This window comes from Patella vulgata, chromosome 3 (genome assembly GCF_932274485.2).
Source record: "Patella vulgata chromosome 3, xgPatVulg1.2, whole genome shotgun sequence".
Taxonomy (NCBI): domain Eukaryota; kingdom Metazoa; phylum Mollusca; class Gastropoda; family Patellidae; genus Patella; species Patella vulgata.
Window position 1 is genome coordinate 24,330,822 of NC_065881.2, and position 122,431 is coordinate 24,453,252.

Below are 122,431 nucleotides of genomic sequence, written 5' to 3' on the forward strand. Positions count from 1 at the left end.
AGTTAGTGATACCCTGACATATTTGCCCAGTGCTTGCCCCATGGGTGTATTTCGAGTAATCCAGTAAACTTTCTATTGGGCGTCTATACTTTCCATATATACCAAATTTGCCATACTTTTTTAACCACCAGATAAATAGTTTTGTGAGAATGCATCTTTAATAAGAACAATGTTATTATTTTGCAATTTAGGCGAGTCCAGGGCAATATTGAATATGATGTGACCCGTCATCATTAATATTTAGTTGGACATAAAGCCCCAGTTTGTGAACATAATTAAACAAAGCAGATGGAAGAGGGGGAAATCGGAAAGAAATGAAATGGGATTTTACGTCCTACACTTTTCTGATACACACGGGCTAATGGAAACTGACATACGTCATGCAGTGTTCTACAAAGCGGGAAATTTTGCCCAGGCAGTCCTGCATACTCGTAGGTGTACTAGGGCCTCGGGTATCGTCCTATCCGAACAACTAGACGCAGTTCCCTGACAGCCCCCCCCCCCCGACTGATGTGATTAAATCATTTTGGGGAAGCTAATATTGACTATTAAAACAATCTGTAAACATAAACTGATTATTTGTGGCGAACGGGGTGTGAACTGCTCCCAAAGTATTTTTTGCTTGATTAAGTCATTCTGGCAAAATGATTCTTTGACCCACAACTCCTTAATCTTAATAGTCTAGACATCAGCGACAAATTCGCCATACCGTATAAAGAATTATTTTTAAATTTAATAAAGACATTGTTAACAGTAAAAGATGCTTAGGTTATGTATTAAAATGAAACATTGTAAATGTGGTTGGCTCTCATAAATTTCACATTTCTCCATGTCTTTAAAAAGGAGTAGGTTGGTGCCAAATTAATGGCCACCCGTTTTGTTATTCAAAGACTTTGGCGTTCTACCAAATTTCGACTAATTACTCTATTTCTAATAAACTACAACAATTAAACTCCCCTGGCACTTGACCTCCTTGTCATGTTTAATTAATCTAGGAAAATAAATTCTTATTTTAGAGTTTGAACAACTTCCAAATACCTTTCTTTTACGGTTAACCCAATCAATTCCGACTTTGTGGAGCGATAATGGAAGGTAATTATATTATTGAACCGCAAGCCAATGTATGCTCTTTTTAAATTCATTAATTTTGTTGATTTGTAAAAGAAGTTTGGTTATCTAACACACATAAGACATCTTTTCGAACATTTGTCTGAAATTCTAATGTATATAAATTTTAATGAGCGGTATTTGCCCACGATTTGCAAATATCAATAAACCAATTAAATTTGGTTCTGGTTTTGGTTTCTGTTGGACTAGCTATATATACTGAGCGCCATTGAAAACGCATCACTTAGTTTTTCGTATAACAAAATGATCCTGTAAACATATCTTATTTATTTTGCTTCTTATTGTAAACAATATTCAAATGGGAACACATCAATAACAACACATTTGTACACTTATGGATGTTTAATCTTTAATCAAGGGTACAAAGTCAGAGGGGTCAAAACCAAAAGTACGACACAGATGTAAGTAGCGCGTGTGTCCTCCACGGGCCATCATCACGGTAGGCTACAGCATTAACGCGACCCCTGCAAATGGTGATGAAATGTGAAGCCTCCCCACCCCATCGATCCGTTTCGAAGACGCAGCAGTCTGCAAGACGTTCCCCAAGACGTCTCCACACACGTTGACGGCCATCAGCGTGATAAAGATGAAAGCGACTCTCATCACTGAAGAGCACACTTTGCCAGTCTACTCTTCTCCATGTCTGGTGTCCTTGAGCCCATATCAAACGCCGCTGACGGTGATGATCCCTGAGGATAGCTCCAACACAAGGTCGTCGTGCACGGAGTCCTACTTCTCTTAGACGACGTCTTACGGTGTTGGCACTTACTGGTCCTTGTCTTCCGACGACTGCTGCACCTGTTCGAGTCGCTGGGAGGAATCTGTCACGCAGATGAGTGACCCAGATGTAGTGGTCTTGAGCCTGGGTTGTAACGCGTTGTGGACCTGGACGTTGACGGTCACGTGTTGATCCAGTAACTCGAACACGTTCCACCAACCTTACAATAATGGACTGATGACAATTGAAGTGTCTGGCAATAGCACGTGTAGACATGCCAGCCCTGGACATTCCCATGGCTTCATTCCGTTGATTTTCAGTAAGTCTCGGCATCTCTAGCTCCATTTCTTCACACCTCCAACAACAAATTACGACAGATTGACGTTTCACAGTTCATGTACTGTACTGCACATTAAGTTGAAAACATGCTTTTAAAGGGCTCACACACAATGCTGCACGTGAATATTGGGTTTTTCATGTGCATCTCGTGCAATTTTTTTTTTTTTTTTTTGCACACGGGCCGGTATTTTTTGTGTTTGGGGGCATTGTGTGAAACAATAGTTCATAGTATTGCATAATATTATACATACAAAACCACCTAGTAATAAAATATTTGGGAAAAAAAAGTGATGCGTTTTCTATGGCGCTCAGTATATTTTTCTTGAACAGCGGTTGGCTAAACTTATCTTTAACCGAAACAAATCGTCTTTTCATTGACTAGATGAGAGGTAATGTTAGGTTATATTTGAACTCGAATTTCTTAATTATGTTGTTAGTCGTTACTGTAGTGTAAATGTTCGACCATTCGAAAGGAAATAAAATAAGCCAGATAGTTTATTAGGATATTAAGCGCACCCGAGTGTTTACAAACAATTTTTTATGGAGACCGTGCTGAATTGTACAAAAAGATAGCAAATTTATTATTATTTTAATTATACAAGACTAAAAAAGATATATACTTTTCTAACTTGTTTGTGCTATTTGTATCATTAACACCTTTACAATACATATTTATCTACGTAAATTTCAGCAATAAAAAAAATTACTTGTAACTTACTTACCAGCTGTCTAGTCGTTCGCATGTGACGAAAAACCGAGGTCGCATGTATACATTGGCGTGCACGTAAGAGATCCCTTGGCAGTTGGAATTCGATATAAGAGGAGGCCACAGTGTCGCTTCCCGGGCAAAATTTCGCGCATAGCACACTGTTTGTCGTATGCCAGTCTTCATTACCCCAGTTTTTGGGGTGTTTTTTTTTAGTGGTGCGGGTCTCGTCCCCTCAATATTCGAGTTAAATTAGCTTTTTTTAATCCAATTTATTTTGTTTTAAAAATAAAGTTATTTTTGATTGTGTATGGTTTAAATCACTATTAAAGGTTTTTGAGATCAAAAAAGATTAATTTAAGCAGGAGCTGGGATTTTTTTACTGTTACTTCGATTAAGGGGAGACTATGCCTTCTAGCTCTCTAAATTGAAAGTAGAAAATATTGCAGCTCTCCTGAACATAAGATAAATTCAGTGTTCGTAGCTAACAAACAGTATGGCGTCTCTTTGGCTAGAAAAATTGAAAAAAGCACAAAAAACATGTTTAATTCAAGATGGTAAGACAGTAAATAGTTTTTTTTTCTGGCTTTGAGACTAGTCTATTTCCTGTGTTCAATAGGAAACAACACCCGTTACCATGTCGTATGCGCGACATGCGGCTGAGGGCACGTGTCAAAGACAGTTTTTCTGAATGGTCACCAGTGGCGAGCGGAGTGCCGCAAGGCAGCTGTCTACTGTCTGATTCATCGTAAATTTTAAACGGATTTCTTCGATTATGAACAAACTACTTAACGTTGGTTATTATAAACTTACCTGTGTGTTTGTAATGAACTCCCGTTCGATAAAATCCATTGCACAACTAATTATCACAACGATGAAAACAAGTTCTCTCTTGAAAAATTGAAATATCACAAACTTTTCCCAGAGAAAAATACCAATATGGAAGATGGTTACGTCACTCTGCGGAAGATATCATTTCGTATTAGGGGTGACAGCATAGGAAATTCAAGTACAATTACGACAAGAATCCATGACCACTCGGACCAAGAGATCACTCGGTTCAAGACCAGTCGGACCAAGTGATAGACCACTCAGCCCAAACAAATAGACTACTCGGACCATACAAAAAGACTATTCGGACCCAACAGAAAGACGACTCGGACCAATAATAAAATGTTGTTTTAATAAATTGATAATTGCGTTTGTTTTAATATAATTACTCTAACCAATAATAAAGTGTTATTTTAATAAATTGATAATTGTGTTTATTTTAATATGACTACTCGAACCAATAATAAAGTGTTATTTGAATAAATTGCTAATTGTGTGTGTTTTAATATGACTACTCGAACTAATAATAACGTGTTGTTTGAATAAATTGATAATTGTATTCCAAATCGCAAAATATCGAGAACCACACTTGTAGTCACGTTTAAAAAGGGGCATATAAACGTCCGGTCTTCGTATTATTATGTGCTGTTTATATTAACGCATCAAGGGCGGATAACTTGAAAACGTGTCTCCCCCCCCCCCCCCCCCATATATAGTAACCCAGGGGTTAGTGGGGTAGAACGGAATGAAACCACTGGGGATACCGCGAATGTGGAAAAAGTAAAATTAGGCTATCAGACAAGAACAGTATACCCGTATATGTAGAAACTGTCAAAAGTCTGGACATACCGAGTCTCATTGCAAGAGTAAAGAAAAATTAGATTGATATTTTTTTTTGGCACCATTATTAATTAATTTTAAAACTAATCGTTGATTTATTTACGTACACAAAATTGAACCAAACAACTCTAAATATAAGAATTCCGTGTAAGAATTATTTGCTTCTTTGTATTGTGATTTAATAATAAATAAATAGCATATTGTCTAGCCTTATAATATAATTTAATTGGTCCGACTGGTCTTGTTTTGGTCCGACTGGTCTTAGTCCGAGTAGTCTTTGGTCCGAGTGGTCTGGATACCTACGACAATTGGCATTGAGTTTGAGCGTTCGCACACATAACTACCCGCATTCCTGTATTTAGTTACCGTCTTTTACATTCTAGTAAAATCTCTGCAAATTTTATAGCTTTACTTTTTGAAATATTTTGTTCTAATTATTTGATTAGCGACTCGGATGGGAGTATTTACTTTTGAACACTCATGCCGCACAAACACAAATATACATTCGTTTTACGGGCTTTATCACACTTCGGTCAAAATTGTCGAATCGAGAATTAATGTTCCGCTTCTTACGGGGTCATACGGGCTTAGTAGCATTATATACCCACCCGGGCACCCAATACGGCAATAGACACGCTGAGGGCTGCCGCAACACGCTTAAAGATGTTACTGAAGCGGTTATTATTCGATCGAAAGAATGCGTATAAAATTAAAAATACACTCAGAGAATTCGGAGGTAAGCTTCATGATCCTTGTTAAATTATTTATAACATAAAGAAGATAGGATATTTATAGTTTATTCATGACTTTATTTTTACGAGTATCCGTGCAATCAGTGATATTTTAATTGTGAAGAAAATTTGATAGACTGGCGATCAATGGTTTCCATATAAATCTCCTATGTAATTGCCTTCAATTGATATTTTTCGTCGCCCAAACCCATATACGATCAAAATGATCGCGCTGTCAAACTATCTTTCAATGTTAACCAACCCCCGCAACAGGTATATTGGATTCGACCAATACGTCACGAAGACATTGTTGACATCGACTCTGTCGAAATTACAAGTAAATTTTCAAATTTTTCAAGAGAGAAATTGTTCTCATCGTTGTGATAATTAGTTGTGCAATGGATTTTATCGAACGGGAGTTCATTACAAACACACAGGTGAGTTTATAATAACCAAAGTTAAGTAGTTTGTTCATAATCGAAGAAATCCGTTTAAAATTTACGATGAATCAGACAGTAGGGCCCATTTTGTTTGTGATATACATCAATGACTTGCCAAGTATTTTGAAAAATCACTCGGGTAGACAAATTAATAAGAGTTCATAACGCAGCTCCAATCGGATCTGGACAATCTTGTAGCATAAGCATGGGCCGACACATGGCAACTTTGTTTCAATGCGGACAAATGTCACATACTCCACTTGATGATACAATAATCCCCACAATATGTACTGCATGAAGAAACACGACTCGGATGATGTAGTGACGCTAGCAACCTCTGAGGTTGAAAAAGATCTTGGTGTGTTAATAATATTAATAATAATAGACAACAGACTCAAGTTTTCCGGTCACATTCAAGCTCAAAGTGAACAAAGCAAATCGGCTTGTAGGCCTCATTCGCAGATCATATACATATTTAGACAAGGGCTGCTTAAAGATGCTTTTTGTTGCACTAGTGCGTCCCCACTTATTGTTTGGCAATGTAGCATGGTCGCCCGGGCAGTGGGGCGATAAAAAGTTGATAGAAAGTTTGCTAAGACGTGCGTCCATAAATGTGCCTTGTCTGAAAGAGCTCACATATTAGCAAAGACTGAAGAAGCTTAACCTTCCTAAAGACGGACCAGAGGAAATCTTATTGAGGTATATAAACACACACATGGTTTTTACTCAGTCAACCAGGACCTACTCCAGCTGGACACTTCTCACGTCACCAGGGGCCTTGCCACAAATTCAAGCTGTACAAGCAAAGATGCAACCCGAGTCTCCCATCACTACAGACTTTCAAAAAATGACTTGATTCGCATATGGCAGACAACAAATTTGCTGCGAAACTGGAATAGTGAGCTTGCCACCCACCTTGATGCAAAGTCACTTTGATAAGTGTAGTCGAAGAAATGGTATGGTGTGGTGTGGTGTGGTGTGGTGTGATATGTGATATGATCTGAGGTGATGAGGAGAGAGGAGATCTCTGATCTATGGTGAGAGGTGAGAGGTGATGAGGAGAGAGGAGAGGAGAGGAGAGGAGATGTATGGAAATAGTAAATAACATTAATGTCTTCCCCGTTTCTATTCGTCCCTAGTACTATTAAAATTAAGTTGCAGTATATGAAAATACTGCTTTATATCACCTCTATATTAAGAGAGAGAGAGAGAAATGTAGTTTAACGTCCACTCGACCTCTGGTCTGCGCAAACGTGAGCTTCATAATGGCAGAACAATTCAAATGTATTTTGTTTTTGAATCGCTAAATACCCCTATCTGTGCAAGTGAATAAAAGAAATAAAATTGTACATTAGATTAATCTCGAAATGGGCTAGTTTGTGTTGATTGACGGTAAACTCAATCTCTCTACCAGCAGTTTGCAACTTTTAGTTAGGATTTACTCCAGATATTAACATAGGCCTACGCATTTTATAGGCCCCTACATGTTGAACTAAAGTACATGTCAGCAGGGTGAAAAAGATTAAAATGTTAGAAACCATATTCAGCAAAAGTTGGTTTACAGTCCTTTCATAACCTAATACAACACATTTATCATGTGTTTTTGTATTGATTTTGATCCCAAGGTAGAAGAAAAATCCACTACACATTTGATGATGGTAATGAATTATCAGAGGAGTATAATGAAAAGAACAATGATTTAATAGGTTCGTATGTTATCAAATACTGCTATATTTACTAAAACTCTCTGGTCTTTTGTATTGTTCTGTTTTTGGTCCAGGAGAGAATTGGTTTTCTGCAAATTTCAGTTGCCACTATTCCTCTTAAAGAGTCTTTTTTTTTATATCTTGAATAACACAGTAAGTACAATTTAAAAAGAGTTTTGTGTATCCCAGTTGCTGCTTCAGCATTAAATCTCCTGGTTACATTTCCATGACGGTCCATGTATATGAATGTTCAAAAATTCATTTTTATGTTTTTCAATGAATTTTAAATCCATCCATCCCCTAATGATAATATTTTCTGTTCCAGTTCGGAAATGGCGTAAGAAAGGAACACTAGGTGGTACCAGCGGTTGGGAATTTGAAGTTGGAGAAGAATTAAAACCAAGATCTCTCGACTCTGAGGGATTAATGGAAAGTAACACAAATGTAAGTTGGTAGCTTGGTATAGTAGTGTGCTCTACTTATTGAAGAGTTAAATTTACAGATGTTTGTAGTTTCTGCATGTAGATGTACAATACAAGACTAAATCTGACAATCCAGTTGATGATTTTTAATAAGGAATGCCTATAGAATATTAACTATAAAACATTAGAAGACTGCTTTATCGATAGAAAATCTCTATACACCATTTTAATTTTGTAGCCAATTTTTGTAAGAAAAGACACAGCTCAGAATTTTCAATGGCGAATCCGTAACCTACCATACCCCCTTGATAACTATATAGTCAACATCAGTGATGACAACAAAAATATTATCATCAAAACTAAAAATAAGAAGTAAGTTTTCTATTTCATTTGGTCAGTAAGACCACTTTTCTAGATGACATATCAAATGATGCATTAATTAGCAGCTATTACTAGTATTAGGTATATGAATATGTATATGAGATCAATTGTTGATATTCTGTTTATCTGGCCTCAACCAGTCAGTACCTGATCAATCTCCTTAAGACACATGCATGTCAGTTCTGCATGATATTCTCCTATCTCTAGACATGACTAAAACATGAACTGTAATATTGAACAAACTGAATAAAGGTAGTTTGATAGAGAATGTAAAATGATATTAATTCATAATAATTATTTCTACAGGTATTATAAAAAGTTTAGTATACCAGATATGGAAAGAGCTGGATTATATTTACAACAAAATCAGACACAGTTAGCTCATGCTAATAACACATTAATAGTTTCTGTAAGTTACATAAATTTATGTGGAAATTTATCTTTTTGAGAGTGAATAAATTTAATTTACATGTTTATGAAATAAAATTAAAGCATCCCCGCTCAACAGAATACACAACAGATCAAGGGTATTGCACCCGAAACATCGACCCATTAAACAATCTTCTACTTATACAAGTCTGTTGTGTATTCTGTTGAGCGGGGATTCTTTAATTTTACTTAACTCCGCCCCGCCAGTATCATCTTTTGATCCAGTCTCCAGGCAGATGTATCAGCCTGTCCAGCTTTAATTACTCTCTATGGGAGTGTTGCCGTACCCTTTTCCTATTTCCATGTTTGTGAAATGTAAAGTGCTGGGGCTAGAAGAACTTTCATAGTAATTGTTCCTTATCAAACATAAACCCAAGGTTGAGAATATGCTTGATATGAAACCTGTCTGGTATAATAGTTCCCAAGAACAGACTCTTTGAATTTGATTAATAAACTACATTGGACATATTGTTACTGACATGATTTTTTATTTTACAGTATAAAAAGCCAGAAGAGATTTTAAAATTAGAGAAACTTGTACAGGAAGAAATAAAAAAAATGAAAGCATCAAGAGATGGTGACGTAGACTGTAACCCGAGCTGATTGATTGAATTATCCCTCTTTCGTTAAATATCATTTTGTACAATTTAAGCTTTTCATGTCCCGGTATCGGAACAATGTTTTAAAGCGCCACAGAGTAGTCAGACTGACTGAATGTTCAGCGCTATAGAAAACAATTATTATTATTATTTAATTTTGTGAATAAATGAAATGTCTTTAGTTGTGCAGAACAGAATATTTTTATAAAATTACAAATAATAGTTTTTTCAGATTGTTCTGCCTAACTAATTTATATTTCATGTAACGGTATTCTTCAAGTGTGCATTTGTTGTTTGACAGCATTAAAGTTTAATAGAATAAATTGTGTCATAAATTGAAAGTGTAACATTATACATGTGTATTATTTTCATCGATCTGTACTATATTTCTTATCTAAGGATGTTGATAAGTTTCAAGTATAAATATGAATTATGTTGTCGATCATATTATCATTTTAAAGTTGTTTGTATATATTATATTTAGACCAATATCTGAATTATGTTATATGTTTTTATAATATTCTATTAATAAATATTATAAATTTTGTTTGTTGAAAATATGTTTTTGTTACTAATTGTATTATTTATAGTACACAAGCAATATACACATCAAAGGTTAACACCTCATCAGCAGAATACTTTAGTTATTTAAAGACTGACAAAGTAATTTCTATGGTTAAATATGCAATACTAGAGCAGTCGTTGTTGTTTGTATTTTAGAGGAGAGCTGAAAAGAACGCTCCCCTTAATCAACAAATTAAAAAAATTGCTCCCCTAAAAAAGCTCTCCCAGTTTCGATAAGAAGAGTGATTTAGAAATTGAGGAGAGTGATTTGATATCAAGGAGAGTGATTAGTTGTGTGTATGGGAAATGGTTCTGAAGATCAATAACTGTTGGGGGTCATTTCTGGATTCATGACTTTGTAAAGGAGAGCGATTTTTAATTTTAAGGAGAGGGAGAAAAAGCTCCCTTTGGTCGACATTCATGTGAGTGGCAGGTGCTTGAGAGCGATAGCTCGCCTTAAAAAACAATGACTGCTTGAGACAGCATAATTATGCTCTTTCAATGCCAAAGTAAGGTGTCGTTAAGATGCACTACCACTCTACCAGTTTATTCATTTTGGACCTCAGTTTCCGATTTCACTCGAAAATGATATAAAAAAAATTTCAAAACTATTGAAAATAAACTGTATTTTAACTTTGATAAAATCAAAAATAAAAATTATGTGTAAGAAATAAAAAAACAAAAAACAATAAAAATATAGATTTATAAGTTACAAAATAAAATATCACTAAGTGAAGTCGTCAACAACAAAACAATAAACCAAGTTCCTCTTTTAGCTTTCATTGTGATTCTTGTTATACTGGCACTTTGACATAGCCTTATTCCAGTTTCATTGTTATAGTGAAGCCTGTGCATTTGAGATTTTGAATCTCACTGGAATCAAAATCCTTGCTTAAATTTCAATCTCAACAGTTCCTGTCAGAAGGCTCACGAAAGGTTAGATTAAGATTTTCAAACACTTCTTTCTCACTGGATGCAGGAACAGTCACATTCTGAAAGTAAATGGAAGTAGTCTTTTATCAATAAAAAGCATGTCAAACCAGAAAACATCATGCACAAGAAACCGAGTTTATAAGCTGTTGATTGTACAACCGATAACAAGGAAACTGTCCACCAGGCAAAGTTAAATATAAGAAATGGATATAAAACCCAAAACTATGTTAAATAGTTATTAGTTTGTATTAATTAATAAAGCATATATAATAATCTACCAAGCAACAAACTTGACAAGACTTTATTAGAAATAAGGAAGTTTTAATCCAGGACTTGTTTCGGGCCGCAAGCCCTTTTATCAACTGGATTAACACTACTCTTTCTTATACAGTATTGCAAAGTTTTTTGATCAGATATTATTAAGTATGCATTATTATTTTGAAAGATGATTTCCTTTTATCCCCAACCATATCACCAAGATCTGATTTTTTCCTGCACTGTAACAGAGACTCATCCCCACAATTATAGTACTTTTAGGACAGCGTTAATTCGTCAGTCTTGGATTGTTTTTATTTCAATATAGACTAGGCTTCACTTAAGGGTAATTTTTCATGGATCTTCCGTCACCAAAGGTGTTCAACAAAATCATCTAAATAGTTTAATGATAAAGTCTGAAATTTTTTTAGAAAACTTACCTTTGATAGATCATATAAACCATGACTTGTCAGTTTCATATTTAACACTCTCTGTGAATAAAGTCTTAAATCACGATTAAAATGTTTATTCCCAGTCCAACCAACAAGAGCGTAATAATACTGATCATAAGGGGAGATAATCAGGTCCACCCTTCTTGCTTTCCAATCTCTGGTAGATTTGAAAATATCAACTGGTGATAAAGTTTTAGATGTGAGTTTCCTTAATTTGACCTTTGGTTCTTCACAGTCATCCAATGAGCCTTTAATTACTGATTTTGTAGCTACATTAATTTTAGTAAGAATGTCTGAACACCCCTCAATGAAAGTTTTTGGAAATTTACAAATTCCTAACCACTTTTCAAAATGATCTAACTGTCCTCTCATGCTTAATTTAAAATCTCTTTGATAGACTTCTGGTGAAAAACTGGATCGTTCATGATTACCACATAATATTAATTCTTTCTCTTCCAGTCTTTGTAACAAAGTTGCTAAAAGTCCTGTTTCACTGCCTAGATCTGGATGGGTCAACAATAAATCTACATCATGGCCAATTGGTTTACCTCTATAAGTATATAACAATCAAATATCTATACTACACTATAAGAAAATTTAATCCATTTTTGGACCAGGAATTTGGACCCAAGCACTACTCATCTTCTTGTTTGTCATGCTCAGTTGCTGGTCCATAGTATACTCGTACTTGTTATAACAGGAACCCAGCTTTAAAGGGGAATAATAAAATCAATATTTCAATCGGGCGTTTGTTATTTACATTAATCCCATCCATCAAATGAAACTGGTTCTCCTTCAGGTAGAATAAACTTGATTGAAAGCTGCTATCCATTGGACTGAAAGTCAGATATATGAATTTAAATATAAACAAACCTTCTAAAGCCACCAGTCAACACAACACAAACACCAGGTAATATTTTCTCAGCTTCTTCACAAACAATTTGTGCAAAAACATCAGCTTCTGTACGAGACACAGAGTCCATTAACTCTTCATGAAATGCTACACCTTAAAAACAAGTTTCACAAATATTTCTGTATGGTTTATAAACCCACAGTCCACTCTGAGAAGGAACTGAAATATGGTTAATCTTCTGCTTAAGCATCTTTACCTTTGGGATTAATACAGGAAAAGTAATGGAACAGACAAGGTGCAAAAACACAAAACAGTATCACTATCCTCTTCTCGAGATAAGGATCAAAATGACCACACTGACCCTCTTGGTTTTTTTTCTTAACCCAAGTTGTGTGATCATTTTAACCTTCAATCAAGTAGTTATAATCTTTTAGCTCTACTTTAATAAACCATTTACATACCAATCTTACAAAGTCCCCACTAAATTCTTAACAAACATGTTATTTAACATTATCAGATATATTAATACTTGATAAAATAAACTTTATTGACTGTACTGATATATCTTATGTACCAGTTTACTGATATATCATAAATGACTAGTATGAGATTTTCTATATATTTACAACAGATATCTCAGTGTATACATAATTAAATGACATTTACTTGCCATTGCAGTGTAAATAACAAATCAAATATATTAAAATTTATACCCCAAATAACTCTCCAATCATTCCGTAAATCTTCAATGTTTATATCTTTTAAATTATTCCAACCTTTCTCAATCCATTTTTTAGCTGTTGATGGTCCAACACCAAATATACTACTAAACAGCTGAAATAATTAATACATCATATTATCTGCTTGATGAGTATGGTGTTGGCTAGCCATTAGCTCCTGGGTTCCATTCAGATGTTGCCCGATAAATTTCCCCAATCTTGGTTCCTCTCGTCATTGGTGCAGGATGGAAGGTGTTGAAGAAAAAGCACCTAACCGTTTGATTGGAATGAAAAAAGAACGATGTAAAGGCCTGATCTATATATCATAACCAAACTTGTGATCGTCGAACAAATTAAATATAAAATTGAAAGTTTAATATTGAGTGGAAAAATTTTGTGCATTATGCAGTTGAGTCAGTTAAGTAGAGCAAACAATTCCATTGTTATAGAATTCATCAATCCAAATTTTTTTTATACTCCAATCTACCATCTAGCAAATTGTATCTATTGTGACACAAAATGAATTTAAACATTTTATCGTAAAGCCGAGGACACAATAATTTAAATAAACAATAAACAGAAAACAAAATGGTGTAGTTGCTGTTTTTCATGTGACATTCAAATGACGACTCTCACTACAGGAAATGTGTACTGATAATTGGGCTGAAGGGTGTTGTTTGTATAACACTAAAAGAACTAAATTTAGTGACTCGCCATTTTGAAATCATGCGATTTGTCTTTGATTCTATAACTCAGTTTTGATGTTAGGGCTATTTCGTTGTTTCTCATATGTTTTTGGTTTGGTAATATGCAGTTTCTGTTTGGGGAGCATATGACCAAACGATAGCAACACAAATATGTTTACTTTTTATTGTTTATTTAATTCATGTGTAACTGACTTAAAAGTAAAGTTTACAAGAAATAAACAAACCAACCTTCATCTTATGAAACCAGGGATCATTTACAATATCTTCTACTTCTTGACAATAGCCATCTTCTAATATTTCCTAATATTCAAATATTTGTACATTATACTTATTACATAATTAATCAGATATTCCCATGACAACAATCATACAATAAATAGTTATTTATTACACAGGAGACAGTAGAAACAATAAAATAATATAAAGCTACATAGAATATACATAAACAAATCTTCCTGTTTATAATGAATGTACAATTACAGAGGTTTACAAACACAAACCCTAATCTCTTTGCTTATATTAGCACCAGTGCCGGACTGGGCCTAAGCTCATTAAAAAAAGTGGGCCTAAGCCTATAAAGAAAAAAAGAAAAGAGAAAGAAGGGGGAGGGAGAGGAAAGAAAAGGAAGAAGGAAGGAGAGGACAGGACAGGACACAGAACAGGAGAAAGAAAAGATAGGAAAAAAATGACTGGCAAACAACACAAAAAAACAAGTGTACTACAAATAGTACAAGGGAAGAACTTTATGAGTTTGACCTCATTATACCGAGAACCATGTAATTCTTCTTTTAATCTCTTGACACTGAAGAGAATTCTCAAATTCATCTAATGATAGTGCTCTTAGGTCATTCTGTTATCTAATTGTACTAGGAAATCAAAAATTTGCCTTCTTCTGCTTTGGTCTGAAATGCTTAGAAAATGGGTTTGCAGTTGTCAATTTTCAAAATTTTCCTGGGGGGAGACCCCCCTCGGACGCTCGCGTGCCATTGGCGAGCTTGTGACGCACCAAGCTTGTGTGGGCCTTGGTCAATGACCCGACAGGTAGGCTTCGGCCCACCAGTCCGGCACTGATTAACACTAGTTAGCACCTATTTGAACTAAGGGACATAAATGTTGGTCCAGAGTTTATAGCATATGCATCTAAAAAAGTATTATATTCAAATTTATTATATAATGAATCTACCATTCCTATAAAAACATCTATAGGGGAAAATAGATTGAAGGTAAAACTCAGTGTAATTAGTAGACTACAGGAATAAGAAATACCATCATAATGCAAGATTGCTGATGCTATTGTCTTGAAATATCTTTCCATATTTTTTTTTTTTTTACCCTGCCAAGCGGAAATCATTTACTCATGAATTATATGCTTCTGAACACCTTTTTTATGTATAAATACATACTTTCTTAAAGTAAATACTGGGATATACAAGATTGGTGGATTAATCATCATATATCATATTTAAATGCTGTAATTTAAGAGGATTAAAACATGATAGATAGTGCAAGTTAAGGTTACATTCTCTGATGCAAATATTCATGTTCTTTCATACTGGAGGTAAACAGCACTGTTTATATATAGGTTCTGTTATAAGTGTTATAACAATATATATCTAACCTTTATGACCCTTGAACTGTGACCTCCAATATCTTTAATATTTTTCAAACTACTAATATTTGTAACTTTGTATGGTAGACTTTTTAAAACACACGAGGCTCGTCTGAAAGCCAGTGCTCTAGAATAGTCTTGCTCTTGATCTCGAAGTTCTGCATATTTCTCCAAAATTTCTAATGGTTCCTGAAAAAACGAATTACAGAATAAAACACAATCTTAACTAATTTAAACTTCACTGATATATTGTATGATATGAGTTTTTGTGTTTCATCAAAAGATAAAACTTGGAATTGACAAACAATATAATGTACTAACAGTAAACTGTTCATTAAAATGTTTAAATGGTGTTGCTCTCTGACATGCCCATTCTGGTATCACAGGTTCCACATTCTTTTCCTCTTCCTGAATAACAACAATAACAACAAATTAAAATCTACAGTAGCATTACAAAATAAAAGCTATAAATGACAAATGAGGCTTACGAAGCAAATACTGTAGCAAATGGTAATGTAGTAAACACTAATAAATATTGTAATTTCACAAAATCTGCTATCTTGCTGATATACTACAACTTGTTAATTAATGATTTGAATATCCAGTTTCAGTAATTTACAAAACTATAATTTGTTTGTTTTGTAACTTTGTGTGGCATGCTAGTTCTTTGCTTGTATGCCCTACATGTACATTGCCCACAAATCTGAAAAATTACAATGGTGCTCTTTAAATTTCAAGTACTTTACCCTAGGTTTTATCAACTGTATTTTGTGCTGGATTTCAACTGAAACAGGATATCCAGCTTTAATACTTTCTATAAACCAGACTGTTTTAACAATATGCTGATCTTTTATTTCAGCCTCTGTTTTAACTTCTAAAATTCTTAATACTTGTTCGAGGTTGGTGAACTCTGAGACAACATGTGTTACTGATGAGCTAAAAATCAGTTTGAAAATAAATATGTATATTTCCAGCATTTTAAATTTAGATATCAGGTTGTGCAATGTTTTTAATTTCTACATATCTCATGCATTTTGTTTTTATGACTAAAAAAAATATTACTAGGTACTGTATCACTCTGAAACAAGAGACTTAACTTGCAATCATATTAGCTAGTCTTAAAGGAGCTAAATCGCTAATATTTGGGACCTAGAAATTGACACAAATGGGTTGCAACACATATAATAATATAATATGAATGTATATAAACTGGTATACATTCAATCATTTCTGTTTTAACAGTAATTTCTAATCAGTTATGTTTGGCCAAATTAGCCAGAAGTCTCAATCAAATGGCAGTCTCTAGCGTCTGGTTATTCCAGTCTATACCGATAGTATTTATTGCGCATGGTCTCCAGATAAGAATATGGCGTCACGGTTTGACATGACTTGTCTAGCCTACTTCTTTGAGTCCCTTTACAAATGGTGCTGAAATGCATTATGGTACACGAATTGGTAAAATGTTTATTTTGTCTTAAATATTGGATGTCAGAAGCCCATCTTTTCCCCGGTAAGATCACAACATCAATGTTGATTTAAATTCACAAATAAATCATGTTTTCAATGTCGAAGACTATCTCAGATGTCTGGACTAACAACTATGAAACTTGGCTGACCATAAAATTAATCAAAGGTATAAAAAAATAGAAATATTTAATATCAAATCAAGCATCACTGACTTACGGAACTGTCAAATAAATGACCCAAAGTAGTTATTTTACCAATAATTTGGGGAAATTTGTATCCCTTTCTTTTTAGCACCTATCTTCATATCTTCTAAGCGTCGTTTTTGTATCTTTTGAGGCATTATATATATCAAAACGTTTTGTTTTGACAAATTGTTTGGAATTTTGTTATCATATACTGCCATCTTGTTTAGTTTTCTGTGATGATCAACTATTTACAAATAACTAATGAAGTAATAATATTACTGTTAGTTATAAAAATCCTAGTATTTAGAAAATGGTAGGTCTAATATATAAAATAAATTTAAAGAAAAACCATAATTTAAAATTCATTTTATTCACCTGGCATAAAGTATAAGGAAAAAATATATAATTATCAGCATTTCATCACGTCAAAGTATTAAATGACCTTGATCTTCTAAAACGATATTCGTTTCGGTATAAAAAAGATTATGAAATAGTTTCAAAATTTGCATGTTACCGGATCAGACGATTGTTTACAAGTGAATGGTGTGATTATTATTAAAATATCTGGTGATGAAATTATGAATGACTGACGGTTACGACCTTCACAGTAGTGATGCTATTTCATTTTTCTTGAAAAGCTAATATTACTACACAGTAATTCACTGAAGAGAAAAGGTAAAAAGTTTGATTAGCTTAAAAGTAGGCTAAAAGTAAAAAAAAGGGGGCCGGGGTGGTAGGGGTGGGGGTCGGTTGGCAAAAGGATCACGTTCACAATTAGTTACTTCAGTAACGGATTCTTATCGGCTCTGCTCTCTATCACAATAATTTTGTCAGATAATTTTTCTACCATGTCTAATTTTTTAATATATCTATGTCATATAATTTATAATTCACATTCTAATAACCCTGGATACCCGAAGGGACATGTGTAATGGTACTGCACAAGGTACTCCAGTCCAAGATGCCAAGAGGTATCTCATTCACATATCTCATCGTTCTTCAAGCAGGATGACTTGCACACTAGTTTCCACTGAATTTTTGGAGGAAAAATACTAATGAGATGAGAGGTCCCAGTGGCAGTAGATAAATTCCAAATGCATAGTCCTATCCTAGTAACGATGCCTGGTAGAGGCTATCAGACATCATTACTAAGTATCTACCGAGTAGTCCTATTCTAGATTTTTAAACAAATCTAAAATTCTCTGGCAAACAAAACCTGCCCAGTAAAAAAGGTTTTTGACACTACATCCACTGAGACAAAGGTAATAATCTGTTTCACAGATGTATTGTGAAGTCTTTTTATATCTCTATATTAGATGACTGACCTTTATAAGTTTAAATGCCTTCTGCAGGTAACATCACATCATGAGGCTTTGATCAATGGCTCTATGGCACGTGCATGGTTTACATAAGACGTTGCGTTAACTGGTACGAGCAGAATGGTGGCTCTTACTCATTTTTTACCCAGATATACTTCAAACATATTTATTTTTTTGTCTAATACTTCAAAAAAAATATTCTAGATAGCATTAATTTGCACAAGGAAAAAAGTTAATATTACAAGCTCATTTACCCACACCAATGCCAACCCCATCAGTGACTGTAGTGATGTAGCAACTATCAGTGTGGTGGATAGAATGAATTACCAGTACAGTAGAACTTGCTCGGGCGTGCACTCCTAATCAGCAAACACTTCCTTCAACGTGCACCAAAAAATCCCCCCGAGCGATTTTTAAGTAATTTAACCCCTACTAAACACGCACCTGTTCAACGCGTGCAACGGGCATCACGATTAATTCCCCCCGTAAAAATTCTACTGTTTCAACAGTCACTTCTCTAACGCGGCCAGCGGTCACTATTTTACTAATAAATTCAACAAAACATCGCCCATTCAACGGCCATTGTTGAATGATACCATCTTGTCGTTCTTTCTTTGTAACACTCCCGCTAATCCCGTGAGTAGTAGTTAATTAACTGGACCCCCACTGATCAGGTAAAAAGAAATGTAAAAATAACAATCAACCCGGGATTATCTGTTTATTAATCTTTTGTTTTATTAAACGACTAACCTGATCATTGTTTTCACGCATAACGACACATTATTTGATACTGATTGAATAAAATGAAAGTATCGAGTTTTGTCACGATCATCTAGCATATCTTTTCCATTGCCACTTTGTTGTTAAACAGATGTTTTAGCGCCCCCTATAAGATTACATACAGAGTTACACCCCCTGTAAATCGGTGATAAAATCAGCGATGTTTTTTTGTTCATGTGCTTTTTTGATAAAATAAAATTAATTCATCGATTTTCTTCACAAAAATGGATAAATATTATCGAATGCATCACATTGGTAGACAGTAGTATTGAAGGTTGGTACAAAATGACAAGTTTGCAGAAGTTATGTTCGAGATTTGAGTAAAGAATTTTCGTTCGGTGCAAGATTCAGCGACGGTCAAATTTATCGATGCAAGTATTGATGTTCGCTCCCAATGCACCCAAGCGTAATTTATTTATGGCAGCACAAAAAAGCACCGAGATTTTATTAAGTGGTCGCGTAATCGCTAAAATAGTTGGGGTGGGAAATACTCAAATTCACGGCATTTTGAAACGCTTTTAGATGCTATGAGTCAGTATGATGATGATGAAAGTAAAAGAAATATTGGGGGGCCAGAGATCCAGTATTACTAAACAAACATGTATAAGCTTACGCGACTACTTTGAATTCAAAACTAGATACAAAGTACATGTATTGTTATTGTTATACTACATGAATAAAAAAATATATGCAATCTATATCTTTATTTTTTGTGGTAGGGGTTGGGGCAATATTGGATACCTCCATTAAGCAAACATTTTTAAATTTCCCTTGTGTACTTGCTTAATACAAGTTCTACTGTAGTAGATAAATTATTTCATGCCGAATCCTGTTTGGAATTTATATTGCCATCTTGGAGCTGACGTGCCATAAAACTCTATTTTATTCTGTTTGGAATTTGAATTTGCCAAAGTTCATCTGTAGGTAATTTCCTGTTTTATGGTTTGCGGTTACATGTCGGCGATTAATTTATGGAAATCTCCCATAAAATAGACAGTAAAAAAAGATTTTGTGAGAAATAAATAGATTGGAATATGTTTAATGTGCTAGTTGTAGATAAATGAAAATTTTGAATTTTGTCGTTAGATGTTACGTCTTTAGAAATGAAATGAAATGGGGTTTAACGTCCTACTGTTCTGCTCCTATACTGGGCTGATGAAGACGGGCATACGCCATACAGTGTGCTATGAGGGAAATTTTGCCCGGGCAGCAGAACTATCGCCTACTCTTATATCGAATTCCAACTGCCAAGGGATCTTTTACGTGCATTCCAATGTATACACAGGGCCTTGGTTTTTGGTCTTAAGGACTAGACAGCTGTCCTTGTCAGGCCCCCCGTTCTGCACCACTGACAAGGGAAAACCACGTCGGAAAATCCAGATGAACTTTCTCGGCCAATGCAGGGATCGAACACCCGACCTCCAGGCTAGCGAGCCAGCTTCTTAACCAACCTGCCACCGTCTTTAGTAGAATATCAAAGAGTAACACCTATTTTGTTGGATTAAATAAAAAATACACATGAATGGATTCAAGCTTTCCTATTCAACAACTGTGTAATGAACAGAAGGTCCTACATAGTAGTACCGTCAGTACGGTATGCTTAAAGAGCACATCAAGTGACCTGGCAAAACTTTCTGTACTTGTAGTCAATGGTTACTATACTATATGCACTTTACAGCAAGTTCACACCAATTTGATTAAAATTATTCAGCATATTGTTGTTTAAGTATCAGACACCAAAAAACACTTCAATTTTTCAATTACATGCTTAATCCGTTTGATTGGGCGGTAATGTGACAGGGACCAGAAATGCTATATATACACTTATTATGATCTTATCAATATCTATACACACCACAAGTGGACTAGTGTGTATTGACGTTCAATTAATTAACATACTCACTGATTTGATCATTACCTCCTTATAACTATCTACATGTAAGCTACAAATCACTATAACTCAAAGCATTTTTAAGAGCTGACCTTTCTCGTCTTGAATTGTTTTAGGTTACATACTTGTGCTTGGACTATTTTGGAGTGAGTTTTTAAATACCATATTGTGTTTGAGAGTTGTAGAAATTCCAGCAAATAAAACTGAAATAATGTGCCATCGGTTCTTTTCTGTCAAATATAAAGACATTCTCAATCATATACATAATCCCATATAACCGTGGCAACCAACATAAGTCACCAACGAACTAAATTAACCCAACTGTCAATTTAGAATGGAAAGAATTCCATGATGATTACATTGCTGGTGTCGGATTAAATGAAAAGGGTATAAATGTGGGAGGAGACACTTGGACGAACACTTTTAATATGTAAATAATCTTCGGGTTCAGATATGTGGTTTTTACTGCGAGCACTTCGCTTTTCCATATAAAGGAAGCAGATTCTTTTTTTTTTCTATCTGCTCTTATGACGCCAAACATCAGTCAGTTGGACCTCCTGTTTTAACTTTATTATTGACAAAGTGAGAAGATGACCCGCCCTCTCTTCTCACTACAGCGAGTTTATAAGTGTGCTTTAAGGAACTTTTGGTATCCGAGGACCTTTTTTTTTCCTTTTTATTTTGTGTTTTTAACAATTTTCAAGTGTAAATAATTTAATTAAATCAACCTGTCCATAATATCATATTCATTGTATTGGACGTTAAATCTGTAATAAACAACTTAAGGCAGATATGGCTCCTATACCATGCTTGCTGCGGAGTAATCTGTTGTATTTGACTTGACAGTTAATCCTGTTAAGTCTTAATTTCTTTCTATCACACTGCAAAAGTTAAATAAAGGATATTTCAATGCTTTGCATAAACCTATATCTTTGATCTGGCTGACGTACAAAAGATAATTACCCAATCGGCCTTCTTAATCTTGAAAGCACTCAGTCTTAACATTGAAGTGTTAATTAAATTTTGACTGTGCAACTTTTAGTCGGATTGATTAATAAGAGATATTATTCACACAAGTACTTGGCCAATTCTTACAGATTAAAACATTATGTAAGTAATTGATTAATGGAAGTATAAGAAAGAAGTAATCCTGAGGCTGAGCGATGTATGTTCGACAATTTTATAGAAATAAAATGTGCAACTGGGGATCAGGATTACGGATTACCAAGGAGATCAATAAAATACCAACCTAGATTGGGATTTAGTTGAGCGACAGGGCTTCTCAAACGTAAGGGCTTGTTAATGTAAGGGTGAGAATCGCAAGGAATGGTACTACTACTACTAGGCCTCAACTATCAGCCCTTGGAGTTTATGTGATCATCTGTTGATCTTTTGTACGAAACAGCAGACAGTCCTGCATGGAAAGAAGCGTTTTTGACATTTGCCAGTATCTTCCTAGATTTCATGAAAGTCACAACTTATCACAATTTTTATTTGATTTTAATAAAGATTATGGTCATCTTTCCAAACTCTCGGGTTTCTTCCCACTGCTAAAAACCCATATGTGCAAACAAATTATTAAAATAAAATTGATCATTGAACCATATGTTCGTAGTGAAATGACCTTGTGGATGTTAAACCCCATGGTGCTATGATGATCACACTGTCAAGCAATGAAGTTCCAGTATTAGGTTAGTTTATATTGTTCTCATTTCGAAATTGATTTTTGTCATAAAATGCTTTTCAAAATGAAAATAAACATGTCAGATGCCAATTTCATTTTGTTTTATTACTGACATTGTACTGCACTGACACCTTACATCAATCTTTGCATTTAGCTGTGGAAATCTTTCCTTTTTTATTTAACAAAGTTTAAAGTTAGGAAATAAATTAAATAAAATGGTGTCTGTTGTCTCTGAGTAAGCCAATTTGAAATACTTGGGTGATAGGCTATAAATTATTTAAAATAGCACACACCCTGGCTGTTATTAAACCTTTTTACTGTGAAATTCAAAAGAAAAGAAAAATGAAACAAAATTTTAATCAAGTTATCATTGGAAAATAATGAAATGTAATTGCCAATTTCTTGATATTTGAAATGTAAATAATTATTTTCTCATTTCCAGTTAGGTTTAAAATCTTTGTTACTAAACAGGACAATTTGTTTAAAATGTTTAAGCTTATGGATTACATAACTGACACCATGATTACAAGGTTTGTTTGGAGAATCAAATAATTTTGATCCCATGTATCTATTTATTGGAAGTTTCTCACATTTTTATGTGGGCATGTCTTTGCCCTGTCTGTCCTTCTGTTGGTCCGTTCACATTTTGTTTGTGGACAACTCTACAGGTCACAACAATTTTTATCCGATTTTGATGAAACTTGAAATATCTGTTTGTTTATATCCCAAAGATCTTGGTTCCTTTCGATATTGACGCATGTTGCATAGTAACAGCATGGATAATTGCCCATGATTTTATCTTATGGACACTCTAGAGGGCTTTATTTTTATACGATATTGAAACTTAAAATGCATGTTTATAACCCAAAAGTCTTGTTTCAATATTGGCGCATATCGGACCGTAACTTCCTTAAATATGGCCCCAGATTGCAAGAAAAATCATGTTTTTTAGTTTGTGGATACTCTTAGAGGTCACAAGTTTTATTTGATTTCCAAAAAAGTTCAAATTTATTTTTTTTGTGAATTTGTACCAAAATAGCCTGAAAAAAAAAGTGGGGACTCCCCTGTATCGTTGAAAGCTTTATTTAGTTGAAAAACCCCCCAAGGAAAACCAAATAAATGCAACCTTACTAGCATAATGGAAGAACAGAAAAGTAAATTAGAAAATAGCATAATCATAGTGGAAAAGTGGAAAAGTCCCAGCAAGGTTGACATAGCACAAACCTTGAACTTTGCAACTCGATTATCATAGCTAAACATATTGGAAAGTTTGAAACTTGGTATTCGTGATATTTTCTATTCAGGAATCTGAGAGGTTGGGAGCTGGGTCAATGACCAATCAAAATTAGTAGGGGATGTAGTACATACTATGTACTCATGTCATAAGGTGTCTAATGTATTCATGTATTGTCAGCAGTACTCCTATGCTAGACCAGATTCTAACTTTTTGAATACTGATAAAAAATGGTGATGTTGTGATACATTGTAACTAACATCTTCAGAAGCTTATTCCATCTAGACCCCAAATTCATGTTAAAATATAATACTGAGGTACAATTCATTTTAATGTGGATCGTTTATCATTTTTTACCTTCAAGTAAAACCTGTTCTTCTTAGATATTAGCTTGACATTGAAATAGGTGAATGTCAGCTTTATATAATTGGGTAGTATCAATTTTGATCTATTATATATGTATCTTTCCATGACTCACACACTAAAATTTATTCATTATTGTTGTTGTACTGTTTTGGAAAATACAATGTATTGAGAAACACAAGCCTAAGGCACCTGTCACAGACCTTGTCAGACCACACAATTTTGTGTTTGTCAGGATGAATTTTCTCGGCCAATGCAGGGATCGAACTCCCGACCTTCAGGCTAGCGAGCCAGCGTCTTACCCACTTAGCCACGTGATCCCCCTTTAGACTAAAGAGTCAGATAGATGACCTAATAGTGTTTAATCTGATGTGGTTTTTGACATGCAATGCATCTAATTGTCTGTAGTGTAATCCATCTGTGTTGTGTTTTTCACTTTTTCACTTTTAATAAATTGTCAGGAATTAATATAAGATATTAGAGTCAAGAAATATGACACAGTTTTTGACATGTACCTATATTAAGATTATACAGATATAAAGATAAAGTGAATGATGTCAGGTCTGTATTTATGTAAAATATATAAGTGATTGTCCTTCCAATAGGCTAGTATGTATACTATGAAGTACTCTAGTTATAAAGGAGTAGAGTTTGTTGTGACACAACTGTATTCAAACCAGTAGTTGAATGTGCTTTGTACTCTATATATTTACATTTTATTTATTTATATATTTACATTTCACTGCATTTGCACAGTGTATTCAATTAGTCTGAGAAGGGTAGGTTGATGGTATTTTATAACCTTTCCATATCTGCAGGTACACATATTAATATATTTTTACATAACATTTCATTTTTTTGTGTGTTTGTGTGCTGTTAGTTAAGTAACCTGAATGGGACTGTTCTCATTGCTATGGTATTAGTACCAAGTGTTCTAATTAGAGTGCTATCATTGTTAGTGAGCTTTTCAAATGCCATGGTTGTTCTAGAACAAGTAAACATACACTACCTCATGAATGACATTCACCATTAATGTGTTTTGTACTTTTAACTATTTTACAAATTTGAAATCAATTGAGCTGTAGCACAATCTGATGTCCTGTTAAATATATGTTTTTTTGACTGGTGTTACAATGGGACAGGAATCTTCCGATTTCATGGATCTTTGAATACAGATTAGTAGAAACATCATTGTTTTAGTTGTAATAAGTTTTGTATTACTATTAGACTGCACAGGTAAGAAATACCCATAACAGAATTTTAGTCACTTTGTCTTGTTGATGACACCCGTCATTATATTTAATGACCCCAATTAAGCTTGGACCCCAATTTTAAAGATGGACCTTGGGGTCAAAGGATGTGACCTCTGATTTAGAAAGAGAAATTAATATGTTTTGCGTCATGTTTGTTTGAAATTACTCCTGACATTAGATTATTAAGTTTGTCAATCTGTGTTTATCTTTTTAAAAATGTATTGTAAAATTATAGCTTTTAGAAGTAAAGCAAATTAAACTGTGGGGATAAGTGAACAAGGGTTTTAAATTTGGTCCTTGTCAGTAGACTTTAAAGGAGCTAAATCGCTAATATTTGGGACATAGAAATTGACACAAAGTAGCAACGCATACAATAATGTAATATGAATGTACATAAATTGATTTACATTTAATCATTTCTGTTTTTACTGTAATTTCTAATCAGTTAGGTTCGGCGAAATACGCCAGAAGTTTCAATCGTATGGCAATCTCTAGCGTCTGGTTATTCCAGTCTATGCTGATAGTATTTATTGCGCATGCTCTCCAGATAAGAATATAGCGTCACCGTTTGACATGACTTGTGGAATATGCCTAGCCTCGTTTGTTGAGTCCCTTATTACAAATAGTGCTGAAACACATTATGGTACACAATTCGTGTATGAATTGTAAAATGTTGATTTTGTCTTAAATATTGGATATCATCAGAAAGCCATCCTTTCACGGTAAGATCACAAAATCAATGTTGATTTAAACCGACAAATAAATCGTGTTTTCAATGTCGAAGATTTTGGATGATATTGAGTTAGAGACTTAGCTACTTTAAGTTCACTAATTTTCTAAATTAAAATTTGGCCATATTGTTTATTTATTTATCTATCTATCTATTTTAAATCTTAATTTGAGTTATCCGCTCTTTGTCTGCAACAGGTAAAAGTGTGTCTTGTATTCAATCATTGTCTTACAGTATTAAGATAAAAGTGATCTCCTATTATACATTTTAACCAAGATTGTCCAACCAAATCTTTCTCTATTGGTAGGCAGACTGGTTGAACAATATTGAACATCCTCATTGCAGAATTGACTTTTTTGACTTGAAATTTTCAAACCTCGGCTTGAGCAATAAATAGTAAATTTCCACTTAGATGTAACATATTTGGTGATGAGGAACATTGCATTCCAAAAGAAGAGCTCATGCAAGTTCAAATTACTCTTATAATGAATTTATTTGAGCTCAGTTGGTTAAGATTTTAAAAAAAAAGCTGTTATTATATGCACATGTGCGTAAGTAATACAACTATGCATGCACAGTTAAAGATACTTTCCCACAAAAAAATTATCGGGTGGTTATTTCCAATAAAAGTATGGCAGTTTTGGTATGTATTGGAAGTAGAAACATTCAATCTTACTAGAAAAATACTGGATTTCTTGAAAAACACCCAAGGAGCGCATACAAGACAAAAATGTAAGGGATGTCTGCTCAACTGACGTCAAAGATTGCATGTGAAGTTTGTCTGATTTCTCAGCGTTATTGAGCACTTGATGTATATATTGATAAACTAAGTGGTGAGCTTAAGCGTACAACAGTTTCTGGGCAGTGGATAATCTAAGAATTAAATTAGGCTTCAAAATTTATAAAGAATGGACAGCGATTAAAGACAACATCATCTTGTATATATATATGCAATGAATTCTCCTCCGGCTTCGCACCCGTTACTTGATACCACGTTAGCCAAGTCACATGACACACACATGACCTCTTTTAATATATATTTTTATAGCAGGGTTATTCCCTTGCGAATACAATGTTTTGAGAAGGATTTAAAGCAAAATTATCTGATCGCCCAGTTTGTACATGGGAATGTAACTTTAACTCTAAAAAAAAAATGTCCGACAGAAATACATGTTTACAATAATCAAGACCCCTTCTATATACAGGTTATATCGGAATGTGAATTTGAGTTTTCGTAGGGTCTTCTGGATTGCTCCCACTATTAAAGCCCCCTACACGCAAGTGAATTATTGTGTCAAGTGGACGTTATACATCATATCTCTCTGTAAGTAATGAATAATCATCTCTCTGTAAGTAATAAACAGTCATCGGGCGACCCGTTTGCGACTATACTTTTTTTGTATGAAATTCAAGTCAAAGTGTGTCTTGATTCAAATTATCATCATAATTAAGCAAACTTTTTATGCATTTTAAAGATGCATTTTCTAAGATTTAGATAAAGAGATTTAGATATTTCGAAAATATAGATAATGCGAAATAAGTATATTGAAAATTTCATTCAAATTACTTTATTCTTTTAGCAAAGTAACCACTTTTTGATGTTTTGACAAGATGTGGCATAGATTGTTTATTATTTTAACAACGGTACTTGTTATTTGAGACTTTGCCTCGATTCGATATTTTTGAATTAAATCATTAAATGTGAACGTCTTTTAATCTGTTTAAATTGATGGACTAGAGAGTTGATTATAGGCTTGTCATGTGAATAAATGTCTAATTAATAGTTTTAAGACTTATGATAGGCAGATTTAGCTTTTACATAATGCATCTTTTAAGTAAGTTTAAAGTAAGATTAAAGTCCATCTTTATTTAGATTCTAGCAGGGTATGAATTTATTTATGTAATTAAATAAAGGTTAAAAGCATGTTTGTGAATATTCTACACTAGTCACTTGTTTCTTGCATGTGTAGACCCATGTGATGTTAGAGTCATATAATCCACATCTATAGTCTTGTTTTATTCATGGTTTGGTGTGGTGGCAGGGGTAGGATGAAAACCTTCACAATCTAAATATTTCAATTGCTTGTGTAAACAGTAATATTTTGATTTCAGCGGAATGTGATATAAATGTGTGTACATCCAGATTATATGCTACAAAATTATGTGTGGTCTCTCTCTTAGTTTGATAACCATGATAAGCTATTCATGCAGTAAATTATAGGAAATTGAATGATATGAAGCCCTGAAAATCCTTTTTTAATACAATTATCCTGGTATCTTTGAAGTATTAATTCCCAGTACTTATAAGCTTATTGAAATTACATTCATTCATATCCTGAAAGGTAGTTGATGGCAGTGAAAGCTTTTCGGGGCAATGGAAAGCAGGAATGCTTTTTCTGCTAGATTGAGTAACTTTTGAATACAGGGATAAATTGATAAATTATCAATATGTCAAAAGTAACAGATGTTTGCACTTTACATTAAACATAGATCTCCTACAGGTAGATATTCACCTATTGTATACATGACATGTTTAAATTAGAATATATTTTAAAGTTTAATGATTTCTGATATGGTCGAACTATTTTAATTTGCTGATATTGATTAATGTATTTGCCTGGACAAGAGATACTGAGATGCAATGAAATGCAGCTGAAATGTGATTTTAGACATGATTGTATGCTGGACATTTACCACAACAACCCGCAGAGGTAAACAACAGTCAGTGAAATGTAGGCCAAGAGGGGAAAAGTCAGTAACAGCATTGAGTCACTGATAAACAGTATCAGCACTGATAAACAGTATCAGCATTGATAAACAGTATCAGCATTGATAAACCTAGCAATACAGGAAGCTGGCGTCATGTGATCCTGCAGATATGCTGGATAAAATGTGTCAGTCTTGTCGAGGAATCGTTACTCTTTGCCATCCAGACCATGGTGGACCATTTATGGTAGAAACGATTAGCCAGTGTCTGGGAACATCTTTGGAATTAATTCCCTCTTGAATTAACACAATGGTGCAATCTTGGTGTACAGACATCGACCTTGGCATATCTCTGCATCTTCCACAGAACTGTAGGAGTTGTAATGACCCTATCTATTTGAAAGTTTTTAGCATTAGTTTTTAAACCTTGAAGATACAGGTAATGTTTGAAGTTTTTCTAAGGAGAAACTACTTGTGTTCATTGTCCATTAACCTCAATAACCCCCCTCTCTCTCTCTCTTGTAGATCTTCTTGGAGTTTGATCAGTCTATAGTCTGTAAATATGGCAGCCAGCAATGAAAATCTTCAAAATGGTTACCATGAAGATAACAGTAGTAACCGTAGCAACATTTCTCCAGATCGGGATGATCTCCCTTGTAAGTATTTGTTAGTTTAATGTCGAGTCAACAGATAGTACAACATCTGTTGGTTAATTGAAATTCTCATAGTTTTTCAAATGATCAAATGATCTAGGTAACATAAAGCAAAAACGAATCTGAAATAGTGACACAGCATGACAGACAGCCAGTTGTATGGCAGATGTGACCCACCTTCTCACCTTATTAAAAATGTTACAATTTAAAATTTATGAATATTTTTCAGCATGTTTGTGCTCTGTATAAAATTTGCTTTATATTGACAGTAACTTCCATTCAACATGTTGTATAAAAAATGTTTTATTGTTTCTCACACTGCAAATAAGATTAGAATGGGTGGTCAAGTGGTAGATAGGAATACATGTAACCAATCTTGTGGGTTTTCTCCATGTTCCTCTCGCTTCCAGTTCCACAAACCTCTGCTTGCAAGCGTATTACTGAAATAAAAATATAACTTTAGTTTTATTAGTCCCAAAATGACCTAGTAGGTGTCTGCCTGTCAAGTGGACTTTGAACCTTATACCTTTCTCCCTTTAAAGGTGGAGAGGCATCTGAATTTAGAATAAAAGTATTGAAGTTTTTTTGTTTTTTTTTAAATTAAATAAGCCACCCGGTAACACTGAAAACTGATTGATTACATGTATTAAAATTGTGAGTTACGTGCAGGACTACAGGCCATAATGTCTTATGTCGAGAATTCTGCTCTATATAACTATGATGTCTAGGTCATCTGTTTTTAGTTGTATCAATTCTACTGTTTGTTTTTATTTAGACCTCACCAGTTAAAATAGTTGACCTTGCATAATCAAGATATTTGAACTCTCACCTTTAAATTTGCATCAAAATTCACCATGGAGAGTCAACATCGACAGTTTCACTTTATCTTGCTAAATTCTAATACCTAATATCACTTTAAAGCAACAAGAGCGTTTATATTAAGTGCAGTCGTCTGTAACTACTATAACTTACAAATACAGTAGCATTTTTATGTATAAGTTAAGTCTGGAAATTCACTGGTTTTAACAAAACATTGAAAAACTTATCTTTTAACCAAATACCTGTGCTAGAAGACTGAACTCTTTGTAAAGCACTTCATTAGAAATTACTATTGGAAATATTCTGGCGCTCTAGAAAACAATCTATTATTATAGTTATATCACTGGTGAAAAACATTTTTGTAAAAAAATAATATAATATTAATCTTCCGTCCTGAAGACAATTTTTGAGTCTAAGTTTCCACTACAAGAATAAGGTTTGTCTAGTTGATATGATGGTACAAAAAAACATGTTTAAATTGAATGGAAGATCACTTGGTACAGGTAATTGAAATTTGAAAAAAAAAACATTGCTGTCCAAAATTGCCCAGGAAATAAAGATTATCATTTATATAATTTAAAAATAATTAAATGTTATTGTATTGATGAATTGTTAAACCCACATTCCTTATCTTTCCTTACTATTGATACATTATATACAAAGTTATTATTGAATGTTATCTCAGCTAATCTTTATCTTATCCTACAGGGATGATCCTAATCTTAACTTAGATCTAAATGTCATTGTTATTTAAAACCTTACAAACGACCCAGATTTCACATCCATGGTATACTTTGAAATCGTAAAATGTAAAAAAATAGGCTATTTTACTGAGAATGATCCAAAATGATCATTGCTTTACAAAATTATACTTTTCTCCAGTCAAGTGATTACCAAACAGGTTTGAAAACTTACAATTTGGTCTTCTTAAACTTATTACAGAGCTTGTAATAGTAACACAGGACTGTGATTAAGAGTCTTTCACATAGAATTAAGTAGCTTCATTCAATGAGTAATATCAGGGATTGCTCCTTTAAGGTTTAACATAATTTAGACCAGTAGTAGTTAAGTTTGTGATAAATTTACATAATCAATGAGAGAATTTATGGTATGGGTGTACTATATGGTATTTAGTATGACTAATTATGATACACTAGTATTAGTATAATATTTTAAATACACAGATAGATAATCATTTGTCTTGTTTGTCAAGTCACAGACTTGTGAGCAGAATAGCTAGTTGTTAAGTTAATAGTTTCAAAATTCCTGATGTGTGAATGACTAGTGATACTGAAGCCTATGCTTGATAGTTTTTAATTCAGACTTGCTGACGAGATTCTTGTTATGGATTGGTATATATATATACCGGTATATGTGAAGCTGTACATGTAGTTTAAACAGTTTAGTCTCAATATCTCAGTATTAGAATGGCATCAAAAGGTAGACTGATAGTTCTTTATTATAGACAATTAATTAGTTTAAATTGGTAGTAGATCAATGTAATTGAAACAGCATATGACAAAATTAGATCTATTGATTCCTAAATCAGTACTGTCAAAGTTGAATTTCTAAAAGGAATATCAGTCCCAAAGATATAATGAGTTGGAAATTTCCCAACATTTGGCATCCTTATTTTCCTTGCCAATGATGTAAACAAACCAGCATCACCTCTAATTGAGTCTTTTTTTCATTGGATTGTATCCAAGCAGAGAGATAAAAGTTATATTTTATGATCTAAATGTTAAATTATGAATCTGAGTACATTTTAGTATGAATAAAGCTGTGAAAAATTAGTTATAGGATTATTTCTGCATTGCCATGATTTATATTTTTTTGTGTTTTAGCAATGCCGTGGTTTGGAATGGATATTGGAGGAACTTTAACAAAGTTGGTTTATTTTGAACCTACAGATATTTCTGATATAGAGGAACAAGAAGAAGTAGAAACTTTAAAAACAATACGTAAATATTTGACAGGAAATGTTGCATATGGTAGTACAGGAATACGAGATGTCCATCTTGAAATGGTTGCACAGTCTATTGGTGGCCGCCAAGGAACATTACATTTTATCCGATTCCCAACCAGCAATATGATGACTTTTATTGAAATGGCTAAAGCTAAGAATTTTTCAAGTTTAGCAAGTGCAATATGTGCCACAGGAGGAGGGGCTTATAAATTTGAAGATGATTTTAAAAAGGTGAGTTTTATTTAATGGTCAAATTTTCTTTTGTGAAATTAAAGAGGGTTTAATGTTCTACGGCCTACCCTCATTTAGATTTTCTATTCTAGAGATATTTAATGTGCTGCTAATTATCCCATTTGAACAACTACATGCTTTCTTGGTCAAAACTAGAATCAAACTTATCGTAAAACAGCTACCAGCGCTATACTCAACAAACCACCATGGTTATAGTGGTTATACAGTGGACAGTTAGCATATATACTTTGATTGACACCATTCAAGAACTGGTTCTAATAAATTCCAGAACTTTCAGTCAACTATTCCCTTTAGAATGTATTTTCCCAGCACACACCCAACAGAAAACCAAGCTATTCCCATAGCAAATTATTTTTTAGCATCTTAGTCTCCTAGTAAATTTGATTATAGTTTATTTTTTATTTCAGTATGTTGATTTAGATCTACATAAATATGATGAATTAGAATGTTTATTAAAAGGTATCCATTATATAGATAGATATAACTCAAGTAGCGAATGTTATTACTGGAAATATACTGATAATATACAACAGTGTGAAAAAGTTCCCTTCGATTTCCGTGACCCCTATCCATATTTGGTGGTGAATATAGGGTCAGGGGTCAGTATTTTAGCTGTGAGGTCACCAACAGATTATAGGCGTGTTAGTGGCACCAGGTTAGCTTTTTTTTAATTCTTTTTTCATCAAGGGATACCAGATATATACAGGCACCTGTAACATGGGAAATCTCTTTTAAAAATAACTTGTATTATGTATACTTAAGTTTATTATTACATTCTTCATGTTATTAAGTGAGACTATAAAATTCAGGAGCAAATAACTATACATTCATTCAATCATTAATTCTGACTACTTAGATAAGTCTACAACGTTTATTAAACCAGCGGTTGCCAGGCAAGATACCCCCACATTTTGCAAGAGATGGATAGAGAATAAGCTAAAAAAATAAAAAAAGCGATTTTTCGTACAATCAGGGGCCATGATCCAGCCAGTTATGGCCTGAAAGGTGTGAATATTGAAATGAACTGTGATATTTGGTATATAAAGATATATTTTAAGTTTCATCAAATTCGGATAAAAATTGTGACTTCTGGAGAGTCCACAACCTTGGTATTACATACTTTTACATTATTTGTGTACAATCAGCGGCCATTTTCTCCGCCAGTTTGGGTCTGATTTTTACGAAATTCAAACTCAACCTTCATTGATGTGTAACGGTGATATACTTAAATGTTTTTTAAAATTGAATACAAATTGTGACTTCTAGCAAATTAGTTCAAAAATGACATAGAATAGATTTGTAAATGGTGTCAATACAAATAGTTATAATAATTTGGTGGTTATCTGTTTATCCCATTGATCAACAAACAATTGATTAATTATAGAGAAATCAGTTATATAGACATAACAATTCATAGATAGTAATTTAATGATCAGACTAACATGCATTCTTCTTGTCCCTTATTTTCTCAGTAATATGATTATGAATGTAATAGACTGTAGGCATAATACTTTGTAATTATTGTCCCCCGCCTTTCGAAGAAAGCAGGGGACTATTAAAATGGGTTCGTCCGTCTGTCTGTCCGTCTGTCTGTCCGTCTGTCTGTCCGTCCGTCCGTCTGTCTGTCCGTCACACTTTTTGGGACACAATAACTCTCTTCCTAATTGAGGTAGAATGTTCAAACTTGGTGTATGTGTTTATTAGGTCAATGCCTTGATGGAGTTCGAAGATGAGCATTTTCCGCTTAGGGTAAGCAGAGATAAGCAATTTGATTGGTTGATGCTTTGGGACACGATAACTCTCTTCCTAATTGGGCTAGAATGTTCAAACTTGGTGTATGTGTTGATTAGGTCAATGCCTTGATGGAGTTCGAAGATGAGCATTTTCCGCTTAGGGTAAGCAGAGATAAGCAATTTGATTGGTTGATGCTTTGGGACACGATAACTTTTAATTGAGCTAGAATGTTCAAACTTGGTGTATGTGTTTATTAGGTCAATGCCTTGATGGAGTTCGAAGATGAGCATTTTCCGCTTAGGGTAAGCAGAGATAAGCAATTTGATTGGTTGATACTTTGGGGCACGATAACTCTCTTCCTAATTGAGCTAGAATGTTCAAACTTGGTGTATGTGTTGATTAGGTCAATGCCTTGATGGAGTTCGAAGATGAGCATTTTCCGCTTAGGGTAAGCAGAGATAAGCAATTTGATTGGTTGATGCTTTGGGACACGATAACTTTAGTTCTAATTAAGTGAGATTGATGAAACTTGGTGTATAGTTTCATTACAGTAATACCTTGACTAAGTTTGATAATGAGCATTTTCTGCTCAGGGTAAGCAGCAATTTGATTGGTTGATACTTTGGGGCACGATAACTCTCTTCCTAATTGAGCTAGAATGTTCAAACTTGGTGTATGTGTTGATTAGGTCAATGCCTTGATGGAGTTCGAAGATGAGCATTTTCCGCTTAGGGTAAGCAGAGATAAGCAATTTGATTGGTTGATGCTTTGGGACACGATAACTTTAGTTCTAATTAAGTGAGATTGATGAAACTTGGTGTATAGTTTCATTACAGTAATACCTTGACTAAGTTTGATAATGAGCATTTTCTGCTCAGGGTAAGCAGAGCGATACGCAATTTGATTGGTCGAGACTTTGGAAAACAATAACTCTCCTACTTTGATTGTTAGACTATAAGTAAAGATATACTGTTTGATTGTTCAATACTTTGTAAAAGATAATTTGTGATAAATTTATATGTGTCCTCTAATTATTTTCCTATTTCGGCGGGGGACATCAGCCTCACTGTTGGCTTGTTGAAAGAAATTTTCCATGTTACAAGGGCTTGTGATTTTATATTGTCATTTTATGATCTCTTTTAATTATTTAAAAATATGAATTATGCATTATGATAACATCTATAAACAGACAAGCCAGATCTCATTCTGGAATGCTTGATACTACTAGTACTTCCATTTATTCAAAATAGTTGTCAACTTCACACAGCTTAACATATTATCATGAAGTTAGACATAAATCTAGCTATATAACGCAATACCCATATGGGAATTTCATACAGATATTAATTTGTATTATGTTTTGCAATTTTAGTCTAGGTGGTGGAACTTTTGTAGGATTATGTTGTTTATTAACTGGTTGTGAGACGTTTGAAGAAGCTATAAGACTAGCATCAGAAGGTGATAGTACAGGTGTTGATAAATCTGTTAGTGATATATATGGTGGAGACTATGATAAATTTAATCTGAAAGGTTCTACTGTAGCTAGTAGGTAAGTTCAAGTTGAAGTAATTGTATGACAGGTTCTACTGTAGTTAGTAGTATAAGTTGATGTAAATGTATGACAGGTTCTACTGTACCTAGTAGTATAAGTTGAAGTAATTGTATGACAGGTTCTATTGTAGTTGGTAGTATAAGTTGAAGTAATTGTATGACAGGTTCTACTGTACCTAGTTAGTATAAGTTGAAGTAATGTATCTGACCAGAAAGAGAAAAGTGACGTCTCACATCCACAACACAATTTGCACGCTGTGACCCAAAATTTAGCTAAACTTTGGTTTTCAGTCCACTTTACCTTTTCAAAAATTTGGTATCCACCGTAGCTGTGAGATCTGAGATCCATCTTCCACAAGAAAACAAGAATATTTCCTCAGCATTCCTTTACTGATTACAATTGATGCTGAATTGGAATAATTTGCATTATTTATTTACCATTGTATTGTAGGGGTTAGCATATAAATTCCATGTAATTTAAATATAATATATTTTGTAGTTTTGGTCAGATGGTAACACCAGAGAAATGTCAAACAGCTAGTCGAGCAGATTTAGCCAAGGCAACTCTTGTTACTATAACTAATAATATAGGTTCTATAGCTAGGATGTGCGCTGTTACTGAGGTAAGATCAATCATGAATTTCTTACCCTAGCTTGATTGTGGAACCCCCATTTTATGATAGATCTTGTGTTGATATTTTGTTTACAATCCAATGAGGGTTAGCAGTGGAAGAAGAGATTTTTAAGGATATCCTAAGGGTTAGACAGGCAATCAATCGTGCACTTTGTAATGCATAATGAATAATAGGACTCTTGTCTTGACTGATTGGCAGTAAAATTGAACAGTTGCAGAACTTACCTGTCAGTTATTGTCCATGCCATCAACTTTAATTTTAAAGAATTTAATCATAGAACACAATAAATTAAATACAGTTAAATTATCACAGTCTTTGGAAAAAATATCCTAGTAATCCGAAGAAAAATAATATTAAAAATTGCCTGACAAAATTTGGTAGTAGAAACCGTGATGAAAGTCTCAATATTCTGACCAGCTGAGAGCATAAATTTAGCAAATTATTAATGTAATGCAATTTATAATTTGATTTTCAGTAACAGTAATTTATATTATGATTTTTTTTCAGAAAATAGAGCGAGTAGTATTTGTTGGTAATTTTCTACGTGTAAATACAATATCTATGAAATTATTAGCACATGCCATGGAATATTGGTCTAAAGGTGCTCTAAAAGCTTTATTTCTAGAACATGAGGTGGGTTTAATATAATATATACACTCAGATTTGGGGAATATATTGTCGTCACCCCTGTCCGTCGGTTTGTCAATTTATAATTTGTTATCGCTCGTGTCACTTGACACTATTGGGGTGCTTGATTGTCAGTCTGGAACGTCCCGAATTGACAGAATTGCAATCAAGTGATACAGAATTCAGTCCTGTCACAGTTCTGCCAGTCCGGACAGCAGAGGTGGTGTGAGTAGAATCGTGACATTTTATGTAACAAATATGTTTCAGCTGCCATGGCTGTTTTCCGAAGTTCTCCTTTTCACTTGATTGACACTATTTTTGGAATTGAGAGAATTTAATTCCGGAACATTAAATCGAGTATTCCCCCAGTGAACATTCCAATTCTCAGTATTTTTGAGGTAGGGTTATTAAAACTTTGGCCAGCATCGACTGACGTCCTGTCTGGCTCCCTTCAAATTCACAAGGCTAGTGGTGGGTGTAGTTTTATTGGCTCGACAATGCTATATTAAAATATATGTTAGAGATATGAATCATTCTTATAACAAAGATTGATTTCAATCTTTCAAAACCTCATTAAATATCTGATTTGTTAAAAGTGCAAGACTATTCAGCAGTGTTATTGCACTATGGATTTTGATTATTGAAATACTGTTCTTTATTATTTCTCATTTTGGCGAACCTCACCTTCCAAAAATTTCCTAGGTCATATTCTTCATTTTTGAAATCAGTTTATATTTTTTTGTTACAGGGATATTTTGGTGCAACTGGCTGTTTAATGGAATATTTACGACTTGGACATCCACATATTAATGATGCAAACAATTCAACCAATCATAGTAGTCATAAATATAATCATACAAAAACTAGTGAACATGGAGATAATTTAAATAATGGTGAAATTTTACACAATAGTGAACAGTCACTAAATGGTGAACATTCCGTAAATGGTGAACATCCATATGGTGGGGACCATTCTCCAAATGCTGAATCTTCTCAAAATATACATACTAGTGAACCAGTTAAATTAAACAGAATAGAAACCAAAAGTGACAATATAATTAATGGTAAAAATGTTTCAGATATATCAACAAAAGGTGAAAGTTCAAAGGTTGCAGAGGATCATTATCATATAAATGGCACAGAAGGATAACCATCATATATTATCATTTATATAGTTCAAAGTTCATCGAAAGTGACCAACTTTGGGAACAGTTATAGCTTTATATTTCAAATGTACAAAGTCTTCCATCAGTGTGTCATTAAATTAAATTTTTGCCATTGAACTATCTGATTTCAATCAAATATTGATGAAATATATGTTGTAATGAAAACTGTCACAGTGTCACTGAAATCACAGTGAATAATATATAAAGTGAAACATCTAGACATACAAACATCATACTGTAAAACATAAAATTATTGCGAAAATTGCGAGCGAACCCCTCTCGCAATAATTTCATGTTCGCAATAATTTCGTGAAAATTCGTTAAAATGTCGGCCATATTGAATTACTCCCCCTTCATTACTCTTCACAAGAAAGAGTCCCAATAAGTACATTAGAATCTGTATGAGCAGCCACTCCTATTCAGCGACACCTCCTTGTAAGCGGTGGCCATAAATTGCCCCTGTAAGAATTCTGTTGTTTCATCTCTTTATTCAACGGTCACTCCTCTAACGTGGCCAGCGGTCACTATTTTACAAATAAATTCAACAAAACATCGCCCATTCAACGGCCATTGTTGAATGTTAGCATCTTGTCGTTCTATGTAACACCCCCGCTAATCCCGTGTGTAGTAGTTAATTAACTGGACCCCCACTGATCAGGTAAAAAGAAATGTAACCCGGGATTATCTATTAATTAATCTTGTCATTGTTTTCACGCGTAACCACACATTATTTGATACTGATTGAATAAAATAAAAGTACAGAGTTTTGTCACGATCATCTAGTATCTCTTTTCCATTGCCACTTTATTGTTAAACAGACTTTTTAGTGCCTCCTATAATATAACATACAGAGTTACACCCCCTGTAAATAGTAGATAAAATTAGCGGTGTTTTTTTGTTCATGTGCTTTTTTGATAAAATAAAATTAATTCATCGATTTTCTTCACGAAAATGGATAACTATTATCGAATGCATCACAATGGTGGACAGTAGTATCGAAGGTTGGTAAAAAATGACAAGTTTACACTATTAGCTGTTACTGTTACCAATCAACCGATGTTTTAAAGAGCCGACTGTCACCTCAAAGCTATAATCCTCAATAGTTGTTTATTTACTCTTACTAATGATCACCAATCAACCGATGTTTTGAAGAGCCGACTGTCACCCCAAAATTAACAATCTACCACATTTTATAGACAAAATTACTAAAAAAAATTATTAAAATTCGCAATAATTTCATGTCGCAATAATTTTTTCCCCACTATAGAAATTCGCAATAATTTCATGTCGCAATTATGTTTCACCACCGCACCTCGCAATAATTTCATGTCGCAATAATTTCATGTTTTACAGTAGTCAATAGTAATATATTACCTGTAACATCTAGACATACAAACATCATAGTCAATAGTAATATATAACCTGAAACATCTAGACATACAAACATCATAGTCAATAGTAATATATAACCTGAAACATCTAGACTGTCGATAATATATAACCTACAAATATCAACAGAACAATTAATAAACAGAACGACTGGGAAATGCTTGAACAGTAACAGATACTGTCAAGTAATATTCTTTGAGTATATTTTGATGGCCCACTTTGGACAATGACAGAAAAATTGTTTTATCATAAACACCGAAACTGGGCCAAGAAACTGTGACAGACCTTAATTAATGAACAAGATATTATATTGCTTAATTTATCTATATAATTTTTTACAGCTTAGGGTCCATATACTTACTGGGGCATTGTTTATTTGTACACATAGGGGAATTTTTACCATTTGTTGACCAGTTATTTGTTTGATTCCGAGGATGGCATCTATTTTTGTGAAAAGTATTGTTAACGGAAATTATGTTCGTGAATATTAAGTACATTATTTATAAACAATTTCCAATTTTATTTGGTAATTACTAAACCAATTTATTTCATTTTGAATTTCTGTGCAGTAAGAACTAAAAAGAATGACAGAAGATGTTTAATTGTCGATCCAGAATTAACATAATGAAATACAGCTAACAGTTTGTTGAGATATTTTCTTGTGCCACTATGCATGGGATTGAGAGAATGGAATTCCACAATGTTCATCAAGCATAAAGTTCAATTGAGTATTCCCAAATTGTTATGTGTGCAGTAGATTGATAATAATATACTAGGGGTAAACTATAGTGGCTGCAATCACTTTATACTGATGGACTTCAATATGATATTATTGGGTTTTAGTTTTAGGGTGAGACATGCCTTGTTCATAAGTCTGGAAATAAGGCACCGGTTTCACACAATGGTACAGATTCGTTTTTTATCAGTGTTTTTATTGATATTAATATTTAAAATGTAGGGAATAACTTTAATAGTGTCTGACATTTGTTCAGGCTCATTTTTGCTGGAAGCTACCTTAATATAGTGAGCTAAGTCCTAAACTCCTACTAAATATTCTGAATCAAATTCCTAAAATACAAATATTTTGTGTTTATTGAAGATAACTGTATTTTATTGAATCAAGGGTTTAAATTAAATTATATATGTTAATGATATTTTTCTTTTACATATTTATTTGTTATTGTTGAATGTAAATTTGTTTAATAGTTATTTATGAATTGATGCCATTGTTAATTTCTATTAATTATTCAAACTTGAAATATTGCCATCACCAGGAATTTTTGTGTCATGAATTTTGTTGGATGTTTGATGATACTGCTGGATGTTATGTAAAAGATCACATGAATACATATTGAAATTTATAATGTAAGGGGTCACAATACTTTATAATTTAATGTTTTTAAGATTGATATGAATAGTTTGAATTTCAAGTGAGAGGAGAAGCTGTTTTCCAAATTTCTTGGCAGTTGATAACTTACCATCTTTTTTTGCCATTTCTAGCTATTGAAGTTGAAATTAAGTAAGCATGTATTCAGTTACCGTAATCAAACAGCTTGCGAGCTCATCCCAGTTGAACAATCAGCATATGAGCACATTTAGTTGACCAATCAGATTGCAAGCACATTCAGTTGACCAATCAGATTGCAAGCACATTCAGTTAACCAATCAACATGCAAGCACATGCTCATTTAATGGATCAGAATATGAGCTGGATATAAATGACAAATCAAAGATGAACAATGATATTAATAGTGTCTATCGCTTATGACATATTCTTTAAATATGCTGGAAAGTTACTTGGCAAACTATTTTTTGGTTTTACAAGAGAACTGTAAAAGATTGGTTCTGGAATTTTAGTGTATGTACATAATATGGGATCGTTAGTACTATTTATTGAGGATCTGAAAGTGCATTTATATTAAATTATATTACTGGGGTACAAAACTTTTAATGTGAATATTGTATATTAATTTGGTACACAATATGATTTGGGAACCAAGAAACTTATTTATTGATTTTTTTTAAGAAGAAAGGGATGCATAATGTATAAAATGATAAATATATTGTAAAAATAAAATATTTCCAATACTGATAGTGGTTTTATTCTCTATTAAAACAAATTTTGGGGCATCTTCTGACAGTCAAGCTAAAACATTTCTACATTTCATTGAGTGATGTGTGCTACAACTGATCAAGGGCCATAACTCAGCAGTAATTATTGTAAATCATTGAAAATCAATAGGATTCTGTCTCGTGACCTTAAATACTGTGTATAAATTTAAAGTCAATCGGATATCAACTTTAGCCTATAGAGTGTCCACAAGATTTTTCCATGTGAATGTTTAATAACATTGCCCGGAACTTTGTGCAGTCATCAGTCACATGCTGAAGTGGTTTCTGGATCAGATCTCGAGAACCATTCCACTAAGTCTTAGCTGTGGTTGGGTGTCATTTCCGTAGCAGATCTTGAGAATTATTCAATATTTATTTTCAGAACCTTCTAAACATAACAATCTAGTGCAAAATGGTTGCCTTGTGCTATTTAGAAATCATTGTGTTCCTAATTAACAATTTCTTTTAGAAAAGAAAAATATATAAACATTTAGTTAAGCATTTCTACCAAACTATTTCACAGCGGTACTGCCAAAGCCTTAGGTTTTCTACTGATCCAAATGACTGACCTTTAAAGGTCATGCCCAATATTTTTCTACATGTTAAATCACATCAGGCATAGTAATACAAACTGGTCAGGCAGAATTGGTGCCTTTTCCTCATTTTACACCTCCACTCACTATTTTATGTACCCATTTACACTAAATATGATTTATTTTTTATCCAGATATACTTCAAACACCTTTATTTTTTGTCTTAATAATGTAAAAAAAAAAATTTGAGTTTAATTGATGGCCAAGCAAATAGCAACTGCTGATCGGTTTGCATTTCTACCTCTTTTATCCAGTAATCCTGTGCCAACAAACTCTCCCAAAATTGTTATGCTGGTTACGAGGATGCTGACTGTCCTCTCCCACCTTGATTTAAGCCAAAAAAATGTTAAAACTTAAGTCCACATTAATGGCCAATGGCTACACATAATAAAATATAAAAATAAAATGTAAGAGTTGTCATTATGAAGGGTGGGCAGTGTTTGTGAAGGAAAGGATAAGAGGATTTTCATACAAATTTGGAAGATGTTCGAAGTGATAGTTATGATGTTCTTTATTACAAGAAATCTACTAAACCAAGTACAATATCATAACAATTATAAACATGCACTGTCAGCATAACTAGAATGATAGAATAAAGTTGATTCTTTGGTGAGACATGCCAATGGCTAGAATCAAATTAGTCCCTAATTCAGTTCTGTATCTTGTTGCTTCGATATTTCTGTTTGCTTGTTTCCAAATACAGTTATAGTAAGCTGAAGTTTACATTCCTAAAAAAAAGCTGATTCACGACCATACTAAACTTATTACTCTATTTAACGCGAGAGAATTTAGGTGAATACAAAAACAGTACAAACATACAAATGAACATCAGTTTGACCAGTATTCAGAAATAATTCATCTTTTTATTACAACCATCTCATCGTATATGGAAAACTTGGCCTACATAGCACCCCTATCCATCAATAGGACTCGTCAAATGAAAGCAGATTGTTCTTGTTCAATATACCGTAAGGTAATTCTTCAGGTCATGATATTCATTGTCATTAATATGTGTCAATAGCGAGTACAAGAGGCCTAACAAATACACCTCAAAACTCATCAAACAACTGAAAGCAACCATATTAAATCAAGTGAATGAGCGATATACCATGATTTTGATTAAGAGTAACATCAATAATTTGGTTATTTCTATAATACGTGTGAATTTATGTAAGTCTTCCCATGAGAATTAATCAAAATTGTAAACACACTCACACAAGTTACGATATCTGTGTAAAACATTGACGTGCCATAAATTTTCATTTGATTAACACTGCATGATTTTTTGACATTTGAACACAATTACAACTCGAAGCTGTCTTTCACAACAGTTTTTGGATACAGTTAAAGCTTTTAGACAATAAGCTAGAATACTATGTAATAAACAGGATCTCTTGCCATGATTTTATAACATACACAAACGTAAAGTCCAGAGATCATTTCATGTATCATCAGCTCTTGTTTTTCGTCTCTTGGTTTTTCCTCCTTCTGGAGGTTGGTCACATGATGGTCGACGTTTCTTTGGGTCTTCATCCTACAATTTACCAAATAAAAATAAACTGATATGAAATATCTCTCTTTACTACATCAGTTATGAAGATGAACTATGTAGGTTTTTAGACAGGCATCGCTCTTACATCAGCCATATTGAATTTCACAAATTTATCTTTCACGACTGTAAGTATTAGTAGATACATTTACTATTTGTTTGTATGGGTTAGGGGGCCTCCATAAAGTGAACTTTACCAGGCTTACCAGTTAAAAATATCTTTGTTTCACCAAACAAGACCCACAATCAAGGAGAAGGGTCGGTAGGGTCAGCATTTATTTACATAATTTTTTTTTTAAAGTCAAAATCGAAGAGCTAATTTGACAGCTTGATCTTTTCCTGGTTCTTGTAGGCACACAAATCAATAGGTACCGATGACATCAGGATTTTTAGTGACGCACAACTTGAACACGATTTGCCACGAAACAGAAGTGTGAAATTCCATCAACAAGTTTTTAACGATCATGCGGGTTGTGCCTTCATTTTTTAAAAATTGATATTGAAAATATTGTTGTCATTATTGAAACGATGCTCCACAGGCATTGAGGCAGATCATTTCATGGGAAAGGTCAGGCTTCCGTCTGCAATCATTTTGTTGAAAAGCGACACCTATGATGCTTTCGTCTTGATTAACCAGTTTCAATAATGAATCAAACCATAGCATTAGTAAAGGGAAAAATAAATTTCGTGCTATATTTCAAGTTGACAAACAAAATAAAATAAAAAGTTCATGGAAAAGTGCAAAAAAATAATTTACATCGGGGGTCGTTTTAACTGGTTGGTTGGGTTAGGCAAAACAGATATTTTTAAGGCCAGCCCCACCTTCAGATATTTTTAAATGCTTAGTATCACATGGTATCACTTTTCAATATACTTCAAAAATCGACACTAAAATCTGACCTTTAATATATTCATATTTCAACTTAATTAAGTAAGGGATCTTTATAGACCCAATGTGATATTGTAATGTCAACTCCACTGCAACAAGAGAAAATAGATTTTTAACATATTTTTTTATAATTTTGTTATTATTGTTCATATTAAATACACGTTACCTTATCAACAGTTTCTGATCGCCGTGATGTTCGAAGAGATTTTGCTTCATTACTGGCAACCATTAACTGAGTATGAACAAATTGCTGAAAAGAGACAAAAGTTATATCCTATTTCAAACCGAGTGCATCTAAATTATCATCTTAAATATATCCTGTAATCAACAGTAAATCTCTGAAAACTTTTCAGCTTCTATAAATTTTTTATAGCTGTCATTCCTAACATCGGAAGTACTCCCAACCCAGGTTCATATAAATCTAAACGAGGTTGATCAACATCAAAATGACGCATTAAGAACTCATTAATGACATTGGAATGGAAATTCTGCTATTGCAAAATAAGTAAATTATATAATAACAATTTGCCTTGTTTTATTAAATATGTAAATAAATACAACCACATGGATCTGGTACACATTCTGAATGTGTTATAATCTAAGTAGCTTCTGCTACTCTATAGCAGTCTTGTTTTTGTATTTGAAATATTTATATTCTATTTTATACTTGATCGGTTTTAATGCTAAAAGGGTAGCATCTAAATTTTAAACAACTGACAACCTACCTCAATACTTTCCATGACATCATCATACATCTCTACGGCCATCTTGTAAACATTATGATCGGAACTATTATACATGATAGCATTAGTAAACATTAACATCATATCACGTTGGAACTCAGACGTCGTTCGTAAAACTCCTGATTCTATATTACGCTTTATTAACGTCAGATTCATAGGTCTGGTAAAAACAAAAATGAAAACAATATTTAAGTTAAAATTCTAGTGAGTAACCATTTCCATAATTCAATTTCAAGTTTTGGATTGAAATGGGCTATAAAAAAACCTGATCAACATATAACATTTGGGAATTTTTATTTCTATGTATGCTATGCAAAAGAATAAAGTTATTGTGAACAATGGCATTTCTGGCTTCTCTTCATTGAATTTTAACTGCTGAGGGAACTATTACATGCACTACTAATGTACACTGGAATCTGTCACTTCTGACATCGTACGGGATCCTTAAAATATGCTGATTACACAGCATGACAGAATAATCAATACCAGAAGTATTATTGTACAGGTCTTCAAATATAATTTTCTTTGGTTGTAGGCCTATATTGATGTTGTATTTGGTGGCAAAAATTTAATATTTACGTTGCTATATGTATCACAGATATGAGATGGTGCATTATCCACAACAAAATAAGATTGTTAATCATTCTGTTTAAATTTGTCCACCTTTAGTACTCATTTTTTTTATCACACAATGATACCCTTCAAAAATAGATGGAATGCGCAATTCTTCAACGGCACCAAGATCAACACCTGCACTTTCAACACTAACTTTAAAGGATTTGATGTTTAAACCACTGATGCGTCATTCTGTTGATATCAAGGTAATCAACAATGACCGACACGAGTATTAATCTCACAGATAATTGATTGGTAATTGCTTGCCAATCTTTTGTAGATGAACACCCACTGATTGAAGACCGGATTATACAATGTTAATTCGATGCAAATTGTGTGATTGGACCGCTGATTGATGTCATAATTCATAATATTCAGAATACTGACTAACTCTAAACTTTTTGGTTGAAGTAATAAGGAAATAAATCCGGACCTGAAAATAATGACAGATTTCACAAAATGCCGTAGTATTCAGAAGCCAGTACACACATTTTTTCACACCATCCAAATAACCAGACACACTTCTCTTGTCAGACTAGCAAGCATCACCCATCAGATAGGAAGTGGGCTTGAAAAATCCTGATTATTCTTTATCCCCCATGCCAGGATTCGACCAGGATATTATGTTGTGTGTCCAGTGTTCCAACCACATAACCACCTAGTCTCCTTCATGTTCGGTGTCTTCAATTTTGTCTTTACAATGTCTCTATCAATATTTGTTCAATTACAAAATTTTTCCACAAATATATACTTCACAACCTCTAAAAGATTTTTAACTTACCTATGAACAACATTCAGATAACCAGGAGCTATTTCATTGGTTACTGGATGTGTAAATACATTAGCATATCTGAAACATAGAATATAAATACTATACATGGATTATCTATACTTGTATTATATAAATGTATACAGATCAATCTCCCTCGATCGCTTTCATATTTTATGAACAAATTTACTTCAACTGCTTATGAGAAATTTAAAACAATCTCTTGTTTTATGGATGAGATTTTTTATAAATCTACTACAAATCCTGATTCCATTCATAACCCAGACTACTGTTCCCAATCTAGATTTATTTTATCATTAACATTAACCAATAGAATGATCTGTTCAGTTTCTGGTAGAAAATCAAAAGTAGATTTGCAACATAAATAATCCATATCACAATATCAGACATGACACCATCTGATTTAAGTACTGACAGATCTATCAAAATTAGTTGTATATTTTAATCAGATTTGTATCGTTATATTTCATTTGTGAAATAATATTAACTTACTTGTGGTTGGCTGCTGTTCTCCATACTAGCATGATGGATTTTTTCCAGATTTTAAAAGCTTTTTCATCCTCTGTATCAGAACTAAAATAAATACTATGAGTAAGATGATTTCATAAAATATATGCAGAAGGCATTAATGTTAAGGTAGACACTTAGACTTCGAAGTAAATTTATTGCATTGAAAAGAATCAACTACAGAAATTCCAGCTGCCGAATTAAATATGCTGATGTATGAATTGTGATAATACAGGTACGATATATTTCAAGTTTTATTAAAATACATTCACTAAAATTACATTGATTGTGTTTCAAAGGATAAATGAATCAAACTTCAGTGTAGGCTAATTAATGCAAGGATGCCATTTGATGTTTGACCATAACAGAGAAATGAAATGAAAAGGGGTTTCTATACTGAATGGGATATTGAAGGTGGGCATGTGCCATACAGTGTGCTATGAGGGAAATTTTGCCTGGACAGCGACACTAAGGTCTACTATTATATCGAATTCCAACTGTCAAGGGTTCTTTTACATGCACGGCAATGTGTACACAGGATCTCGGTTTTTCGTCTCATCCGAATGACTATATGTTGTCCCTTGCCAGACCCTCCGTCCTGCATCACTGAAGGGGGGAAACAAGTAGCAAAATCCTGATGATTGAACACCAGGATTGAACATAGGACCTCCAGGTTAGCGAGCCAATGTACGCATCTTACTCACCAAGCCACCCCGGCCCCCATAACAGAGTAATTGTGATAAAGAAGATACATGTTTAATATTTTCGTGTTTCAGAATGGAATGACAAAACCATACAAACTCACCACATTGACAAAGAGGCTGGACTATTAGGGACAGAATCAACCCACAATGCACTACCAGTATGAAGTGTAGTTGTGATTGAACCAGTCTCATCACTTTCTCTGGCTAAATCATCATCTGTAAATTCAGCTTCACTATGTTTAGAACTTGTATCGTCTTTCTCCTATAACAACACAATGGAATTAGATGTCTCATTAATACTCTGCCAGTAGCATCTTGAGACTAACATACCTACAGTTAGTTTCATTTTTATGCTCACTGTACAATGCGATCAATAATTTTACGAGGATACTAATATTAACATGGCCTTGGTCATCATGTTTAATTTAAATATATCAATGAAATTTACATAGCAAAATAAACACTGTATTATAGATTTGTAAATTATACAATACTGAATTATACGAAACTGAATGAAATAAAAGTGAACCTAAAAAAGACATTAAAATATAAAATAACTTAAAGAAATTCCACTATTATCAAATTGTATCAAAAACATTTTACTTACCACCACACTTCTTCTTGTAATCCTTTTACTTTTCTTACCACCTCTAGACGACGTACCTGTTAATTACAATATATTATATACACAATATCTACAAAATATACATACATAAAACAATACCTGAAAATTATATATACAATACCTGGAAATTATATATATAAAACAGTATCTGGGAATTATACATCTATAAAACAATTATTTACATATGAACAGTTTGTGTTCATTTCTTCAAATTGTTGATTTTAATTTTTCTAACCATTTTATTAATAATTTGAAATGTTTTTAGAAATTTTACAGTGATTCAGAAATATGAATCATTAGTTGTAGACAGTACAGGCTAATGAAGATGGGCATATGTTATGCAGTGTGCTATAATGGGAATTTTGCCTGGACAGCAACTCAATTTTACCTGTCATGGTTCTTTTATGTGCACACCATCTTTAAAGCACATTTAGTGAAAGCAATATATAATACAGACAGCTTGATGGAAAACGTTCACTAGGTTTATTAACTGCAATGCTTCAATGAGAGTACTTACACTATTATCAAGTAATGATAACAGTATCATAACACGTCTTATATAAAATTTATCAATCATGACTTGCTACTTACTACGTCTAGATTTACTGCGAGTTGATTTTCCACCACTTTCACTGATTTTAGATGATACACTACTCGCTGGTGAGGGTGGTTCTTCCTTTATTTCTATATTAGGAAATCCTGAACCAGCCTCACTTTCATCCTGGGACTGCATATACAAATATGATATGAAAACATGGTTTTATTTACAAACTCTACACCACCATCTAAGTCAGATCTTCATTGAAACATTTAAATCTTATTTTGCTACAATTAACATTTTATTCTCACTGTATGGAATTAAAATGAAATGAAATGGGGTTTAACTTTAACTATGAGGGGAATTTTTTCCTTCTTACCATGATGTTAGTCTACTCTTTTTGAAATTTCCAACTGTCAGGGTATCTTTAAAGTCCAACCAATGATATACGCCTAAGTTTTTCATTCCATCCGAACGACAAGGAAGTTTACAATGCCAGGTCATCCAGACTTAAAATCCTGAGGAACTTTTCAAGTCAAAACCGGGATCAATTCAGAACCTTCTGGTTAGTGAGCCATTGCCTTGCAGATTACTGTATGTTACTCATTTGTAACAACTAAATTATCTTTCAAAATATTAATATACTTACAACTTGACCAGGATCATCAGGAGCTGTAGATGTGGTTGTTTGACTATCACCATCGGTTACTACAACCTCTGTAGCATGTTCTATATCAATCAACTTAGAATTATCTCCCCTTATTATCTCTTCTTTGACTTGTATGTTCGGGTCCAAAAAACATTCTTCACTCTCTTATGATAAAAATAACAAATTAAAATATTAATTCTTTACAGTATATACATATTTTGTTATGTTAACAGACCTGAAACTATTCTATGTTAAAATAACAATAATTTATAAAAACATAGCAAAAATGTTTTAAAAAGGGATCTATATTTGTAAATTTACCAATGAAAAATATTGTTTTTATTGATATTTCAAAAGACTGGAGGTATTAGGACGACCTATACACAATAAGTATGCTCGGATGTAGATTATGATTATAGTCAAAACAAGCACACAATCGGAAACGGTCCATTGCCTATTCCATTTGGCGGCATACATGTGTTTCAATCTTGTCCGACAGTGCTCTATTATATAGTTGAGCTGGTCACGACTATTGTTTGAACCAAATGACATTCAGATGCAGATAGTTCAACCACAGTACAAAAGAAGGCGCAAAATGAATGTCTCCCTGACTAGGGTTGGCTGAAGCTTTGGTTAGCTAATTGGAATAACATACATGGGTATATCAAATAATTGAGAAGTTGTATCACATGTAGGGTGACCCACCATAAATAAATATCTCCATATATCTCGACAATTACGCCACAATATTTATATATATGCCAAGCCTCAAATCAGTTTCACACAATTATAGTCACTAAATAAACGATCATGTTGTACTTAATAAGCTATGACCATTAATCATCTATAAATAATAGACTGAAAACTGGTTCCAAGTGTCGTCCATAACATCCAGACACTTTTGAGTAAAAGATAGGTTACGTGCCCTTGTTTTGAAAACAGTCTCGCTTAACCAGTCTATCGACCATTCTACGTCTGATTGACGAAACATAACAGAAAGCTAGAACAAGAAATTGAATTTAGAAATAAGCAGGTTAGGTAGCTCAACAATCGTTTTAAGAACCTTGTAAAAGTAAAATGAAACTACTGCTAGTATCATGTTCCTGTCTAACCCAAGTGATTCAGAGATATTATTTGTACTAAACCAAAAGATGCCGCTCTTAACGGTACAGTTAATGATAAAGCGATTTAAAAAATGAAACGAACGTAATTACTTAATCTGCTGTAATAACCAAGAAGCTTAATTTCACTGCTATTCAAAATCGTCAACAATAATTTTTTTATACGGCTGTAATAGTTATAATAATAATAATTATAATATAATAATTTAATACATTTATAAAGCGCACACGTTCCAGCTAGTATAGCTGCTCAGTGGCGCTGGTTTTACATCAAGATAAATACTTTAAAAATACATTTTAAATTTGAGATATATTAAATTTATAATTATTTTAAAAAACATATACGATTTAAACAATTATTTAAAAAACACACAAGGCTTAAAATTACTCAAAATTTAAAATATATATAAGTTTTAAAAGTTAATTAGCAAATACGAATAAAATCATTACATGAATAAAGCAATTTAAACACTATTTATAAGCATGATTAAAAAGTTCAGTTTTAAGGTTTTTCTTAAATGCTGCATAGTTTGAGCTGGATTTGGTTTGTTGGGAAAGTTTGTTCCACAGCATCGGGGCAGAAAATGAGAAGGCTCTTTGTCCAAATAGGGTAGTGACTTTTGGAATTTCCAAAAGATTTTGATCACTTGATCTTAAAGATCTTGATGGCCTGTAAGGTTGAATTAGGTCTTTAAGATATCTTGGAGCATTGTCACAGTTTAAACAGAGGTATGTCAATGATAATATTTTAAACTCAATACGGAATGGGATTGGAAGCCAATGTAAGACTTTGAGCACTGGTGTTATATGTATACTCCTGTTTGTCCGGGACACTATTCGGGCAGCTTTATTTTGAATTAGCTGTAACGGTTGGATATATGAAGAAGGAAGGCCAGAAAGCAACGAATTACAGTAGTCTAATTTTGAGGTGATGAAGGCATTTACAAGTAGTTTAGTTGTGTCATAATCAATGAAGGACCTAATTTTGCCAATATTATACAGGTGATAATTGCAGGATTTGCACATTGCAGTTATTTGTGCTTTCATTGACATCTTTGAGTCGAATATAACACCCAAGTTCTTTACAGTATCAACACATGCGATTGAACTATTACCAACACGTACTGCATTGGTTTTTAAATTGTGTTTATTAAAGCGGGTTGAAAATCTTATAACTTCGGTCTTGTCGTCATTCAGTTGATAGATTTGTAGAGAATTGCACGTGCCATGGCTATTTATAGTATCATACAATCAGAAAGTTGGTCTCGGCACGGCGAATGTGCACGCTTCAGTGGTAGTCTCGAACTATCAGCGGTGGACTGTATTTCTGTAGAGTACATGGGTCACCCTATCACATGTTCTAGAATATTTTATATTACCTGTTTTTATTTCTAGTGTCATTGCTGGTTTATCTACTACGACAGAGCCTGTAACTGACTGGGTTGATACAGTCATACCAGCTATAGTATTTATTGGTGGAAATAGAAGTTTAGATAATGTTGGAGCACCTGCAAAAACATTTTTATAGAGTCAATTTAAACATTGCATTCCCAGGTAACAAATATACACCCACAAGAACCTATTTGAATGGTTTCATGGTCAGGGACAATAACTATGCATAAAACTGATGGGTGATTAGCTAAACAATCCCACTTAGTTGAAGGAACGAGCGGTAACCATGCAAGATACTCCCACACTTTGCAAGAGATGGATGGAGAACAAGGAAAATCAATAGGACTTATCCTCTCATTGTCCTGATGCTTCACATCCAATTTGAGGTAAAAAAATCAGTTACAAATTGATTCAAGATTTTCCATTATTAGTTTTTCATACACATGCTTATATTTTATTGGAAATATTTAAAACCTAGAACTGAACTGAACTGAACTGAACTGAACTGAACTGGGGTTTAACGTCCTACTGTTCTGCTCCAAACTGGGCTAATGAAGATGGCATACGCCATACAGTGTGCTATGAGGGAAATTTTGCCCGGGCAACGGCACTACGGCCTACTCGTATATCGAATTCCAACTGCCAAGGGATCTTTTACGTGCACGCCAATGTGTTCACGGGTCTTCGGTTTTTCGTCCCATCCGAACGACTAGACAGCTGTCCTTGTCAGGCCCTCCGTCCTGCATCACTGACAAGGGGAAATCACACTGGAAAATCTGGATGAACTTTCTCGGCCAATGCAGGGATCGAACACCCGACCTCCAGGCTAGCAAGCCAGCGTCTTACCCACTAAGCCACCTGATCCCCTAAACCTAAAACTACTGGCTGTTAAAAGAGGAGAGAGAGATGGGGTTTAACGTCCACTCGACACAAACTAGGTCATTTCGGGACTAACACATGTTTAATTTATTTCAATAATTCGCTTGCGCGTAGGGGTCTTTAACAGTGGGAGGAAACCGGATGACCCGGAGAAAACCCACTTGTCACGTACAACCGGGGAATCGAAACCCCGCCAGTTGACTCAATGACAGACCGTATGATACAGCATGCGCATGCTTACCATTCGGCCATCCAACCCCCCCACTGGCTGTTAAAGTAACGCATCAAAAACGTAGATAATATATTATATTGGCTTTGCAATAACCAACAAGTAAAGTTCTTTAGCCTAATTCCAATATGATATGTAATTGGTCTGAAACAAGTAATATTTGACTATATTAATCATCAGTCTGTACGAACCTATTGTGGGAGTAACTGTAGGTGTAGACGTTTCTATCTGAGCAGTAGGTGCCATTAATAGATTTAATTTACTATCAACATCTGCTTCAGACAATAGATTTGCTGCTTCTGTAGCAGCTGCTGCTTGATTGGCCAATATCTGTTGTTGATGTTTTTCTTCGGCTTCCTGTAATTCAATGAATAATATGTACTTCATGTTGTATTTGAAATCTCAGAATGGCTAAAAAAGATCTTTTTTTCACAATATGCTACTAGGATACTCCATAAAGCAAAACTCAAGAACCATATGAATCAACAGAGATAATGGTGATTTATCTGTCAGAAATTTATCTACTGAATACTGACAAAGAGAAGAGTGCCATCATCAAAATGTTGCATGTTAATAAACAAGTAATTGTTATTCCATAAATAGTTTTTAGTATGTTACTGTTCAATTACTAAATGCCACTCGAAGAAGAACTCTTTAATATTAATAGTGAAATTGTAGATAATTTTAAGAACTTTTGCAAATATGTATGGTTGCAAGAACCTTCCAAGAATTCAGACAATTGCAGTCTAGAAGAATTTTAAAAATTAAAAATCCAGCGTATAAATTCAGTATAAGAGTAACTCACTAGTTTAAGTAGTTGTAGACTATCAGCTGATTTAAGCTTGCTCTGTAGAAGGGAGGACAGAAGGGGGGAAGTAGGGGGACCAGATTTATTTCTACCATCAGCTGTAGGTAATATAGGTGGTGGAATAGTTAAAGTCATTGTTGTAGGTGCAGCTAATAGAGGCTGATTCAAGCTGTCATCTGATAACTAAAAATAAAATGTCAAATTATTTAACTGATTGCATTTTTATTTTTTTTAAAAAAGAAAAAAGTATTATTATCACCCTCAACAAAACATGCATTTATGCTGTGATAAGTTATTTTTCTTTTTAAAGGTCTTTTTAAAAGAAATGAAAGCTCTATGCTTTTTTTTTTTTTAAAGAGGTATGGCATTCAACATCTTTGTTAGCACAAATTAAAAAAATTATCTGTAGATATGTGGCAATGGAGGAGACATGGAATTATAATCTTTTTTTCTAAGTTCCAACTGCTAAGGCATCCTTGATGGCATAAGCTTTGAGTTCTTATCTGCTGACATCAGTTTTTGAACCAGGGACATTCTAGTTGCATGTTGTTTGTCCAAACAGCAGGACTACTGCCATCCCACACATAGTCAATGTACAAAATATTAATTGAATGGTTATACAACATAAGACCTATGGTAGTAAATGTAGTAAACATTATATATATTTAAAATCTTACAACAGAGACATCAATACCACCACTATCTAATGAATCATTGGTAGTATCATCTAGATCTTGTAATACTACTGTTGTTGTAGTTGCTGTGGTTGTAGTTGTTGTCACTGCCATTGGTGGACCTAGTTTCATCTCACTGATCTTTTTCTGTTTATTTGAGACTAAAATATATACATACTCCATTATTTCACATTTACTACAATATGTTTTGATGGTTTTCACCATTGATATGGCTACAATACACGAAAGGGATGGAGTTTAAAGTCTCATCAACAAAAGTCTCATCAGTATTTTGAACCAAACATACACTTATTTCGGTTTCTATGGTCATGTATGGATTGTTAGGGTGGAGACCTACATAGCAGTCTTCTTGCCTACTTTTAATCCAATTCCGACTATTATGGTTTCTTTTATGTGCATGACAATACGTAGATAGGTAGATTTTGGTTTTTTGTCCCATCTCATTAGGAAGTGTGTTTCAAAATGGGACCACACTAGTCTAGAGTCCAGTGCCCTCACCATTCGACAGCCATACAATCTGTCATGATAATAAAAAATTTTGACAAATTTTTGAAAAATTATTCACCTTGTGTCTCCGTTTTATCTGCAGATCGTCGTCTGTTTTCCATGGCAAGCTGTTGTGCCTGTTTTCTTTCTCTACAAGCAATATAAAGGGTTAAATTCAATATACTTACGCCCTTTATTAATCTACTGACAGAAATATAAATTGTGTACAGGTAAATAAACTGTAAAGGAAGTTATTTTTAAATTTCTAGTATTTTCTTATATAACAAGTATCAATTAAAAGCTATCTGAGAAATCATTTCATCAATACTGAATTCTTTCACATTCCGAGAATTTGTACATCTATATTGGTTCTGTGTGCATGTAACCCTGATGATTAATTCAAAGACATTTCTGCTTCAGGAATGTTTACTGTATCAGCATTGGGTGCACTCTAATAAATCATACCAATAATTTGTTATACTTTTTGGCTCTTTACTCAGCTTCTCTTTATCAAAGACATTTCTTTATAATGCGAGTTCTGTAATGCACAGGTTATGATAGGTCAACTCCAGATCAACTCTCTGAAAGCCTTTAATTATCCAACCAGTTAATGATATGTCTAATCAAGGTCAACTATTATGTCGCCATCACAGGCCATGAAAATACATTTCTTAAACCATCTCAAGATGGTAATGGAGTGATCATTTTCACAAAAGGAACAAAATGACTACATCATTACACTAATGTTCATATCTAATAAAAACAATAACCATCAATCAAAATACAATACAATTTAGCCCACCTATTTATAACAAGTACACTCGCCACATCAGGTAATTTATAAAATGGAATGTCGTATCAGGTGTTTTGAAAAGGAAATCCATTACAAATATAACTTACTCGAGCATGGCATCCCATATTTCCGGTAATTTATCATCAAGCTGTCCAGACTTTATCACTTCAATATCTTTCTTTAATTTCCTTTTCAAATAACAAATTACAATGAATAAATTTAGTCAACAGACGAATTAAATACATTAAATTTCTCAGAGATTCTGTATGGATGATCTCTGGCAAACAAATGTGATTTAAAGACTTTCAATCAATTCTACATCCATTCAAATGTTTATAAAAATTTATAAAAGATATTTAATAACATTGACCAAATTTAAATTAATGAAAGCATGGATATTACTTATATTTTTGCTGTTGTTCAATAACTATTTTCTTCAATTCTTCTATTCGTTGTTCTGTCAGTTTCCGTACAATTTGTTCAGTTAATGTGTCAGTTGCCTCCCCTTTTTCCCCACGCTTTCTCCTGAAAAAAGAAATACAAAGGACTTTAATGAATTATCTTAATCTTAAAAAGCAAACATAAAACTCTTGAAGTATCAAATTATTACAGAAGATAATATTAACACAAGATAAATGTTAACTTGACTGACTTACTTTGGTGTTTCAACTTTTTCAAGTAATTCAGAATACTGGAGTGCACAGTTCTGAAAAGAAAACAACCATGTATTTAAAAGTATATTCATAATTTTGATTTAGAACTTCTTAAAGCAGCCAAGTGTTTATTTTCATAGATTTGATTTAGAACATCAACATTCAACAATTAATGTGATATGACGATAAACTTTATGCAGTTCTTTAAATTAGCCCGGTTTGTGCAGAAAAAAATCATGTTAAACCCCATTTCATTTAAATCTACATGAAAAATACTGATTCTGTCCAGCCAGATATTTAATGCCGCAGCAAACAATTCTATTCGTAATATAAATGTAAAGGCAGAAATAAATGGGTTAAATATTATCACAAGTAAAAATACAAAGACAAATTTATTACCTTCTGTGAAAACCAATCAGAAGGTCTGTCTGGTTCTCCATGTGGTTTAACTGATCTACTCACAGATACCCTGAAATGGTGACAGAATCAGATGACAAAAGGATGTAGTTTGACATCCATTCAACACAACTAGGTCATTGTGGGACAAACATATCTTTTTTATTATTTTATAATTCTCTTTGTAACCAATAGTAAGTTGGATATTAAAGGCAGTACATTAATCATAGCCTGGAAATGTAGGAAAAGCACTAGTGTCACAGACACTGTCAGCCACTGTGTGGCAAAATCTTGGGGTGTCTGTCATTTTGTTTTGTAAAGATTTGTCTTTTTATTGATTTCATTAATACATGTCTGCACAAAGTTCAAAATAATAGTGGTGCCTGATATTTTGCCAGATACAACTAAAACCTTTATTTCCAGGAATGATTAATTGCACAGGAAATGACTTGTCTTAGTTAGGTTTATTCAAAATTGATATAATATTGACAAAATAATATAGTATTCAAAATAGACTAGTGAGAACTATTAAATTCCTATTCATTTCTTTTAATACTGATATTAACACTTTAAATCTTTACCAGTTTTGATCTCCACTTCGCATAACAGATGAAGCCAGTGCCAGCTGTTCCTTCGTGGACCACTGATCCAGTGGGCCATGTTTAAACCTTATTTCTGAAACAAAACAAAGTCAGAAATAAACTTATTTACAAATAATATGTTAACAAATTCAATTGCAGATCCTCACACTAACCCACTCATTTTTGTTTACTATCTGCCATAGATCTATATTCTAAGTATGTCTCTTATATTATGTAGTACATACATATATAAGATAAGCATATTACGGTCATGGGCGTGAATTTAGGGGTGGGCGGGGGGTATGCCCCCCTCCCCCTTAGAATCAGAGTGGGGGGGGCAAATAGGTCTTGCCCCCCCCACTCCACCCCCGCCCATGATTTTGATCGCCAGGACAGATTTTCAGCTTTATATCCACATGAATGTCCCGTCTGAAGGCTATCTAACCACTGCCTTGGCAATATTTCATATGAATAATTTGGACGTTTAGTTCACCTCGACTGACTTGGCAAGCTACGGTAATTTAACGGAAATACTAGTATCTGGACAATACGATGGTGAGCTTGTGTCTACGTATCCTGAAATGAATCCGGACTTTGGAACAAGAATTGTCATTCTTCAAATGCCAGTTTTCGGCCAAATCCATTTCACTTGTGCACGAAGCGTTCCTCACTATGTCACCTGAAGTGAGGCAGATGTTCCCTTCTGTCAAAGCTTTTCTAAGTCTCACACTGCTGATCCTTCAGCACTCTGCACCGTATCAAAACTTGGCTGCGCAACTCCATGACGCAAAAATAACTGAACCACCTGATGGTGTGTGCAGTGCATAATGACCTCCTTCATGATCAGGACCCAAAGCATGTCGCCAAGATATTCATAGAATGAACATCTTTGGACGATTCACTGGCTTTGATGTACATGTAGGTAGTCAATTTTTCCATATCGTCATCATATTACCCCTAGTTACAGCTTTCATCGAAATAACACTGGTACAGTACCCGGTAAACTGTTCGTAATTATTATTTTGGTTTGGTAATGAAATGTTCCAAGTTCCAGGGTTCGTCCGTCCCTCCCCCCCCCCCCAAAAAAAATTTATGACAAATTCACGACCTTGATTACGATTACAGCTTATTAGGCATTCAGAGCTTACACCTAGACAGTCTCTGTTGCACAAACGTTTTCCAAAAAGTTATTCACAGCACAGAAGAATCATTCTCTGTGGGAGCTCAGCTGCCTCCTCGAAAAAGTAAAGCACATAGGATAGGCCTCTAGCAGCCAGACTAATATTTAGAGAGGCATCTGTAAATCATTCAGAATTCTGGTAAAAAAAAAGTGAATAGGCCAAATCGATCTGGTTAATATTTCTTGTTAAAATAGATTTGGTCGTAAGAAAATGTCTTTATTTAAAAAGATAACATTATATGAATTTTCATAAAAGACATAAATAAAGATATTTTAATATTTTCAATATATAATATTATAATAATTATAGGCCTATAATGTTTAGCAAAGCTTAAAGATTACTTTCACTTTGTTGAGGCATTTTAATTCAACAAGCATATAATTTAAATGTGATTCATTCATGAAGAACCTAGCCTAATTAATGATTCATCCATGCAGAACTGAATAGTAGGAGTAGTATTAATAATATGTTGTGATTGTGAATGATTCATTAGTATTAGGCTAGCTAGTAGAACGACTAATCAGTTCAATCAAGTGGGGATAACCCAGTTCAAGTTGCAAAACAAAAATAAATCCGTGCTTTGTTTCATTTAACAATTTAACATGTCTAGCAGATGTTCTACCTGGACCGAAAGCTTTTGTTTATTGCATACTTATCTAATGTCGATTCTTCCATAGTTACATGATATTTAGATGACAAATAATGGCTTAAACTAAAGAAAATTGAAATAAATTAAATTCTTACTGGCAAGTGCCGCCATTTTCTCTTGCTGACTTTAGTTTCGTAAACTAACGGCGGGAGAATAAACGAAGACTAATTTATAGACACACACCTTCAAATTAATAGTATTATCTAACGTGGTAATTTTATTACATTCTCGTTTTAAGAAATAAAATTATTTTCGTAAAATTGATTCTTCCGCAGCAGGCGGGTAGGTGCGATTTAGCAAGCCCTTCTAGTAAATTTATTACGGTAAAGTTAACGGTACATATTACCTGGAAGATCGAGACTTGTATACTGAACGGCAGGTGCTCATTTCAGATAAGAAAATGTCGACTTTCGTCTGATATTGTGAAGTTTCTCAGTTTATTATGTGATATTTCAAAGTAACCCTTAGATTTTGCTAGTAATATACAATCATGAATGACCACAAGAAAGTGTATTTAACTTTAATATTTTTATTGACACTAGCCAGCGTGATTTTAATGGTTGTGGGCTTTGCGACTGAACATTGGATTATTTCACACCCAGTGAAAAACCGCACAGCAAATGTGTCGGGCGAAACCACAACAAAATTCACGGGAGTTATTACATTAGGGTTATTTAAAGGGCATAGATCATTAGATTATGGTTTTGGGCTCAGATCCAGAGATTTGTGGGGTGAGTAGGCCTATTTTTTAAACGAAATCTAGCTTAGCTAGCTAATTTTGTCATGTTATCTTTCTACATTGTGACAGTATAGAATTGGAATAGAATCAGAATATAGTATATTTTGCTTAGAAACTCTCCTTCGGGCAAAGATATCAACTTTCTTGGAGGCAGAAATTTACAAACTGAAACAGAGTGTATGCACATAATTAAGAAAAGAATATTCTTGTTCAATACATGTACATAGTAACTCTGGTCTACATCCCCGGAAGAGAACATAATACTTTATTATTATAGTTATAGTAACCTTAACATAATTCCTAGTTATGTGTTAGTTATTCAGTACTCAGACAGGTGATAAAAAAACTGATATCAGATCTCAAAAGAGACTTTTTTCAGATACCATTTTTTTTATCAGTGGGACAAAACAACTAGGTTGAAGTGGTTGGTTTTGGTAGACAACCCGCTGCTTCAGGTGCATAAGTACAATGTACAAAATATCTACCTAATCCCAAGACTTCTTCCTGTCAATTCTTAGGGCTGATAGCCAGATGAGAGTCTTGAAAGATCAGGCTCTGTTTCTTGTCAGGTGTTTGGAGGATAGGAAAGACAAAAAAAAAACCAGGTCCATATCTTTCTGATCAGGGAAGAAGTTGACCACAACTCTCAACCCTGCTGTGTCTCGAGAGTAGAAATGATACTATATAAGTCCAGCTAGCATCAGCTACTGTTATCTATAGTCGCATTCAATATCAGGTTTTTCTTCAAAACAACGATTGATTATTGTTATTTATTACATTTCTGCCACACCCAACTACAATTAAGCGTACAATCCTACCTGACATGGGTACAAATCATCTCTTTTAAATCAAAGTGTTATGTTTCATTAGTCATAATATGATATTATCTTATTTTAAAGATGCTACCAGCATTAATAAACAAAATGCTTTTAGTGATGTTCTCATTGCTAGGAAGGAGTTGGACACTTTAGACTAATTAGTACTAGTAAATAATATTTAGTAGGGAACTTGAAGACACTGATTATACCAGATTCTTGCAAACATACATGTAACTGTGTGGGGTTTTAATTAATGCACATATCTTATGTATGACCTGCAGGCAATTCACTGAACATACTGAACTTAATAACAAAAAATTAACTTCAGAACATTGTTTATTATAAAACATGGGTTATATGTATTTTCTGTGATGGGCGTGTATATGGAATACGCTGGAGACTTCTGTAACAAGCGTATTATTTTGCTTGATCTGCGAGTAGATTACGTCGACCATGTGACTTGTACAAAATGGTAAATAGCCGAAAACATAAGATTGATGTGGTAGCTGCTATTCATTTACTCCTAAAACGCAGAATATGTAGAAGAGCTCTGTGGACAAATCGAAAGTTGTGGTGCAGGAGTTGGATAATGTCAAGAAAATGACAAGGGGTCTTTTCAAATTTAAACAGAGGAGCTGGAAAATGAAGACACCAATATGTACAGGTCTCACCTAACTACTGGTAAGTCAGAATTGACTGGCAAATGAGATAAAATGATATTTTGAATGAAGGTCTATTTTGAATAACGAGGATTCATTTGTCCACCCACAAAGAAATAAAATAAAAAGCACAATTTATTTCTCCATTTTAAGCAGTACAAATGGCTATCTCTAGATATGTCTGTTTCTTGGAGTCTACAATCATGTTCTTATGTGAAATACAGCCTTCGGGTAAATCCATGATTAGTGCTATCTCACGAGGTTCATTTTTAATGGTTGCTTTCATCCAATTTTAGGAGAATGGGGTGGGGGTTGGCGCATGTTTTTATTTTGAATTTGGAAACTTTGAAGTGGAACAGGAGTAATCTGATAATTTTGGAGTTCATTCATTTCAGCTTTAAATATCAAATTTTGAAAATGGTGTTTTAGTATAGCTATTTGGTTGTCAAACTTTTTGAAGGACTGTGCTAGTATAAGTGCACCAAATATATCTGCTTCTCACTGTTCACAAGATTTACTTGATTGTTGTATATCTTATTTCATTTCATTCTCCAAAAACTAGCAAAGACAATCAAGAACCACAGCTGCTTTTTCTTCCTTTCTTTTTTAACTACTTTTGATTTTTACCGCAGGAGTTTGGCATTCATCTCAAGTTGCTTCTCGGTTGTGGCAGTGGAGAACGAATTTGTTCATCATGAAGTAGAAAACTTTCATTGTCATCAGACCTGTCATCATGTTGATCATCAGAGACCTTAAATTAAATATAATTTGTTAATTTATACTTTCAGATACCAGACACTCCTGAAAAATGAAAGAACATTGCCAAAGAATTCAATGAGAAATGGTATGACCCTGCACAAAAAAAAGGTCAACAGTTGCAAAAATTAAATGAAAGTTTTTCAATTTCATCAAGAAGCCCATACACTGAAAATTACCAAAATATTAAAATTACCTTCCAGAACTCTCATTTTTCAAAGCTGTTCAAGAGGCCCATCATATGCTCATGTCATATCCACCACCACCTCCACTCCCACTCCCACCCCCTATTTTCAAATCCAGATCCAAACCAAATTACAATTGAACCCATTTAGAAGTAAATTTGATCGATTGATAGGCCTATGACGGTGACACACATCGGCAATTCTTGACCACTTACTGGTCATAGCGAGTTTACCAACCATTTCTGTCATTGTTACACCTTTCGCAACACGATCGCCGTCGTAAGATATTCGGTTCAAAATATCTAACATGCTAGATATGGGCGATTGATCTAGCAAATGGTTCCCTGAGCAGAATTTTCGTCGCTGTCAACGGGCACACAGATGGTTATTTTGTAGCGATTTTGAAAAACGGCGCAATCAGGCGAAAAGAGACCCTTGTCTGCCCTAGGTATATTTCCCATCTATACTGAGCATCATAAAAAAAACACTTACATGTATGAACATTGTGTATTATAAAACATTGGTTATATGTATATTCACCATGAGTTGATAGGGAATACACATGGATTACACAGTTCAATGATTTTATAGGACTAATCTTTTTTATTTTGCACAGTAACTATTAAATCATATTGATCTGTCTATCAGGTATCATGCATCTTGAAAATTAAGAATAAACGTAATTGATTTTGAATAATAATATATTCAAACTTTCTTTATACTCGCCTACTTAAACTTACTGTAACTAAAATCCAAACCCTTAGAATAATATGTTTTTCACAATGTGTGTCGAATTCCATGGAAACCACTAAAACTGTTAAAGTTTTGGACATGTACCTCAGCAATTGCCTAGTAGATTTGTCTCAAATTATTCGAAAAGGCAATCCCAGTACCTCTTTTAAAAGTTTCAAAAATGAAACTTGAATAATATTTTTTTAATTTATTTTATACCATGTAAAACATTTGGATTAATGATTCCTATGCAACTAAGTAGAAGTTTGGTCTACAGTAGCGAAACTGTGTATAATATATGCAATAAAATTTCAATATGTCATGTCAACCATACAGACTGTAAATAAATGGGGATAATGTTGTATATTAGTCTTGATAATGTACATGTTATAAATTTACTTTTGTTTACATAAAGTCCTTTTCCAATTGATTTATAATCGCAAGATAGATATGACCTTTTTATGAAATGACCTCCAAATGGGAAGAAATGGGCTTTCATGTCCTTCATTATTGTTAAAATTGAGATTTATACACATACATGTATAGTACAACAACTTTCACATGCCAGCCTTCTATAGAGAAAACATTGACAATTCTTCCATTGTAAATTTTATTTATTTGTCTAAACTTTATGTTATTTAAAAGAAAATGTCTACTGTACATGTATCAGCAAAACCAATTAAAGATGCATTATGTAAGATTTAGATAGAGAGCTGACAATTGTTGCTATAATAGTTTAAAAATAGGTATTTAAAGATTAGCATAGTCTTGATTTTCATTATCACCGTTGTTACTATAATAAACAAAGTCTTGATTGTCCATTGTTAAATTGAATTATTAAATGGTGATCAAGTTTCAATCTATTCAAAATCACAACCATCTAATGATCTAGAGAGTTAATTATGGGCTTATCGTGAATAAATGTTTAATGAATAATTTATATAAGATTTGAGGCCAAAAGAATGTAACATGTAGAAATCTTGCATACTTGCATTATTTCTATGAGTGTAAAATTAAAAATAAATTACTGAATAAAGATCAATACCTTGAATTTTTGAGAACTGTGTCAAAGACAGAATTGGATTTGTTTGTTGGAAACAAGACAATTTTAGATAAATGGAAATATGAAATTTTTAAATTATTAAGGTATAACTCGAAGCAATCCCCCCTGAACAAAGTACATGTAGAGCACTTGTATACCCTGATCCACATGTTATAAATAAAGAAGAATGATACTGTGTAATTAGATATTTTTAAAAGAATATTTTGTGTAATTAATTACCTTTTTTCTATATTACCATGTTATTATATGTCTTGTATTTATCTTGCACATTATAACTTGTTACTGATTGAATTTAAAAATTAAAATCGCTAAACCCAAAATGGGAAAGTTGGCAATAGATATGTGTGGTAAATTTTATGTCATCATCATACATTGAAAGTTTAATACAATAAATTACTAGGCAAATATTGTGTTTAAATATTAATATGTGTATATGCACATTTTATGTAGGCCTATTGTGTGAAAACTCTTGATACCGTATACATGTAGTAGTATTCATTTATACACAGTTGTCTGTAGTCAAGAACATTTTAATAGCCTTCTCAAACAGTGTACATTTCAAGAAAAAATTTCCCACCATTGGTTGTTCACTCACACGACTGTCCTATTATTCTAGGCTATTGATCAGGGTGATAAATGTCAATATAACGTGACTGCAGGTATTTACTGGATAATCTTGCCTATCTTATGTCCAGAAGAGACTAATCAATGGTATGTTCTGATCTTGTTAATCTGTTTATTTACTTGTCACTCTGGCTAAAAAAAGATAAAAAAATTCTTTGAATGCTCCCAAAAAGAGTAACTGTTTCCTTGTCATGTTTGACCTACATTTTGTAAACGATCTGCAGAATTTCTATTACTACCGGTACTGTCCCCAAAATTTTATGTGGAATCATAGAATGTAGCATACATTGTATGTATGAATTTTTTATGTGTTGTTTGGTAGTTTATGAGACATATTTATGTACCCATGGTTATCTAGCTTACTTGTGCTAAAAATAAAATATTTGAACCAAAATATTTGAACCAAAATTAGCAACATATTGGCTTAAAATTTCTTCTGAAACAATTTCAATTTCCGTCTACGAAAGCTACCATTTCAAAATTGCTCCCCCGTGCCATAAATGTATTTAGACTGTATGCTGATATAGAAGGATAATTAAGCATTGAAATGATCCAAAAAGTTTCATCGCATACCATAAGGATAAAGAATGGACTAAAACTCATGCCCCAAATCCAAGACTAATTACATGGCACATGGGGCAGTTTGACAGGATTAATCAACAAAATATCCAGAATTAGGAGGAGTAGGGATGGTGGTCAAGGTGGAGTACATCTAGAAATAGAAGGGGTTCAGGTTGTGGTCGCTGTGGAGTATATCTAGAAGTAGAGGGGGGTGACGTCGTGATGGATTGTATCGCAAAATAAAAGGGTTGTATATATATATATATAAAAAAAAACCCAGTAATATGGAAAAAAATAATGTCAAATGACACTCAATTTCTGGAACAAAGAAAAATATGCCATGTTTTTAGTTTTCCGAACAATGAGAATTTTTTAATAGACTAGAATTTTTAAACCAAGTCATATGATGCAATCTGCTGATAAAAAGATTTCCTAGAATCTCTATGTTTAGGTACAAAACACTATATTAAGCTAAGGCTTATTGTCTAAATAACATAAAATTTTTCCATAAATTTTAAGGTCAGGTAGATGCAATGTTTTGTTTGTTTATTGTTTTAAATCCACATTCATCTCTATGTAAATATAGAATGATGTCCTGGTTGTGTAAAAAGACACTGTTTAGAGTTTTATAGAATGTATACCCTATTACAAGTATAATGTACATTCTCTGATTTGATAATGTACATCCTACACCACTGACAATGAGAAACCATGCTGGAAAGTCCTGAGGAACTTTCCTGGTAACACTTGGAGCGAACCCAGTGGCAGTGAGGAGTAACTGTTTCAATATCATATAATAAAATGATTCATTGCTCCCTTCGTAATGCAAAAATGGAGATATTGAAAAGTTTTAATTGATTCTAAATTTATTTATTAAGATTTCCTTCTATATGGCCCTGTTTGTCATTAATGAAGGCTTGAAATTGATTCCCAGAGATTCATAAAACACAGCGTACATCGACACAGCAACTGAAAGTAACACAACTGATCGGTTGCAGTCAATCTACGTGCAAGTGATGATGTATGCCGGGCTTTAAGAAAGATTAAGACTATGCCCACATATATGTCTGATTATACGTATGTAGTACTTACATGTTCATTAAGCTGCTCTGTGACAAATAATATTCTAGTTGCGATCCTTAATACATAGCTACTAATCAATGAGAATCCAATTACAATTGAATCGATTTGTAAAAACCCTATTATTTTATTCTAGAATGATGACGTATTATTTATGTAAAATTTGCTGATATATTAGCGTTAATTAATTAGATGTCAATATAGCAATATAGCTTGGTTCTGATCTTCTTAATTAAAATATAAATGGGAGAGAAAAAGAATGGGGTTTAACATTTTCTTAACACAAACTAGGTCATTTTGGGACTAACGTATGGTTCAATTTTATTTCAATAATTTGCTTGCACGTTGGAATCTTTAGCAGTGGGGTGAAACCGGAGAAAACCCACGAGAATATCAATGGACACATGGTGTACTATATTTTATATGACTTTAGAACAGTAAATGATGTTAGTCTGATTTATTGTGGCAGTAGCAAGAGATAAAAACTCATACAAGAAGCAATAGAAATATAATAATAGAAACATTATAATCATACCAATAACTGATTAATCTTTTATGTCATGTAAATATAATACATATTGATTTAGTATGTTGTTTGATAGATGGGGATAAATTTACAATAATTCCACATTGATTGGGCAAAAAATTGTATGAACAGTGGCCTGTCATCTATTTAATTCTGTGATATTACCTGACAAGGAGTACGGTTGCCTGGTTAAGTTTTTAAAGTTTGTAATATTTTTACGGCAAGGGCAGGGGGATGACCGAATAGTTAGCACATGCGCGCTGTCGCTGCCATTGAGTCAACTGGCGTGGTTTCGATCCCCAATTGTACATGACAAGGAGTAGGATCGCCTGTCCAGGTCCTCAGGTTTCCTCCCACTGCTGAAGACCCCTACAAGCAAGCAAATTATTGAAATAAAATTGAACCATGTGTTAGTCCCGAAATGACCTTGTTTGTGTCTAGTGGGTGTTAAACCCCATTTCTCTCTCTCTGCCATTATTTTCCCAGGTTCTCTGATTTTGTCTCGTAGGGAAGGAGTAGATCAGAAGGTCTGTCATTGAGTAAAGTGGCAGCTTGTACACCTGTCGAACTGTATGTGTTTTTCTCAGGGTCCTCCAGTTTCCTCCCATTGCTAAGGACCCCTATGCGCAAGCAAATTATTGAAATAAGATTGAACCATAATGTCCCAAAATGACTTAGTTTGCATGAAGTGGATGTTAAACCCATTTCTCTCTCGCTCTGTCACTCTCTAGCTCTGGAGGTTTTTGACATGTGACTTTCTACCAGGAAAAAAAACCATAGAGTTAAGAAGTTTGTTTGAGAATCGAGGAGTTTTCTGTAGATAGATAGGGAGAAAGGAAGGTACTGACAAGTTTGTGTAACTAATGATACATGTCAGACGAATAAAAAAAAAAAGTGATGTATATCTACCGTACATGTACTTTGTTTGAATTTGAAGAAGGCACATTGTAAGGTGTACACTGACATTATCAACTATCATGTGAAAGAAAGAATTTTCCCTGTCTCATGTTAAGATGTGAGATTGCCATTAAAAATTGAGTTTTTCAGGAACATTATATTTTTGTAGATATTCGGGAAACCCTGGATTAAGACCCTGTCGTTGTAGGTCAAGAAGCACTTATCAGTACTGAATAGTGGTATTAAAAAGATATATTAAGCTATTTTAGATTACTACATATAGTGATATATTTAGATTTACTAAGCATAATCTTCACTGCACTTTATACCCTTTACCCGATTGGCTATTAAAGGAGCTAAATCTGTATTCTTTGGCACCTAGAAATGGACATAAATGCGTCGCAATGCATATAATAATGTAATATGAATGTATATAAACTGATTTACATTCTATCGTTTCTATTTTTACTGTAATTTCTAATCAGTTATGATCGTTGAAATACCCGAAGAGTCCAAATTGAATGGCAAGTCTTTGGTGTCTGGTTATTCCAGTCTACACCGGTAGTATTCTCCTGTGGGATATGCTTAGCCTCATTCATTGAGTCACTTCATTACAAATACTGGCACACGATTTGTGTGTCAATTGTAAAATGTTCATTTTGTCTTAAATATTGGATATCAGAATTCCATCTTTTCACGGTAAGATAACAACATTAATGTTGATTTAAATTGACCAATAAGTTGTGTCTTCAATGTTGAAGACTGTGGATGATATTGAGTTAGCGACTTGTCTCCTTTAAGGCCTTCATTAAAAGCTTTGCTTGAAATTAGACCTCAAGAGTCCAAGAAAGATTATAAATTTCAGTATAGATAACGGGACAAATGAAAGTATATGCAGACAATTGACTTTACAAACTCATTGAGTCCTTCTCACAACTTCCCAGCCTTTTACATGCTACAATATTAAAATATTATGTTTTCCACTCCCAACAAATCTTAGCTTAGTTATGGGTGTGTAGATCTCATTCTAACATTTTGCAGTGTTTACTTATCTTTCTACATTATGTTTATTTGAAATATATTCTGTTATATATCCCATATTATCTGATTTGAGATTGTATATTAACATGTCTTTTAATTTTATTTTCTATTATCTATATTTCCATAATCTTTTATTTTACCTGTATAACTTTCTTTCCTTGTATTTATTTTAATTTAGTTGTGTGTGATGCTGGATTTGGTTCCTGTATCTTTTGTAACGAATCATCCACAAAAACTCAAAATAAAATATTGGATACAGCAATTGCAAGATATAAAAACTCTTCATCAGGTTTCATTTTCTTCTTTTCATTTTCTTAGCTTCATTTACGTCATTTGCTTTGCTTGCTTTTATTCCTGCAGATATCTTAAATTGTGGTGATGGAAATCTGTAGATTGTCTGTAGTCAGACTTTACTGTTAATACTTCATTTTTTTAATTTTACACTTTACCACTAGACTGTCACTATTCTTCAGAGGTGGGTTTAATTGTCAAGATTTGATTTTGTATTACTGGCAGAATCTCAGGCATCCTGTTAGTGCAAACTGTTTGAAATCATGATTATATTTTATCACAAAACAAGCCTTTGTTGAGAAAAAATTGCTAATCAATGAAAAGACTGAAATTGTGGCCAACAGCAATATCTCAATGAAAATAGTCAGAAATAACTGTTCCTCAAATGCAAATAAAACAAAATACTTATCACTTTGTCCTCTATGTATTTATTTCATATTTTATACGTTTTTTTATTTCATTTTCTTATTACAATGTTTTGTAAATTACATCTTTAATCTTAAGGATATTCACTTAATTTAATATGACAAGTTATGTTATGTTATATTATATCTTTATCACATAATGTCAATTCAAATCATCATATAAATATGCCTTGTTTTAATCAATGTTATTATACAGTGAAAATACAACTGTTATATCTTTTCACCTTACAATGTGCAACATAGACAGAAACAAACAGCCAAATATTTACACAAACAAGTAAAAGAAAGACATTTTCTTGACTCGACATTGTCAAATGTTGCATTAAAGTATAAAAGTTAATCGTACATGTATTCTGTTCTTTGACTATTGGCAAAGGAAAAGTCTTAAGCTTTTTGACATTGTGATGACCTTTTAACCAGAATTTAATGTATCAATACTAATTCTACTTTAGTTGAATGTGGACATATCTTGTCATCACCTTTATCAACATCTATTGGTCCAGCGTCATTTCACAATTTCTTAAGACTGTAATGCAGGAATGTACTTGACAGATTTTTATATTGTAGATCACATTGGAATTTTTGCAAACCTGATTGGATTATTCATAAAGGCATGTAACTGTGTCTGTATGTAGCTGTATCTTGAAATAAAAACCAGTTGTTAGAAATATTTCTTGAGCTATCATTGCAGCCTTTTCGGATTTCACAATAAAATAGGGTTGGTTTTTCACACAAAAATATATCCTTTAATGCTAACTGCATTATTATCATATCCTAAATCTAATATTGTTGGTTTAGTTATTGCCATCTTGGTAACATAAGGGCTTTAGGGTTTGGCACATTGAATAACATGTGCATGTTATTGTTTTTTCTAGATCAGGAAAAATAAAGACATAGCTTAAATGCTTCAAATGGTTGTATTGTGCATGCTAGCGATAATATCTGGAAAGCTTATGCGCTTTGGAAAGAAATGATCCTATGTACAGGTGCCTTAAATTGTCATGGTTGTTATTCATCTAGCTGTCTTGGCTGAGTGGGCTCAATTGAAATTTTACTTAAATTTCAAATAATGTTGCGATGACATGTTACATATACCTTCCTTGATTTGAATAATTTATGAATAACATGGTACATCACAAGCTATCTGATTATAGATTTGCAAATATGTAAATTTGATATGTTTGGTTAGTTATAGACCATCGACTATGTAAATGTAACATATTGAATGACAATGTTATCAGGGTGTGGATAAAATTTTCCTTAAATATAATCAGACATAGTAATTTAGCTATGATTCAATCTAACATTTCATATCTTATGAAGTAAGACGTTAAACCCCATTTCATTTCATATCTTATGAACTGTATTTTAGTACAATTCAATCTATATCAATAACATTTCATATCTTATTTCAAAACCTAGAGCTGTCTAGTCAATCGAATAAGACGAAAAATCGAGGTCCCATGTACACATTGGCGTGCACGTAAAAGATCCCTTGGCAGTTGGAATTCGATATAAGAGTAGGCTGTAGCGCCGCTGCCCGAGTAAAATTTCCCTCATAGCACACTGTATGTCATATGCCTGTCTTCATTAGCCCAGTTTAGGAGCAGAACAGTAGGACGTTAAACCCCAATTCATTTCATATCTTATTTCAAAACCTAGACTGACATGGTATTTTAGCTAACCTTGGATTCAATTTATATTGATGCATGTAATAATATTTCATATCCTATTTCCATACTCAAGCTATTCTTACATTTAATTAAAGCAACATAATAATTGTAAATCTAGATAACTTTGGTAACAACACAATTAGAATTCAAAATGGCTCACATGGCTGCGATTAAATTTTAAGAATTTTATTTCATCGAATATGAGAAAGGCCTTATATCAGCTATTCTGCCCAACCTGTGCTTCATTTCATATTTTTCAATGTTTGTTTTGTGTAGGAAGCATCATTATTTATATATACCTGATGTTTGTTACGATAAAAATCAATCAATACCTGACATTTATTGATAAATAATTTACTTGATGTAGTCAGGATGTGTATCACACTTTATCTTTCACTGTATGTAATACTTATTGTAAAGATTATCAGACTTAGCGAACCTGAAAACATGGATGATTGTTAAAAGATTTAGAATTGGCAATACAATTTAGATGGTGTCATCATAATGCAGATCTTTTTACCTGCCCTGACCCAACTGGTGATCCGTTTTGGCCATCGAACAATCAGGGAACCTGTCAGGAAAATAAACCAGGGATAATCGGCCCATTTTACCTCTTCACCATGTTTCAGAATTATATTATGAAGAGATGCCCCTCTTTTGTAAAAACGCTACCAAATAACACCTGCCAAAATCTGGTTGCTTTATCATTTGTATACCACGAAAACCCTGTTTACACTACAATAATGAAACAGTCTGGACCTTTAACTGTACCTGTAAATCCTCAGTACTGTAAATAGGTCCAAACAGAACAGGTCCACAGTATTGATTGAGTACAGATTTGGGATAGATTAATATTTGGTAATGCACATGCTTTTTTTAGTAGTAACTTTTATCATATTATCCCACATGGCCTTTATTTCATAATTAAGATCCAATGTAAATAGAGTTTTAAGTGTGTTTTTTTTTAAAATGCTCAGCTATTATTCAATGTATATTTTTGTGTGTTGCAGTGAAAGAATTGAATGATCTAGGATTGTTTAATTTTGGATTATGGGTGTCAACGATTGTGATGTTGTCTCTAGGAATAGTTTGGGGTATGGTGGCTATTGGATTTACTGTATATAATGTATTTGGTAAACCAATAGAAACAGTGACAGGAGAAATGGGACTATATCTCTGGAATGGACTGGCATGTAAGTAAATACACTGTCTGAATTATAATTCTTAGGCTACTACTGTAACAGTAGGGAGCCGTGGTAAGTAAGATGCTGGCTCGCTCCCAGGGTTGGCCGAGAAATTTCCTCGGGATTTTCCAGCATAGTTTCCCCTTGTCAGTGGTGCTTGACGTTGGACCTGACAAGGAACAGTGTTTAGGTGTTGGAATGGGGAGAAAAAAATGTGGTCTTGTGTACAGTGGTGTTCATGTAAAAGAACCTTTGACAGTTGGATTTCAAAGTAACAGATTGCCATAGCATCGCTGTCCGGCCAAATTTCCCTCATGGCATATCCCTGTCTTCATTAGCCCAGTCAGTACACAAAAGTAGGATGTTAAAGCTATTGTCATTTCATTACTGTTACAGTAGAGCACAAATTGCTACATGAAAGAATTGATAGGTAGTCAATTCATATTTATATGTTAATCCAGAGTCTGAATTTTGATATCCCATCACTGATCCAGACTCAAAATATTTATCCGGCCAGCACTCTGCATTCTTTCAGTTATATCTGACCCACTATGAAAAAAGTTTGGTGACCCCTGTTCTACTGGTACTTCTATGTTCATGAAATAATGGTTGAAGAAAGAATTGATTCAGGAAACTAATGTAACCAGTTGTATTCAACAGGCTACATGCTTATTTATTGTCAAATTTGATTTTTCTACAATCCCTTGTCATGTAGTTTTGTTATATATTTTCAGTAAACTTCAGTTTGTTGGCTGTGCTACTATATGTTGGTTTGTTTGTCAACAATTTACAAGTCAACCTTTTACCAGAAGAAGACATTCTTGCTGGTTTCTCATCCAAAGATAAAACACAGTTTGACCAATCATTTTATTGCGTGGTGGGCGCTGTCGGAGGGTTTTTCATCAATATTATTTTATTATGTGTGTCTGGGCAGAAATGTTGGTGTAGTTATTCACATGCTGGAGAAAAAGAGATAGACAATGGAATGATTCTCTATTAATGGATCTCCACATAGTCTTTATTTCTTTCCCACGAATAATCCAATTGGAATCTTTATTGTTTTCCCAAGATAAATCCAATTGGCAACGCTAATCAGATCTAGCTCCTTTAATTCTGTTGCAAAAACAAAAAGCTAACGGTAGACATTGACAAACTGTTTGCTGAAAATTTTGTAAGAATTATATGAAATGAAAATATAAATATTTTTAAATCATTGATAAGATTATGATTCCTTCTTCCAAATAATAAAAATATCTGACCTCTATTTAATTTGATTTCAACATTTAAATTGTAATTGACTTTACTGATGTCAGATTATTTTAACTAAATTTTAAAAACCTACCCCAAAATGCATACCAATGAACAAATGAGTTACTAAATATATGACATCAAGTACTTTGTGACATCATTATTTTCCAGAAAACTTTTCATTAATGATCAAATATTTCGAATTTTCAAATATTGCAAACAGTGTAGACTTCTATTCGATTTTAATTTTAGATAATGGGTAGCCCTCATGGGTCATACAAAGGATATATTTGAAAAAATTAGTTTATCCTATTATGAAAATAAAAACAAAATTCAACTGAAATTTTTCCAAACTATATGGTACAACTTTGATATAAAATCCAGTCGATATCACATTTCTTTCTACAAACTGATCTATATTTAGTAACTCATAGAAATCCTTGACTAACTTACATTTTATTTAGAAATACTAACCCCGACTGGCAGTAAATATAAAAGACATGTAGTTCTAAAAGGCATGAAAGAGAAAAAAATATTCTGCCCCCATGCATGTAAATTATGACCTCTGACCAAAACCACTTGCAGTTTTCTGTTACAGTAAATGAACAAGTACATATAAATTATGTTAATTTGTTATGTTTATGTATGTAAATATATATATACACTGTATGATTATGTTCTTGAAAGGACACACCCTCTTTGACTTGGATGTAAAATGAAAGTTTTGATTTAGTTGATCTAATAATGACTAGAGAATCCTAGTCAAAACATTGCTCAGTAATAAGCAGTAATTGTATTCCATAGAATTTTGACTTGTGTATTGATTTAATCTACATTTTAAATTTTATGTCTCTGATTGTGTTAATGATGAGCTTTAACCAAGATTCAAAATGGCAAAAAAAGAAACTTTTAACAAACAGATCAATCTTCAGTTACTATACTGAAATGAAAATTTAATGGTATAGATGCCTGATCACTAATGGAAGTAACACATCAGATCGAATCTGCAAGTTATTTTCACCTAAATCAAAGAGGTTTTGTTCCTTTGTCATTGGTTGTCTGTTTTTTTATATGCCCACATTTTCATGTGGACATATATTGTCGTCGCCCCTGTGGACACTCTACAGGTCAAAATTGTATATCTCCCAAAGATCTTGGTCTCTTTGTAAATTGGCATGTATCGGTCCGTAACTTCATGGATTATGGCCCCTGACTGTATGGGAAATCATGTTTTTAGCTTGTGGACGCTCTAGGGGTCACAATTTTCATACGTTTTTGATGAAACTTGAAATGTATGTTTATAACCCAAAGATCTTGGTCACAATTTTATCCGATTTAAAAAAACCTTTACACATACCACTGTTACACCCTAATGATGCCCAACAAAATGGCTGCTACTTGTACGCAAATAGAGTAAAAGGATGTAATACCAAGGTTGTGGACTTCTATCACAATTTTTATCCGATCTTGATGAAACCTAAAATATATGTTCATATCCAAAAGATCTTGGTTCTTCCGGATATTCGTGCAAATTGGACCATAACTTCCTGGATTATGGCGCCTGATTGTACAAAAAATCACATTTTTTTTAGCTTGTTCTCTGTACATCTCTTGCAAAATGTGGACATATCTTGCATGACAACCGCTGGTACAATATAATATTGTATATTCCTTTTAACTTACATATACATGTGTATTTAAATGTTGTTTTATTAATGGTCAATGTGTGTAATTAAATTTGAATTGGGGCTCTTATCTTCAAATCAGAATGTCATGTTTGAGTATGGTAAGAGCATTGATTTGAATCTTACCTTTGTTTGCTGATTAAAAGTGATGTCACATTTAACAGAAGTTTTTTGATCGCTACAATGTTTTACAGCTGCACTTTTCTTTTATATTTAAACAAATTAATTTATTAGGTACCAAAGTCGATTGTTTATAAGTAAAACAACTATTTGTAAATTGATTTTGGATTTAATGTGCACTTCATGTTAAAAACTTTATACGCAAAGCCTTCAAAATGAAATTTCCGTCCCTATTTGAAATGCCTGAGGAATTCTAAATATGCAAAAAATAAGCCTTAAACCTTTTATCGTGGAGAAATAAATATTCTTAATTGCCTTGTCAGTTTTATACACCACCCACTCTTGTAGTTGTAGACTCATAAAATTGAATCAATTCTGTTCAATCTTGAACTTTGAAACTTAGCATGTATGTATGTGAGCTTTTAATATGAATAAGCCTATCATATGTATATATATATATATGTGTAAGCTTATTTTTGTGTGAAAAATAAGCAGTGAAAACTAGGTTATAAAGTATTTGAAATATTTTTAATTGTAACAATTTTGATAGCAAGCTTAAAGGACGTATAGCTCTAGTTTTTGGAACCTTAAAATAGACATGTTTTTTTTTATTCATAACAAAGGACACTCAAAACAATAGAGTACAAGATGTTGTGCACTGATTATAAAATGTTCATCGTGTTTTAAATATAGGATATTAGGATCCTATATTTTCACCATGAGATAACAACATCAATATTGATTGAAATGGACCAATATTGAATTCTAGTTTGTGTTTTTAATTTCGAATATTCAAATGATATTGAGTTAGAGGTTTAGCTCCTTTAATTTATGAATAGAAACATTAACTTATTTGATTTGTGAGACAGACACTTCCTATTTAGAATTCTGAAAGGTGTTAATGTGAAATAGTCATGTCGCAACGTATTTGTCTTATAGGTTTTGTTTTATGTGTAGTGCAGTCCTCCTGCACTTACTAATGTAGGCTCAGATTTGAAAGTAGTCTGTTGATTGTATTATTATCAAAATCCTACTTGTATTTTACAATGCAGTAGGATGACTCAACATTCCTTATATAAAATACAATGAATAAAAAAAAATCACCAGTTTTAAGTACTTGTAAAATAAGAAATAATGTTAAAAAGTTGAATTTATAAACATTGTAGTCTAGCTGTCCAAACAAACAAATTTCTGAATACATCACAGACAGACAATCTAAAATGTTATGATGGCAAAGCAACATATGTTTTGGTTAAATATAATTGGTCAGATTTTTCCAACCTTGTGTTTTATCTACTCTTGGAATATGCTTTACAGTGTTGTTTATTTGTCCTACATTGTTTGTTGTTTTGTTTTTTTTACATTGACTTAAATAAAAAAGAAAATTTCTATCCAGAATATCATGAAATAATTATTTAATTCCCAACATTATTTCTTATTTTGAAACCAAGTTTTGACTGTTTTTATTTATTGTCTATAAATGTGTTGGTTAATTGTTAACATTAGCATTATATGTTAACATTTTACGCTTAATATTTACTAGCATTAGGATGAGTAACTTCCCTTGGATTGTTTTCCATATTAATCTATGGATAACAGTCACTATACAAATGTTTCAAAAAGATTTCACTGGTTGTTATCAAGCATACAATTTTTCCATAGTACTGTGTTGTGTTATATTATGTTAATCACTAAATGCCATTCAGAGATTCTTTTATTAATTGTTTAGATTTTTAACTGGTACTAATATTTGTTGAAGATTCAGTCAGCCCTATTATTTAACCTCAATTGTGTTAATAAATTGTTTCTAGTAGGTTGACAATCTGGGGTCCTGTATATTAATTGTATACGAAAAGGTTCCTTTCAAGTTTTGTCCTCAGACCTTAAATGATATAGATTTCTTCTTTTGAAGCAATGCAAATGATTACCCATTTAATCTAAAGTTACTACTATTAAATTTTATAGATTTGCACTATAGACATATCAGATTATTTATCAATCACTTTTGATTTTTTTCCATTTTCATGGGGAAAGGATTTTTTTAAGAAAAATATTTTATATATACCGGTATATTATTTACTTACATGGTGTTGTGATTTTAAATTTAAAAACAACATTCCTACAAAATACCCATAAAAGGTATTATTAAATAATTCTATTTTTTCAATATTATTTTTAAAATATAACTTTTATATCTTCTGACGTATTCCCTTTTAAAACATATTTTCTCCTATATTATTTTGAACAATTCATGCATTCACAATTCCAATTATTTAAATTATAATGTCAGTTTGTAATATTTACTTGAAGACTTATTTACTTACATGGTGTTGTGATTTTAAATTTAAAAACAACATTCCTACAAAATACCCATAAAAGGTATTATTAAATAATTCTATTTTTTCAATATTATTTTTAAAATATAACTTTTATATCTTCTGACGTATTCCCTTTTAAAACATATTTTCTCCTATATTATTTTGAACAATTCATGCATTCACAATTCCAATTATTTAAATTGTAATGTCAGTTTGTAATATTTACTTGAAGACTTATAACAGGTAACAATGTTACATTATGTGACTTCATCACCAGTGTCTCAAACTTGCTGAAATTTCTCACAGCCTGACAGACTGGTAACTTATTGTGGCCCTGCCAAAAAACTTATATTCCGTACTATCAATCTGATTAAATGAAACACAAAATTACACTTGAAAGCCAATAAATGAATTATTCATTTACTGGTCCACCAAATTGACAGTTTAAAATTTTTCTGGCCAGGTGTGTCTTCAGGTCACCATGCATTTCACTATTTTTATCATTTCAGACTGACTGTCATTAAATCGGGTGCTTGGCAAATATACTTTTTCCGACATTTTACATATTATATTCTATAATATCAGTGAGTGCCCTAGACATTTGCAAATTGTTATTGCTTTAAATAACAAAATTTGCTTACACATTCAAAGAATAAAAATAGTTAGGTTTTCTAACAGTAAAATCTTGAACAAATCCAAATGAAATGATTTTTAGATTAGCTGAGCTGAACAGATGTTATAAAAGTTAAATTTAGAACCTTAATTTAAATATATTTAATTCATTTTATCATCATACATTTGTTTTTAAAATTATGTTTATCATCCCAATATACAAATAAAATCCTAAATTTATTTTAAATATGTTGATTTATTTTAATTTATTGTTAATTGCCTAGTCCATTAATTGTTTGTATTTTTAAATTAATTTATGTTTTTATTTTAATTAATGTTGTGCTATTTGTGTTTGATTAAAGAGGGGGTTAAGAGTTGAATTACAAGTTATGCCTAATGTACTTCCAGTCAAATGTTTGAATTTACTTGTATAGAGATTTTGAAAAAAAAGAAAAGAAGTTGATTTATTTAGAACTATTATTTTGTACAAAATCTAAAGAAGCTGACCAGATTTACTTATTACAGAAATTAGGCATAACTCTGTAAGTTGCAAATAGTTCCCCATGTAGTCCCCCACTCTACCGCCCAATCCTTCACTTAATTCTAGAAATGATTCCCATATTGTATTCAAGTTCATTTTGTTTTTATAAATAAAATTTTCCTCTTTAAATGTGTTATGGTTGTTTTTCTTCTCTGACCAACAATAATACAAATCATAATTCTGAATTACTGCATTGAAATTTTCTTGTGTGACTATGAAGTCATCTCACGAAGACAGAAACTATTAACTTTATAGTTACAGGATCACCATTGTCAGATGCAGAAAATTATTGTTATTCAAAGGAGACATAATGAAAATGAGTTTGTCAATGCTTAGACTTTAGACACAATTTGTGGGTTGCCTATAAATTAAGTCCTAGCCCACAGATCTGGACTATAATGTAGTCAACTGTCAACTCCCTGACCTATTTCACAAGAATAAGCTTCTGTTGGCAGCATATTTACACCAGAGAATAGGTGTTATCAGTTATGACAGATGTTTTGTCGGACAGAGGCAATATAATTCACACTTGGTCTTCTGTTTCAAAAAATGTGTAATTTCTCAGAACTGAAGTAGATGTGTATACACATATAATTCACACTTGTCTTCGATGCAAAACGTGTATTTCCTCATAACTCACAGTAAGTACACCCATACACCACACTACTTGTCTTCGATTTAAAACGTGTATTTCCTCATAACTAACACTAAATACACATTTATCACACTTGTCTTCTGTTTAAAACATGTGTATTTTCTCATAACTCAACAGTAAATACACATATAAATTACACTGATCTACATTGTAAAACGTGTATTTTCTCGTAAATACACATGGAAATCACATTGGTATTGTGTATGTGATATCTCAATACACACATAAAACGTAGCGTCATTAGAAAAGTAATTAATGGTTTAGCTTTTTAACTTGGGAATTTTGAAAACGCCAGTAGTGATTTTTTATTTTTTTTGTCAGTAAGAATGAATGGGAGGTAAATCCAAATAACAGGATTGAGAATTTGTCACTGGCAAAACAAGACTACCTCCAGGAATTTTGACGGAAGTGTTACTATATTTAGTTCATTAACTAAAGAACTTTGTTAAGTTGATAAAAAGTTATTAGTGCACTTGTTGTTTGCGTTGGAATGTCAGTTGATTAAGATGAAGAATGAATTAAATAACTTCAAATTCGCCGCTGATGAAAGTTAGACAAATATTTAGGTTATGACTGGAATTGATAACTGTTTCTTGCAAATAAATTTGTCTTCTATCTGCCAGCAATTGTTTTCAACTATTTCAAGGTAGGTTTTTGGGATAGAAGGGTATGACGGCCAGTATAAAAAAATTAAAATGATGTGAAAAGAACAATGTATTTAATTAAACTGTGGCGCTAGACAAGAGATTTTTCTTTGATTAGAAATACCGTAACTAGATAGAGATTCGACAATTGCATAATATCGTTTAGGCCACCAAATAATTATATTGCTCATTCAGTGTCAAACATATGTGACTCAGATATGCTACAAATCGAGTCTGGCATTTTCCACACAGCTCAAAATTTCTTGGATAGACCCACATCCGGATCCCTTCCTAAGGATATGAATATATTGGGATTTTGTTCCCCCATGGGATCTTGTTCTTGCAAAATTAGTTGTCACCAGGCCCCATAAATCTTCTTGAACAGTATTATTTTTAAGAACTTAAAATGGACTCTTATGAAGATCATTTTTTTAGTTTTACAGATCAAGAGAGCAGGGTATAGAATTAATGAAATGAATAGGGGGATTTAATGTCGGACTGTTCTGCACCAACAGTACTAATAAAGATGGGTATATCCATGCAGTATGCTATGAGGGAAATTTTACACCTACTGGTACTCTTATTTCGAATTCCAGCTGTTGAAGGGGTTTTTTTTATGTGCAGGCCAATGTGTGTAAATTGTTTCACTTTCCATCGAAACAACTATATGACACTGTTTCTTGCCAGACTTTATGTCCGGTGCGCGGAAAAAAAGTCACAGGAAAAGAAGTCACAGTAAAAAAGTCACAAATTTGCCTAGGTAAAAAAAACACAGGAAAAAAAGTCACAGTTTTTTATTACATCTCAAATTCAATAACAATATAAACAATAACATACATATTTAACCTTTCATTACACATATGTTCATTACACAGATGTAACCAGACTGTTTTAGTCTTTAGAAATCAGCACATTTTGATATCATAGCACATTTGACATATTAGCACATATGGCATATCAGCACATCTGACATTTTAATTATTATTATTATTATCATCATTTATATAGCGCACGCTTTCACAAAATGTGTTCATATGCGCTGTACAATATACATTATATATATAAAAAAAATTAAAACATACGTTTAAAAATCTATAATAATTGTATAAAATTAAAACAGTAAAAATAAATCAATAAATCAAAAGCTTGTTTAAATAAAAGTGTTTTCAATTGCGATTTATAACTCGATAAAGAGGTAGAACTTCTGAGAGTAAGTGGAAGCTTATTCCACAGTTTAGGGGCCTGCACTGTGAACGATCATTCACCGTAAGTTTTCAGTCTAGCTGTTTTACAGACAAGTGAATAATGATCACTTGAAGACCTCAATGTACGAGTAGGGGAATATATATCTAAAAGAGACGATAAATACAACGGTGCCATATGATTTAAACATTTAAAAGTTAAAAGAATGACCTTATATTGAATTCTAAAAACAATGGGTAACCAGTGAAGTTGAATTAAAACAGGGGTGATATGATCATTATAATTACTTCTGGTAATGAGTCGAGCTGCCACGTTCTGAACCTTTTGCAATTTATCAGTGAGACGAGATGGTAAACCAATACATTATAGCACATTTGACATATCAGTACATCAGACATTTTAGCACATTCTAGCTCATTCAACATTCTAGCACATCAATACTCTTTGTTAATTCTAATGTTCCATTTTAGCACATTCTAGTGTTTGCAGCAAGGTTATGTAGAGTAACCACTCTATTAACCAAACCTAATTAACTCAAAAGACAAATAACTTTAAAGATCAAAGATATACTAACTCTACAATACAATATATATAAGTTGTGACTTTTTTACCTGTGTTTTTTTTTACTGTGACTTTTTTACCTGTGACTATTTTTCCTAGATTCTTATGTCCTGCACCACGCCTAAAATTCTCAACCAATACTGGGATCTCCAGGCTAGCAAGCCAGTACTTTCCTCACTTCACTGAGCTGTGTAGAATTAACACCAGTGTAATATTAGTTTGTTGACTATACACCACCTAAGGACTATAAGATCTATAGCATGAATTAAATTGTTATGAGTGTTATTATTTAATAAAAAAATCATTTTAAACAGAAATTTTAAGAAGAATAGAAAATGAGTGAGCAGGGTGTAGAATTAACACCAGTGTATTATAAGTTAGATGGTTATACACCACCTAAAGATTGTGGAGATGAAAGATGTCGAGATTTCTTTATGGAGTTTATTTATTTCTGTGTTATACCAACATCAATATTATTTCTCTTCACATTTATACTTGGTATCTGTTTCTGCTGCTCCAAATCAAGCAGGTAAAAACATAAAGAGTGTTTGTAATTTCATTTCATTATTTCAAACTGATTTTTTGACATGATGACAAATAAAACAATATCTTTAAAACTCCATTACAATAGAAATACGACAACTAGATGAACAGGTCTGCAAGAAAATTCTGAACTTTAAGATGTGAATTTCATAAAATACGCAAGATGCAACTCTTTTACTAGCCACCAATGATATGTTAGTTTCAAAATGACTTAACTGAATTGTTGACAAGGTTAAAACCCAATTCCTTTTCATTCTACCTCAAGCATATAGTTTTATAATTTTATTTAATAATGTGTTTTATTTTCTAGGAAGCCCAAAGAAGACCTTGAGTAAGTACCAAACTATGAACTTGTAAAATAAGCCAAAATTATCTCAAAGTACAAGCAACATTATCTCTAAGTACAAGCAAAATTATCTCAAAGTACAAGCAAAATTATCTCAAAGTACAAGCAAAATTATCTCAAAGTACCAAAATTATCTCAAATATTTGAGATCCTGAAATCATGTGACATCCCAACATATTATCTTTTGATCTAAGAATTTTGAGATATTTAGTCCCAAGATGTTGCAGTTTGAATCAATGAATAATTATATAGTGGTAATTATAACAGGTTCATGAAATAATTTTCAGAAAGATTAGTTGTGATTAAAGTTATTTTTGATAGGCATTGTGAAATCAAAACAGTTTAAAAGTTTCACAGATAATTTACCTACTTATTTCCATCCAACCCACATCACTATTTAAACCTATATTTTTAATTAATATGCTAATATATATTAAAGCAGATATAGGATTGGACAAAATGGGCTTTTGGATATCATCCGAAACCCTAGCTTGAAAATATTTTAAAACCTAACGTGTCATTGTCTTTGAAAGCAATCTTTTCCTTGACGAGATGAGATCATAGAGTAATTGTCAAGTTTGATACACTATGGCCTTTTGTACCGGTAAACATAATAATATAACAAATAACTCATTTAATTATTATTTTACAGTGATCAGATGAGATATGATACTATTAGACGAGCATCTAGAGCTTTACGTCGAATGTCATATACTAGAGATACACCTCTATTAGAGGACCAGGGTAATACTATGACACTTGATAGAACTGACAGAGCAAGACATGGTTTCCGCTCACGTGATTCCTGTCACTCTGCTCCAGGAACATTACAAAGGTATGTTAACCCTGTTATCAAAGCAATGGTTGTGAGCATTATCAGTTCATTTAGGGTATTTCAAATTATTTATCATTCTCTGTGTTCCATAATCAATGAAAATCTACTGTGAAGGCTACTGTTCCACTGGAAATAGAAATGACTGAAGAGAAAGGAAAAGGATCAGATTTCTGATATGCAACTTGAATCGAGTGTTTAAAATACATGGGGTTCACTACAACTTCAAACTACAACAATTAATAGATTTATTTCAAATGACTATTGGTAGACTGATCTAATTTGGGTGATAAATAAAGCCAGTATTTGTGGTTACGATCAAACAGTAAGACGTATAATGAAATGAAGTATTAAACAAGTCAAATTCTGCATAATCTGTTGAAAAAAAATTTAAACGCAAAGCTCTTGTCATATGACTAATCAGAACAATAGAGAAGCAAATAATGTACTAACTGGTACAAAACATAATTAATATTTATTATATTCTTTCAGACATAAAAATCGTCACTCAGCAGCTTATTACAGTAGTCAGCAATCATTACCTCCTCCACCAGCTTACAGACTTCCCCCACAATATCCTGACGATGACGTCTTTATTCAGTATGTATTCCATTCTTCTTGAATGTCACTGAATATTCTGTATGATTTCTATACACCCATATTTTAATATGGGCATATCTGTCAGTCCGTCGTGCTTAATTGCTTTTTATACATAGTATTTATTTTCATGAAACAAAGCAGGCTATTACTTGCAGAGTTATGGCCCTTGATCACTTTGAAACATTTTGTTGATGGTTTATTAATTGATTTGCAATTTATACAGTGCTTGTCCATCAAATGAAGAGATATGTTTATTTTCAACATTTTACGATAACTACTTGCAGAGTTGTAGCTAAACCTTGCATGTAATTGTTTTGAAATGATACACAATGTTTATATCCATGAGTCCCTTTGATTTTCAACAATATTTGATAACTCAAAAGCTAAAGATATTAGCTGATTACCAGCGCATGTCTTGTTTTTTTTAGTGCTAGGATAAGCTCATCAGATTTTTAGCATTTTGATAAATAATTCATGGGTTGTTGTCCTTGATATATGCTCCATTTATCTAGAACAGAAAAACATGTGACAACCATTACAGCTTAGCTGCTGTGGGCTTTTGTTTTGCTACCTGGCAAACCTCTTTTTGTATTTTCACTAAACCTTGAACTTTGACATCTGCCTAATATGGTAATATGTATTTAAATCACATAACTAATAAAACAATTTCATTTACTGTTAGGCTGTGATTACGAAAGTGTCCCATTAATTGTGCATCATTTACTTTTCAGGGGTAACAATATTCCTATGGATGAGTTTTCTGCCAATCTGAGACGACAGTTAGAGTTAGCCAACAGAAATAATGGTTTTGTTTCACAGTAGTATTCAGTCATTTTCTTCTGTAATTATACATCAAATAAACATGTAAAAAATGTGCAATAAATGTTAATCAGGAGTTCTCTTTAATAAATGAATGAAAATACTGGTCAGGGGTAGAGGGATTTAGGAAGATCAAATACATATTGATTTTGACGATGTTTCCGAGCAAGTACTTTCTTGAAAATGCTGGTAGAATACTCTCTGAAAAATCTTCTTCCATAAGTCTGTGCTATATGTAGTTTATTGATTCTAAACATGAATGTATGCACTTACAGGGTAATTAAACACTCCCAGCTTGTCTTTGGGCAGTAATGGAAAATTGTTACAACTTCACTTTTGCAATGGTTCATATGTTGGACTATTTGAATAGTCTTTGCAATTCTATAAAAAAAATCTCCCAACCTCAAGAGTGATTAAAAGAAGTTGATGGGACAGACAAATGAAATGAAATGAAATGGAGTTTAACGTCCTAGTGTTCTGCTCCTAACCTGGGCTAATGAAGACGGTGGGACAGACAAGGGGATATGACAAATGATATTGAAATAGATAAGAGAAAATGTTATAATGGCAATTTTTATTTTATTCAATTATAAACAAATTTTGATTATCAACACAGAAAAAACAAATTTATCACATTATATAATTATTGTTTATCACAAACAACAGAGAAGATTGGAAAAAAGTACAGAACATTAATTTATATATGACACATACTCGAAACCAATACTATCTAGTTAACAATCACTACTTGGGAAAACTGATACAGAATAAAATAGAACAAGTATCGAAATAATCTTAAAACATTTAGGTCAAAATATAAATATTTATAATAATATCTCTGATAATTAGACCTCAATTTCTACATCGGTGGACAAGTAAGTAAGTAGTAAGTGTTATCACAAACTATGATGCCCCTCTTGGAACCCTCTAATACTAATTACATCAACAACAAACAACAATAGGTTTTCCCCATGTATAATGTGTATAAAATGACCTCAGCAGACTGACAATAAATAGCACATCAGATTGTATAACTAGTATGATTGTTTCATCAATTTAACTCATTTTACCACTTGACTGTTTGTCAATTGATGATTTCATGGTTAAGCCATATCAATTTAGATTTTAGTTCTTATTTGAATAAATTACAAAAGTTTTGTTTTCTGTTTCTAGAAAAATCATATTTTGAAAAAAAAAAAAAAAAAACCCCAAACATATGCTTGAGCTTCTCTATTCTTGACTACAAATTTTAATGTTTTGAAATTTTCAGAAAAAAAATCCAACATTGCTCACTGTCTAACGCAAGGCTTATTGTCAATATCCCAAAGAACCCAAAATCAAATTGATTTGGCCATACTGAATAAAAAGTAAAGGAGGTGACTCTTGTGATGTATTTGACCTTAAATGGGAATTATTCAACCAAAATTTAAAATAGGACTATAATGCCACAATAAACGAAGATATTAAATATGTAGCATATTGAATTAAGACATGTAAATACATTGTTAAAATGCATTGACATAATATTGACTTCTTGTAATGATGTGTCACTGAAAAAGTTACCAAAACATTTTTACCTCATTTCATTGAAGTGTCGGAAATTGTCAATATAAATGTACAAGTAGGTGTATTAATTTACAAATTAGAATTTCCAGGAATTACCAATTTATTTTGATAAAGAGTTAGTCATTTTGCAGGGAATTTATACCTAGAAAATATGTTCTATACACCTACACATGCTTCAGAGAGAAAGGCACAATCGGTATGGAATGATTGAAAACAATTTAAACTACATGTATATACAAGACAATAATAATATGTACAAATTTTACTAATAAATATACTATCTATAATAACTAATAACAGTTCTAATAATAATAATAATAAAAAAATTCTCAAGAGCATTTTCCAAAACTGAGAAAAAGAATTGTACGAGTTTTTCCCCTCCTGCATGCAGGATAAATTTAAAACAAGAGGGAATGAATCAGTGAGAATGTGTTCCTGTCTACATATGATCAGATACCTAATAAACTTGTCTTACAAGTTTTACAAAGTGTACTCTGCATGTATATAACAACAACTGTCCAATATTTTATTACCAAGTAAATATATGTAAAAGAAAACAACTCCTGTTTCTCGACTAGTATTAAGGAAAAACATTTTTTCACCCGATGCAAGACACAGAAATACGTTTGTCACACAATGTTTTTGACACTAAGAAACAAATTGACGACAATCCCAAAACGAAATATATATCTAGATGAAGATGTATGTTTAAGAAAAAGGATGAAAATAAATGATATAGATTTTGAGGTAGAGCTGAATTGAGATGTTCAAAGAAGAAAACATTGGGACAATAATTCATTTCAGGAACAACAGTTACTCAGCAACTTTAAAACGAAGACAAAACATAAAAGGTGCTGCACCCACTACTTAAACGTTATGAAATATTAAACAAAAGCTGATGTGAGCATTAAGTTTGGAAAATTAAGAAAAAATACATTGAAAACCAGCGGCTGCCAGAAAGGATACGCCCACATTCACATTTTGCAAGAGATGGATAGAGAACAAGCTAAACAAAAAGCGATTTTTCGTACATCCAAGGGACATAATTGAGGAAGTTACGATCAGATATGAGCAAAAATCAAGATCTTTGGGTTATAAACATGCATTTCAAGTTTCATCAAATTCGGATCAAAATTGTTACCTCTAGAGGATCCACAACCTTGATAATATACCATATATTTACCCTATTTGCGTACGAGGGACCACAAGCTAAAAACACAATTTTCTACGTACAATCAAGGACCATAATTCAGGAAATTACGATCCGATATGCGCATATATCGAAAGGAACCAAGCTTTTCAAGTTTCATCAAAATCAGGTGAAAATTGTGACCTCTAGGGTGTCCACAAACTAAAAACGTAATTTTTCGTACAATCAGGGGCCATAATCCATGGAGATATGGTCCCATATATGACCAAAATCTTTGGGAGATAGACCTATATTTTAAGTTTCGTCAAAATCGAATAAAAATTGTGATCTGTAGAGGGTCCAGAAGCAAATTGTGTCCACATCAAAATGTGGGCGTATAAAAAAATCACTAAAAGTAAAGTCAACTATTTAGACTTGTTGAATGACATTTGGTAATTGAACTAGATGTATGTTGGATAGTCTAAGACATTTTAGTCTTTATCAAGTGAAATGTTGCCCTATAAACCATATTCCCAAATGATGATTAGGGCTAAAGTGATCTTTACCCCTACTAGAGTTTAATTCTGTTTCCCTGGGAAATCCTTAATCAGTGTTCAGGAATGAGGCCCGGAGGCCTATAATACTATAATTTACAAATCCAAATTATATTGAGACAATATGGTTAAAGTAAGATTGGTATATATATGTCCCATTAACCAAATCGGTTTTACAAATTTGAGATAAATACTGATCTGTATATCAGGAAATACTATGTAAACCGTGATATATTGGTAAATACTTTGCAAAGAGATATATTGGGAAATACATTGTAAACAGAAATATATTGGGAAATACTTTGTAAACAGAGATATATTGGAAAATACTTTGCAAACAGCTATATCAAGAAATACTTTGTAAACAGAGATATATTGGAAAATACTTTGCAAACAGCTATATCAAGAAATACTTTGTAAACAGAGATATATCAGGAAAAACTGCAATCTTGTATGGGTTCACTTCAAACTCTGAAATTCATTCAGCTAATATGCAGTTAGTTTTGAAGTCATTATTTATAGTAGCCAAATAACATTGAAATTAATAACATGTCTTGACCATCTAGCATACACAATCATAATGTAATTCGAAAGTCTGGAGATTTTTGGCTAGATTAACTAGTAACCTGTGATGCTAGAGGATGAGAATGGAGTTTGAAATGGATGGGTACAAGACTGGAAGGATGGAGGAGATTCACCATTCTTACTTAATAGTAATGTTATTTATAATTTTTTCTAGATACTCATTTGTAATATAATTAAAAGCTGCAAAAGCATGGATATATTTTCTATTTCTATAATTTATAAACATTAAACATAATATACTGATGGGTTCAATCATAAATCAAATAGGGTAACTATTGTTCAAAACTAAAATTAACTAGCCTACATAGAACATATGCATAGATAAAACTTGACTAATCAATATAATAACACATGCATATACATTTTTAAATTGCATCTTTAAGCATAGTTATAATCATTGCACAAAAGTAAATAATAAATTTAAATTCTATGACAGATTATCTACTGTGGAATTTGACTGACCATATATCTTTGAAACTAATGCTTACTCTGACTTTCAATAGTACATTAAAATGGTTGCAAAAATCTTATAGTATGCAGATTTTCTCCCTTTGACAATGTAAACGCGAAATTGTTTCAAGATAATTTTGTCGCAGTTTCTCTCTCATAACTAACAAAACTGTCTTAGCAAATTAAATGTGTCATGTGACCCATGACCCATTTTTTATGGCCTGAATTTTTGCACATACTTTCTTTGTGCACTTATTGCAAAATGTGTGCATGCACACATGCTTAAAGGGAGCAGTGAATTACACCATGTTTTTCACTACTTAACTAAGGTTAATTCATAATATCATGAGTTATGACATGTAACAAGATTAACAAAATTGTTCATCAGAAATTCTTGTGTCTATGTGAATCCACAAGTTCATAAAAATATAAAGTAATACTTTCACAACTCTTCATGAGTAAAATAATAGTCTCTTCTTCAACCATCACTATTCAACAATCAGAAACTTTGTTTTTGAGAATATACTATGTACTGTGGACATTACTGGCAATATTTACTAATTCATGATGATTGTGGTGCTTGTGCTGTAACCTCTGATGCTGAATATGGAGGAGGAGGAATCCCTTCAGGTATCTCCCAATCAGGCTCTTCTATTTCATCAGTGTGTCTGAAATTAAATATATAACATATAGACTCTTAAAATAGATGTATATAGTGGCACAGCTAGGATTTTGTTCAAATACAAATTCTTTCACTTTCTGAATTTCACATTTTTAGCTAAGTGACACATCCATTTTTGTGATGATTATGTGAATACTTGTGCACGACAAGTGCCATGACATATTCCTCTATCCGTCGTGTCAACAAAGGAAAAGGTGATAGGTTGTCTGACAACGAAAAGTACACACACAGCAGCTAAGCTGCATGTCATATATTTATTATTTTGTAGGTAATGGAGGCATTTAAAAGACACGAAAAACTAATCAAGAGTAACAACCCATTAAGTAATTTTTAGAAATGATTAAAGTTTGATTGGTCTCTAGTTTTTCCAGATGATAACATTTATTATTCAAAGCACCTAGGCCTAAAGGTAATCAGATAATAAATCTAGCTGTTCGAGTTATCGGAAATTGCAACTCTATAGGCTTCTTCACATAGATACAGTGTAGAAATTTCATGTCAATGTCCACATGATTTCTTAAAGTGACAAAGAGTCATAACTCTGGCAGTAATTATCGCAAAACTTGGAATATATGCCTGCCTCTTCATCTCATGACCATAAACAATGCTAATTTGATGATAACTGTAGCCTCTAGTGCATCCACAAGTAATTCTGGTAGTAGGACAGATGTACGAGGGTTGGCTGAAAAGTTTTAGCTTATTCCTTATATGTCATCAAAGTTAACATCATGATATCACAGGTTACTATGACTTTCTTTGTGCTTCAAATTCATTTGTGTAGTTGTATTCTCTGTTTTTACACTTACATGCTATAAAAGATTGTTTTGTGACACCTTACTTTGTTTTTTTAAAGGGTTAGTGGCAAATAAAAAGTGCTATCATTACCTCTGATTAATACATGTAGATCTGATGGGTAAAACAGGATTAAGATAAACTTGATTATAATCTGGTGGTGGTCCTTTAGGTAATATAGGAACTTCATCATAGGACGGAAGTCTAACACTATCACCTGTATATCAAATAAGAATACTACAAATGTCACTGTTATTATGTACATGTATCTTTCTATATCTCTTATAGTTAAACATGAGATACTTATTTACTCCCTTGTGGGGATGTGGATGTCATGTCCAAGATAAGCAATAAGTTAGTCAAAATAACAGTGTGGCAATGTTACAACCTGTTCTTAACGTAGTATTACAATGGTATTTGACGTCAATATTTTGAAGTTATTATCAGGGTGGGATATATGAGACACATTTGATACCGTTTACCCAAAATCACAATGCAATGTTGTTTAGTTTAAAGTCTTACTTTTCCACAACCAACTTACCTAATGAAGCTATACAGTGAGCTATGTGGGGAATTTTGTCTCGATGGTAGCACTACAAGCTAGTTTTATTTCTCTTTTCAACTCTCTGGGAATATTTTAACATGCTGCCAATGGTATACACTGAACCTCAATTTTTTGTCCTATCCGATTAAATAGATGCCGGCCAGATCCTCTGTGTTGCATTATTGACAAGGGGTAACCAGTTCGGAAAAAAAACCTGAGGAAGTTTCTCCGACAACAGTGAGATTGAATCTGAGACATCCTTGTTAATGAGTTAGTGTGCCATACTCACAGTCAATGGCTATGGGTATTAACTCTTCATTTACATTATTATATGTATAGTACTGTATGTGGCAGACATCTTGGATAAAGAGAAAGAAGAGTTAATAGAAATCTTACTAGGAATTGGAATTATCGTTGTCGTAGATATAATATGTTGGTAAGGATGAGACGAAGTTGTCTGATTTTGAGGTCGCCATCGTTTACAAATTTTCTCGCGTTGATAAAAACAACAGCTTAATATCAAAAATATACCTGCCCACATCAACCAGAACCCTAAAACAAAATTAAATTATATAATATGGGAGTCTGCCAGCAACAAACATATACATGTACCAGCATATTTGACAAAAACTAATAATTTTAATGTTTCAATGCAGAATAGCAATAACAAGCAATGCTACAATATGTACTCTGAAGAATAATCAAAATACATGAAATCAAAGAGTTCATCAAAAACCAAACAGAACAAGCTGAAAGTTATGGCCTGAAATGTGCAAATATCAAAAGGGACAGAGATCTTTGGGATATAAAGATATGTTTTAAGTTTCATCAAAATCGGATAAAAATTGTGACCTCTAGAGGGTCCACAACCTTCGTATTACACACTTCTACACAATTTGCGTACAAATAGCGTCCATTTTGTCGGGCAGTTTCATTTCGATTTTCCCGAAATACGAATTCAACCTTCATTATGGCAGAATGGTGATGTATTTAAAGGGTTTTTAAAATCGGAAAAAAATTGTGACCTCTAGAGAATCTGCAAGCTAAAAATGCGATTTTTCGAACAATCAGGGGCAATAATCCAGGAAGTTAAGTTCCGGTATCCGCAATTATCAAAAGGAACCAAGATCTTAGTGTGTAATGGTGATATATTCAAACGATTTTTTAAAATCAGATAAAAATTGTGACCTCTATGGGGTCCACAAGCTAAAAACGTGATTTTCCGTACAATCAGGGGCCATAATTCAGGAAGTTATGGTGCGATATGGGCGAATATCGAAAGTAACCAAGATCTGTGGGTTAAAAACATGCATTTCAAGTTTCATCAAAATCAAATGAGAATTGTGACCTCCAGAGGGTCCACAACCCTGATACATAGTATTTTGACACTATTTGCGAACGAGGGGCGGCCATTTTGTCCGTCAGTTTCGGTCTGATTTTTAATTTTACAAAATTTGAACTCAACCATCCTTAGGGTGTAACAGTGATATATTGTAACGTTTTTTTAAATCGGATAAAAATTGTGACCTCTATGGGGTCCACAAGCTAAAAAACACGATGTTTCGTACAATCCGGGGCCATAATTCAGGAAGTTATGGTCCGATATACGCAAATATGGAAAGGAACCGAGATCTATTGGTTATAAACATACATGTCAAGTTAAAACCAAATCAGATAAAAATTGTGACCTCTACATCACAAAAATCAAAGGGTCCATCTAAAGAACGACTAGTTTGAAAAGTGATAATGCAAAATGAATATATTGAAAATTTCATTCAAATTACTCTATTCCGAGCGAAGATATTAGCCTTTGAAGGTGCATTAATTATAACCACGGTACTTGTTTTTCGAAGTTAAGCCACACTTCCCAATTTTTAAATTCAATCAAAATATGGCTGAACCGTTGAAAGCTACTTAATTTCAGAGATATCCGTTGGAATCGAGAGCTGATTATGGTCTTGTCATGTTAATAAATGTCTAATTAATAGTTTATATAACATTTCAAGCCTAAAGAATGACCTGCAATTGGCAGATTTACCTCTTGCATAATGTATGTTTAAGCATACCCAAAGTTGTTGGAAATAGTTGAAATTTGATAACACTTGTTTATCACTGTCTAAACAATGGATACAAATTTCAAGTAGGTTATCAGTTGGCACATGATCCAATGCACTTAAAAAAAATATAAGATTGCCAGGCAATCAAACATACGCCCACAGCAGCTAAGTCGTCCGGGTAGTCAACAAGAGTTGTCGCATATTTTTTTCTTTTGTTAGGAATGAAAACATTTACAACACACTAAAATCTGAGTGAGTATCAACCCATTAAGTAATTATTTGATATTCAGGGCCATAACTCTGGAAGTAATTATCGGAAATCGTTGAAAATCAATAGGCCTCTTCATCTCATGGCCTTAAACACTGTGTATAATTGGATATTTCAATGTGGACGTATAATAAAACATTAATGTACTTTGCTTTCAAACTCCATGAGCCAATTTTCACCCTTTCTGAAGGATGCTAAGATGCATTTATATCTGTTGATTGTGTACCTTATCAAGGACACACCAGTGAATTTTAGAAAAATTCTCGCATCGCTACTAGATCATATTTTTTGTAAAAATACATATTTTCTCCAGTCTCCAAAGCTAGATACCACTGTTCCTTTGTACAACCAATGTTAAAATGGGCATATTCAGCCATCGATGTTCAATTTTGAACCATTTGTAATAGATTTTAATCAAATGAAGTAGGAATATACCTTAATTAGTGTTTACTCAGATTAATACAAATACAGTTCTACTTACACCATGTTTCATGATAATATAGACAGCATTGTCCAGAATTACAGCAATAACCATCACAAAATTTCTTACTGTCAGCACACAATTCTTGGGCCTGGATAATCAAATAAATTCATTGTTTAATATTGATGAAAATAAATAAATTAAAAAGATTTTTAAAAAACTCAAATGAGTAATTGTCTCCCATGAATAAATCATAAAGACATTAACTTTATAAAAAAAAAGAATAGATCAATAACACAATGGCTCGGTTTTACTAAACCACTCTGAAGGTGCTCGGTCTTACTAGACCACTCTGGCGGTGCTCAGTCATTTATACTACATCACTCTGGACTCTGGAGGCACTTGGTTTTACCAAACCATCTTCTAGATGGCTTGGTTCTACAAATGGATTAACACTAGAATTCTAAGTTATATTTTTGCCTTATTCAGTTTGTAAAACTATGCATTCTGCAATAGGTGTGGTAGATCAGAAATGCAAACAAATATGTACATGTATATTTTAAAAAGTTTGGATGATAAATGTAGTCTGCATAGATGGACCGACCGACGGATAGATGGTGACCAAATATCATTTTGGGTATAAAAATGATGGCTTAATTATATTTCAAGACAAATATTATTTGATGTTGATTTGTTTTGCAACATTCCCACATTTCAGCTCGGCAGATACTAGTATTTGTAAAGAAAATTTACTTGTAAAGGGTTTTCCAAGTACGAACTAAAATAACATCAGATCAACACAATTGAATCACTTTAGTCTGACCTCATTGAACGAGTTTTTGATCAGGAAATGTTTCATACATTGTTATTTGTGACACTAGATTATGACAAACTTTCAAACTATCTGTTCATGGCCACAGAGAGACAAAAATTGTCTGGCTTTGGACGACATGTAGTGCAGCCATGTAATTTGATCTTTATTAAATTTATACAGAAGCTTATATTACTTTATAATCTATTAAACGTGATGAACTTGTTATTCAACAAATAGACAAAAACTTGATAAAATTCATTTCAACCCAATTTGACAGATACATGTATGTATAGCCTACTCAGTACTGCTACTGCTGTGTTCAATTTGTCCCATATCGGTAGGACAGGCTTACCCTGATTGACAGATTTCAATATTTTCAACTCAGATATGTTGCTTTATTCAAACGATATTGCTTTGGCCCATGGAAGCAGAGCATGCAAGGACAGTTTAGTCTGAGGGCTCATTATTTTAACATCTTTTGACATAACTTTAAATATTTCAACAAAATCTTGTGTTTTGAAAATGCTGATTGTCTTTACAATTTAAAGGAGGATTATGGGAGATTAGATAAAGAGTTAATAGTTAAAAAATAGATAATGTAAATAGAATATGCTGAAAATGTCAGCCAAATTGCTCCACTCTGAACCGAGATATTAGCTTTTGAATTTTAGGCTAGCCTCGATCATCAATACTAAAGTCTTGATTATCCATTTTTATGTTCAATTATCCTTCATAAAATGTATTCCAATCCACTAAATATCGCACGCTAGTGATGGCATCGAGGGTTGATTATGGTCTGGATAAATTAATGTCTAATTAATAATTTAGATAACATTTCAGGCCTAAATTGTCTTATGCACACTATTTTAACCAATGGGTGACTAAAGTCGCATTATGTAAGATTTTGATAAAAAGATGGCTGTTCTTGCTATAATAGTTCAAAAATAGATAAAAAAATATTGAAAATTTAATTCAAATTACTTTATTCTGAAAGAAATTATCAAAATTAGATGTGGCATAGAATGTTTATTGTTGTAACAATGGTCCATCTTCATTAGCACAGTCGGAGCAGAACAGTAAAATGTTAAATCCCATTTCATTTCGTAGCAACGGTACTTGTTAATCGAGACAAAGCCTTGATTTTCCATTTTTAAATTGAATCATTAACTTGAGATCATGTTTCAATCTGCTTTAATCTCTGCCATCCGATAGTCTAGCGAGTTGATTATAGGCTTGCCATGTGTATAAATGTCTAATAATAACAGTTTATATAACATTTGAAGCCACAATAAAGACTTGCAATAGGAATATTTAGCTCTTACATACATGTAATGCATCTTTAAGACCCTTGGGCATCTTGCTATTTTTAATTTTTCTAAGAATTCCATATTCCCACTAAACGAAATCTTCAATGCACAATGATGGGTGATTAAAATGCTTGGGCCTCTTGTTAGTCATAATTTTGCTATTCCATTTTGATTATTCTGAACGCTGTCAATAGAGTAAAATATGTTTAATGACTTAACATATCATGCATAGTGGTCATTTATAATATCTTATTTAACAGACTAACATAAATCACACAGGTCAAATTATTACATGATAACCTGGGCTAATTTCAGCTGTCCAGACACCGACTTAGAAGATATTACATATCGTTAAATTTGCTCATGCTGGACTTAATAAATAAATATTTAGGAATATAAATGTACAATTAATTAAGTCTAAGTACATGTTCTCTTGAGTTGTTTTATTTATATACAACACTGCCTTGTTATTTACATAATTTGTACAGCTTATGTATGTTAAAGTTTAAAGTACATGTACTTGCATAAACTGCACCTATTATGTAACTGAATATATTAAACCTGAATAAACTGAATTAAATGATTACAATAATCTTATAACTTGCTGTTTGTAACATTATGTTGTGGCTTTGTTGTAAACAGAATAAACATGTCAATGTTGGCAACAGAACGGACAAATATAAGCTAATGAGGGGGACCACATGTAAACTTATTTGTATGATGGAGTAAAACTCGGAATTGCCCTTCTCATTGATAGAATTTCAATTAATAAATACTTTGATAATTTTTCGCTTAATAGGGTGGGATGAAAAACAAAATTGAATACTTAAATGGGACAACCCTGGTTCACTGATGCAGTTGGTCGGTAAGGTTGTATTCATAAGAAACAAACTGCGTTTATAACAAGTTGAATTCACACTCATATTATAAGTGTATATATTTAAACTATATGATTGAAGGTATTAAATTGTAATATATCAAAAACATACAGGTGTAAGGTCAAGTCAAGAGTTTACCTTTGAATGACCCAAGTTAAATGGTCAGTTGAAATATCTCTGTAACTCATTCATTATATCGTTGCTCTGCCACATTAACCTATCTTTTATATCATACATTCATTTATTTACACTCTAACAAGTGCAAAACCAGGATATTTTGGAAGGGAAGACCAACTCAGAACAGGTCCTTTCCTGTACACAGAGTGCATTAAAACAAAACTGGAAGAGGGTGGGTGAGTCTTTGTCTCCAACCAACAAAAACCAGACCTTTGAACTTTCAATTGACTGATTTACACTAAATATTTTGTTGGGGTTTTTTGGTTTAGTTACACATATGCAAGCATACAAAGGAGCACAAATGACGATAACTTTATCTTTTAGAGTATTCACAATAATTATTGGAAATCATTGAAATTCCATATTCCATAGGCTTTTTTGTCTGATATAGATAAACACTGACTGGGTTGAAAAAAATATACAACCCCATTTTAATGTGGGGTATAACAAAGGCCCCAGCAGAATCTACTGGTGGGTCTGGAAGGAATTCTAAATATGGACCAAATCACCAAACTGATTAAGCACTGAACTAATTTTGCGTGTAGTTTCACCTGTATATGGGATAATCTGGAGTTGGTACCTGCCCACTACTAAAGAGCCCATGATGAAAGTGAAATATGTTATGCTATAAAAGACAGAATTATGTTTTGTAAACCATGAACCACGGACAGTAAGTGAATCTGAACATAAATCTACCTGTATCTGAAAAATTAAAAGGAAAATGATACCCTTATAAATAATACAGACACATCTATATTACTTGACACAGACACAGGTATCATTGCTAGACAATTAAAATAATTGATAGTTATTTGTATAATGGTCTAATGTCATTGGATTCACATAAGGTAAAGAAGGTAGGCTATATATGTCATAACCTTGATCTCATTATAATTACAATGTGTAATATGTATTGCATGTCAATTTCTAATCTGTCAAATTAAAAATAAATTTCTTGCAATATTAGAAATATGAAATACCTTTTATTAGGGACACAATGACCTAAAAGGTATCTTTAATCATAAAAACTTAGCACATAGTTAATTGTAATATGTTAATTATGTAGCCTAATCAATTACATGTCATTTTTCACAGACATTTTATAAAGAAATTTACATCCTGATCATGTTGACTTGGGTCAAGTTGATCAAACAGCCAAACAATTTATAGGACTGGATTTTTGCGTCATGAATCACACATTTAAGAGGAAAGAGATATCATAACAGACATGTCAAATTAACATCAGATTTTCACAAAGTCAATATGCGAAATAAAGGGGGCGGGGGTGTCTTGGGGAGAGATGTTCCACAAAACCTAGCCTTTTCCTGTTTCAGAAAATATTTCAAAAAAAAAATTGCATGCAACAAAATCTAATGCCCTATCATTGCATGACTAGCATATAAAAGTTAATTTGTATTTTTACAGGTACAATGATTTCGAGGAGAATTTTGCCCCAACAGTGGATTATTCTTTCTATTCCAACTGCCAAAAGGCATTATAGTTCCACTACCTTATGTCAAGGCTTGATCACTTTAATACATGGTTAGAAAACAGATAGTAGTCATTTAGTAGATTGTGTATCACTGAGATGTTAATAACTGACTAATAACTTGTTGGTTGGGTTTATGTATTAAATAGGGTGGGATTAGAATTAGTCACCTTTTTTACACTGTAATTGACATTTTTACAGCTAGTACACACCTGCTAATTATAGGTTTCACACTGATAATCAATTTAACTACATGTATAGGCTATGTAAAATTCAAAATTATAATACTGGGTATGCCTCTTTAACTGCTGACTTGTTAAGCATCCTTTAATTTACACTTTCTATTTTCAGACAAAGCGATCTATGTCATATAGAATTTTTTTACTAGTATTACAGTATCAACCTTTTTTTCTTTTTTTTTTCAAAAAAATAACCAACTTTATTTCTCCAGACAACAATATGATTGCGGTTGGTACCAGGTTTGGAGAGCCCTGGGATTACCAACTTACATTATAATATCATAACCGAACAGTAAAAAGTTAAATCACATAATATAATATTCATTTACATACATGCATATTATATATAGAGAGGTACAACTTGATTATTATTTACCGCGGGTATAGCCAAGCGTCGGGTATAGCCAAGCGTCGTCTGCTATTTTTTTCTCAGCCAGTAAACCACCCAACATCAAACAACAGTATATTATGGGAGGTTAAAGGTCATGCTACATGCAACCTCTAGAGGAAAGGCCCCGAGGTCGCTGGTTACAGTATCAACCTTGATCACTTTCATAATTACATTACTTTAATTAAGTTAAGTTAACCAAGTATTGTTGTTTTTTTTTACATGTATATATATATTGTCTCGTTATATTTTATATTTTATATATTATTATTTCTTGATAATGACGAGAAGCCCAATCGAAACATCGCTCAGAAAAGAGCAGTATACTTTACATATTGTAAAAGAAAAAAACTTGTCGATCTATGGGTTAAATAACACACAGCTATGAAAAATACATTTCCTTCTGCAAAAATTGAATCTTAATTTGAAAAAAATCTTTCTTGAATATACAGGTTAAATAAAAAGGTTTATCATCTCCCCACAGGCTAATCTTTTCACTGTTTAAAAACAGGTCAACAATTTAAATGATCTATTTACTTGTGAATTGAATATTAAATGGAAAATAAACTGACTGAACTGACCTAAATTTTAGTAGTGTGAATGTTCAATTACTCCATATAAAACAACTACCCATAAACAAGACAAATTTAATGGGGGAGTAAAGATATGTTTTTATATTTATTACATTCTAGTATACATAAATACAATTTGAAGCCTCTCATCAAGGGTTTTCCTCTATAAAAGAAAGCACTATTCCGGCTTAAGTCCAATTCAAACTAATGTTTTTTAAAACATGGCCAAACCAATAAGACATCTGTTTTATGGTCTTCCAACGTAGCAAAGTGTGAATATCTATATATACATACTTTTGAAAATCGTGATGATTATATTTTAAATGATGACCTGATGCAGCTGATGAAAATGATATAAAACTAAATACAGCAAGAAATAATATATGTATCATGGGCTTTATATAATAAAACAATGTAAAGAGGTTGAGATTAAAGATGTGGTCACGATTCAAAATACACAATCATTAATAATATGCAATACATAAACAAGCAGAAATCTATGTTACCAAAAAGACATTATATCTTTACAGATTATTCAAGGGGAGCTTTGTCAAATACTGCTGCTATTCTTAATGAACGATCTACACTATCTTCATTTTTCATTATCTATTTTTGAACTAGTATAGCAAGAACATGCAGCTCTTTATCTATATCTTATATACTGCATGTTCATATATATATATATATATATATATGCAGCTGCCGTGCCATAATCTAGAAATGAAATGAAATTGGCTTTAACGGGCTACTGTTCTGCTCTTACTGGGCTAATGAAGATGGAGAAAATGTATGCCATGCTTTGTGCTATAAGGGCAATTATGCCCGGACAGCGAATTCCAACTGTCAAGAGTTTTTAAACATGTATGCCAATGTGTTCACAAGACCTCGTTTTTTTTTGTTTTTTTTTGTCCCATCCAACCGACTTTTAGTTGTTCCTTGCCAGGCCCTCCGTCCTACACCATTGACAAGGAGGAACCATGCTTTCTTGTCCAATGCAGGGATCAAACACATGACCTCTCGGTTAGCAAGCCAACGTCCTACCCACTGAGTCACCATGGCTCCCCCATAATCTAGAATAGTGGCAATTCGATGAATAGATGGGTATTGGTGTTAGCCAGCAACTGTGAGTAATGTACAAATTAAAATATCAATGACAGGTTCAGCGGTTCAAGCTCTGTAATAATTCAAATTTGTGAACTACCATAGCAAGAATGATCAGCTGTTTATCTAAATCTTACATAATGCTCCTTTAATGTGTTTTTTTCACGGATACCTATTTCAATGTTCATGTTTACACACATGGTTTATTAGTCACGCTTGTTATTTTTTAAAATATTCATACATTACAATAGTACAAAAAAAATTTAAAAGTATTATTCATGCAGCTCAAATTCAATAAAGATTCACATTATATAAATTAGGGTGGTCTGTAAATATTTTTTGAATTGTTTTAAATATGCACATCTACCATTTGGAAATCATAAAAAGGTCTTTTAAGGCGAATGATACATTCCACTGCAATCCAGGGGTGTTTAAGTCTTAACAAAAGAAAGGAGGTTGTGGTCGAATGATCTCACCTTGTACATTTAGATTGTAAGGTCTGTTTTCGAGTCAAATTGAACCTTTAATGTGTTTTGTGGTCTTTATGACAAAATTCAGATCAGCAAGACCAGATGGAAGTGGTGAGCAGAGAAATAGGCAGACAAGGGAAACAGCCCCATCATCTCATCAAAGAGTGAAATTAAAGTCTTTTGAAGAGTGGGTTAATTATGTTAAAGGGCCAATCCAGATAATATTCTGGAGAATAAAAATGTTTAATTTTGTGTTAAAATCCCTTAAAATCCTCTACCTAAGAGCCGAGCAACTAACTCAATATTTGTCATACGTTTTCAAACAACTTAAACCTGTCAGTCTTCATCTGGAAATGGAGACCAGTATTATACGGTGTCTTGATAAAACCAGAGTTTTATTTTATAAAAATAATGTGTAGGTGAAATGTACCCTTCGTTATGAAGTACAGCACACGGGTCATTCACTGTATAGACCTCTAAAGATTATCAGGTTGCCCAACGAAAAAATTGACCCGAAATCTTAAAAGGGTTACCTGTCCGGATAAGAACTTTTTTGACTTTCATGTCCAAACGACTCAATATTTTGAGCTGAAATTTTGAGACAAGGTAAATACACCATTTCTCTATATTTGAGTGCTTAAATTTCATATGTACTCGTACTTTTATTTTTGAGACTCTGTTCAAATCGGGATAGTCCCTTTAACTTTGTTGTAAAAACTGCCCTACAAAATTTGAATAAATAGTTTACAAGTTTATATCATCTGTTTTTTACATATTTAAAATGTATTCTATTCTCATGTACAGTTCTCTGTCTTAGAGGCCTATGATCAAGGAGTTGGCTCTCGGCAACACCAAACTTCTGTACGCCACTGTGGTTAGCAACGAGAGGGTGACTTAAAATATGTTGAGATAAATCTGATGTGTTTTTTTTCTAGCCTCGATTGGACCCATTTTATCTGACTTTGTTAATTAAAGATACATTATGTAATATTTAGATAAAAAGCTGGCCATTCTTGCTATAATAGCTCAAAAATAGATAATGTAAAATGAATAATTTGAAAATTTCATTCAAATTACTCTATTGCCAGTGAAGATATTAGCCTTGGAAGGTTTGACAAGACGTGTGCAATAATTTCAACCACCATACTGGTTATTCGAAGCTAAGTCTCGCTCCTCAATTATTAGCTTAAATCAAAATATAGCTGAACTGTTCTGATCTATTTAATATCGGAGAAATCCAATGCCATCAAGATTTGATTATAGCCTGGATAAGTTAATTAATGTCTAATTAATAATTTAGAAAACATTTCAGGCCTAAAGAAAGACCTGCAATAGGCATATTTAGCTCTTGCATAATGTATGTTTTATGCTTGAAAGATCTCACAGTATGTCTCAGGTAGGTTTAGATGCATAATCATAGTTTCATAAGGAAATACAATAAATGACAAAGAAAAATATGGTAGCTTTTGTTCAGTTGATGCTGCTTTGATTCGCAAAGCATATGCTAGAGAGAACTCTATACTTAGTATCATTCCATATCTCAAGATATGATGGGTCGAGAGGAAGTTCCATGTGGACACAGTACGGACGGCTAACCACTAGTTTTTTGGTGTAAAAGTGATGGAAATAGAAATGGGAGTCGGATCAAACATGATCGCCGGTAACTTCTACTAGACGGTAAGATTGACATAATTGAATGATGTCATTATTGTAAACAACATCAGAAATGGGAAAAATCCAAAATGTTCAAAAAATATCTCAAAATTTGAGGAAATTGGTTTCTTGATGGAAGCAAGTTATCATTCTAGGAAGAATATATTGTCACATTCAAGGGGATATTTACTTTGATGATTACACATTGTCCCTTTAAACAAGAATTAAAAAAGAAAGGAGATAAGATAAGCTAGCACCTTGGGTATTGAGTGTTAACCCTTATTTATGAGCCCTTGATCAGCTTGAAGTATCTCTTTTTTAGTTCAAGGCCAGTATTTATATGTCAGTGATGAGTTAGTTGTGTGGAAAGATAACAAATGGTATAGTTTACAATCTTCATCATTGATAAGCGTACTCTCAATGCACTTGTAACAGGCTAATTATCCTCCAATAGGCAACGGCAAATATAAATGCAATATCTCTACTAACAATTCTAAACGATGCACCAAGGAACGGGCTTTGGAAACTGCGTCCATTTAGCCAAAAATATGCAATGTATTTCTAGGTCATATTGGACAATTTGTAAACAGAAAACAGCTGATTTCGCCGGGGAATATCAGTCATACTGAAGTGTTAATAATCCCCCGGTAAATACACATTATGACGTAATGTTCACATAATTATTTAGCAGATTGTACTTACAACGACAGGACCAAATGATGTAAGGATTAAGACAGGCCATAATCTGTCCAGTAATGTCACTGCTCGTCCCTCCATGTCGACGGCAAAACATATCTGAAAGCAAAACCACAGAAGATCAGCTGTCAGCTATTTTTAGTGACGAGCGCCCTGATCGGGAAGAGAAATTTTCAGTCTCGATTAACCAACAATAAAAGACACATGCATGATATTATGTCCTGTTGTTCAAGACCAACGAAGGCTGGGCACGTGACGTCAATTTATAGCGGGAAAATACCACTCCAAACTCTTGAGTCTCTCGGGGAACAACCGGTATTATAAATAAGGCTTACATAATAAACAGAGAATAACAGACACGTATTCTTGATTCATAGAAAATTTAAATGACTCATTTAAAAGTTTACACATCTATTCATTCATCTCGTGCTGTAAATGACAAACATTAGAGTCGCGTGACAAATCTGCCGTTTACCCAATGAATAAAAGTAAGGGGACAAATTAAAACAAGTGCAAAAAGAACAACAATTACCGGAAATTGATATCCGTTATTGCACAGCCTGTCTTAATTTTTAGTTTTTAATTGGAGATTGGTTGTAATCAAAAAATTGTTCAAAATATCGCATAAAACACAAACATTCTCATTTTTATCGGATTTCCAACTTCAACCACATTAAAAGACTGAGCGTGATTTTAGTGCTATAGAATCCCTTACAAACTACACTATTATGAAAGTCGAATGTCTAATAGAAATGTCAGCCCTATGGTCCAGTTCCGTTCAGTACATGACCAATGGCAAATTCCATCGATGTATTCTATTTCCTTGAACCAAATTGATGGACCTGTTTTAAATCCGATTGAATCCAGGTCGTGAAATTATCTAGCGTTGGTTTAATTGTGTTTTCTTAAAGGGGCATTATGGGAGATTAGATCAAGAGTTCTCGCTATAAGAGTTAAAAATAGAAAACGTATATTGAATATGCTGAAAATTTCAGTCAAATTACTCCACTCTGAATCGAGATATTTGATTTTCAATTCTAGGCTAGCCTCGATCATCATTACTATAGTCAGTACGGTAAAAAAGAGATAGAGAGCTAACAGTACTCACTATAATAGTAAAAAAAAAATAGATAACGAAATGTGAAATCTTGAAACTTTCAGTCAAATTACTTCATTCTTAGCGGAGTTATGGCTATTTGAACAACATCATAGACTCGATTGTCATGTCTTCCGTCGCTTCGATACAAAGTCTCGATTATCCACCATTTTCAATTGAATTATCAACTGGCAATCGCATTTAATCCGTTGAAAATCAAAACCACCCGGTGGCTATAGAGAGTTGATTATGGACTTGGCATGTGAATAATGTCTAATTAATGATTTATATAACACGAGGCAAAACGAAAGATCTGCATTACGCAGATTTGGCTCTAACATAATAAATACCTAATTGTTTATTACCATCTTCTGGATGGTCTGGGATATCCAAATTTATATAGACGCATTAAGATTTCCAAGAGAAATATAGCTGGATTGATAAAAAAATCTATAACAGATATATTGGATGCTGCCAGGGGCGCCGGAACCCGGGTACCAGGGTATACAAAAGGTACCTTGCCCTTTTCTGGGGTATACACGTCCACCCATGCCCTAACGATGAAAGTTTTTACTAGTATATTCAGTTCACTTTTAAATGATATATATGTTATTGCTCTCTGGTCGGTCGTGAACCGGCTCTCGCACTCTCATTATCAGCTATCAGTGAGTGCATGCTTTTGTCTTTTTCATTATTATGTATTTTAAAGGGTTTTATGTTGGAATTTGGAATGCTAGAGGCGCTCTAAACAGCGTTCTCGGAATCGATAAATTTCAAAATTTTCTAGAGACGGGGGGTGGGGATGGAACCCTGGCCGTTCCGGCGCCCCTGGATGCTGCAATGTTTAAGCAATATGCATGTCTTTTCTTCAATGCAGTTTTATCTTATATTAGCACGAACAAAAATATGGTCTCCAACAAATCAGACAACAATTAGAAAGGGGTTTAAAAAAGTCGGGAAATTAGACATGTTCATAGCCAAGTCAACTTCATATCCCGCAAGCTTACTGATTTGTACTTTCAAGAAATGAAGATGCCCGAGATCAAGACTCCCTCACAAACAATTATTTTATTGTATAAGTATTTTGTCCATCCTTAACAGAAGTCCAGTGTATAAAATTTATGGGTTTCTTTTATCTATATCTTACAGACCCAGTCAGTCGAAGTCTCTAGAGTAACTAACACTAATATTCTGGATATGAGATACATGTATGTGCCTTTAATAACTTTGGATGAAGCCTGTATCGTTACAGGCCTGGGAGAGAGAGAGAGAGAAATGGGGTTTAACGTCCACTCGACACAAACTAGGTCATTTCGGGACTAACATATGGTTTAATTTTATTTCAATAATTCGCTTGCGCATAGGGGTCTGTAGCAGTGGGAGGAAACCGGAGGACCCGGAGAAAACCCACGAGGTTGGACAGGCGACCCCACTCCTTGTCACGTACAACCGGGGATTCGAAACCACGCCAGTCGACTCAATGACAGACTTTTTGATACAGCGCGCGCTACAGGCCTGGGACCAATCTAATTCACAGAAGATTGCGAAGTCTTCTAATATCTCTGCAAAAGATGACTGTCTTCAACACGTGACGTCACATCACGCGGCCTCCATCATGAGACCAAGTTTTTCTAAACCAGTTTTTTGCGTAGATTCCAAATCTGTGTGGTGATTATTATCCGGCTCATACTGTGAACTTTGATTTTGAATCTTCTGATGAAGACTTAAGGCCCGGTCCCACTGCACTTACGGATGGAAAGAGGATGTAAAACGGGGAAAAAACGTGCCCTCCGTTTGAAAACGCCATGCATCCGTTGTGTACTCATTGCATACGTGTTTCATACGCTCTATCCATCGAGCATACGTTCACTTTGATTTCATCCGCGCAAAAAGTTTTGAGCTGCACAAAACTTTTATAACGGATGAACTTTCTGCCGTGTACGATGTTAATGCGCGACATATACGAGCACCAAACGTTCCGTGTCCGGTATCATCCATTAAACGTCCACTGTATCCTCTCTGCATCCTCTGGGCATCCTCGCAACTCACATCCGCTCCAGCTGAAAACGGTCAGAGGGAGGAAAGATAAGGTACATGGAATGTCTATACATCGTTAGTAGCACGGAAATAGAAAGGATGTAAGCGTATGCATCTCGTATATAAAGTTTTCAAAATGGACAAAGCGTTTGTATCTGGGATGTATCTGGTATATTGAGGGATCATCCGCTTTCATCCGCTAGGCTTCCGATGAACATCCATTTAACATCCCCGCTACATATTTCCCACGTTCGTTCTTTTCCGTTCTGTTTTCGCAAATTTTCGTCAATTTTGTCCATTTCTGGAGCGGATGAAAACGGATGGAGCCACCCCCGAAAGTTTGCTCGTCCGCTGTGTCCTTTTTGCATACGTTTTGTGTCCATCGGCCACTGGGAGCGGGCCTTAAGAATAAACTGATATCTAAACATGTCTCTGATTTACTGATCTCTTAAAAGTACCATTATAATTTAATATATTGAATGACGAAATAGGTAGGCCCTACTAAACGAAACCGCTAACGAGAAACCACTTTTAAGGTCAATTTTGAACCAAATGATTTCTGTCCACAAAAACACATGTTGCCCCCCCCCACCCCCACCAACGGGCACCCACTCCGGCGCCCACTCTCACGCAATGGTAATCTTATAAACATATTGAGAGATGTTTCATCAAGCTCTAAGAAAATCATCATTTAAATCGACGTGAACCATTTCCCGCCAATTTTACCCCCACCCCACCCACACACGCACACCTGCAACCCCCCATCCCACCTCGCCACAAATCAAAACAATTGTCCAGGGGCATCATAAACATTTATTTAGAGATGGGCAGTCCTAGAAATTTATGTTTTATTAATATAAAACATGATTATCATTTATGTCAACATAATCACATTTTTCCCCAATTGTAGACATTGGACCCCCCATATCTCGAAAACGTCCCCTCAAACGCCTGATCATCACACAGATTCGGAATCTACGCAAAAAAACCGGTCTAGAAAAACTTGGTCTCATAAATTCACAGCTAGCTCTTGTGGTTCGTCATTTGACTACAAAAAAGTAACTGGCCTATATAAGTCCCTTAATTTCCAATTACACTGACTCCAAAACTGTACTGTACGTAGCTTAACATATAATAAACCAATTCCCATTGAAATAAAGGTGAAACCTTACCGTATAATTATAATAGATTTGATTAAACCCAACTGCTACGCAAAATTTCTGTTCATTTTAAAATGGCCACCGAACCAGAATCACGTGATTTCATGTCACTCGAAAATAAAGAAAAAACTTTCAGTGTTCCACTCTTCACTTTTTGTAACATAATTACTTATTTCCATGCAATCTGTGATGATATGTGTTAGAAATTTTGCAATTGAACCTAATTAATGTTACTTGCGCAAAGCCTCGAATAGTGTATCAATTGCTGCCATCAATAAGAATTATCACAACTACAAATATTGCAGATTGGACCTTATATGCTCCATGCTGGAACAGAAAGTCGTATAACGATGAATATTTATTCTAATGCTTCATTCCAGATTTGAAACAAATTAATTAAACTACCATGTTCACAAGGTTTTCTTAAAAGGGGGCGTAACACTGGGAAGGTCTGCTGTGGAGAATATCGATGTTATGTCATCTCCAGGCGCGGATCCAAGGGGGGGAGGGGGCGCACCCGGCGCACGCCCCCCCCCCTCCCTTATTCCGGCAAGGTGTAAAAAAAAAAATTGTGGACCAAAAACGAAAAACGAACGAGCCAATGCAGCAAACTTTTTTACACGTTCAGTCTCATATAAAACATGACCACACCCTTGGCTTTAGCGCGAGAATATGTACACGCCATGATCCCACAAAGGATCTTACCTACGGATATCTGTTACGTGTGCAATGGTCAGCTGACGTCACGTCACCAACGCGCCGCAGATGCGCTACAGACAGGTTGCCTAATCATGGATATACATTACCTCACAGAACTTTACCTGTCATCTAGCTGTCCCTTGGTAAGGGACAGGTAAAGTTCTGTGAACAGCATGATCTCTGCATCAGCATGACCAGATTCTAAAAAAAAAACCACGCTCATCTTTGAAAAAGAATTTTGCAACCTTCTTTCATAAATCACTACCTCCTTCAAAACACTTGCTTTTCCATCAGTCGGACTTTTTTTCAGAAATTTTTCAGGCAGTAGGCTACCGATCTGTTCCTGATGATTTTACAGACAAAAAACACTGAAAATAGGGTGGGAGTTGTGTTTAATATTTGAAGATCAGATGCCAGGAAATAGAATATATAAAGTCTTATCTTTAAAAAAAATTTCTGGGGGGGGGGGGGGCAGTTGCTTCGCACCTGCGGCGATCATAATTCGGGCTTCGCCCTCAAAGTACGCCCCCCCCCTTTCGAAATATCCTGGATCCGCCCCTGATCTCATGACCTCAATGATTTCCACAAAATTCGGCAAAAGTTTGTTAAAAGTTATAGCAACTATCGTGTTCGCAGAGTAACTGGCAAGAGGAGGGCCGGATACCTCTAACCTTTCGGGCAGACGGGTAAAGTGAAAACAAAAATTATTATTTCATCTAGTTGGCAAAAGAAAGTGCCCGAAATCTAATACCTTTCTTTTAATAAATACCACGAATTTGTACTGAATTGACTATGAATTAAAACTTTTTGTCTGGATGAACTACCGCTGAATCCACCACACTGTGTCGCCGTAGCCACCCAACCGCCCACCCGGTCGCGTCTTGAAACAAACCAGGGGTAAAAAGTAATTAATACAATGTGCAGTGACAAATTAAATACAAGGACATTAACTAAATCTGAACTGAACTGATCCCCAAATTTCGGGCCTTCGCGCTACAGTCCGCGACCACTTTGAAGTAACTCATAAAAAAAATGTACTCTTCTTTGAAAATCTACCACTCTGTAACACCAAATCCACCACACGTAACGCCAAATCCACCACACCGTACCACCGCATCCACCATACTGTACAGCCGAATCCACCACACTTTACAGCCGAATCCACCACGCTGTACAGCCAAAATACACTGTATTGCTGCATCCACCACACTGTATCGCGCTGAATCCACCACACTGTACAACCGATCCACCACACTGTAGAGTCGAATCTACCACACTGTAAGCCAAATCCTCCACAAAGTACCCCAGAATCCTCCACACAGTACCGCTGAATCTACCACACTGTACCACCACATCCACCCCGCCGCCCGCCAGATAAAAAGCAATTAGTACACGTGCAGTGACAAAATGTCATTAATCTCTATTACTTTAATGAAGAAATTGAGTGAAAAGAAATGGAAGGACAATAACTTAATCTGAACTGAACTGATCCCCAAATTTCGGGTCTTCGTGCTGCAGTCCGGGACGACCACCATGAAATAACTCTTTAACCATCGTCCCCCAAGCCGGCACAAGTCTGATGCACATCCGCTACTGCCATGCCTGCATCCACCACACTGTACCGCCGAATCCACCTCACTGCTCCACTGTATTCAATAACACTGAACCGCTGCATCCACCCAATTGTGTTCCTGTAAAATTACATGGAAGTGGCTAGTAATCTCTCCTGTCATTCGGGTGTTTCGTATTTTTATGTACAATACTCATAATACAAAACTGTAGTATCAGTTCTGAAAGCCTGCACAGAGATGAACGGTTTGTAAGTAAAATCACCCAATTCGCATATGTTTGATTTCTGAGGGGAGTGGATATGCGTATTAAAGGAGCCAAATCTCTATTCTTTGGCACCTAGAAATGGGTACAGATGGGTAGGAACGCATATCATGGTGTAATATGAATGTATATTGACTGATTTACATTCAGTCGTTTTTTTTTTTCTGTAATTTCTAATCAGTTATGTTCACGTAATACGCGAAGAGTCCAATTTGAGTGGCAGTCTTTGACATCTGGTTATTCCAGTCTACACCGGTAGTATTCTCCTGTGGGATATGTTTAGCCTCGTTCACCGAGTCGCCTCGTTACAAACTGCACTCTGATACGCGATTCGTGTGTCAATTGTATTTGCAATATCGAAGACTGTGAATAATGTTGAGTTTGAGACTTGCCTCTTTTATGCCGGCGGTCTGATAAACATTAAATGGCCAGTGTGAAGATAGAGATGCCAAACAGAGTCATAAGCTGGTTAACGCGACAGCAAGGTCTATCATCTAGCCAAAGTCGCGAATTCTTATCAACATGACTGTACGTTGCACTGGATACGGTCACATGCCAAATTTCTTGCGTTTTTTCCGGTGTCTTCCGATTATATAACAGACACCTGAGCATAACCAATGATGGAAATTTAAATCCTATATTAGTCTCAAAATCACCTAGTTTGAGAACAACATAATTAGAAAAATTGCAGAATTATCCTCGAAAGAAAAGTTTTAATAAAATGAAAGAACCGGAATCCCTCTCAACATAAAATAATCCCCCCCACTTAAAATATGAAGTCAGATCCTGTCGAATAGAACATTATTTTTTGCGACAACGTCCTTAGCGTCTAGGGGATCACGGTGGCTAAGTGGGTAAGGCGCTGGCTCGCTAGCCGGGAGGTCGGGTGTTCGATCCCTGCATTGGCCGAGAAAGTTCATCCCGATTTTCCGACGTGGTTCCCCCTTGTCAGTGATGCAGGAAGGAGGGCCTGACAAGGACAGCTGTCTAGTCATTCGGATGAGACGAAAAACCGAGGTCCCGTGTACACATTGGCGTGCACGTAAAAGATCCCTTGACAGTTGGAATTGGATATAAGAGTAGGCCGTAGTGCCGCTGTCCGGGCAAAATTTCCCTCATAGCACACTGTATGGCGTATGCCCGTCTTCATTAGCCCAGTTCGGAGCAAAACAATAGGACGTTAAACCCCATTTCATTTCATTTCATTTCCTTAGCGTCTATATCTCTTTGAATTAAATGATAATAGAGTTCCTTTGCATATACTTGTTTGACTTGCGAGATGAGCAGAATCGCCGACCTATCCAGAACAACTAACTCCTTTTCTAAACCGGCAAGAATCACACTGAAATGTCATTTGCCCGGTTGCGCAAACAAAGTGTTTTTAAACTACTCACATCCTGGACATTGGTTGAAGAAAAACAAACAACAAACCCATAGAGTGAGTATAGTATTCGATTTTGTCTAAACATATTTTGAAAAATTCATCTGAATTAATTAAAGCGACACTTCCACCCAGGGCCCGCGACAGGACCCCCTGGGCCCTGGGACAAGAAACTCGACGAGGGGGTAGGTCGGAGGTTGGGTGCTCTCCACCCGGGCACGAACATTTTTTAAAGATAAATGGTCTCTAGCGTCTCTGGGGGTAGCTTTGCTTAAACACAGAAACTGAGATTTAACACAACATATGACACACCAAATACATGTACTACGTTTTAGTTTTACTATAGTAATAAAAATCAGATGTGCAAGATTTTGACGTGACATTTTAAGCTAACAACCAAATGGGAAAACAAAATATCAAAAAGATAATGTTTTCAACACATAAAATATTTGTTTATTTTTTTTTTTCAATACCCCAAATCATGTTGAACTGGATTCAAATGGAAGCGAGCCCGGATACCCTGACAGCAACAAAAGTCTCAAGTGGCCCCACGGCGTGAAGGTCCGGGCAGGTGGCTTACAGGTTTTTAATTTACCATTTTTTTAAAAAAAAAAAAAATGGACTGACATAATCTGATTCTAATCTTACCCACGCTACTAGGTAGCCACATTCAGAAAAATCATCGGTTTTCGTCTACTTTACGATCATCTACAATGTATTTTTAAAAAAATTAATTTATATCAATAAATTTTTTAAAGATATTACTCGGCATACCTCCGGGCCCCTCTAGACTCCGGGTCCCTGGAAAAGTTTCCCAGCTGCCCCCACCCCCTCTCACGGACCCTGCACTTCTATCACGTCACAAAACCATGCGAATTTCATTATTAACCAAAAACTGCTCTTGCTGTTCTCACTTTTGGTAGATGAGACAGAAGTTTGTTTTGCATGCCAATTAGTTAGAGGCGCTAACTTATATACACTGTATGTAAAGTGTCTAGTCTTTCGGGTGGAACCAAATATCGAAGTTTGCATGCATGTAAAAGAACCCTTGACAGTACGAATTCGAAATAAGAGTAAGAGTAGCCCGTAGCACCGCTACCCGGGCAAAATTTCCCTCATAGCACACACTGGAAAGTTTCCCCAAACGTACCCAGAGTATACTGTCTAATTTGTAAACAGTATTAGTATCGAATCTGTTAATAATAGTATCAAATTTTGTGTCATCATTTTAATAATCTCATTATTTCCACAATGTTATATATCACATGTCTTAGGGGAGTAATCTCCCATTAACCCAAGAAAAGAAACTATATTATTTTCATCTCTAAAATGAACCAGAATGGGGTCTAGGACACTATCAGAAGTACATTATTTATCCTTATGAAATTGTGGCTATTCTATACTATACTATTAGCTTGATAACGTTGAGAGAATACTCTTCGAAACGTCGCCCAAATAAATAAGTAGCTGTTTTTCCATAAGTATGTGTTTTTTGTGTATTGCTCTACCCAGTTACTAAATGCCTCTTAAAGATTACTGTTAATAATAGTATCAAATTTTGTGTCATCATTTTAATAATCTCATTATTTCCACAATGTTATATATCACATGTCTTAGGGGAGTAATCTCCCATTAACCCAAGAAAAGAAACTATATTATTTTCATCTCTAAAATGAACCAGAATGGGGTCTAGGACACTATCAGAAGTACATTATTTATCCTTATGAAATTGTGGCTATTCTATACTACAATAAAGAACTGGTTTTGCGAGGGTGGATTAGTTATGCCCAGCCTCATGGGATTTCTCAGAGATCTCCGATTTCGTTCCACTACTATTTGAAACTACAATACAGCACTGGTTTTGCGGCGGTGGGCGAGTTATATCCAACCTAATGGGGTTTCTGTGGAACCTCTAGTTCAACCCACAGCCATAGGCAGTTGAGGAGGGGTGGGGGCTGAGGCTATTTGCCCGAAAATGTTCTTTGTCACCCGAATTTTCGGAATGAATCAATCATTAACTACAACGGATCTTCCACAAAACTGTGATGGCTGTTTATTTTTAATTAATTACACAATTACACAACAATATAAATTTACAATATGTTAAGCACCCCCCCCCCCCCCCAAACAAAAAAACACAACAAAAAAACAAAAAACAAAAAACAAACAACAACTTAATGTTCCCCATTCTCTTATGTTTGTGCCCGAAAACGTATATAGCCTACATTGCTCGAAAAACGGACGGTTCACCGAATCCTACGCCTATGCCCATATTCACAAAATAATTCCTCCAAAGAAAAAGCGTAGATCAATGGTTATTTTTCTTCTATCTTTGAGATCGCAGCACAATATCTGGGGTGATCTGATAGATATTGCAGGCTGTTGCTATTCCAGCACGCCTCTTTCACTTACTTTACGAAACTATTTATTATAATTATCGTATGTTCCTTTGGATTTTCTGGCGTTGTTTCCCCTTGTCTGTGGTGCAAGACGAATAACCTGGCAAGGAACAGCGTCTAGTCTATCGGAAGGGGGGGGGGGGGCGAAACGGAGCTCCAGTGTTCCACGCTGGCACACACTTATTAAAAATGAAATGAAATAACAAGGGGTTTAACGTCCTACTGTTGTGCTCCTATACTGGGCTAATGAAGACGGGCATACGCCATACGGTGTGCTTTGAGGGAAATTTTGCCCGGGCAGCTGCACTATCGCCTACTCTTATATCGAATTCCAACTGCCAAGGGATCTTTTACGTGCATTCCAATGTATACACGGGACCTCGGTTTTTCGTCTCATCCGAAGGACTAGACAGCTGTCCTTGTCAGGCCCTCCGTTCTACACCAATGACAAGGGGAAACCACGTCGGAAAACCCAGATGAACTTTCTTGGCCAATGCAGGGATCGAACACCCGACCTCCCGGCTAGCGAGCCAGCGTCTTAACCATCTAGCCACCGTGGCTCCACACTTATTAAAAGAACCTTTGACAGTTCGAGTAGCGACGAACAAAATTTTCTTCTCAGAACACTGCATGGTGTATGCCCGTCTTCATAGCCCGGTTGGTGCAGAAATGTAAGTTGTTAACCTTCGTTTCATTATTTTTCCAACTTTTGTTAGGCGACTAGTGTTTTGTTTTGTTTTGAAAAAAAAAAGAAAAAAAAGAGCTAGCAATATTAAAATACGCTAGTAGGCCTATGCCGCTAGGAGCGGAGAAAAGGATAGCTGTATTTATAGTTTTTAAACGTTCGTATATACGTACGCTATTAGCATTGATTGATGAAGACTAAAGAAGCCTGCAGATCAAAGCGGCTCTCGGTAATCAACAGTAATTTCATTACAGTACATGAAAATTGTGTCCTGCGTATATTTCCAGCTTAATTACCAAATGGCATTAAAACAATGTAGGCTAGGCCTATACTGGATCGAGAACAGGGCCTTGGTATTTTTTTTATATTCTACAGGACTCAAAAATCGTTTATTATATTCAGGTTTCGGAATAACTTACAAATCATTTTGGAAACATATGTTTGGAAACATGTCCCTTCTTCGTAGCCTAATTCAGTTATTACCTCCTTTAATGTGGATGATACAAACGCATAAAAATTACGTTTCATAAAAGAAAAGAAAACTCGTTACAAAAAGCATTGTTCTGTTTATAACCAACAAGTCGGTGACTGTTGTTGGTTATAAAGAAAAGGGTAATCTTCTTGAAACTGTGTCCAGCTCTCTCCAATAAAGGGAAATGAAATGAAATGAAATGTTGTTTAATGGCACGTCAGCTCCAACCGGGCTATATTGCGCCAAATACTGTAAACACATGCCTACAATTAGGCCCGAGGCGGATTATCCACCACCGACCGGCAATGTGTAGGATCCGTGGTATTCTTGAAACCGTGTCCAGCTCTCTCTATAATAAAGGGAATGGTAAAAATACTGTACATAGGCCCGTTTGCCTACAGACACAGTTAGGCCCGAGGTCGACTATTCACCACCGACCGGCAATGTGTAGGATCACTGGGGTGACCACCTTTGCTTGATCATATTGCGGGACATTTCAGAAAAAAATATATGTTGCTCAAAAACCCTCTTATTTTCTGCGACTCCATGGGCGGCGGAGCTGCTCACTCCGAACACCGTAAGCGTGAGACCAAGCTGTGGGGGGGGGGGTCAATTTGAAAACTAGAAGCCCGGAAACGCCATTCACAGCAATCTGAGATAAGAAATATGGTACTGAAATACTCTGATTTTGTAGTGATAACTTGTGATTTTCTCCTGAATGCATAACATCAAAAGATAGTTTAATGAGTTTATGAGGGTAGGCCGTGTTCGACTTCACGCCTTCTAATAATCTGCGATTTCTTAATATTTTGTGAAACGCCTGGCACGAATATTTAAAGTTTAATTTAATTTGAATTTCACATATCTAATAATTTTTACTGATGCCTGGTTTAGTTCTGTCATCTCTGCAATGCCAATGATTTTTTCATCAGTGAAAATATGCGCTGAACATAAGCATTGCAAACTGGCTTGAAAGACCAAAGGGAAGTATAATTTGATTAAATTTGCTGGTATAGCGGACGATACATTAATTGAAGAATTAATCACCTTTATCGTGGACCTGTCCATGCTTTCATCCATTTCTCGCCCACGAATGTCATTCGTAAATCAAGTCTGTTTCTGTAAACTACACGTAAGTCGTGAGTTTGTATTAGGCCTAGGCCTACACGTAAATATTTAAGAAGGAATTTTCCTTTACGGTACTTTATACATATAAAAATTACGTGTTGCATGTACAGAATGTTTGAGAAACAGAATTAAAAGTTGTTGATTTAGGTCTAAAAATACTCGTACGAATCTTTGAAAAAAAGTTAATGTAGGCCTATCGAGACTAATGTTAACCCGGGAGCCCAGTGAGATTTAATCAAAATATTGAGTCCAAAAGGTTTGAGGTCTACAACACATATTTTACCCCTAGATCATTTTGGAAAGGCAAGTCTTAAGTTTTGTAACCTGTGCATATACCTGGGAGAGCTCCCCCTAACCCTCCCATATTTAATTGGAGTTAAAATTCAATGTCCATCTACAATTTTTTTGCAAGCGTTTAACACTTAACACTAAGAAACAGAATGCATGACTTAAGAGCATACAATGTTGTGCTAATGCTACTTAAGAGCTTAATTAATTAGCACTAATTAGTGACCGTAATTAAAATTTAGAGTCCATAACTAAAACAAAGCCTAAAAGCTAGCTAACCAAGTCATAAAACCAAAAATATCACTTAAGAGCGACAAAAGTTGAACAAACCTTGCTGAAGACTCGTTCAAAGGTGACAAAGGTCAAAGGTCACTAATCAATGACCATAATTAAAATTTAGTGTCCATAACTGAAACAAAGCCAAAAAACTAGCTAACCAAGTCAGGAAACCAAAAATATCACTTAAGAGCGACAAAAGTTGAACAAACCTTGCTTAAGAGTGGTTCAAAGGTGACAAGGGTCAAAGGTCAAATTTTAGGTCACATAACGACGTTTGAGTGTATTTGATTAAATTGTCTTGTCCGGGATTATTTTTCTTTCTAACACCATTTGTATGGGTTTCACTGCATGAAATGCTGTACTAATGCTACTTAAGAGCTAATTAATTAGCACTAATTTTTGACCATAATTAAAATTTAGAGTCCATAGCTGAAACAAAGCCTAAAAGCTAGCTAACCAAGTCAGGAAGCCAACAATATCACTTAAGAGCGACAAAAGTTGAACTAACTTGGCGTAAGACTGGTGACAAAGGTCATATTTTGGGCCACATTATGACCAATCAACCAATCAAAATGCTTATCTCTGCTGATCCTAAACATAAAATGCGCATCTTCGAACTCCATCAAGCCATTCACATAATCAACACCTACACCAAGTTTAAAAATTCTACCTCAATTAGAAGAAGAGTTATTGTGTCCCAAATGGCTTGATGAACAGACAGACGAACAGGCCCATTTAATAGTTCCCTGCTTTCTTCGAAAGGCGGATGACAATAATGTTGATGTCAGCAATAATTATGCACTTGAAAGTATGGCAAAGTTATCAGTACAACAAGGAATTTTAAAATTGAAGGAGACTAAACTTCTTTTTAGGCATTATTCGATTTAACAGCCATTTTAAATTACTTTCGAGGTGTGTGCTTGTTAAAATTAAAGTATTTATTTATTGTGGACTTATCAGTTAGTTTGCGAACAAAATTTTCTTATCAAACCATTTTATTTAACAGAACACAGTTTTTATGGGAAACAATCACAGGTTACTATAGCCTACATCAAGCTTGACAGTACTAGATCCATATTTACAATCGCTAACAATATAATATTATTACGAACATATAAAAAGCATACAGTTAATGACGAGACAGAAATGTATGGAACCAGTGGCGGCGCCCCACCCATAAATCTGGTCTGCCCTCTGTTTGCCCCCCCCCCCCCAATAATTTTAGAAAATAAAAAAAATGTATTTGTGATACGTTTCGGTAATCAATACCTTCTACAGTGTTTAAATCCCACATCCCCACTCAGTCATAGACTTGCATGTTGTTGAGTCTGAGTGATTCCTTGCCAAGTCCATCCTGCTGTAAACCTACTATAAACAATAACATGTGAATCACATGGGAAGTGCTTTTTACGATCTTCAAAGTTTTTGGGTATATGTTAACGCGGCGAGAATATACATTCACTTGATAGACTCACTCCGTTCGTTTGACACCACCCTCTCTATTCAGATAAGCTGGTGATTTGGTGACGAACAGTATCTGGTCAGCTCTATTTATCTCGACAACCAGTGTCTGAAATGCTGCCAGGCTGCATTTACGGCAGTCTATGTCACAAAATATCGCGGCGAAAATATTCATTCACTTTGTGTCACTCACTCCGTCCGTTTTACACTTTCCTGTCTGATCGGATAAACTAGTGATTTGGCGACAGGCGTTATCTGGTAAGCTCTATTCATCTCGACGATCAATGCCTGAAATACTGCCAGACTGCATTTCCGACAGTAAATTTTTCAAAATTTTCGGGGGCTTTGTTGAGGTTCGCAAGTCCGTTCATTTGACACTTTCCTCACTGGGGTCGGATAGACTAGTAATCAGGCGACAGACTGCATCTGATCAGCTCTATTTATCTTTACAATCGGTGCCTGAATACTGTCAGACAGCATTTCCGACAGTCTAATTTTCAAAATTTTCTTAGGGAGGTCCGCAATACCCCCACAAGGACTCGCTGCTTTGGCGCTCACAAGGGGACTTCGTTGAGGTTCGCATGTCCGTTCGTTTGACATTTTGTTCTCTGGTCGGATAAACTACTGATCAGGCGACGGACGGTATCTGGTCAGACCTATTTACCACGACGATCGGTGCCTGACAGAATACTGTCAGACAGCATTTCCCGTAGTCTTTTTTTCAAAATTTTCGGGGGAAGGTCTCCCATTTGGCGCTCGTGATTGGGCTTTGTCGCGGTTCGCAAGTCCGTTAGTTTGACACTTTACCTCAACGATCAGTGCCTGAAATACTACCAGGCTGCATTTACGGCAGCCTGTTTTTCAAAATTGTCTGAAGGAGACCGCCCTACCCCTTTGCCCCCTTAACCTTGGACTTTGCCCCTCCAACCACCGACGGCTGGCACCGCCACTGTATGGAACACAATGATGACAATACAAATATTATATCAAAATAATTATCCACTTCGCATACATGTATATACAAATAGAAGTAGCATTGGTGGAATACACAAATTGAATATTGTAATTAATCACAGCTCTAACCTACTTTTGATATCTAGAAATTGTCATGGGTCGGTCGCAGGGATTGTATGCCTCCTTTAAGAAGCGTCTCTGGTGTTGAAATCGCCCAAAACAGCATCGCATTCCGAAATCCATGTCTCACTCCACAGTAAATCTAATTTACAATTGGAAATATTTAGGAGCGATTATCCATAATAGAATGAAAATGATGAAACAAGACTATTAGCCAACAAGAGTATCGCATGTCTGTATGAATGTATTACTTGTGTGTAAATGTATGTGTTTTCTATGTTATATGTATTATTAAATGTATACGTGTTGTCCTAAATGGACATCTTATCTTATCTATAGCACAAACATCTTGTAAGTATAAGCCGGTCTTGATAGCATTATACGGAAAATAACCTTCCGATTTCGAATCGTATATGGACTAATTCATAATTTAATTGTCTGTATTTTTTTTTAAAAACAGAGAGTTATCCATTTCTATACTTCCATTCTCAATATTTAGAATAAATGGAAAAACTTAACAGTTTTTCATTTCCTAGGAATGAGTGATTCGTCGCATAGTTTTTCTGCGTCTCTTTAGGGCAAGCAGAGATAAGCAATTTTATGGGTTGATTGGTTAATTGGTCATAATGTGGCCCAAAATATGACCTTTGTCACCAGTCTTACGCCAAGTTTGTTCAACTTTTTTTGCTCTTAAGTGATATTGTTGGCTTCCTGACTTGCTTAGCTAGCTTTTAGGCTTTGTTTCAGCTATGGACTCTAAATTTTAATTATGGTCACAAATTAGTGCTAATTAATTAGCTCTTAAGTAGCATTATTAGTACAGCATTTCATGCTCTTAAGCAGTCATTTTGTGCAGTGAAACTCATAGAAATGGTGTTAGAAAGAAAAATAATCCAAGACAAGACAATTTAATCAAATACACTCAAACGTCGTTATGTGACCTAAAATTTGACCCTTGTCAGCTTTGAACCACTCTTAAGCAAGGTTTGTTCAACTTTTGTCGCTCTTAAGTGATATTTTTGGTTTCCTGACTTGGTTAGCTAGTTTTTTGACTTTGTTTCAGTTATGGACACTAAATTTTAATTATTGCCCCTGATTAGTGACCCTTGACCTTTGAATGAGTCTTAAGCAAGGTTTGTTCAACTTCTGTCGCTCTTAGTCTTTTAAGTGATATTTTTGATTTTATGACTTGGTTAGCTAGCTTTTAGGCTTTGTTTTAGTTATGGACTGTAAATTTTAATTACGGTCACTAATTAGTGCTAATTAATTAAGCTCTTGAGTAGCATTAGCACAACATTGTATGCTCTTAAGTCATGCATTCTGTTTCTTAGTGTTAAGTGTTAAAAGCTTGCAAAAAAATTGTAGATGGACATTGAATTTTAACTCCCATTAAATATGGGAGGGTTAGGGGGAGCACTCCCAGGTATATGCACAGGTTACAAAACTTAAGACTTGGCTTTCCAAAATGATCTAGGGGTAAAATATGTGTTGTAGACCTCAAACCTTTTGGACTCAATATTTTGATTAAATCTCACTGGGCTCCCGGACTATGTAGGCCTAATAGGCCTACTCAAATTATAGACTTTCGCCGCGAGACTAGATTCGCGCATGAGCAATTGCGGGACATTTTGGCTGGTTTTCGGGACGCGGGACTTAGAAGCATTTTGCGGGACTGTCCCATGA

General features: G+C 33.9%; 5 protein-coding genes, 1 long non-coding RNA gene and 1 other non-coding gene across 11 annotated transcripts; 4 read left to right on the forward strand and 3 right to left on the reverse strand.

The window, feature by feature from the left end:
- Window positions 1-3,381: 3,381 nt before the first annotated feature.
- LOC126815542 (protein DPCD) lies at window positions 3,382-9,758 on the forward strand. The gene is made up of 6 exons (XM_050541234.2): window positions 3,382-3,448; window positions 7,359-7,439; window positions 7,765-7,883; window positions 8,100-8,233; window positions 8,549-8,651; window positions 9,170-9,758. The coding sequence occupies exons 1-6, from the start codon at window positions 3,388-3,390 to the stop codon at window positions 9,272-9,274; spliced, it is 603 nt and encodes a 200-aa protein (XP_050397191.1). The 5' UTR covers window positions 3,382-3,387; the 3' UTR covers window positions 9,275-9,758.
- A 682-nt stretch (window positions 9,759-10,440) lies between these two features.
- LOC126815541 (DNA-directed DNA/RNA polymerase mu) lies at window positions 10,441-17,233 on the reverse strand. Its single transcript, XM_050541233.1, has 9 exons — window positions 17,084-17,233; window positions 16,109-16,298; window positions 15,684-15,770; window positions 15,372-15,551; window positions 13,982-14,053; window positions 13,041-13,161; window positions 12,348-12,480; window positions 11,463-12,024; window positions 10,441-10,826 (listed from the first exon to the last, which is right to left on the reverse strand). The coding sequence occupies exons 1-9, from the start codon at window positions 17,230-17,232 to the stop codon at window positions 10,740-10,742; spliced, it is 1,581 nt and encodes a 526-aa protein (XP_050397190.1). The 5' UTR covers window position 17,233; the 3' UTR covers window positions 10,441-10,739.
- A 301-nt stretch (window positions 17,234-17,534) lies between these two features.
- Window positions 17,535-41,855, forward strand: LOC126814774 (pantothenate kinase 3). Of its 5 annotated transcripts, none has more exons than XM_050540142.2 (8): window positions 17,535-17,689; window positions 29,500-29,630; window positions 32,291-32,643; window positions 33,072-33,319; window positions 35,771-35,947; window positions 36,449-36,572; window positions 37,092-37,217; window positions 37,960-41,855. In XM_050540142.2, exons 2-8 carry the CDS (start codon window positions 29,537-29,539, stop codon window positions 38,359-38,361), a joined length of 1,524 nt encoding a protein of 507 aa, XP_050396099.1. In that variant the 5' UTR covers window positions 17,535-17,689; window positions 29,500-29,536; the 3' UTR covers window positions 38,362-41,855. The 5 variants fall into 5 exon arrangements, with proteins under 5 accessions (XP_050396099.1, XP_055955886.1, XP_055955885.1 ...); XM_056099911.1 differs by lacking the exon at window positions 17,535-17,689 and adding an exon at window positions 24,972-25,064; XM_056099910.1 differs by lacking the exon at window positions 17,535-17,689 and adding an exon at window positions 25,041-25,103.
- A 1,109-nt stretch (window positions 41,856-42,964) lies between these two features.
- Window positions 42,965-60,142, reverse strand: LOC126814771 (bromodomain-containing protein 8). Its single transcript, XM_050540138.2, has 20 exons — window positions 60,039-60,142; window positions 58,114-58,207; window positions 57,536-57,605; window positions 57,140-57,189; window positions 56,886-57,008; window positions 56,591-56,671; window positions 55,770-55,840; window positions 55,187-55,344; window positions 54,507-54,692; window positions 53,893-54,058; window positions 52,581-52,709; window positions 50,081-50,244; window positions 49,485-49,620; window positions 48,876-48,931; window positions 48,370-48,530; window positions 47,550-47,630; window positions 47,049-47,117; window positions 45,635-45,812; window positions 45,076-45,159; window positions 42,965-44,005 (listed from the first exon to the last, which is right to left on the reverse strand). Exons 1-20 carry the CDS (start codon window positions 60,052-60,054, stop codon window positions 43,913-43,915), a joined length of 2,166 nt encoding a protein of 721 aa, XP_050396095.1. The 5' UTR covers window positions 60,055-60,142; the 3' UTR covers window positions 42,965-43,912.
- Window positions 60,143-60,266: 124 nt separating this feature from the next.
- On the forward strand, window positions 60,267-79,850 carry LOC126814785 (uncharacterized). Its single transcript, XR_008787724.1, has 4 exons — window positions 60,267-60,674; window positions 69,803-69,913; window positions 73,024-73,206; window positions 73,932-79,850. It is a non-coding gene; the product is annotated as an uncharacterized LOC126814785 (transcript).
- A 932-nt stretch (window positions 79,851-80,782) lies between these two features.
- Window positions 80,783-86,000, forward strand: LOC126814791 (uncharacterized). Its single transcript, XM_056099644.1, has 6 exons — window positions 80,783-81,022; window positions 83,099-83,313; window positions 83,638-83,658; window positions 84,326-84,508; window positions 84,998-85,105; window positions 85,837-86,000. The coding sequence occupies exons 2-6, from the start codon at window positions 83,120-83,122 to the stop codon at window positions 85,925-85,927; spliced, it is 597 nt and encodes a 198-aa protein (XP_055955619.1). The 5' UTR covers window positions 80,783-81,022; window positions 83,099-83,119; the 3' UTR covers window positions 85,928-86,000.
- Window positions 86,001-86,483: 483 nt separating this feature from the next.
- Window positions 86,484-104,927, reverse strand: LOC126814793 (uncharacterized). Its single transcript, XR_007677756.2, has 5 exons — window positions 104,763-104,927; window positions 95,033-95,123; window positions 92,623-92,778; window positions 91,776-91,899; window positions 86,484-90,876 (listed from the first exon to the last, which is right to left on the reverse strand). It is a non-coding gene; the product is annotated as an uncharacterized LOC126814793 (long non-coding RNA).
- Between the last annotated feature and the right edge of the window lie 17,504 nt (window positions 104,928-122,431).

What these genes read in the sequence shown, in the direction of transcription:
- LOC126815542 (XM_050541234.2), top strand. Translation starts at nt 3,388, where the DNA reads ATGGCGTCTCTTTGGCTAGAAAAATTGAAAAAAGCACAAAAAACATGT. An exon ending in AACATGTTTAATTCAAGATG is followed by an intron (nt 3,449 to 7,358) that starts GTAAGACAGTAA and finishes TTTGATCCCAAG; the next exon opens with GTAGAAGAAAAATCCACTAC. An exon ending in AAAGAACAATGATTTAATAG is followed by an intron (nt 7,440 to 7,764) that starts GTTCGTATGTTA and finishes TTTCTGTTCCAG; the next exon opens with TTCGGAAATGGCGTAAGAAA.
- LOC126815541 (XM_050541233.1), bottom strand. Translation starts at nt 17,232, where the DNA reads ATGGCAGTATATGATAACAAAATTCCAAACAATTTGTCAAAACAAAAC. An exon ending in ATTTTAATGAACAGTTTACT is followed by an intron (nt 15,552 to 15,683) that starts GTTAGTACATTA and finishes TCGTTTTTTCAG; the next exon opens with GAACCATTAGAAATTTTGGA. An exon ending in CCTGGTTTCATAAGATGAAG is followed by an intron (nt 13,162 to 13,981) that starts GTTGGTTTGTTT and finishes TAATTATTTCAG; the next exon opens with CTGTTTAGTAGTATATTTGG.
- LOC126814774 (XM_050540142.2), top strand. Translation starts at nt 29,537, where the DNA reads ATGGCAGCCAGCAATGAAAATCTTCAAAATGGTTACCATGAAGATAAC. An exon ending in TTGAAGATGATTTTAAAAAG is followed by an intron (nt 32,644 to 33,071) that starts GTGAGTTTTATT and finishes TTTTTATTTCAG; the next exon opens with TATGTTGATTTAGATCTACA. An exon ending in GGTTCTACTGTAGCTAGTAG is followed by an intron (nt 35,948 to 36,448) that starts GTAAGTTCAAGT and finishes TATATTTTGTAG; the next exon opens with TTTTGGTCAGATGGTAACAC.
- LOC126814771 (XM_050540138.2), bottom strand. An exon ending in CTGATTGGTTTTCACAGAAG is followed by an intron (nt 57,190 to 57,535) that starts GTAATAAATTTG and finishes TTTTCTTTTCAG; the next exon opens with AACTGTGCACTCCAGTATTC. An exon ending in TACAGTTACTCCCACAATAG is followed by an intron (nt 52,710 to 53,892) that starts GTTCGTACAGAC and finishes ATGTTTTTGCAG; the next exon opens with GTGCTCCAACATTATCTAAA.
- LOC126814791 (XM_056099644.1), top strand. Translation starts at nt 83,120, where the DNA reads ATGAGTGAGCAGGGTGTAGAATTAACACCAGTGTATTATAAGTTAGAT. An exon ending in AAGCCCAAAGAAGACCTTGA is followed by an intron (nt 83,659 to 84,325) that starts GTAAGTACCAAA and finishes ATTATTTTACAG; the next exon opens with TGATCAGATGAGATATGATA. An exon ending in GACGATGACGTCTTTATTCA is followed by an intron (nt 85,106 to 85,836) that starts GTATGTATTCCA and finishes TTTACTTTTCAG; the next exon opens with GGGTAACAATATTCCTATGG.